The sequence below is a fragment of the Gavia stellata genome, chromosome 2, assembly GCF_030936135.1.
Source record: "Gavia stellata isolate bGavSte3 chromosome 2, bGavSte3.hap2, whole genome shotgun sequence".
NCBI lineage: Eukaryota > Metazoa > Chordata > Aves > Gaviiformes > Gaviidae > Gavia > Gavia stellata.
Window position 1 is genome coordinate 112652434 of NC_082595.1, and position 143434 is coordinate 112795867.

General features: G+C 46.1%; 2 protein-coding genes across 2 annotated transcripts in view; both read left to right on the top strand.

Moving 5' to 3' along the window:
• The first annotated feature begins 707 nt into the window (after nucleotides 1–707).
• ASXL2 (ASXL transcriptional regulator 2) lies at nucleotides 708–119139 on the top strand. The gene is given in 13 exon segments (XM_059833402.1): nucleotides 708–764; nucleotides 33498–33589; nucleotides 53197–53305; nucleotides 60212–60371; nucleotides 88815–88930; nucleotides 96051–96177; nucleotides 103461–103601; nucleotides 105049–105212; nucleotides 108799–108895; nucleotides 112490–112595; nucleotides 114380–115085; nucleotides 116596–117108; nucleotides 117172–119139. Coding segments are annotated over 13 exon segments (4227 nt in total). The 3' UTR covers nucleotides 119011–119139.
• Nucleotides 119140–143240: 24101 nt separating this feature from the next.
• Nucleotides 143241–143434, top strand: part of DTNB (dystrobrevin beta) — a 206895-nt gene continuing 206701 nt past the window's right edge. The window contains exon 1 of the mRNA XM_059835577.1: nucleotides 143241–143264. The gene's annotated coding sequence lies outside the window, so the exon portion shown is untranslated. The remainder of the gene's footprint in view (nucleotides 143265–143434) is intronic.

A 143434-nucleotide genomic window follows, 5' to 3' on the forward strand; every position in this document is an offset into this window, starting at 1 on the left:
CGAGGAGGCCACGGCCGGTGAGGGGCCGAGCCTGGCGGCCCTGGGGGTACGGGGCGGCCGGCGTGAGCAGCGGCGGTGAGGGGGCACGGGGTGAGGGGGCTGGCGGCCGCCGCACGGCGACTGCTGACTGCGGGCACCGGGGCGAGGCGGGCAGCTGGCGGCGGGCAGGGCCGGCGGGGCGGGCGGAGGCCGTTGGTGGCCGTTGGTGGCGGCGGGGGGTGGGGAGGGGAGGCGGTGGCAGTTGGTGGCGGCGGGGAGGCCGCCGTGCCCCCGGGGGAGGGCGGGGCGGCCCTGAGGGGACCCCACCGCCGCCACCCGCCCCTCAGGCGCCGCCGCCGCGCGCAGCGGGGAGAGGCGGGACGGCGGCGGGCGGGGGGGGGGGGGGTGGCGGCCGCGCCCTTTGGCAGCCGCCGCGGGGCGGGGAGCGCGCATGCGCGGGGCTAGGGGGCGGGGCTCTCCGCCCAGCGGCTCCGCCCCGCCGCGGCCCGTACAGTAGGTGGAGTCACGCGGGCGGGGTCACATGACCGGGGCCCTTTACAGTAGGATCCCAATATGGCAGCGGCGGCGGGCGCAGGGGCCGTCGCGCTCGGGGCCGCCCGCTCTTAGGGCCGCCGCCCGCTCCGGCTCCGGCTTCCCCCGCGTCCCCCTCCCGGGCGGAAGGAGCCCCCAGGGTACCTCGGAGTTAGCTGCGCCCCGCCGCGTCCGACATGAGGGAGAAGGGCCGCAGGAAGAAGGGCAGGACCTGGGCAGAGGCCGCCCGGACGGTACGCGGGGCCTGCGGCGGGGGGGGGCGGCTGGAGGCCGCTGGGGCGGGTCAGAGCCCTCCCGGCCGCTCCGGGTCATGCGGGCTCCCTCCTGCGGGGACGGCCGCTCCCCTCGCGCCTGGCCCCGCTCAGAGCCCGGCGCGGCCGGCAGCCCCGGTGGCGGCGGGGGGGGGGGGGGGGCCTCGGCGCGGCCTCGGCCCGCGGCTGCCCGCGGTGGGGTGCGGAGCGGTGAGGCGCCGCACGGCCTGGGCGAGCTGCTGGCCTGGCTCTGCCGGCGAGCCTGTCCCGGCGCCGTGCGCTTGCTGAGGCAGGTTTCTTCTTCTGACCTGTTCTCCGGTTGCTTAATGGTTCTGGGCGCAAATTTGTGTGGAGAGCTTTGTGGGGGAGGGATTACCGCTTCTTATTTGCAAAATGCCGTGATTAACGAGGGCGTAAATAATATTAGCGAACAAGTGACATGCACGCTGGTTCTCCTCAGTACCCTCGGTCTTTCATGCAGCAGAACTTGTTGCAGTAGGAGCTACTGAACCGCCTCAGGTCAGGTAGTGAGTTGTGAACCCCAAGAGGAGAATTTTTATCTTCCAATTCCCACTCTGACAGTCTTTGCTACCGTACTGTTTTCAGGATGGACTTACCGTAGTTTCTGTGTGGGGCAGGCACGTTAGAGGGTGGGTAAAAGAAAAGGGAAGTTGAGGGGTGGGACAAGGCTGAGAGAGAGGAAAGTAAACAAGCGCGAGCTGCAGGAGCTGAGCAGAAGTGTTGAAGTGTGAGAGTGCAGCAGATGCTGCCGAGAGCTCTGTCTTTGCAGCGAGATCTGTCCTTGCAACGGGGACTCAGATCTGCCTAATGGAGAGGGGGAGGCGTTGGCTTCTCTCGTAACCATTCTGAAAGAGGTATCTGTTAAAACAGGACTTGAAAAGTCTGGCTGGAAAGCAAATGTAAATAGGCATCTGCGGCTGAGGCTTGCAAGCGCTATTTTAATAAATAGTAATTTATTTGGACCTTGTATTTACAGTTTGAAAGGCATCAAGATAGCTGTTCCTTTTTCAAGAAATAGGAAGCAGTTAACTATTTTAAGAATATAAGATACTGTCCCACAGGTGAACACTTTGGTACTTCTCTGTATATGCTTTTGTGTATTTTCTTTAACAATTTCTTTTGAAGAAAGAGTGGAAGAATCTCCAGTGTAGGGTGTAAGTGTGGCCAGATCTTTTTCAGCCTATGTGCACTGCTGTTCATCCACTGATCTCTTCCAGAATCCACTTAAAGGCTAAAACACGTATTTAGAAAAGCTGCACTGAAAACTGTCAAAACTGAAGGTTACATGTTACCCTGGGTTGTATACCTAGATTCATGGCAGAGGCAGCCAAAACTAGGAAAAGATGAGTAAATGCTTGCCAAAACCGCAGGTTTGGCAAAGATTTCTATTTGTGTCTTCAGTGGGAATGTTAAAATATTCTGGTCAAACTCCAACTCCAATCTTCAAAAAGTTTCCCTGCGTTTTTGGTTTGAAATAATGTCTTTTGATTCTTGTCCTAGCTTGTGTACTCGTATTGGCTCCTCAGCTGCCGGTGGTTGGAGTTCGTAGGGTATATTATAAAACCGCGTTAAGAAATGCGGCAGCTCTCAGGTACCCTATTCTCCTGCTCCTGAAAGGTAACGTAAGACTCTCCTCAAGCTTGAGAAACCTTCCATTTTGTTTGCAGCGTAGTGTTGCGCCTCTGTGCTTTTTTATGGAGTGAGCTCTCCGCTCGCTGAGCTCTCTAAGCTGGCTCGCCGTGGGGTGCGGTGAGCCCCGACAGTCACAGGCCAGCATGGAGCTGCAGGGGAAGGGGCTTGGGGTCGCGGGTTTTGGCGGCAGCTGGCTGTAGACCTGCTTGTCCTGGCAAACTGCCCCGCGGTGGTCCCCGAAGAGCAGCCTGAGGTCATCGCAGCTGATGTTTCTGTAGTGATTCTGTCCCCTGTCTGCTTCCTCGCTCTCTCTGTCACCTCACCGCTGGTGCTCGTAGTTCAGGGAGCTAAACCAGCAAAAAAACATCGTCCTTATGGTGCTGATCTGGCTTTGTGCCGGCTTAGTTTTCCTAACCAGCTATTTGGGATCAGGGTCCTCCAGTGCAAGGGAGGTGATGGGAGTGTGGGGAGGGGAGAGGACCAAGGTAATATTCACTTGAACGAGCTTAATCTGTTGTAATAGTTCAGTATTAGCTGGAAACAAGGCGGTAAGTGACACAAGCGTGGCCTTTCTGTTGGATGGAAGGACCTCGGGTGGGTATATGGATAAAGTGGGTTCAGTGGGATTCAAATTACGCTTGTTCTTAGATGTATAGGAGTATTAAGTGGAGCGGAATTGCAGTGTGAAGTAAGGAAAGGGTGCCCCGTGCGGGCAGTGCATTCAGGGAGGAAGTTACTGTTGATAAACAACCTTTTTCTTATTTCCTGGCTCATTCAGTAAACTTGCAGCTGCAGATGACTGTTAACTTGTGACTTTTCTTGGGACAATGGCTGGGTGTCCCTGCAGTTAAAGTTAAAAGCATTATTAAGGTAAGAAGCTGATGCTTTATAGTAGACAAGTTTAAGATAATAGTACACAAGTTTAAGATGAATAAAATACGCTGTGTATGTCTCTAACCTGGAGTATACTCTTCAGATGCAGTTTGGTTGCTCCACCACAGGACTGTAAAGACACACCGATGGGACAGTGCATATAAAGAAAAGAGATGATTTGTCTGTTCTGCTGAAAACTAGAACAGGCAGATTACACCTGTACTGGTAAACTCGAGTTTTGGGGCTTGTTTTCTGGCCCCAAGGCCACCTCGCAGAATCTATGTGTATCCGTACCGCTGAGCCTCTGTCCTCTGAACTAGATGACCACGTTCACACTGCCTTTGGTGGGCCGTCCTGTGCTAATTCTTGAACTGTGCCGTAAACTGGTGTCCGATTTGCAATCTCGCAGGCAGATCTATGCCAGGGACCTTGTACTAACCTAATGGTGCAGACAGCCGGGCTGGTGCCTTTGCAGAGCCCTGCTGTGGCTGAGCTTAACCGTGTGGCTGCGGCAGGCCGGTGGTCAGTATCAGAAAACTGTAGCTGATGCCTGTTAAGCTGGGGCAGGCGGATGAGAACAAATACTCAGTAGTACTTGGTTTAGTCGGATTCGGGTAAGCATTATTGTTGCAGCGCTGAACTGATGTTCACAGTGGCTGTGGTTGAAGGGGGTGGGCGCCGTGTTGCGTGTGGCAATGGGACTTTGGTTGTGCAGCAGAGAAGTTCTGTGCTTTGTTTTGACTGCTCAGGTCTCAGAGTTGTTGCTATTGCTCTTGCTTGTGTTTAACACGGTCCTCGTGACGCAGCTTTCCGAAACAGGGAGGGACCAGAGCGCAGCCGAATGCTCCGTGCATCTTCCTTCTGCTGTGTGATGGAGCGCTGGGGCGAACGGGCTGTTGTGGTGTGTTAGTGGCCTGTTTAGATCCAGACGAGAAGTCCCGTTGCTGGAGAGAAGCCACAAACAGGCTGTCTTTGTGCTTTGTTTGCGTGGAGGGAAGCGTACGCTGTCGTGCGCCAAGTTTGAAGAAATTTGGTGTTTGTTTTTCATGGCAAGTCCCCGTGTGTGATCTGACAAGACAGTTTTCTGCTGTACAGCCTCTGAGTACCGAGGCGTAGGGGCGGTGTGAATGTGGGCTGGAGATGGTCTCTGTAAATGCTCCTTGGCCGGCTCCTCGAGGAACACAAAATGCAGCCTTTTATGTACCTGTTTGTGAGAGGGAACTGCTGCAGCCGTGTTTTTTCCTGCGTGCTGATTTCCTGTTGGGTCAAACTGACTTTGTTGGCTTTGGAGGGTGGAAATCCAGCGCGAGAATGCCCTTGGGAAAGCAGACAGAGCCCAAACGTGTTGCGGTGGACATCTCTGAAGGCGTAGATGTCGAAGTATGAGTCCTGTCATGATGCTGGCAGTTACTGTGCAGCTCTTGGGAGGTGAACTCAGCTTCTCTCTTGCTGTAGGGGTTTGTTTGCATCACTTGTGTCAACTGAAGAATTAAAATGAAAAGACAGGCCATCCCTGAAACGGATAGCGCAGAACATGCGATCTGATCTGGTGTTCGCGGGCCCATCTGCTGTGTCAAACAGAAGGTAACATAGCGAGGTCAAAAGGCGAAATCAAGTAGAAAGCTTGTTTGTTCGAGGAACAAACGGCATGCTTTTGCAAGTTGACTTTATTAAGGCTGTCCTTTTCATTAAGGCGCAATTTTCTGCGGGGTGACGGAGTAAGGTGTCTGAGGGATGCTGTTTTTCCCTGCTTTCTCTTAAAAGATGTGTGCAGAAGAGCAGGTGGAAGGATCCAAGTTGTAGAAGTTGCCCACTTGTAGACAAGTACCTGAGTCCGTTTGCTCACCCATATACACAAACTGGAAAATCTGCAGAGGTTCCAGGACTGCTGCAAAAATATACAGAGCTTCGGAGGCTTTTGTAAAACGTTTACTTGAGGGACTGATCAGCCTGGTAGATGATGCTGTTACTGTTTGCTACTTCATATTTCAAGTGCCTGGCTCCCACTTCTCAATGTGTAGGTCGGCAGAGCTGAACTGTGCTTGCAGATCGGGGGCAGTTTTGAGAGAAAAGTAGAACTAGGTTTAACTGGGTACAAAATGCACGTGATATCTGAGACCGATTTCTTCGTTTCACCAGTCCTTCGGAGGTCTGATCACTCAATCGGAAAAAATCTGGAGGATGGTTTGGAGCACAGCAGGCCCTTCCTGGGGAATCTGAGAACTGGCTTTTCGCTTTTAGCGAGGTAGCACTATAGAAGGTTAAATGATTAATCAGAGCTTGTGAAATGAACTGATAGTTGAAGCTGGTAAGGCTTCTTGGTTTCTTTTTTTGAGGGGGCTGTTTGTTGCTGTGTGTTAGGTTTTTTGGTGGAGTTTTTGTTTTTTTAATCCCCTAAGTATTATCACAGCTTCCTTCCCTGTTCTCAGTCTGTGTCCAGGTACAGGACCTGTTTCCACCAAGGACAAGAAGCGGTGGCTAAGGTCGGTCTGTTATATCTTTTAAATGCTTTTGCAGAGACTTCTGCGGGACAGGCATCATGTGGAGGGTAGCCACTGCTCTGGTGACCAAGCCATTGTACGGCGTTTTTCTGCCCCGTGACGTATCTACGTGTCTGCTAGCCAGGAAAATACCTTGGCAGTGTTTCTAGAGAAATAGACTCGTGGCTGCACAAGACTGAAGAAAAGTTGGCGCAAGCTTTGTCACATGTTAATAGAGAACTGCAGTTTTCGCTACTTACTCATACGCATCTCTTATTGACCACAGCACTTGGATGTATTTTTCCTGCTTTTTTTTTCAAGATTTTTTTTAAGGACTGTAAAAGTCAGCAATTGCTCTTGCAAATGTGACCTCTGTTTTGGCCCAGCGTAGGTTGCATCCACTGGTATCTGCTCTTCTGGATGCTAGAACTTCTAGTGAACTGAAAGTTGCCTTAAATCCCTCTTGGGAATCTGTAGAGACAAATGGAGGCCTCCTCAATGGAGGCTTAAAAAATTTGTTCTGATATGGCAATAGAATTTGGAAAGGGCGAGGTGGAGGAATAATCCACTTCAATTGCTGTAGCAAACAGTCAGACTGCAGAATCTGCCCTTCTTCCAATCACACTAATCCAGTTACTTGCCTGCCATTTTAAAAACTAATTTCCAAGCCCTAGCCCGTGTTCCTGCTAGGAGCTTTAACCTCTTAAAGGCGTCAAAATCCCTCTGAGTTGTTACACACATGCCGACCTGCTGCTTTGGATGTGTGGTTGTGCTTGCCCTGGCTGGAGTCGAGCAAGCTCGTTTGCCAGCTTCGTAGCTGATCCGCAGGGTTGACGATGCAATGCTGTGCTAAGGTGTGGCTAATTTTATTATTAGCAGTACAACTTTTAAAAAAGGATACCTGAGGGGGCTGGCTCTTGGCTTGAGGGTAGTGGGGTCCGTCTGTCCCAAAGCGTCAATGCACTGGGTGAAATCTGGGAGCGTTATTTCCCCCCTGCAAAGCAGGGTGGGGGCAGATGTGGGAGCACCCAGCTCAGCAGCGCGGCACGGAAGAGGGAAGGGAGAGCAGCGGTGCCACGCGGGGAATCCCCACCAGCCGCAGAGCATCGCAGCCCTGCCCGCCAGTGCCTCTCACAGCAAGCTCGGCGTCCGAGGTTTGGGTGACTGTTCACCTTGTCCTGTGCTCCTGCAGGGAACTTCAGTGGTACTGAAGGATCTTGAACGCGTTTTCTTTATTTCTATTGTTATTTAAAACAATAAATGCAGTTTAGATATTAATTTTAATACGGACCTCAGATGCACTTTTGCTCAGTCTCTCGTTAACTTTGTTTTAGCATGGAAGGATTTAAAGAGACCATGCAGACTTCCTGGAGCGAGCTCGTCTCTAAAACTGCAAGAGCATCGAAATGGCTTTTCTGCAAAAGTTGTGGTCTCCTTCTGAACCAGCTGAGAAATGTAGACGTGCAAGCATGTCTCTAGCATTTTTTTGTGCAAGGCTTTTCCAAGTGAGAATGTTTGAGAACAAAAGCCAGTTTTGTTTCCCGGATATGGTCTTTGCAGCATCTGCAGAAGGTGGTTAGAATGAACCTAACCATTGTGTAGTAACCAGCACGTTGTCTCGTGTCCTAAAGAAATGGAAGAATCATCTTTTACTGAGGTGTAGTTGAATTCTGGGTGTCGTGCAAGCTTTTTCTATTAAAAAGAGGGACATTCAAATACTTTGTGTTTAAAACCTGTGATTCACAGCCTGCAGTTTTGTGCGCCAAGTGCTATTCGCATTAGCAAGAAGCATGGAGTGATAAAATCGCCCTGCGAGGGGAATCGGTGGCGAGGAGGAGTCGATATCAGTGCTCTGCCTGCTGCAGGGTTTTGCATCGGGGTGGCTCTGGTCTGACCCACAGGGCTGAACTTTTGCTACTGCCTGTCACATATGGATGTGCTCTGAACTGAAAGGTGCTCCTCTGGCTTCATCCGGAGGGAATCCGTTGCCTTCTCCACCAGCTGCTCCGGAAAGTGGGCTGGAGCACGGTAAGTGGAGGCAATTGAGAGCCAGCATCGTGAGTGCTCTCCCGATCAGAGCTGTAAAACTAGAATAATGTAGATGTGATGGGTAGGTGTTACTGCCCAAACACGCCAATGCTGAAGATCATCCTGTGGCTTTTTGGTTCAATTGTGCGTGTGCGTCTGTTGCCTACAATGAGTGTTAAAACACACCGGAAGCGGATGCTTGATATGTCTAGTTTTTTTCTATGATTGTCAGATTTTCTGCTTATGTGGTTAGCTTAACCTGTTCGGAGGAGTAAAAATAGAGGGCCAAGAACAGCCAAGACATTTGGTCTAATTCTTCCTGTATCTCTAAAACATCTCTGCTGTAACCAGCTGCGGGATCTCCTCAGAGGGCTGATCTGAGTTCATGTCCCGAGTGAGGCAGCTTCAGTAGGACATACTGAAAATACTTTCACTGTTATTGAACAGCTTTCAAATAAAATGTGAGAAATTGGATAATCACGGCTGTCGCTTATGTTCTGCAGATGCTACAAAACTCTGCTTTACGGAGAAGTAGAGCAGCATGACTGTTGTGGAGTTGAGCAGAGACGAAAATTTGGAGGACTAAGCACGTGAGCTTATAACTTGATAGTTGTGGCAGTAAGATTATGCAAATTTTTTTTTAAAGAGAACCCCTCCAATGATGCAGCGTTCACTCTGTTTCAGTGCAGAAGCCAAGGGGTGGCAAGTGCTGTGTGCCAGCCCCGTGTGCGGAGAGCGTGGGAGGAGATGGAAGCTGCGGAACTTCCTTTTGCAGGACGTTGTGGATGCTAAAGGCTTGCACGGACTTGTGGAAATCTGTTGCAGGTTACTAAATACCTGGAAACTCCTCTTATTTTGGAAGTCCCGAGCAGCGTGGAGAATAGGAGAGCAGCCTCCTGGGACATTGGGATGCTAGATAGTCACACAGACGGTCCATCGAGATCTGCTGTCGCCATGTATGGATTGGTGTTCAAGTGTTTAGTTCAACCTCAGGCCACGAGAATGGTTTCCTGCTTTTCTGTGTAAATGGAAGATTTCCCTGGTGTGCTGAAGGAACTGGCCAGCGTGATTGCAAGTTGATTCTTTATTGTCCTTAAAGGGCTGTGGTGACTGGGGAAAGCTCCTCGTGAGTTTAGTGGAAGAGGAAAAATGTCACACATCTTCAAAAGGGCGAGGAGGAGGATGTGGGGAAATAGGCCTGGTCATCCTTACTTGGGTCCTGGGGGAGGCAGCGAACAAATACTCCTGGAAGCTGCTTTCTTGTGTGTGTAGGAGAGGAATGGTTTTTAGGGGACAGCCAGTGTGGATTTACCAAAGGTAAGCTGTTGCTGCACGAGGTGGTGAGATGGGTGGCTCTGTGGCGGAGGACAAAGCAGTGGATGGCGTTTACCTTGCCTTTAACATAGCTTCTGATGTGGTTTTTCCCGTAGTATCCTTATGACCAAGCCGGTGAGACACAGGCTGGATAAGGAGGTGACGAGGTTGATGCTGAACTGACTGGACAGCCAGGCACCAAGGTCTGAACAGCCCCGCGGAGCTCCACTGCCTACCGCGCATCAGTGGTGGTCCTTGGGTTCTGGTACAGAGGCTGATAATGCTGAGCTGATGCCTTGTGTTGGCGTTGGGATGTGTACCAAGGGTTCCTGTGGTGACGGCTAGAACCCTAATACGTCGATCGTCAGGGCTTGGGGACTTAGGGAACTGTCTGTGGGTGGTCAAGTTTATCATCCTTCCTCTGCTTTTAGAGCAAACCAGGAAAGTAGAACGTCCTCTGTTGCTAAGCGTGGTTTGGATTGCTGTTCTGCAGACGCATTTCGGGGTTGTCTGTTGTAGCCATAGTGTAACCTGTTTAAATGCTTATGATGCGGCTGTGAATTTATCGTATTCCCTTTTAGGGGAAATGACAGCCCTGCTAAGGCAGTTGGTTTGGAGCTGGGTATCTTTTAGATACTGAAATGTAGTCTGATTTGTAATAGTTAACTGTTGACTCTTCTTTAGAAGTGTACGGTGTGATGATAAATGTGCACGATAAACTTCCTGATTCTTCTCAAATTAGCGTAAATTTATTTGCCTGGTTGAAACCAGATATATACCTATAGACTTTGCGGCTTCAGGAAGTGGGCATGGAATTATTCAGACAGATGGGTGACGTACTTAATGAGTTTTCTTTAAATTAAAAGAATTTGCTTTTTTTCCCACTGAGTTTGTATATATATATTAAAAAAAAAAAAGTAGCAACAGGATTAGGGCCTGTTTGCCAGCTCTCCGATAGGTTCAATATGCTTTTATCTTCAGGTGAATTTAACTGAAAACTTGAGAGCCTGAGAGAGCTCAGTCAATCTAAGGCCAACAGCTGTTGGTAATGCTTTGATGTGAGCATGAACTCTGCCTCAACGTATTATAGACAATATTTTGGTTGTATGTGGTTCTGTAGTAGTATAAGAACATCCAAAGGAATCCTTGCTTGAATGCGTTTTTGTTCACTCTGGGCCAAACTGATGTGACGACGGTGACTTTGACCAGGCAGCCCTGCCCATGTCATTGCAGTGATGCAACTTCGGGGCAGGAAATTCTGAACTTCTCTCTTCGGGACAGATTAAAACTTTATTTTTAAGAGCATGAAATAGTGCAGTGCCATTGCTGGTAACTGTATGTTCTCCTAAAACTGTCTTCAGTGGCTTTATAGATATTGGACACTGTCTTTCCTTCTGGTAACTGCGCTGGCTCTGCTGGAGTCTGAGTGCACTTACTAGTGTTTTACTGGATTCGGAATTCAAGATTGATTTGATAAAATCACTTCGTAAAAATGTCCCTATTCTTCTGGCAAGTCATGCAATTTGTGTTCCACTGGGAAGAATTCTTTCTTCCCCGCTTTCCACGCGGGGAAACTTGAATTTGCTCTTAAACCTCTTAGAAGACGCAGCAGTAAACATTATCTCTTACAGCTTGCAGTTTTGCTGTTCAGAAGCCTTTTCTGAGCTCAGTCTGCACTCTGTCCCAATACAGCGTCCCCCCGAGATCAACAAAACCCACTCACTCCTCTTTTCCCCTGTGCTTTCCGGCACGCGATGCACAAATGGAGCGTGTTGGGGGATTTGTGGCCGCTGAGAAGCTGCGGCAGGCTGGTCTTCCTGGCAGCGGCGGCTTGTGCAATCGAAAAAGACTTCGGCAAGTAAATGGTCAGTAATACTCGCAGAGCACTGCCTGCGCTGATGCTGTTTCCCTCTGGCAGGTGGTGGATGCTTCAGCAGGATCATATTGGAAAATGACGGTCACTTCTTCATTAAAAAGCGTTTTAAACATGAAGCTTTTGGCAAACCTGGCAGGTGATGCTTCAGACAGATGGAGTCTGTGTGCTGTAGCTGGGAGCACGAGTGGGGCTTCTGCCCCGTTCCCGAGGTGTCCGTCCAGCGGTATATGGGGTCCCCATACACCTGAGGGCTTTGCTCCGCCGTCACGTGGGACATGAGCTCTAGAGCCCGGGAATCGCGAGCTGTGCTTGGAACAAGCCCGCCTGGATTTGGGCATTGCCACAACTCCTTCTTATAACTCCTTCCAGTAAATTCTGCAGAAATAATTCGCAGAGCAAGGTGAAAATGGCTAATCACTGTTGTCTTGAGAGCCCCAGGCTTTTAAGCAGGATTCCTCCAGAGTCGGCTCCAGCCAAGTACTTAGTGCATGGCACAAGTGCTCTGAAAGGGACCGCAGTTAGTATTTGGTCTGCTTTAGCTGCCAGTGTTTAACTTGCATCTGTCTTCAGCATTCCTTCTTTCTTACCAACCCAGCGGGGGACTAAGTGGGCGTTGAGAGGGGCTCCTGTAGCAGTCCTTCTTTAAAAGCACGTGCGGTATAAATGTAGTTCTGCTTTCTCCTATACAGTCTTATTAAATATCAGTGTACTTCTGCAAGTACGGAATTTGACGTTTACTTTGTCTTTATGTAATGTGAACATAACTCTTCTCATGGCAGAGGCTCAGTGAATAACTTCTTGTGCACCTTGTAGTGGAAATTAAATGGCACAATCCGGTCTCTCTCCCAAGTGTGCCAGTCGCTACATCAGCCAGAATGAATTCGGCTCTCCTTAACCCCCGTTGAAGGTTAGATCCCATCCTTCCTGCCGTGAAAAAGTCAGCGTTTGTTTCATGGTACTGTCATAACATCCCTTAAACTATCTTTCAGCAGCCAGTGGGTAGGAAAAGATGAAACTGTTTTGGTGTGGGTTGTGCGAACGACTATCTGCCATTTGAATGGTAAGGTTTAAGGGTTTCAAGCAAGATTACAGTCTCACTGAGCTAGATAATCTCTGTTTTAAAGTATTAACACACCCCCATCACTTGAAAAGTCTGCTTCTCTCTCATGTAAAATCTTTAAAAGGCAGCTACAGGTCTTCAGGGTCTCTGCTCACCTCCTTGCGGCTGTTTCCATCTGCACTTGCAGATCTGGGTTCTTGTTGGAAGCTTGAACACCGGAGTTGCTCACAAAATGGCAAAGAGAATTGTCTTCTGTCAGCAGTGTTGTTGTGATAATGGGTTTATCCTTAATCAGGAAGATTTTTTTTCATTCATGCCTGAACTCGGATGGGTTTTCTTCCACTGAATAAATACCTGTTTTGGAAAGGCAGCTATAGTAAATAACACCCCCATCTTTGCATTCGACGTTCTCGCTTTGGGACATAGTGTGAATTAACCTGAAAACCACTTGCAGCCCTGGTTATTATCAGTGGCTGTCTTAAATCTTGGAGTGCCACTTGAAACATGCTTAAAATGTTGTTTTTCCTTACTTCCCTTATGCTGAAAGTGTTTGCAGGGGGTTACCTTACCTTACTTCTGCTGGAGGCTTTCAACTCTTTGCTGCGCAAATATAAATTCTGGAAAAAAAAGAAGTTGTTTTTTCACAGAATCGCTAAGGTTGGAAAAGACCTGTAAGATCATCAAGTCCAACCATTTTCTGACAAAGCTTTTGAGTTGTACATGAGCGCTTAACTCCAGTAACAAACTGTTGTTATTTACACGGTTCTCTACAAATAGCGTACTTTCCTTAACCAAGTAGCTGATGTACTTCCAATGCCTTTTATTTTGATGCTTCAGGCCGCTGCGGCTTCCTGTCTATCTTTGACCTGATGTCTCCTCTAGAGCTGTATGCAGCGAAATGTTTTCCAGTCTTAAAAGGAAAGAATGAGTGTTAAGGTTTCCTCCCTGCTCTAGGGGAGGGAATGTGGAAAACCAATATCCTCCAAAAGAGACGCCTTGGTTCGAGTTATCTACCCCTGTCTTACATGGTTGCTTGAACGTGAAAATCCGATGGCTCCAGTTAGCCCTGACTTTCCAGGTCATCTCTATCTTCTCATTTTGTGGGTGTTTCAAAAGCTGGAGCTGCAGCGACCTTGCTGTCTTCTGCTATAACTGCATGGAAGTGAGCGATGGCCCCATGTCTTCTGCATCTCCTCCTGCCTTCTGTCCCTGCGAGCTTCCCACCCCTTGGCCTTCACAGTGAAGTCTTGCGAGATACTGGTGTCTTGTACGTAATCTGCTTATCCCTCTGTTTCTTTCACCCAGAAACCTCTTGTACATGCTGTGTTGGGTTTTCTCTGTGTTTCTGCCACTATTCTGAAGGAGTATCGCAGAATCACTAAGGTTGGAAAAGACCTGTAAGATCATCAAGTCCAACCATCAACCCAACCCCACCATGCCCACTAAACCATGTCCCGCAGTGCCACGGCCACACGTTCCTTGAACACCACCAGTGATGGTGACTCTACCACCTCCCTGGGCAGCTTATTCCAGTGTCTCACCACTCTCAGCAAAGACATTTTTCCTAATATCCAGCCTGAACCTCCCCTGGTGCAACTTGAGGCCGTTTCCTCTTGTCCTGAGGTGAAGCCTTGCAATCCAAATAATGCCTTGTAGTTGTCTGGTTTTCTGCTGGTGCTGCCCTAAACCACAAGTGGATCTGAAAAGGAATCATGGGGTCCTGGGTGGTCTGCTAGTTCTGCACCAAGTGGGGGGGAGTTAAGGCTGTGAGAGATTTGTCTTGTGCCAGCACGCGTGGAGAGCATCGGTGTTTATATGCTACTCATGCAGGGATACAGAAGAATGGAAGGGTGGGAGAGATGCAACACCTTGGCGTAAAACATATCGCTTCATTTGGAAGTTGTGACTAGTGACTTACAAAAACACTATGTTCACGGCTCATTGGAACTGGGAGTTATCGAACGGGGAAGAAGCCAGCTCCTGTGCCGACAGATTTGGAAGTTTGCTGCTACCTGCTGTACACCTACTTTTTTTTTTTTTAAGCTGTATTTAAACCTCCAACCTGTTTCAGAGAGTGCTCCCCAGGGCTGACACATAGGATTTGGTGGAAAGCATTTCTGCTGTGTGCCTTCTCTACCAGTGGCGAAACGGATGAAGTGAAATGCGGAGCCTTGGTTGCAGCGTTTAAAACAGAACAAAAAAAGCGAGTGTAGCTCAGCAGCCTGACCTCTCTCGTTGCTCTCCCAGCCAGATGGGAGGGTACACAGCAGCGGTTTTGGGGTAAGACAGACATGCCCGAGCACTGACTTCAGAGCAGCCGCTGAGGCTTTCTGCCAGGCGGCGTGAATATCTTGCCAACACTCAACAACTCTCTCTTAGGGTAACAAGAAAGACTTCTGCATTTCGAGGTCTATCAAACTGTGTTTGAATGAGATTGTGAGGAGCTGTAGGAGCTTCTGTTCTGAGAGATCTCTCTTCAGACAAGAAGATTAGCTAAAGGAATAGCTTCATCATCAACTTCACATTCAGTTGAAGGTCCGTAGTGTTAGTTCTCAGGTCAGTAGGCAATGAATTTCCCACCGTGTCTCTGCTTCAGCTTTCTGACTAATGTGAAAGCTGAAATATGAGAGAGAACCCTTTTTTCCAGCATGGGTAAAAACATAAAGGTGGTAACCGTTTTACTACAGGAAAAAAGGTTGATAATCCTATCCTGGCTCTCATTATTGGAGAACGGATTTTACAAGTCGAAGTAGCATTGGTATTCTTCTAGTCATCTGATTTTTATTTTTTTAAACTCTTAATTCTTAGAATGAGGTGGAGTTCTCAAAGGATGTTTTAAATAAGGTTTTTCTCATCGTTTGTAACAAATATTACTCAATTGGTGCATGTTTTGGTGACTTCAGTTAAGCTGGTGCATTTAAACAACCTGAAGTATTGTTAGTGTAATGATGTTCATGGCTAAAGACGCTTTTCAGCTGGAGATTTTGTAAATACCTGTGCAGCAGAACAACCTGTGATGTCTTTTTGTCAGTGTTGTTGTTAAAAGGCGTGTTATCTCACCTCTGGCAACCAGGAGTGCACAGCCAGTTGATCTTTCCAGATCATCCTTGACATGAACCTGTTGACTCCATGCATCATAGCAGGAGCACCCCAGGTCTAATGCACAGGGTAAAAATAGCTGCAGTGGCTTTGGCTCGCAGGGTGCTGCTGGCGTTCGGAAAGCAGCCTGCAAATGGGCGCCTGAGATGTTGAGTAGCGATCTTGCATTCAATCCTTATTGCATCAAATGGTAAAACCTAAAGAGAGGTAGAGTATTCTATGTAAAGGTTAACAAATCCATAAAACTACTGTGGAACGTGATGATTCTGTCCGTACCACGTGCTGTCATGAGTGTTCGTTCCTTACGTTCCTTTTTGGACTCTCCTAGTAGAAGGATGAACCTGGGCAGGATCCCAGGCTGGCACCCACAGGAGATGCAATTACCTTTTTCCTGCAGGTCCTGCGTGATATTTGCAAGTCAAAGGCTGGTTTACAAACCCTTCCAGCCGCTGTGGCTGCCTTGGGGAAGCGTGTGTCAGCTCTGCCCTCGCGCTGGCCTCTTTTTCTGGTGCCACAGGAGCGTCTGAAGCTGCTTGGCAAACTCAATCGTAAAACCGTTCTGTGTGGGTTGCTGTTTTTTTTTTTTTTTAAAGGTAAAATTTATTTTTAGCTCGGATTAGACCCCTGATCTTGTTTACCGCTTTGCCAGCGCACGTGGTATGCAGTCTGGAGGAAGGGAGGTGTGCCAAGGGTGCAGGAACGTCTTTCAGCACCAGCGTGGACGCTTCAGCTCGCCGAAGCTCGGCGTTTTAATAGGACGCTCAGTCATTTGAGACAAATGCGGTTTCTTTGGCAGTTAAGTAAAATAACTTGTCTAAGTTTAGCAGCTGGTCGTGTTGGTTTTAACATGCCCGTGCTTTCATGTACAAATACTGACAACTCTTCCTCTACCTGACTCAAGCAAGAGCTGCCTTCGGTTGGGCTCCTTGCCCCGCGCGGGGTGGCTGGCTGAGGGCTCTTGATTTCTGAGATTTCCCTGTTGGGCTGCTACGCACAGGTTCTGGGACTCTGACCTCTTGGGTGTTTGCTCTCCAATGGCATTGCCATTAATTTTCTCGTTGGGAACAGGGGACCTGCACCAGACCTCCACCAGCTTTGCTGCCTGTCCCATGCTCTCCTTTTGCTAGCAAATGCAGGCATGACTACAGGGCTTAAACTCGAATATTAACCTTGTTTCCACAAATACTTATTGGGAGCTTAAGACCATTTACACTTGGAAGAAGTGTGTATGTGCAAAGACGACAACTTCATAGTATTTTGCATCCGAATCCTGAACTCTTGCGCTGTGCGGGGGAGCCAGAATGTACAGCCGGGAGCAGTTCAGCAAGTCTTGCTTAGTAGTTGTCTCTTGCTAATAATTGTGACCTCATGTCCCTTTTAGATTACTACTGTGTAACTCCTCAACCTTCTCAAACCTTGAGAGATAAGGCAGAGGGTTTTTTCTTTTTTTTTTTTTGGAAAAGGCCACTCTGTTAGTGCTCGCCAATATACTTCTGCCCCTCTCCCATCTCATACACAGGTTACTGCTGAAGGCACGTTGTGCTCAAGCCTCACCTCAGAGGTGCTATTCCACCTCATTTGCTGTTCTCTAAATTCAGGGATGTAAGCTCCAAGTCCAGAAGCTTTGAGTTGTTTTGTAGGGATGGTCACTTTTGGTTATGCCCACAAAAAAATCTATCCTAGACCTCAAACTTCTCCCGGTCTCTGAGGTCGATATAATCCTGTCAAGCTTCTTTCAACCTGGTCTTCCTTCACTTAAAGCTGAGCTTATCAAGCATCTGAGTGGGAGTTGTGGAAGTTGGTGGGAGCATGGGGTAGTTTGCAGAATGGGCACGTTGTCTTTCCTTGGACAAGTTTTTCACAAATCCAGTAATCATTTATTTGAAGCAGTGCTTCAGTTTCCCCTTGGCTGTATCCTCAAAACGAAACATTCACAAATACGGACAGTTTTGGAGCCGGGTTCCTGTCTCTGCCGAGTAGCGGTGTGCAACTTCTTAAACCTGTGTCCCTGTTCTGCCTCGCCTCTCCAGTTGTGCATCTTTGCAGAAACAAGCAGTGAGCTTCCACGGAGCTGCTGCGGCAGCGTAGCCTGGTGTCCTCCCGTGTCCTCCTCCAAGTTCAAGTTGAGCGCTGAGTTCTGCAGTTGCCTAACGGTGTCCTTGAGGTGAAACATGACTCTTGGATCTCGCCTCTTCACGCTACTGTTCAAACATGTTTGAAAATGGTGTGACACACTACAGCCTCAAATGCTGCATAAAACGGTAACGTGCACTGGCATTTAATGGCACTTGGTTTCTAATAACAGGGAATTGTCCATTCCTTCTTGACCTCATTTCTGGTTAAAACCTTGAATAGCATTTGGCTAATTGGATGAGTAGAAAAGATACTGCAATCTAGGTCAAGTCCTTCAGCCCCCCTGCTCACTCCTCTCCTTACTGCCGGAGCTGCAGTGGTATTTTGCGTGCTGCCTCTGCCCGGCACCGTTCTGTAGTGAGTGACTGAACCGGAATTTCACATACACTTTGTTTTTTATAGCTGACCCACTTCTCTGTAAAAGGTTTGCATTGCATAAAGATTATTTCTTGCTGAAAGAGTGTATGAGGAAATTTGCAGCTATTGCTGGCTTCTGTAGCTGCAGCTGGAGTTGTCCTCCTAGAAGGGGATGGCCAGGAGGTAGGAGATCCACGTTAGATAGGAGGTTGAGATGTAGCCTAATGAGCAGGTATTGCTGCCTGGCCCTCCAGAGCATGCGGGGGATTGAGCTAATACCTCTTCAAGTCGCTGTGGATTCATGGCTTCTATGATGTTTAAATTCTGTTTCCAGGAAGAAGCGCCAGTGTAAGTGATGATTATGTTTACAGCATTAGGTTGCCCAATTTTAATTCCCCCTTTATGTAAGGGAATAATCAATAGCAAGAATTCCAAAGGGCATTTTTACCAAAGCTTGCTGAAAACATTCATGGACTAAGGTGCTCTTTCATATCCAGCCTTGGAGGATCTCTTGCTTAAACCTTGATGGTCAGATTGTTGTGAGTAAAACAAAAAAAACCCTAAAACTTTGAACACAAGTTTCCATGAGGCTTTTATCCTATGTAATTTTGTGTACTGGCATGATACGCTGTCATAGTTACACGGGCAGAACTCACTCTGATCCCTTAGAGCCTTCCTAAATTGGAAAGTACGGCCAACTCTCGCTTCTGACAAAGGGTGAGCTATAAAAGAAATCTTAACAGTATCACCCAGTAAGAGTCGTTTTGTGCTGGACAGGTCTGGGGGAGGGGAGGGATGTCTCTTTTCAATTCCCTTAGCCCTCCTGTATTCATGAATGATTCATTGCAGCCTTCTGAGGAGCTGCTTGCCTGTGGTGTAACTGCGTTTTAGTGAGGTGCATGCTAATTTGGTGCCCTGAGAATGCTCTGAAGCTATTAACTGGGCTTGACCCTTGGTACCCATGAAGACGTTGATTCATTGCATACGATAAATGGAGTGGGTTCCCTGTCACAATCGTCATCCTTCTTTGCCTAGTAATCAGCAGTAAACATACGTTTCCTGAAGACCTGGAACTGGAAGGAGCTCGTTCCTGATGTAATTTGCTGGAAAAGACGCAGCAGTGGAAGAGTTCAGAGCCTTGTTTCCAGCTTGTACTTCGTAACAGTATATTTTAGTTTTCTATTAGCTTTCTCATGTTGGTGTTTAAAGATGGAGAGATAGCGACGTAATGAAGGCACGCAGATAACTTGGTGGTGTGGCATTTTTGGGGTGGGGGAAATGGTCATGTGGTGCTTCAGCAAAACTTAATATGGGTGTTGTTAGTACTTGTGAAACTTAACGTTTCTGTTTTGTCAGTAAAATACCAGACCATAACGAGAACTGTAGAAATTCTTCATACGGAAGAGTGTTGAAAGCTGAGCTGAATTGAGAAAATCTTATTCTTCCAACTCTCAAGAGCCACAAATAGCGAGGCAAGGCAGTGAGGATATTAAAAGGCAAGGGGGAAGACTTGCTGACAGACGAGATTGAAATGGCTTTGCCAGAACTGCTTTTTTTGCTCCACTGTTCCTGCTAGTAAGATGGTCAGATTCCTGGATGCTGCGGTTTATTCTCGGTAAAATTTAGGGGCTTGCAATGTGAAACAAGTAACAGGTAATTAGGAACCGTAGATTGTTTCTGCATCAGGCTAAGCCTAATTACAGTCTGGTGGCTTTGGAGAGGAGTGAATGGGCAGTTGGCATCGGGAAGGCTTGACCTCTGGCAAGTTCCCCAGGCTTTGACAGTGAAGCAGCGGTGCTATGGCACTTCGCTGGAGCACGACGACTTAGGTGGAGTTGAGTGATACAGATGAACTTTCTAAAAAAAGGTCACTTAACTGTTGGAAATACTACTAAGGACAGGGCATTGACATGGGAGTAGGGCTGCCTGACAGACTTTCTGCAAATGATGCACTGCATCAGCTGAAACATTGGCTAATGCATCCTAAAGTGAAAGACGTCCCACATGGACATCCCTAAGGTACTCTCTGATTTTGTTGAGCTTTCCCTTACACAGGTAAGAGGTGACATGACTATAGGTAGGGTGTACCTAGAAACTGTATTTTCTGCCCTTTGATTCCCATCAGGCACACTGGTAGGATGAAAAACAAATAGTATTGTATTACCTGCATTATGGTATGAAGTAAGCCACAAAATGTCGCGTGTGCCAGGCAAAGGAGCAGTAGAAGCTCCTTATCTTACGAAGGCACTATGATCTTCACCTGGATGTTTGGCAAGCTTGTCAAACACAGGCTTGATGCAGTAGTAACCATTTTTCTGATCAGCACCCAGGTGGTAAAGCTGGTAACTTTATCACAGTTGAGGATTTTTTTAAATCCAGTTAGAACAATTTCTCTTAATGCTTAAAAGTTGAATTACTACTTCTGTCCTTCCCTCCCCACTAATCTTGCTTCAGGAACTCTTTGCTGGGTGAAAAAACTGGCTGGATGGCCGAGCCCAGAGAGTTGTAGTGAATGGGGTGAAATCCAGCTGGCGGCCGGTCACAAGCGGAGTCCCCCAGGGCTCGGTTTTGGGACCGGTCTTGTTTAATGTATTTATCGATGATCTGGATGAGGGGATAGAGTGCTCCCTCAGCAAGTTTGCAGACGACACCAAGTTGGGAGGGAGTGTTGATCTGCTGGAGGGCAGGAAGGCTCTGCAGAGGGATCTGGACAGGCTGGATCGATGGGCTGAGGCCAACCGGATGAAGTTCAATAAGGCCAAGTGCCGGGTCCTGCACTTGGGTCACAACAACACCATGCAACGCTACAGGCTTGGGGACGAGTGGCTGGAAAGCTGCCCCGCAGAAAAGGACCTGGGGGTGTTGGTTGACAGCCGGCTGAAGATGAGCCAGCAGTGTGCCCAGGTGGCCAAGAAGGCCAACGGCATCCTGGCCTGTATCAGAAATGGTGTGGCCAGCAGGAGCAGGGAGGGGATCGTGCCCCTGTACTCGGCGCTGGTGAGGCCGCACCTCGAATGCTGTGTTCAGTTTTGGGCCCCTCACTCCAAGAAGGACATTGAGGTGCTGGAGCGTGTCCAGAGAAGGGCGATGGAGCTGGTGAGGGGTCTGGAGCACAAGTCTGGTGAGGAGCGGCTGAGGGAGCTGGGGTTGTTCAGTCTGGAGAAGAGGAGGTGAGGGGAGACCTCATCGCTCTCTACAACTACCTGAAAGGGGGTTGTGGGGAGGTGGGTGTTGGTCTCTTCTGCCAAGTGACAAGTGACAGGACAAGAGGAAATGGCCTCAAGTTGCGCCAGGGGAGGTTCAGGCTGGATATTAGGAAAAATTTCTTTACTGAGAGAGTGGTGAAACATTGGAAGAGGCTGCCCAGGGAGGTGGTGGAGTGCCCACCCCTGGAGGTGTTCAAGGAGCGTGTGGATGTGGCATTGTGGGATGTGGCTTGATGGGCATGGTGCTGTGTGGTGTTGGGTGGGTTGGTTTTTGGTGTGTGGTTTTTTTTTCAGGTTGGACTTGATGATCTTACAGGTCTTTTCCAACCTTAGTGATTCTGTGAAAGGGGAGGCCATACTGTATGGATTTGGGTTGAGTCACTCGGGCTCACTCGCGCTTAGTTAATCTTGGAAGCAGATACGTGTTTGGTGGTGGGCTTTCTTTTGATAGCCATACTGGGGATAAATGTTTGAGAAGCATCTATTAGCAGTCATGCTCAGGGATATACAGCCAAGTGACGTATTCCAGCATTTCACTGGAAAGAAGTGTCTGATTGCCAACAGCTTGGTCCTATTTGGGTTGTTATGTGGTGTATTGAAGTGTCCGGAGAGCGGAGTGTCAGTAGCTACGTGCTGGTCCGGCTGTCTGGATGGAAATCCCCGCTAACCAGAGCTTTGTTCACGTTGAGCAGCTGGAGCTGAGAGCGGGTGGAACTGGGAAGGGGGAGAGCAGTGGTGGGCTTAGTTAACTCCTGTCTTCTGTTAGCACAAGGGGGTTCACCGTAGTGCCTTAAACTCTGAAGGAAGAGCAATTTTATTTTTCCTAGTAAGAAGCTATAGAAGAATGATGAATGTAAGGAACTGTAAATCCGGTCTGTATCTCTTTAGAAAGAATCTAGACAAAATAGTATATGTAGAAATCCCTCCTAAGCTAAGACTGGCTCTTCAGCTTCTAACTACATCTCTAGGTTAATGCCCTTGCTCTTACTGGTTTTGACAACTGTAGACTAAACACAAAGGTGTAGGAGTTGAGGTTCTCATTGCTTTCTTCCCAAGCTGTTTACAGTTAATCATCAGTGTATCAATATAATCCTAGCCCTTTGTCTTGCTCTTGTGCTTTAAGATTACCTTCCTGGGGTTTCCCGCCTCCTTTTCTGTCAAAGGATTGAAGACAGGCATAAAATCCAAAACGGGGAGATTATCTGGTCTGTCCAGTATTGTATGAGAAGATATAGTAACAGTCTTAGCTGTGTTAAACCAAAGATATAACTCTCTGCAACCAAAGATTTCTACTCACTAGAGAGACTTGGTGTGCAGTTCAGAGGAGATACATGTCCCACTTTTTGCAGATATAGTGGCCCAAGACACTTACATTTCTCGTTACTGTGTTCTTTTAAATAGCATTGCTAACACCGGTCGGTTTGATTCCGTGGCGTGCGGGTCTGTGTTAGGTGTATTTTCAGAGTGAAACCTTGGCTGTACCAATGTCCCTACCAAAAATGTAATTGTGTGGGCAGTCATCCTTCTTGTTCAGCCTGTGTCTCTCTCGTTTACAAGTGTGTGTTACCTTGCAGCTCGGCCGGCACAGCACACGGGAATTGTTGTAGCGTTGGGGAATTCCTGCTGAGCACAGACTGCTGTTACGTGGGGCTTAGAGCGAGAAGGGTTGTTGATTTCATTTAAAAAGATTTCTAAAAATGAGGTGAAAGCTTTGATGTAGAGATTGTTTTGGTTTTGGGGTTAACAATGCTGGAAAACACATGCCAAACTACTCCCAAGGCAGCCAACCCTGGATAATCATGTTTAGAGGTTGGTTGGTCTGTTTTTTAACTTTTAAATCTCTACCATTTGCACTTAACGCTGATGCATCGGCGCACTGATTCTTGTAAACTTGTATTACGTGAGCCCTCTGATTTTGATGGTTTCTGTCTTGTAGCTCCATGCCGTAGCGCTGGGGTTGCCAGCCTTACCAAAGGCATCACTGTTGGTCACCGCGGGTCCTCTCTGAGGTCCAGCTGCTGAGGTGGAGGCTGCTCCCAGCTGTGGGCTGGGCCACCTGCAAGATGTGTGCTGGCATGCCCCCCCTTTGCCTGCACTTCCACAGAATCACAGAATCATTTAAGGTTGGAAAAGACCTGTAAGATCATCAAGTCCAACCATCAACCCAACACCATCATACCCGCTAAACCACATCCCACAATGCCACGTCTACATGTTCCTTGAACACCTCCAGTGATGGTGACTCCACCACCTCCCTGGGCAGCCTGTGCCAATGCTTCACCACTCTCTGTAAAGACATTTTTCCTAATAGCCATCCTGAACCTCCCCTGGCGCAACTTGAGGCTGTTTCCTCTTGTCCTGTCACTAGTCACTTGGGAGAAGAGACCAGCACCCACCTCATCACAACCCCCTTTCAGGTAGTTGTAGAGAGCGATGAGGTCTCCCCTCAGCCTCCTCTTCTCCAGACTGAACAACCCCAGCTCCCTCAGCTGCTCCTCATCAGACTTGTGCTCCAGACCCCTCACCAGCTCCGTCGCCCTTCTCTGGACACGCTCCAGCACCTCAGTGTCCTTGTAGTAAGGGGCCCAAAACTCCAACCCCATTCTCCTCCGCCTCCATCCTCCTGGTTGGAACCTGGATGTCCTCACCACTGACTTGAGCAGCAAGTTCAGATTTGTAGTAGAAATATTTTCCTTTAAGGTTAAGAGGACACCTGTTTATGGGCAAATCCTTGTTGTATGGGGAGATGCTGGAAATGCAGCTTTCTGTTTTGGGAATCCTTGGGTCTTTGCGTTTCATTCTTGAAGTCGGGAACACTGGTAGGCGGCACGGTCAGAGCTGAGAGTTCCTCTGGATCGTGGTGCAATATCTTGACCTGGAACCTGGAAGCAGAATATGGACTTTGAGCTTGAGTTCAGCAAAACCATAATAGGAGATATGAACCCTGAAGTAATTTCTGTTGTCAAATTTGCTTTCCTTTTATAGTATCTCTTGCCTTTGGAACATCTTCTGCTTGGGTGTTTCCCTGTTTTATCACACATTCCAGAATTGCCGCTCTGTTTTAAAGGGATACTGCAACGAGAAGGATTACATGCAGCAAGAGCCCCAACTCTTACTATTCTATAGCTTGTGTTCGGTCTCTGGTACGGCTAAACTGCCCCTCAGTTCTCTCCCCTTAGCTAAAGAAACGTGTCAGATACCTGCTTCAACAGTTTGGATGCAATTGCAAGCTTGCTTTTTTCTTCGGTAAACAGCCTGGGTAAAATACTTTGTTCTGGTGTGGTACGCTGGTGCTCGTAGGGGACTCTCCCTTTTCTGGGTCCACTTGGTATAGCTGTCTACCTTGCTTCTGAAACTTAATGCTTTAAATTTAATTGCAGGTGGTGTGAATAAATTTTTTCACACCGTAAATACCGTAAGAGTAAGAAAGCTGCCTTTCTTCCAAGATGTGAAATTAGGAAATATCTTTTCTTCCGATGATCCTGTTTTCTTGGAAACCTTTGCAGAAACCAGGACAGCTTCAGGGTGCAAAGCAATGCGTACTATAAAATAGATAACTCTATTAATGGTTTTTGTTAACAATGAGCCAACCAGAATATTTCAACATAATTTGAGCATCAGCGACACCTTTTCAAGTGTACGGCTTCACCTATATTGAACACTGACGCTTTTCAGTATTGATAGCTAGGCTCAAGTGATGAGGCTTTTCCAGTACCAGTGTGGGCACTTGCTGGTTTGTTCTTTGGATTCATCCTGCCTAATGCTGAGCATAGTACGAAGATAGCTTATAAATCCTGACTCTTAATTTTAAAATGTCTCTCAAATTCAGTTCTGTGGCAGATAGTAGTAGTAGTTCTTATTTATTTACACACAGTAACTAAAAAGGACTCAAGTGAAAGATCTGATACGGGATTAAAAGGGCAGAAGAGAGAGGAGAAAGTACTTAAGGTGTATCTATTTTTTTAAGAGTCTCTTTAATCTTAGTACCTGGTTCTTCTGGATCAGCTTGTAAAGCAGCACGGAGTTATTACTGCATCTGAAGATGTGAACTGTTCTGCTTATCTAAGTAGGCTGAGAGTTGGTATTAACCAAGTTTCTTCAAGAGCATGAGATGCACCATCCTGATAACAGTTGTCAAATTAATCTTGGTCCTGTGTAGCCAAAGCTAGTCGTTTTATCGGTTTCATCTGGGGTGGTGGTTGCCCAACACAAGAAACTTTGATCCTACAGTGCAGGATTAGCTAAAGTTAGCAAACCCACAGTGAGCCAAAAGGGCCATGGAGCAGGGCCTGGGTCAATGTCACTGGGCTGTTGTTGGCGTCTGCGCCTCTTCCTTGAAGGCAGCTGCGGAGGAAAGCCTGCCTGTCGTGTTTTGATATGTGAAGCAGTCCTGCGGTGGTGTGGCTCGCGCAGATTTAGATGTTCATTACCCCTGTTTGGGATGCTTGCAGAGCTTGGCAAGCTGCTTAAAGTTGTTTGATGGTGGCTGCATGCCTTTGGAAAGACGGGACTGGTGACTCAGAGCCCCTGGCCACTCTCCGGTGGGTTGTCCAACCTCTTCTCTTCTGGCTTGTCCTTGGATCTGGTCGGGGATCAGGTTGCACAGGAGATGTGTGTGCTTTTGAGGTTTCTGGGAAGCATCTGCCTGCTGTAAACAAGTCTCTAAATTCTCGTGCAAGCTTTCTGCTGTTAGAAGCAGCCATGGCTGCTCAGCCAGGAAAGTTGTTTTTCCAGATGAGCTTGTCTAGACTGAGTTTAAGTATCGGGCGTGTTTCCCAATTCTTAGACCCTTCTCATGATTCTGTTCTATTTAAACCATACCTAATTGCTTAGTATTCACAGGATAACGTGTTGTCAGTGATCCAAATGCCATTTGACAATGAGCTGTTCCTGTTCATGCTTTTGCAATAATGGCGGTGTTTTATTTTTCCTTGTTAGATGTTGTCTTGAACTTGCAGATGATGAAAGGGTTTTCGATGCCTATTTTACAGCATAGGAATAGCGAATCTGAGGACCCTTTTCTGCAGTACGCCTTACATGTCAAAGTTACAGGTAGCCGTTCAGACTAAAATCCATAGAACTTTGAATCTGTACTTCTCTTCCTGACCATAACTTGCTTTATTTTGTTAGACTTGCAACTTCATGTGCTCGTTTTTCCAGTATTTTGAGACAAAGAATGAGAATGTTAAGCTTTTCGAATGTTTTTGCCCTTCTGGGTGCTTCTGCGTCCTTATCTCCCTTCTTCCCATGTTGCATGTTATCATAAGTGAACGTCTGAGACCCCTCCTTGCTGTGTAGCTGGTTAGATTACATGGACCACTACCTCCATAGATACTTTCTGAAGGCTGTTTCTACCACTTTTAAGAATGTCTGTATTGTCTAATCAAATTTGTCTGTCACAATAGTGTCTTGACAACAGATAACAGATGGCTAAGGAAAATACTTTTTTTTTAAAAAAAGGCAAGTGTGGAGTGATTCTTGGTTTGGTTTTTTCTTCAAAATATTCTTCCAGCTGTCTTTGAGTGAAGTTCCTAAACCAAAGGTGTTGTCTTCTGCAAGTTGGCCATTCCTTGCCACGCACTGTTTAGCGCTCACCACAGCCTGTGGAAAGTGGTTCGCAGCTTGGCTTGGGAAATGCCTCCTGTGGATTTCACCTGGTCAGCTAGATAGCACGGGGAACATAAAATTACCTGGTGATACTTAACCTCAGTCCTTTAGTGACTAAATCAGCTTCTCTTGGTCGCTTGAGGAAGGCCTATATCACAAAATAATTGTGGTTGAAAGGGGCCTCTGGAGATTACCTAGTCCGACCACTCTGCTGAAAGTGAGGTTCTTAGGACTTGGTCCAGTCCAAGAGTGGAGATTCCACTGCTACCCTAGGCAACCTCTTCCAGTGTTTGACCACTGTCAGAATAACAGTAATTTAAAAAAAACCCAACAAACACACACCACCACACTCAACTTGTGCCTTTATCTCGTGTCCTTTCAATGGATACCATTCAGTAGTCTGGCTTGGTTTTCTTTACAACCTCCTACCAGGTGCGTATACACATTGATAAGACCACCCTGAGCCTTGTCTTCTCCAGGCTAAACAATCCCAGGTCTCTCAGCCTCCCCCCCATACAAAAGATGCTCCATTCCCTTAAAATGATCTTTGCCTTCTTCTGGACTTTCTTCAGTCTGTCTGTGTCTGTCTTGAAGTGGGGAGCCCTGAACTGGACACTGTGCTTCAGATATGATCTCACCGGTGCTGAGCAAAGGGGAAGGATCACCTCCATCAACCCACTGTCAGCGTTCTGCCTTGTTCAGCCCAGGGTGCCGGTGGCCTTTTTTTTGTCTCAGGGGTATACTGCTGGCTCATGGTCAACAAGGGGTTGTCCTCCCCAGGTGCAGGACTCGGCATTTCCCCGTGAAATTGAGATGAGGTTCTGTCTGCCTGTTTCTCCAGCCTGTCGAGGTCCCTCTGCGTGGCCGCACAACCATCTTGTGCATCAGCCGTTCCTCCTGGTTTTGCACTGTTTGGGAACTTGTTGAGGGTGCGCTCTGTGCTGTCATCTGGTCATTAATGAAAACAGTCTTGGACCCAGTACAACTGCAATATTTTGAAGGGTTTTTTAACTACTTATTGCCAAATGATAGCAGATAATCATGTCTATGAAGACTACTTAGAAGTCCTTCCTCAGCAGAGATGGCCAGAGTTTTGTTTGTTTTTGGTAAGCAAAGCAGCACCTTAAGTCTCAAGCTATACTTTTAGCAGCATTAATTTCATGCTGCTTGTCTTTATTGGGGTGGGGTGGGGAGAGGGGAAAAGTAAAGTTTCTCATCTATCTGTTGACCATCTGGGGTCAAGAGTCAATGAAGGGTCTAGATGTTGGGAGCTCAGTTTTCTCTCCCAGTGGAGAGGCAGCCTTTTTGGCTACTTGTGTGTTCCTGAGTGAGTCTCTTGAGATAAAGATTTGCATTATATTGAAGTCAGCATTAATGGTTAACCTGGAGTTACAAACACTTTTCTTGTGCAGTTGAGAATAGGCCATTTTGTATCGATCTGTTTTTGCAGTATCCAGACTTGTGGCATTACGTTAGTCGCTCTGGCGAAATGCCACGGTTCTATATTTGGAAGCCACCTGAGAGTCGTGTCCTCAGATGAATATTCTTGTACATCCAGCCCAATGGAAAGTAAATCGGAGTTTGCACTGTCATCTGGCAGGTAAAACTATCTTTCAAGGATACTGATAAGAATTTTTAAGGCATCTCCGAGCAGAATGTCAGACGAATTAAGTCAGTAAAATCTGTGTTGGATGCATGATGCTATTCTGTAGTTAACCATGCAGAGCTATAAACTTCCTTTGCAAGACCAACAATGTGTGCTCCTGAGTTGACAATTCTGTTGATATGTTCTTTGCTCTTCTAGGCTTTCTGTTCAGAAACAGCATGTTCAAGCGAGGGAGGGAAAACAACAGCTCAAAGCCTGTTGTTAGCTTGCTTCAAGGGTGCACACAGCAGTGTCAGTCCTTGAATTAGTCATAGAACCGTTTAGGTTGGAAAAGACCTTTAAGATCGTCAAGTCCAACCGTTAAGCCAACACTGCCAAGTCCACCACTAAACCATGTCCCTAAGCGCCTCATCCGCACTCTTTTAAATCCCTCCAGGGATGGGGACTCCACCACCTCCCTGGGCAGCCTGTGCCAGAGCTTGACAACCCTTTCAGTGAAGAAATTTTTTCTCACATCCAATCGAAACCTCCTCTGGTGCAACTTTCTTTCAGTGCCATATTTGTTATAGTCTAGTGTTACTCAGGTGCTCATGCCTATTCTTGAAGATCGATAACTGTAGGCAAGAAAAAAAAATATGTGGCTCTCCTTACTACCCAGGCTCCTCTGATCAGTTTTATTTCTAATCTGTCGTCTTCCTGATCTATCTCATGTTTTTTGGTGTAATCTTACAAAAGACAGTTCACCTTGACACCAGGACCTTTAACACCATCAAGGTGAGATAGTAGAAGTGTCACTACTCATAGCAGACTACTTCACTTCTTCAGTTGGCACAACAATGGTGGTGACACCATAGGATGTCGGTCCCCGCACTGGCAGAGCGCCCCACCGCCCGTATGTGAGAGGCCTTGTCCCAGACAGCACGTAGAAGGGTGCAGCCACCCAGGTGGCTGCAGAGAGTGCCTGGTGCTCCTCCGGAGGCCGGGGTTGAAGATGATGGCAGCTTCACCAGTGGAGCATGGGCTCTGCTTGAGTTGCTGGGTGAACCACCCGTGAGGAGGAGGTGAGCAGACTATGCAGCAGTAGGGAGGACAAACAGGAGATTAACTGGTTATTTCCAGAGATGCTGCAGGGTAACAGCCCAAGCCCCACGCTACTCAAGAGGCAATAAAATAGCCGCATTCCAGTGTCAGGGACAGCCTTGAAGATGGGAACTTTTTGTTACTTTCAGCAGCAAAAAGACTTCCTCTGCTTGCAGTCATTTGGATGGAGAACAAATACAGGGTTCTGGCAACACAAGAGGACCAGTCAGTTCTGACGGACTGGCAAATTTTGGGCTGGTTGTGCCTGGTGTATGGGTATGACCCAGTGCCACTAAGAGAAAGAAGCCGGTGATAATGGCTGGAGACTTCATTCAGTGAAGGCTTGAGGTATCCAGCAAGTCTGCTCAGTGGATGACTTGCAGTCTGTTGCTTGCCGGGAGGTTGGATGCAGGATGTTATGGAGAAGTTGGTAGAGTTCTTCTGGTCTCTGGACTACTGCCCCTTGCCACTCATGCACATGGGCACCTATAGGATCATAGGATAATGGAGGATAGGATCAGGAGCTCTCTAGTCCCACTTTCCCCTCAAAGCAGGGCAGCTTGAGGTTAGACTACATTGCTTGGGCTTTATCCAGTCAGGTCTTGATGAAAACCTCCAAGGCTTGAAATAGCACAGCCTGTGCCATTTCTTGTCCTCATCACAAAGATGTTATTCCCTATACACACTTGGCATCTCCCTTATTTCAGCTTTTACCCAGTGTCTCTCATCCTTCCAGTAGGCACCATGGTGAAGAGCCTGGCTCCATTTTTGTAACCTTCTCATACATACTGGAAGGCTGTTACGATGTCTTACCCTCAATTTTTTTTTCTTTCAGCTTTCTTCAGCCAGGCTGAAGAAGTCCTCTATCCCATAGCTTTGTTTTACAGGGGAAGTGGTCTAGCCCCGTGAGCATCTTGGGGACCCACTGCTAACATTCCCTTTCCTTTCCCCTTCTTCCCCCCAATATATCAGCATCGTCTCTATATTGGAAAAGGAAAGAGATCTCCCAAAGGAGACCTTGAGCAGATCAAAGGTCAATGCCAGGCCTTGGGAGCAAGTTTGAGAGGCCTGGGGGTCCAGGTGGTCTCCTAGATCCTGCTGGTGAATGGGAAAGGCTTGGGCAGGAAGCAGATGTTTTCTGGGCATCAGCTTCTGCCTGCACAGTTAATGTTTATAGTCAGATTGCTTGTTTTTATGACTATGGGACTATTTAAGGAATAAGGACTGATGGTGAGAGATGGGACGAAGATGGGCAAGAGCATCTTTTGCCGACATCGTTGCTGACGCTGTGTTGGGGCTTTAAACTGAGTTTGTGGGATGATGGAGACTGAAACCAGGAGAGAAGTTGTAGGATGAAAGGAGGCATCTGGGGGTCTGTGACAAGGAGGCTTCTTCCACTTCTCCAGAGAAACTCTTGTTCCTCCCCAGCACCGCAGGCCAGTCTGAAATGCTTGTAGGTAAATGCCTTCAGCATGGGAACGTGAGGAATTCGAGGTCTGTGTGCAGTTTTGGTACTAATAGCTTAGTTCCCTCTTGATCAGCTCTCGTTACGTGCAGAGCCTTGATGTTGGTGAGGTTAAACTCATGGAGGGACGGATGGTTGGAGCGCTTTGGGTGGAAGGAGAGACATGGAAAATGAAGAAGGGTTTGCCTTCTGTGCTAAAGAGCAGCTTTAGGAACATGCAGAGCTGTGCCGTACAACTGGTGGTGACGCAATTGGCAGCTTATCAGTTAAGTTCAGAGGGGAGGGTGACAAAGGGGACGTCATGGTGGGTGTTTGCTGCAGGCCAGCTAATCAAGGAGAGGAAGTGGATGAACCCTCTTTAGACAACTGGAAAAAGCCTTGCGAACGGAGAGTCGGTTCTGACTCTGCCCTGGCATCTGCTGGAAGCACAAGGTGATAGAGGGCACAACCAGTCTAGGAGACTTCTGGAATTGCTTGAGGACAACTTTTTGAGCCAGGTGCTGGACAAACTGGCTAGGGGAGATCTAGCAGAGTGAGGAGAGCTGTGTGGGAGTATGAACAGCAGTGCACAGTGGCACCTTGGTTTCAGTGATGGTGAAATGAGACTTTAAGATCCTATGGGAAATGAAGAGAGTAGAAGGATAAAAATGCCTGGCTTTGGCTTGTTCAGAGCACTGATACGTGGGATCCTACAGGAATCTCTCTTGCAGAGCAGAGAAACCCAGGAGAGCTGGCTGATCTTCAAGAGCAACCTTCTCGGAGCACAGGAGTGGTCCATCACGACTTGCGGGAAGCCAAGCAGGTGTGGCAGGAGGCCAGAGGGATCATCTTGCTGAGCTCAACTACAGGAAAAAGTCCTATGGAAGGAAGATATGGGGACGGGTGACCTGGGAGAAATACACAGCAGCATCCTGTGGGCATGCAAGGATATAATTAGAAAAGCTTTTCTTCCTTTCTGCTCTTAATGACGAGATTCTCTGGTCGAACACGGTATTAGCTTGCATTGCGGCTATGCCTAGTGAAAAATTAATGAGATGCGTTGTTGCCGCTCTAGGTATGAGCGAGATGGGACTTGTCAAGAGCACGTCTATGTAGTGAAAGTCAAGAGGAGAACACAGTGCCCAAGAAGAGCAGTGCATACTTATATTTTTGTGTGTAAGAAATGGCAAATGCCCTGAAGTTCCTTATTAATGGAATCATAGCACTATTTTATTTTTCTCCTAACTTGTACAATGAAAAAGTGGACACCACAGATGGAAATTGAGATGGTCTAAACTCCTCTTGCCCTCCATGGGCCCTCCTGTGCACAACAAGCTTTCAGGTTTTGTTCCAAGTTAATGGTATAAAAGTATACTGACTCTTTGGCAATGCTGAGCAAGTATGAATTAGGAGCTGATATAAATCTAAAAACTGCAGTGGTCTGACTTAAATCAGTCTTCAACCACCTTAATTTTGTATCCTTTTGCTGTGGGCATCCTTAGTTACAGCTAGAAATGAAGTGGAATGAGTCACTGAGGCTGATACTGGAGTGCAAACAAATCCCACTTAAATCTGTTTTAAACTCATTTTTTATACACGTGCTACTCTGCTCTTCAAGAAGTCACTAAAGCTGAAATGCTGTGCTGGTGGTCAGTGCTGTGCTTCAGAGTATGCTTCACTGCAGCCAGCCAAAAGTCACGTACCAGGTTTGGAAATAGCTGAAGTTGCTGTGGAAGTCAGGCTTTAACATAAGTTAACATAACTTAACAAGAGATTTAACCTGATGAGGCCATCAGCTAGGGCTTCCAAAGCTAAAGATGGTGCTAAGCGTAGGTCTTCTGTTTCTCCAAGCAGAGAGATGCTGCGGTTCAGCAAGGTCTTGTCAAAGTCCTTTCCCAAGAGAGCGAAATCTGCAGCCATGGGGACACCTTACGTGGCCCTGGAGGGAATGAGGTTAGGAGGAGCCCTCTGTTCTGCGTGGCTGTTGAACAGAGAAATTAAAAGTGGTGACTTCCTTCTGCAAGGTCACTGGTAGGATTTTGGACTTCGCATACTGACGGTTTGTTTTCTGGTTAAAGATGTCAGTGGGGACTGGAGGGTTGGTGTGCTGGGCATGGGTCAAAAGCGGATGATTAAGGAGGAAAGGAGGCATTTCCTGCCCATCCCCCCAGCACAAATATTGCTTAAAATACTCAAGTGACGTCTAGTAACTGGCATTTTCCTTCAGAAGTCGTCAGTGTCTCTCTGTCCGCTATTGTGAATTATAATTTTGCATCTTAGTCCTTGAAAGGGAGGTGGGTGGCCTTGGGCGTTGGGGCGTGGGCTGGGGAAGAGCTGGGAGCGTCTTTGCCAACTTAGCGTAAGAAGTGTTTTCGTGGACCGTATTTGCGAAAGTCAAGCCCGAACTGTGTGCAGAGATTTTCAAAGAAGCCTAACAGTGTTAAACCCCGAATTTCCTTAAACTTCTTAATTACTGGTCAGTCTGGTAAGTATTAGTTTCAACTTTGCAAACATTAAGGATTTGGTTTTTAGAGGTTTTACATCTGAGGGACCTCAACAGTTTCTGAAGCATTTCCAAGTGAAGCTGGTGGTCATGAAGCCACCCTGTTACTGTGGAGCATTTAATTCTCCAAGAAGCGTTAGCTACGGGCAGTGCATTTGAAATAAAATTTGGGAATTGCACTAAAATAAGCCCTTTAGCCAGTCTTTTGGAGTCTCTTTGCTCCTTACATTCTTCAGATGGAAGGGGGGTGGTAATGAGATGTGAGAAGGCCAGTAGCTCTTCCTCGGTTGTATCCTTGGAGATATCCAAACCATTAAATGTAGTTTTCTCTGCAGTTGAACATTAAAGTGAAAATGCAAATGAGTCACTAACTCTCAACCTACTTTTGCTTGCCAGGTCCTGGAGAAATATCCTAATACACCTATGAGCCATAAAGAGATCCTTCAAGTTATCCAGAAAGAAGGACTTAAAGAAATCAGGTGAGTTAAGTACCCACACCAGTAGAACACATTCATACTTTGGTTCCAACTTAGTTTAGTTTACTGTAAACCCCCATCTCATAAGTATTTTTGGGACTGAAACATTAAATACCTGCAGAACTGGAGTCTAGGTCCCATTTGCAAAGAAGCTCTCAAGTCACTGGTACTTTTCACCAGGAAAGCTAGGTAAGGGTCACACTTAACTTCCAGGTATGCATGAGACTGGTCTGCAGCTCTTACATAAGGTAAACTAGCCCTGATCAGGTAGTTCAGACTCCAGGCACTGAAGTAAACCTAACTATGTTTTATTTCATCTTTAAAAAAAAGAAAGAGAATAGTCAGTTTAATGGAAATGACCTAAACCAAAAGTTACAGCTATGCAGGAAGTAAAAAAGCAGTCTTGCTTACAAATCCTTATTTAGAAAACTTTATGCCTCATGTTATTTTCTTTTAGTATTACCTGGAGTAGTGTGTGGTTCTGCTTGAGAGTTCTTCCTGTTCCCCCCAAGGAGCAGACTGAGTGTTTGGGGTGCTGGGCAAAGGAGGGCACCGACTCGGGTGAGGCTGATCTGCTTTAGAAATGCTAGACGACAGCTCTTGGGCTGCTGTTGCCGTAGCTTAATTCGTGAGTCACATATATTTCTCAGAGACGGGCAGGTTTATTTGCTGAGACAGGGAACAACTATCCGTATGACGTAGAAAGTATTTATACTTCTGTTTTCTAAGAGCAAAGAAAAAGGGGTGGGGGAAAGATGATTGGATGTGCCAGTTCATCTATCTTGGAGTGAAATAACCATCCTAAATTTGACTTCATTATGTTCTCCACTCCATTTCGCCAGTTTAATACAGCAATCCATCTGCTTTGCTGGAAACATTCAAGGGCCCAAGTGCAGAAATTCTGCTATCGATAACAAGATCTTCCACTCAAGTAGTGGACAACGCAAAGGTGGTTTGCTTTTTGGAAGTGTCAGTTTATCTAAAAGCGAGGAAACCAAACACTCATTTAGCTCTTAGGGCGGTGACAGACATGGGGCTTAGTTCCTGCCCTGAGGATGCACTTGGCTTTGGGGCAGTACTACGTTGTCAGAGCAGAGGTTTACCAGCCTTACGGCAGCTTCAGTGTTGTGTTTAATACTGTTAATCCATCAAAGGCATGTCTGCAAGCAGCAGCCAAACTTGTCAGCCCCGGTGCGCATCCCAGGATAGAAGTGCAGTTGTCTGTACTGCTGGCCTCGCCGAGGGCCAAGAGGAGTCCAGCAAACATCCCCGTCCCGGCACTTGAGTGGACACGGTGAACCTTTTTAGCGGTGAAGCTTTTTAGCAATTCAGAGCGCTCTTCTTGGGGCAGAGCCTTAGGCAGGAGCTCAGATGTGGCATGAAAGATCCAGTCTCTGGCTGGCCAGGCCAGATTTTGGACCAAACAGTCAAAAAAAAAAAAAAAAGCAGAACAGAAATGCCCCAGTGCCATACAATTCTTTTCAACCTCAAGTCCTTCTTTTAGAGTTGATTTGGGGGATTTAGCCTGAGCTATAGTAAGTTGTTTTCCTCTCTGGAGGAGCTGCTGCTGAGCATCAGGACAGCGCAAACTCCGCAGGATCTTAAATCCCAGAAGATGTTTGTGGGCAGTCAGACGTGAAACTCAATTTCTCCAGTTCAACTATCCACCTTACTGACTTAGCCACGCTTGGGCGCTGTGTAGCGGTCTTTCCCCTTAAATGTTAGATTGATGTAATAAAGCTTTATTTAGGTTAAGACCTAAAAGGGTGTCACTTCTTAAGCAATTAAATTGCAGTGAGGGCCAGTAATGTGTTTGTGGTGGGACTGGGCTCCTGATAAGTCATAGCCTGTGACAAGATGGGCTTAACACAAATCAGCATTTGTTAGGGGAAAAATGATGTCAGAGAAGATAGAAAAGCTGTCAGATGAGCACGTTGAGCTCACCAGATTTTGAGCCCTCATATGGAGGTTCTGGCAGGAAACCATGGCAAAGCCTTTGACAGCAGATTACAGCAATTTCCCTCTACTTGGCTGCCTTGAGACAGCAGGCAGCTGCAAGGCTCTTCGTTTGGTAAAACAGTGTATAAGTTTACAGGCAGGACGTGGGCTTTTCTTTTAGCGCGTGTATCAAGCTCTTTGAGTTTTGAATTGTTTCTCAGTGCAGTTTGCTTTTAATAAATGAAATTGCAAATTTTTTTGTAGTGAGCTATTTACACAAACCATGTAATCTTTCAGCTCTCAGCTTTGATTGCAGTGCTTTTTTTAATTCAGCATCTATTGCCTCCCATCCTTAGATATTTCTAACTTTTTTCATCTCTGATTTCCAGATAGAAAATAGTTTTAGAAGAAGTGACAAATGACTTTCCTACAGATGCTCTGAAATGAGGCAGAGAGGACGGGGAGCCCAGCTAGCGTCCAGCGGTCATTTTTCCATTAGGCTGCGCAGCCAGTCCACCCCCTTTTGCTCTCGCGATTCCCGGCGCGTGCCACCACTTGGCCAACTGCTTGGGAGGAAGCTTGAGGGCGTGTTGAAAGAAGTGCTGGTATTGTTGTAGAGGATTTGGAATTGCAGGAAAGAAGTTGAGTTGAGTTGCAGTTGAGATGAGCGTGGAAGAAACAGGAGCAGTGATTTCTGCTATGTTCAGGGCAAGCTGACTATTTTTTGGACAAGGCTAGGTGCTTCATAAGATGGGGTTTTTTGTAGCAATAAAGAAACCTTGGGTGATATTGGCCAATTATCTTACCTGTATTTATAACTTTATCCTAGTACTAAAATAAGGAATTTTAATCCTGAGATTTTTAAAGGTCAGCCCAGGACCAGTACTCTGAGGTGTCAGTTTTAAAGACCTTGGGCATCCTGAAGCCGGAACTATACTAACTATACCATAGTATACTACACTATACCGCACAGCGATCTGTCATCCTAATTTTCTCGATTTACCTGTTTTGACAGGCTGCCCTAATCCTATGAAATCCTACCCTACCTACAGGTCACTGCTTGCAAACTGCAGAAAGAAAATACATGTGGATAAACGCTCGACGAATTGGCAGCGTAACCGTATCTGGCTCTTAAGATTTGTCCAACGTCCTATATTGCCTTATCTATTGCCTTATCTCTGATGGCAGCCTGACTTGGGGAAGTCTGAGCATGTTGTAAACACTTATACTTTCAAATGAGGCGTTGAAGATGCGTGGGATAGTGGTGTCAACCCAAGCAATGCCAGCTGTGAAAGTTCCCTAAACTTGAATGCGTGGGACAGATGGGCACCAAGAGTTAGCAACAGAGACTCAATTTGTTTGATGATAAGTAGTTTTTTAAATCAAAATTGTTAACTTGTCCCTGGATTCCATTCATCTCCTTGGACATGTTAAAATCAGTGTAAGAGTATCTGAAGAGTTAGCATCTTTGAAAGATACCTTTGGTAGCCTTTTCTCTTAATAGCCATGAATGTTTTTTATTTTTCTTGGATTTATATAGAGGACACTGTGTAAAATACTAGCTTGTGAACCTCTGTCCAAACACAGTGATTTTTTGCCTAAATACTAATTAAGCAAGGAAATACATCTAAACACTAGCTCAGTCTCAGCGAAAAATGAAACTGGACATGGTGCTCTGGCTACTTTTATTTCAAGTATTCATGGAATTTCTAACATAAAGAAACCAAAACAAACTCTAAATCACTCGGGGCGGAGGGGGGGGAGTGTAGAAGCCAAAGTCCACTCTTCACCAGTCGTATTTGGACTAGAGATAAGTGTGTCATGAGCAGTTTGGTTTCCAGGTTTTACCTGCCCTCCAGGCAGTGGCTAATTTAGGCTTCCCATGGGCAAGTCGGTCCTTCCAGATTCCTTGCATCCAGTTCAGAGCATCCTTGAGGAGGGAACTTGCTTCCAGACAAGGAGATGGTTATGTGAAGAGGGCTGGAACTGCTCAGTCTGACGCTTGTGTAAATGAGCCGCCAGCACTAACTTTAGTCTTCCAGAAGGTTTCTTAACTGGTTTCCTATATTTCTTCTCACTTTGCCAGCTGAAAATCAGAAGCCTGCTATATTTCTGTGGTTAGCTTGTCCTCTGCGAGTCTGGTAATGTGAACAGTCTGTCTTCCTGAGTGATGAGGAGAACGGCGGTGATACTGATTGCCCTCATCTGGAAAGAAAACAGGGGGCTTCTAGCTTCTGTGCCGCTCATGCCGTGTCGCATTTGTATTACTCCTCCGGTACCTTGTGTGCTATGAAATGAGGATCTTGCCTGAGTGGGGAAAAACTCTATACTTGGTCACTCTCTTGCAAGAGGAGAGGGGATGAACTTAAAAAACAAATAGCTCTCTTGTTGACTCGTCTCAAATACGAGCAGAGGTCAGGCTGGAGTCTGCACTTAGGTGATGGCTGTAGGAAGAGGGAAGCTGCTCGCTGCTAGAGGATATTCTTGCATCTCAGATTGAGTTAAGGACCAACAAAGTGATCTCTCCTCATTCTTGGCAGAAGGCTTTGCCACTAAAATATTTCCCAGCTGTTCTTCAGTACTTTGAATTCCTTATCCTCTGCTGCAGAGCTAGGAAATAAGATGGGGTTGGGGAGGCTAAGCTGCATGCTCCTCCATGCCTTGATTCTCAGGGCGGTTGTTCCTTCAGCAGCTTGATGCTAGGAAATTCTTCCTCCAGCAGAACCCCCCTCCAAAAAATGAGCAAACCCAACACCCCCCGCAGGGTAGGGATGGGAGGGGGGCTTTCAAAAGGATGCAGGGTTCCGAAATTCTTTTGAAAAGGATGAAGGTCCTGCTGGATCCCACTGACACTGGCTGTGAGGATAGATTATCTCTTACAAAGTTTCCTCTTCGTATTAAAAGCTGCCTCTATCAAAACTGTTAGACTTTCCTCTTTGTAAAAGCTGCTCTTTAAAGCCATGATGAGCCTACAAAAAAAGGCTCTCCCAGGGAACAAATCTCATCCAGGTGGAGAATTAAACTGGTAACCAGTGAAAAACATATTACTCATTTATCTATCTTAAAAAAAATATTAGGAAAATGGGAAAACTGAAACTATCCAACAACGGACGAAACATGCATCCTGTGTCTGGCAGGTAGCTGGCAAGCCTCTTATTCTTGCCGCTGGCTAGCAGTGTTGCACATGGACTCCGAGGCATGCTCTTCCCCCTGCCTGGAAGGGCAGCTGTACAAAACCCAGCATGAAGATTTGCTGGGCTGAGTCTCCTGTGAGACTGCGAATCTCGGATTTGAGTCTAGTAATATAGTTTTACCTCCCAAGAAGCAGATCTTATGATAACTCACTTCCTCTGTAGATTGGCCAGTTCAGTGTTTTCACAAGTCCAGAGGCTATTAAGTGCAGACTGAATCCTTCAGCTAACTCCATAATGTCTCTGGGCAGTTCTGTTTACTTTTGAGAAACGAAGAATTTTCATCGGCTCAGTCTCTTTCTGGTCATTGCCTTATAGTTGGGAAACATATATAGGCCATTGGCCACCTTTCAGACGTGCTTGACTAATATACAGAGTTATCTTGGTAGAATATTTGATAGTCCATTTGATAATTTCTTGTGGAGTAAACATGTCCAGAGTTTTGCCTTCATCCTTGATAGTCAAAATGCGAAGGAAACAACTTCTTACTATGCAGTCTGCTTGCTGTCTTCTTTTAATGAATATCTGTGCATTGGCAACTTGAAATTGTCTATATATTGGAGAAGACGTATTTTTACTGATGAGCTGTTACCAAGAGCTCAAATTTTGACAAAGAAAATTGGCACAGGTCAGATCAACCTTCATGGTATTGCTCTTAAAATGGCTTCAGGCCACTTGACATGCTGCTGAGCTCATCTGTAGTGTTTCCTCAGTGTCCTCTGAGCTTGTGGCTGAAAAGTCCCTAATCAGGCAGGACCTGAGAGGGGAAGGGGTGTGAGGGAGTGACGGGACCTGCTGCAGGCTTACGTTTTCCGCTTGCTTGCTCTGCCTCCCCGTTCCTCGCGACAGCAGGAAGGTGGGAAATTCTGTGCTGAAGTGAGAAAGCTAATTTGAAGTTGATTATCCTGCCAGTGCTGTGTAGGGAGCCTGGCGGGAGTGGGGTAGAGGAGGTGGGAACAGCTGGAAGGACCTGCCAGAGGTGCTTCAGGATGGCCCTACGGCAAAGCATCCTCGAGAGGACACTTGGGTTCCTATCACGTTCTCTGACCTTGGCTAGCCACATAGCTTCATGAATACAAATTAAGCACACTAATAATTTTTTTTTCTAGTGGCAAAAAAGACTGTAATAGGTAACATCTTCAGGTCGTATGAGGAGGCTTTTCTGTGCCTGCGTTGTACAGGAGCTGTTTGGAGGCGTGGGCAGCAAGCGCTCTACGCAGTGGGACTTGTCCTCAAGGGAACTGCAGGGAAAAATCTTCCAGGCCACTCCTGTCAGTTTGTCATCTGTGCCCGTACAGCCTTCCCTAAAGGCCTCTGTCTGCATCTGAGGACAAGAGGAGTGAATCTGGAGGCAGGAGCTGCCGCCTAGGCACCACGGCCCCTCACCGGCCCTCTGCTGCAGGACCCCGTCGGGAGGGGATGCTGGACGGAGTTGTCCTTCCAGCCGTCGAGGGCTGGCAGGCAGCGGATTTGGCAGGCTTGGTTTGTTTACAGTGTTAATTTATTCAAGTTAAGTCTTTCACAACTTCTTAAAATAATGTGTGCTCAGATTTGCCTGGTGATTGTGGCACCCCACAGTGAGGAGGTCAGGTAACACAACATTTGCCAAAAAATCCACCTTTCTGTGTAGACTGGGCTAGAGTATTTGAAACTGCTCATTGCTTTGGCAGTCCGTAGGTAACCATACCAGGAAACTTCTCCTGCGTGAGCTCTTTGTATGACGGGGCATTTAAAAGTTGGTATATCCAACACTGCTTTTCATAATCTGGTGGTTGGCATTTGTGGTGAGCGTTCACTTCTATCAATAGCTTCTATGAAACGGAGCCAGGCTTTTTGTGGAGGTACGCAGTGCTAGACTGAGAGGCCATGAATGCAAGTTGCAAGACGGGAAATTGTGATTAGACTATAAGGGGAATTTTTTTTTCACCATAAGGGTGATAAAACGCTGGAGGAAGACCAGGGAGGGTTGTGTGACCTCCGCTTCTGGAGGTATTTATTTAGAGTTGGACTGGACAGAGCCCTGAGACACCCGATTTAGTTGCTCCTGCTTTGAGCTGGAGGTTGGACTGCTGACCTCCAGAGGTTCTTCCCAACCTAAATGACTCTGTAAGTCATGGTTCCCAGCCTCACGTTACTTACAAAGTGGCCTTTTGGCTTCAGTGCCTCTTGTAAGATTGTGACTCGCTTCAATACCTCGAAGCCGTAATAGGTTTATTTGTGGACAGGGAGTACGGTTAGAAGGACTGCTTCTGGCGAGGGTAACTGGGGTGCAACATGTCAAACAGGTCACACTCTGTTAGTACGAGACAGCTTTGGTTTTCCCCACTCTCGGGGTGTGAAGTTGCAAATTATGAGCTGTCTTGGAAGGTGCTGAAGCCATCAGCTGACAAACATTTAAATTACTTCACACATTCTTTAATCCACAGCTTCTTTAGATGAGAAGCTTTTCCTGCAGCTTCAAGTGAGCTGCAGGAGCTGGAACACCTTGAGTGTATCATCTCATGGATTTGATAATACTGAGTGTGTGTGGGGGGGTGGGTGGGACAGGGGCATCCGCACTTCTTATTTAAGAGCTACCAGAGTTGGGTTACCTCAAATCTCTCTTTCTGGTTAGATTATCTTCATCCTGCTGGAAGATGGCTGTTATAAAATGTCCATAAAGGTGTTACTAACCTCTTGGGCTTGTCAGGTGCAGGACTTCTTACTCGCAGCTGGGATTCTGGGGCTCTTTCCCGATGCTTTGCCAATGGGAAAGGGGCATTTGTTGGAAGCAGCTGCCTTAGGGCCAGCCTTACAGGCATGCACATTTTAATTGCAAGACTCTTCTTCAGCTTTGCTCTATTAATTCCTGTAAGCCTTCAGGAGAAGGGGCTGGCAGCCGAAAAGGTCAGTAAATACCGGTGCCGTCAGTTCTTGCAATTTTTTCCCTTTAGTCAGCGGGAAGTTGGATTTGGCTTTTTCCAGAGAAAATAAATAGTTATCAACTTACATTTTTAACTGAAGACCAGCAGAACATGGTATTCTGAGGCCTTCGTGATGTCTTTATATCTAAGTGGAATTTGTGTGTAAAGTCTCTGGTGCAAAGTACAGGTTGAAGCTATTTTTGATCAAACGGCTGTGAAGTATTAGTCATAGTAACAGTTACAGATTAATATTAAAGGAGGTTAGCAGTACGTTCAGTGAGTGTCTCTTCTGGATGCTCGGGACTATCCCGTTGTTCAGGATTTTCTCCTGTGAACCAGGCAGGGGGTCCCTACCAAGACTTTTCCTGAATTGAGGAAAAGCTGGAGATGCAACTTCTGCCCCTTGAACGCCACCAGCTCCAGGCCACCTTGTCTTCCGATTCTGTATCACGAACCTTTGTCGGCAGATAGTGCCGTGTTTCATCGGGAGACTGGTTTCTCCCCTTGTAGACCACAGAATGAAAAGCTGATCTTCTTGAGGGACACCGCGGGTCTGGCAAACCCTCACAGGACGTGTTTCTTTTTTGCTTCATTAGCATTAATTTGACTAAAAGTTGAAGTAGCCACAGGTTTCTGTACCACTGTCTGTACAAAAACATGGAGATAAGTTAGTGGATGCCATAAATAATACATGTAGGGGAAAACGTTGGTTTGAAAAATAATAGTTCAAAGAGAGTGGTTATTGAGAAGGATCATGTTGTTACCATTAGCAGGGAGTGTTAAATGCATTCACTATATGTAGGAGAAGCTCTGACTAGGTGACTCTTCCCGTATCCCTTATATTAAGGTATCAAATCCATAACTAACAAAATATTCTGCTTCTCTAATCCTAACCGAGACTGCGGTAGTAGCAGTTTTTTGCTGTCTCCTCAAAATAAAATTACACATCGGCTTTCATCATGTGCAAGAGTATATTAGCTGGTGCAAGGAGAAACGTGGGGTGTAATACTCTCCTGAGGAATGCTGCAGGAATCTAACAGGTTGACTCCAGAAAACACTAGAGCCAAGGCCTCAAAAAAATACTTAGGTTTAGGATTTATCTTCAGTCTGAACTGGCTCGCGGTGCTGTAGCAGAAATACAAAGGGGGGGAACCCCAAAGCTTTGAAATTTTAGCTCGGTGCCCCAAAAGCCTTAGAGGAAGGTACTTCTGTCTGGATTCCTCCTTTAAAATCGGAAAATGCTGATTTCTGCCTGCATAGTCCCTCAAGGATGTGAAGAGCCCGAGAACAGGTATCTTATCTGTGGACACTGTTAAGGTGGAGGTAATCGAGTGCTGTAAACCTGAAGGCATTGCTTGCACCTGTAAACCATGCCCAAGAAGACTTCTACAGGGTTTTTAATCTTACCATACACCGAGTCCTGGATAGCAGAGTCTGCTGATGTTCCTGCAGGTCAGATTCCGTTCTCATGATAGGCACACACTGAAGTTGGACTTTATTTATAGCGTTAATTAATGGTGTAAGAGCTTCATAGTGTCCTCCAGGCTGATCTTCATCCACCAGTGCCTCCTGTCCCGTCTCTTGCGCTGCGGTCTAAGCACGCATCTGAACTCGCCGTGGTCACCGGCTGCACTCGCGTTGTTTCGCTCTTGCACAAATTCCCGTGAACTTGGAGTGCTGGTGCGTTAAAATTGGCTTTGGAGCATGAAACATTTTACCTGCCCCCAGCCCCACTACTGTGGAAATATTTAAATGAGGCCGGTGGTGTCTTAGTTGGCATTATTAATGACTTGGCGAGACCGTGGATTACCCATGGAGGTGATGAAGCAGCACGTGCTCATTCCTGCACCATAACTCTTGGCTTCATTAAACCGCTAGCAGTCTGTCCCGCTCCTCTGGGTTGCAGGGCTGCTATTGTACGCAGAGTTGTGAGCTGTGAGTAGTGCTGAGGGTGTGTGAAAGAGTAAGTAAATTCCTATACCGCGCTCTGTCTGCATGTGAGATTTCCAAAGGATCCACCTGACTTCTAGAAAAAGTTTGTTAGCTGGTGAAGGCTGAAAATAATGCACCTGGGAGTTGCCTGGGTTGGTAGTGGTATGCCAGCGCTTTGAAAATATACCAGAAAAAAAATCTGACAGGTCCTCATCTTCCTCCCCCGTGTCTGTTTGATATAACCTGGTCTTAGTATTGCTGCAGATCTGCCCGAAACGTTTAAAATTTGGTTCTGGTGGATGGGAGGGCGGGTTCATATTAATGATTAGACAATTGTTTTGCTCAAGTTTTTAAAGGGGTGTTTCTCTCCTTTTTTTGGGTTGCACTCCAACTCCAGAAGGTAAGAACCACTGCTGATTGTTCTAAAGCTACTCTCCTCTATTAACGCAAGCTGCAAAAGCCTTAATTAAAAGAGCAACTGCTTGTTTCGCACAGACTTAGAAACCAAGCGATGGTAGTATATCTGGTGTTAACGCTTCTGTTACCTTCATCCAGCCTTCCCGCATGCCGTTTGCATTAGCGCTTCAGTGTGATGCAAACTTGAAATCTTAATGTCCGTAAAGTCTGTGGAAAACGTCAGGCTGATAGCATGCGACCGCTTCGTGTCTCACGAATTAACCCCGCTGCCCGCCAGCCTGGGTTTCTGGGGAGGGGGACGCTGGCTTTGCATGCTGTGTTTGTGTGCACCTCTTGTCTCGGGGACGTTTGGCACTGCATGCTGGGGGAAGCAAAATGTAACACGTAAAATAAGCTGCTTTTCTAAATCATAAATTTGTTTAACGAGCTTGAAGTTGGTACGGTGGTGTCTGCTTACAGTATCTCCCTGCTCTGACACTTCCTTAGATCTGAAACTTGTTTTTTTTAAAAAACATCATATTTTAATATACTAATAAACAACGCTGTTTGTGTGAATGTCTGATTCAGATGGAAAGTGGGGAAGAAGGGGACGCTCAAAAGAACAAAACGGGAAAACCCCTCACCCTTAAGCACAGTGCAGTCCATGTCGGCGTTTTGTCCCGTTACACCAGCGTGCAGTGACCATGTGAAACGACGACGCTCGCTGTTGGATGCGCTTTGTACTGAGCTTCATTTAGAGCAGAAGGCAATAATTAACTCTTCCCGGGTGCGGAGGGGGCCGAGTGCTGCGGCACCCAGCTGGTGGGACCCGAGGGGGGGTCCTGCGGCAGGAGGTCTGTGGGTCCCCCACGCCGCCGACCGTGCTGTTGTGTGCACAGAGGAGTACTGTCAACTCCGCCGACCCAACTGAAAACAGAGCTTTAAATTAAAGTAACCGTTTGATAGATAGATACACCTTGCGTGATGCTCTGAGGGCGAGGTTTTTAAGTTCAAATACATCATGATTGAAAAGTTTCGATCCAGGGTCCTGTCCGCATGTGAGTGAACAAAAGTGATGTGGTCACACTCCGTTTTCAAAGCAGAACAAGTCAGCTCGGTCCCTGAGGTCTCGGGAGCCGGGCTGATGGGGAGGGACGCTGCAGGGGGTTGAAAGCGTGGTGAGGAACACTCCCCCTCCTTCCTCCCCTTCAGCAGGCGCCTGCTCGGAGTAGAGTGTTGTCACCTTAACCTTGTGTACATTTACTACTCTCAACCCCCTTTTTCCTGCTCAGTCTGAAGAAGCTTTGAATTTAATGTGGAGTTTAAAATGCCACGATTTAAGGATGGCTTAAATTTGGCAATTCTCGGAAGGAAAATTTGGTATGTATGGGTCTGTTTGAAAGGTCAAGTAGCTTAGGGAAATTCTTGGAGGGGCAAGAGCTCAGAATATGTGTTTCTTTTTATGCCATTGACTGGCCTTACAACTACTTCTTAACTACAAAGATTCCTGTTACGCTGTTTTAGCCCTTTCAGCAATCTGGTGAAATAGGTAAAGAACGTGCCTGTTCTGCAGGTGGAGGGACTGTCACTTGCTCTTGATCACTTTGAGGTCAATTTTCTGATCTATGAAAGAAATGGAAGTGCAGATATGAAAAATGGTAATTTTCAAAATAGAACAGATATTTAGAAGCTACCAAAAACCCCCTTGTTAGTCAACAATGTAAACATATAGTTTATGTAGCAGTCACAGGTTTGTAAGTAGAAACAGGTTTATAAGTTCCAGTAAATCTATTATATGAGTTGTTTTTAACTGGGAAGTCAGCGTTAGAAGGGAATAACTACTCAACCACCTTTTTTGGCGGAAAGCAGCACTGCTGAGAACAGCAATAGCAGCAGAACGGTTGGGAACTGAATTCGTAACCGAAATAGCTGCTTCACGGGCACTTAATACTTGCCCCAATGCAGCGTGCTTGAAACGGTTCAAGCAGGGCTTCATCAAGTACCACCCTTTTGGCTGACAAGATAAGTATAGTTATGAGGCTGCTGTCAAAGGCGCTGTGTAGCCGAAAAGTCGGTGCCTGCTCCGATAATATCGGAGTTTAAGAACGTGTATTTGCTCAACCTGTGGTCACCTGGTAAGTATTGATGGGTACTTGCTTGTATCGGACCTCTCCCTTAAACAGCGTCTGTAAATGAAAATATTTGTGATGCTGTGGTTTAAAACCTATGTCAGCACTTAAACCATTTCTTTTGCTTTTGGTAAAGGTAGCACTGAATGGGTGGATATGTTACGCCTTAGTTTTTCTCAAGCTGAAACACGCTGCGAGTGAGGATAATGCATAAGGTATGGGAAAGCAAAATGATTTAAATCTTCAAACAGCGAACAAATCGGCATTTCCCAGTTTTCCTGAAGAAGATCCTAGGTCTAGGCACTAGAGCTTGGATTATGGCCCTTGCACTGGCACCATGAGTCCTATTTATGCCGTTTGCCCGTATTTTGGCAGATTTACAGAAAGGCCGTGCTATTTTTAGCTTTTTGAGAATAGAAACTAGGAAGTTTCAGTATGCACTTGTAACAACGCCATGGAAACCAAATTAATCCTGGTAAATGTTGTTATAGTTACCTTTGCATCTTCTAAACTGTTGCAAATATATTTTTTACTGTAATGCAAGCTCGTTTCAATGAACAAAGCCTATAATTGACTGTTTGTGTCGGCTGAACTTACCAGCCTAAGCAACTCTGTTCTGATCCGGTCCATCCCAAGAAGTATTGCTCAGCTGAGATGTGAACAAAGGGACGTTTATCTTGAATTTCCCAAGGGTGCCGTTTATTTGTCAGTGGGCTGGCACCGAGCGCTGGATAATTGATAAAGGTGAGCATCCCATTTATCATCACGACAATTAAAATAGGTTTGCTCTTTTGCTGTAGCTGTCAGCTAACATGCTGTTGGAATTCCCTGTTGGAATAAAAAGTTTGGATAATGCTTTGCTGTGAGCGCATAAATGAAAATACAACTAAAAATCCTTTCCACTCACAGAAGCACAGTTGTAGCTCATGTCTCCATACACCTAAAATGTAAAATTCTGAGAAATATTTGTATAGAAGAAGCGGCAGAGTGCTGCCACCGTCAGAGGCTGAATACCTTAGCCCCCGTTTGTCCCCCCAGTTGTATGTGGAGTGATATTCTTGCTGTCGTGATGAGCCACGGCAGGAATGCTTCTGCTGAAGTTTTTGTCAAAAATGACTGTTAGAAGTGCTAGACGAGACACCAGTAACTTTCTGGAGGTGGAGGATGTCTGAGTCAGTTATTTTCTATATCAGGAATTTATCCTGTTTTCATCAGGAAAATGCTTTTGTTGTCAGGAAAGTGGCCTGATGAAACAGAAGCACGTTACCGACATAAACTACTGAAATATCTGACTGTGTTTGAAAAGGGCTTGCATTACTTGACAGTTGGATGAAGCTACAGTATCTCGATTGTGCATGTAATCTATTTTCAGTGCATAAATGAGATTCAGGACGAAAACAGTCCGGGTAGATCTAGCTGGCGTGGGAGGGACCCCTCTAGTGTTGGCACAAGCCGACTTACAAGAGAAGCAGACTCTGGAAACCTTAAATTTTGCTCTTCCCCACACTGAAGTGCAGACTAAAGCAGGAGCCGAGAGCTTCGCCCCAGCTCAGCAGCGGCAGGAGCAGCACGAGCACGCGCCAGCTCAAGCTGAAGCTTTCCCTGGGCAGAGACCGAGCTGTGAACCCCCTACCCGCTCCTCACCAAACTGCCAGCTCACTAATTCTTACCCTTCCTCTCAATTACGCGTAAGCCTAATGGGAAATGATGTTTTTCACACTATTTGTTAGTGATGTAAAAATCTGGGTTGAAGAACTTGCTGGAATGAGCACTGGAGCTCTGCTTAATTAGCTGTGAAAATACAGGGTGTGACATAGTGTTTTAATTTTAATAAAACATCATGTCTGACTCTTTGTACAATAGCGAGTTCTTGAGGGAAACTCTAGCAGTTTGGTAAAATCCTAAGTGTGCCCTGTCTAGATGAAGCATCTTAATTCAAGTGCGTTGATTTATATAAAAAAAAACCTTCCACCTGGGTGGCATAAAACTGAGTCTGGAGTTGTACCCGCTGCTGTCTTAGCCGGGACGCAATGCACCCTGCCTAAGAGCATGGCAAACTGAATTAGCAGAAGAAAATGCAGTTTTGATTCAGAAGCCTTCCCTTATTTCCGAAACCAACCCCCCAAAACCTGCACCCTATGCCTAGTATCGAAGGAGCCCAGGAGGGGTTGTAGGGTGCTGTACTGTTTGCATTCAAATTCAGCCTCTGTTCCTAAACTGCCAGGGTATGAAATAGCTGTGCTTTCGCTAGTGATTCGCACCAAACTGCAGCGTCCAGACAAATACTTTGACCTCGCATTTAAGTGCGAGAGTGAGATCCCTTTGCTGCCCACCGCCTCTCTGTAGCAGTCGATAATATTGGGTGAAAACAGGGCGGTCTGGGAGAACAGGGGCGTACGGCAATTTAACACAATGGGAAAAGTAATAATGGGTCTTAGCTCATTTTGGAAGAGTCTTATTTAAATAATTAAATGAAAACAGCCCTTCCTGGAGAGGGGGCAGGAGGGGCAAAGCAGCCTCTGGACTCTGAGGTGGTGGAAGGGAGCTGGTAGAAGGGAGAATGTTCAGGTTTCTTTGGGAGAATTTGATGTTAGTGAGGGTGGATATACCTTTCTTCTGTCTCCTTCCACCATAACTGTGCACACGCTGTCTGTCCGTTCTGCGATGAGCTGGTGAGCCACTTTGCCGTGGAGAAGCGGTAGAACAGGAGTCTGCAATGAGACTGTCCTCAAAAGCAGTAATGTCAGTCCTGCCCCTGTAAACTGAGGAGCTCTGTGCGTCCGCACCTCAAACTCTTCATCGTCAAGCCAAGAACCACAACTTGAGCTTCTTTAGAGCCCAGGGTGATTGGTGACCGTGATCACAAAGCTGGAGAATGTTTCAGTTCAGAAGCTTTACAAGTCGAGTTAGGGGCTCGATGTCTAACAGATCCGATACGGCTTCCCCAAAGGGGACGTGAAGGAGCATAGCAGTTACAGAGTAGTCAGGTCATGGTCTTGCCGCTCCTGCTGAGCAGGATGAATCCTGCTTTGAGACCTCCAAACAGACGGGTCCGTTAGCAGTCTCGTTAATGGAAGCTGATGGTCAGCCCTATCGGAGACTGACTGTGGCTCTGCATGCAGAGCAGTACGGATTTGGGTGGGATGGAAGGGATTGAAGTGAAATAGTGGGTAATGATGAATCTGGAGCGGGCAGGAACTCATCTTTCACTTCATCTGCTTCTCGAACTACTGGTTTTGAGGTGGAATGACGGGAACTGCCAGACGTGGCTGATGATCCGGTATGTGTTCCTGGCAAACGGAGATGGCCGCCTTTATTTAAAAAAAAAAAAAAGGCAGCAATAAAATGAATGGCATAATAACATCGCGTTCCTAAGGCTATTTTTAGGCCACTGTTGCATTTAAAATCACAAAAGGTAGGCTGGGTGCAAAACGCAGGTAGTTGGAAAAAGTATTAAGTGAATATTGGGGGATTCGGAGCAAAGGGCAGCAAAGAACAAGCAAGGGGTGAAATCTTTCCACTCGGAGGAGAACAAGTTTCATCTCCGAGAACAAGTGCAACCACAGTCTCGCTGCACCTTTATTTGTTAGCAAACTGTCAGAGCTGGGGGTCAGGGCTTGTAGTAATGGAGCAACACTTTTTATCAAAGAAAAATGCCCAAAGTGCCGTCCCGTGGGATGCAGGCAGGCTCAGCACAGCCCCCCTGGTTAGGGCTTCATCCCAGTTCTGGGGTGAGCCTCTTGGCTCCTTTTCAAATATCTTTTTGGGTATGATTTTTTTCGGTTTGGAGGTTTGTTCTCAAATGAAGGTCTGGATCAGTGAGTTGGAAGCTGCTGCTGAGGCGGCTGACGTCACCCTGCAGCAGCAGCCGCTCTCCCGTTCTTCTGCAGCTGCCTTGGGCGAATCTGTTCAGAAGCGTGAACTGCCACCCTGCGCCCCGGGTGGGGGCTTAAATTGAGTCACCGTCGTGAAAATAAGATGGGTCGTATAGGAAGGGTTCGAGTGCTCACGCGTACACGCTCGTAGAGGCAGCAAGGATGCAATATGACGTGAAGACCATGCATCTTGCACCCAAATTCAACTCCCCCCCCCCCCTTTTTTCTTTTTCAAAGTTAGGTGGGGCTTGTGGACTGATGTTTAGCTTCTAAAATTTTCACAATAAGCATTATAAAAAGCTAGAATAGTATTACATTTGTGTCAGCTTTCTAGAAGAGGCTATAGAGGAAAACACGTAACTATAGATGGGTGAACATGAGAAAAAAATAAAGCAAAAATAGTGGATAAGCTGTTAAACAATGGAATCAATTCAGTAGGAGCAGTGTAGATGCCAGACCAGTATAGCTTTTGTAAAGGTAGCTCCTGCCAAGGCTTCATTCCTTGGTGAGCTTCCAAAGCGCAGCTCTGCCTAGACTTCCTTAGGCGCTTGGCCTGACATTGGTATTCTGCTCTGATACAGTTTTTAAAAAGAATGTACTCCGTGAGCTAAAGGTCAGGTACGTGGCAGAGCTCTCCTCGCTGCCCCGGAGCTTCCTGAAGATCGGAATGCTTCCGTGTGTCCGCTGCTATTCAACATGCTATTAGTGATCTGGAAAGAAGTATAAAATGATAATTTTCTAGATGCAGTGATAGGAGGGCTGCTGATGAACACTGATGGGAGAAGGACAGGTATATTGTTTATAATGCCAGGTACGGCTGGGCCTGTATAAAATAACCTCACGTGCAGTTCTTGCATCGTACGTGCATGCTGAAATAAAATCCAGGAGCAAAGGTGTGAAGAGGGGAAGGGTATACCCTGGGGAGCGATGCCTTTGGCAAGAATTTGGGGTTGCTGTAGGAAATCACACTGAATCACAGCTTCCAGGGAGACCCTGTGGCTTTCTGGAGAAGAGGGTTAGCCTTGTGAAGGGAGCACGTAGCCCTGGTGAAGCTAGTGTGAGAAGAGTTGCTTCCAGCTGTGTTGTTCGCGTTTGCAGGAGTCGCTGCAGCGTTGGGGAGGGTGCCCAGAAAAGCCGTGGGAGCCGCAGGGAGCGATGAGCCAAGAGCTGGTTTCAGCGGGGGGGGTCGAGGAGGTGATGAGGAGAGGTTGTCTAGTGTGTGCAAATGTATTTAGGAGAAGCTTATATTCAGCGATAGGGATTCTGGCTGGAATGTCAACCTACATACGCCTTGTCTGAGGACAGGAGTGAACTTTCGGCAGGGATCAAAGCGAGATGCTCGCGTTACTGATTTCTCTGTTGTATCTTGGTTGGCTCTCTCTCCGAAAGACACGTGTTAGCCAGAGGAGTCACTGGGTCAGCGTAGGAGTGCCTGAATGAAGCTGAGTTTTGCCATGTAAGAACCAGAGCAGGACGAATGGGTGGTCCCTGGTGTGCCTGAGGCTGAGCTGCTTCCTCCAGCGCTGCTGGTTTCTGCTTGAGCATTAGGCTGAGCCATCCACTAAGGCGGTCAGATGAGCTTTGGGCTGGGGTTTAGGAAATTCCCTCCTCATCGCCGTTTTCACTAGTATATATTAATGAATGACACTGGCAAAAAATCAGAAGGCACAAGATCCTGCAGAGCAGAGACACTGTAGAGGCTGTTTTCTGAGCCTTTGCATGGAATAACTTCGGTTTGAAGGAGGTCATCTGGTCTGACTGTGGGCTGCAACCCCGCAGAGATCTCCGCTTGTGCGGGACGACTGCGCGCCCCTGCTCAGGCTTGTGCCCGAGCCCTGGGGTGTCCCAGTGCAACCGCAGAGCTCCCGCAGAGGTCTGAGAACTTCTCTAAGCCCGTTTCTCAACTGGAGGAGCGAGCAGCCCGCAGGATCCCGGTCTGCGGTGCCGCGAGCAGGACGGTGCCCTGCCGACTCCCCGCCGGCAGCGGCGGTCCCTCCAGTGGGGACCAGTGTCTCGCTGTATGTTTGCGTAGCAGTCAGCACAGATGGGATTGGCTCCAGCAACATAAATAACTGTAATGGTATTACTCCTGTGGTTCGTGAGCCGCCCTATCTGGCCGGTGTTCCCTGTGGGATCTCCTACCTGTTAGCTTGTACACGCTGGGGCAAAGGAGACCAGACCTACTTCAGGACGTTGGCTTCTCCTCCTGCCAGACATCAGTAATGCAGCTGAGCTGTTCTGCTGCTCTTAGGCAGAACTTGGAGTGCACGTGCCCTGCCTGAGTTGTTGGAGGGCTGTGCTCGTCCTCGCCTCTATTTCCCTTTCCTCCCAGGGCTTATTTCACTGCTTATGATGCAGGTTTGCTTGAATGTTCATAGGAAAACTTACTAGAGACAAAGAGCTGTATCTCCTGCTCGGGGATTTCAGTTCATCAGTCACAGATTTCAGATTTTGGCCAATTTGATGGTTCTGGTTCCAGCCTTTGTGACAGGGTGTCGGGAGGTAAAAAGGTCTCACTCCATTTGTGTGCAGGGGTTGTGCTCGATCCCCGTATGCTTCACGAGCAAGGATACCTGTTTAGCAGAGGCTGTGATCAGCCTGACCCCGCAGTGGGAACAGAAGTCACCTGCCTGGCTGTGTCCACCTGATTCTGCTTCTGTCTACAGCGGGATGGGTTTAAAACACCGAACAAAGAAACCCCCACCAGCACCGGTGAAAAGATGGATCTTCTGTCTCAGTTCTCCTGGCTGGGATGGAAGATCTCCACTCTGTGCAGGGGAAATGGCATAATTGGTTTCCATTCTTTATCCCACAATCCTCACTTCAGTATGACGTGAGATTGTTTTTTTGGAAAAAAGCCCACAACACAACTTTAAATACCTTTGCAGTTAGTAGTTAGCTCACAACAAATCTGCTCCAAGTTTCAGATGAGCAGCACTGATTATCCAGAGCTCTAAAAATGTGTGACCATTTTGACCTTCTGCAAAAAAAGTATCAGGGAGCCTGAACTTGGGGTTTTTTGTTTGGTGTTGGTTTTTTTTTCCCCTGGAATTGGAGCGTGGGTACATGGACTGGTTTCACTGTTGCTTTTTACAGCAGCTTCAACTTGTATTCTCCTTGGGAATAGAAGTTGGATCTGGAATCTTTCTGCCTCTGCATGCGTGACGGTTGGGTGAGGGGCTACGATTGTCTCCCAGCAGAAGATTAGCACTGACCAAATACATTCAAACATTAACCTTGTGTTCTTGTTTTCAGTGGGACTTCTCCTCTTGCATGCCTGAATGCTATGTTACATACAAACTCCCGAGGGGAAGAGGGCATTTTCTATAAGGTCCCGGGGCGCATGGGAGTCTACACTCTCAAGGTAAGTGTCTTGGCTGGGGAATTTTGTTTGAATGCTCAGGTGACTTCTCTCCGTTTAAAAATATGCTGGATTAGGATAATCCTGAAGAGGGAACTACTCCTCAGTAGTGTGAACTGTGGCATAAACTTGCCCTCCAAATGCAAACACTATGTCTTCGTGCTTGCTAGCGAGCACCTGGGTGCTGAATGTACAACTGAAGGTGCTGGTTTCTATTCAGTGCTGTAGTTTGCAGATATTAATTACTATCCCAGAAATGAAAGAGCAATTAAAACTGTAATGAAATTTTAAGCTTAAAAGGGTGACTTCATCTTCACTGATCTCAACTCGTATCTAGAAATGAAAAATTACCTTCTCCTCAGTCTGTTAACAGTAGGCAGAGAACATTTGTAGGGGAAAAGTGTGGATTCCTTGATTTATCTGATCAACATCTTTAAAAATAATCTTTATTTGAAACCTTTTTCCCCAGTTAAACTACTAGAAGGAAGCCAGCTCACACTGTTCTTGATTTTCTGTAAATCCGAACCTGAAGGCTGTGCCGTAAGACAGGATTCCTCTCCCTTCTCGTAGACCCCTCCAGTGTAGGTGTCCCTGCTGGAACCAGTTTCCTTGTCTCACTCTATGCTTGATAGAGATAATAACTTCTAATATGAGATTCATCTCGTACTGAAATATTCAAAATGTATGAGAAACTAGTGCCAGTTAGATAACTGGGGGAATTGACTAAGAATTGCCCAGAGAAAGATGTCCTCATTGTCATTGTCAAAAATTTAGCAAAGTTGAATCCCATTCTCCCTGTCTCCTCCCTCCACCCTGTAAACTGGGAAAGCACATTTTTCCTTGAGTACTTGTGTATAATGTGACAGCAGAGGACATCCCTTTGGGTGCCGTGCATTGGTGCTGATGTGCCATCAGAGTAAAACATCTTCAGAGCTTCCAAAAATTCCGTTGGAAGACAGCTGGCAAACTTCTTTCTTTGAACATTGCTGTACCAAGCAGAGGTTGACCTGATTTCAGTGCGTCTAAGTACGTAAAACACCGTTTTGATAAAATGGGCTTTTAAGATAAGGACTATCAGAGATACAACCAACAATGAAGGGAAGGTAGTTAGCTGTTTGCTGATGAACTGGACTAATTCTTGCACCATTTGTTTCACTACAGAAAAGTATAAAGTTTTACATTTTAGGAATAAAGAGCGCAGATCCTAAATCCAGGCTGGGAAAGCAGTGTTTTGTCGGAACGTTATGACTCGGGACAAGGTTTAGATCTGGTAGTAGACAAGTAATTGAGTCGTTGTCAGTGAATTCTGTGTCATGATGTGGCAAAGCCATGCTGAACAGTTTCAGAGCAGAACAAAATAATTCAAGATGGGAAAAAAAAAAAGTCCCTTTTGAAAGATTGCGAGCACGCTCTTAGTGGGGTAGATCATAAGCAAACTTAATGTCTAGAGATTAAATCTAAGCAAAGTCAAGTTGAAGTATTCATTTGAGCAACAAAACAGACTGACTGAGTTACTGTGGTAGTTCGGTTTGTTTGTTTTGCTCATGAGATCTGCAAGTTAAGAATGATTGTATTTCCTAATGTTAAGCTTCAGCAAAACTCCAGTATTATTTAACTCAATATAGGAGTAAGCTGATTAAATGTCATGATTTGTATTAATTAGGAGGCTAGACTAGCTGCTGAGTTAGTCCAAAGGCACAGCGTGTCCTGTGTATCTAAAGACACGTCAGTTTTGTTGTCATCTTTCCTTCCTTGGGGCTGTGTAGTCTGGAGGTGGTAACTTGCACAGAGCAGCGAGAAACCCCGTATGCCGGGAAAGAGGGAGATGTGGAGCCCCGCTGCACCAATCCCAGGTCCTCTTTGCCATGTTCAGTCCCGGCGCAGTGCCAGGAGGAGCCTGGGAATTGTGAAGGTGATGGTTAAATGAGAAATCCTTTGGAAGATCCATGATTAACAAAACATGATGGCGTACGTAGCAATTAGAAGTAGAAAGCTTTGAAGAACAGGGCTGACCGTTCCCCAGGCGATGCGTTGTTACACCGCAGCGCAGAGGAGGAGAGCCAGGTGGCCAGTAAATCACACTTCCTAAAAGAGAAAGCTTACGGTGAAATACTTGGTGAGTGAAGCGAAGTTGCACTTCCATTTTTGCTGGCTCACTGAACTGGGTTACAGTGTCGCTGAACTGAGTAGTAAGGGGTAAGTAGTAAGGAGACTGGGAGGCTGCTGGGATCTTCCTTTACTTTTTTTGTTAGACTTGATGATAAAGAGAGGTAAAACAGATAAGAGACTCATAACCAAGGAGTATGTCAGGTCTGTGAAATAACGTTCAAAGGATTAGCTGTTTCTGGAGGTGTTTGCCTAGTGCTGGTGGCCAGTAGATGCTCCAGAGGAGAATTCCTAGTGGCAGCTGGCAATTGAACTAGATTTCACATTAATTTTTATTAATGTGATTTTATTGTTCCTCTCTTTTGTCCCTTTGTTTCCAACTACCTAATCATCTCCTTTCCCCAAACCTTGTCTAATTATAGTAGTCAGAAGTGATTTGCAGCGCACCGAGCCCTCCGTGTCTCAGTGATGAGTGTCTTCACGGTGGTGACCAGGTACTCTCCCAAAGCAGAGCACACAGGGCATGGTTTGCAGTTCTCAAGAAATGCGACTGCTTTCTTGACTAAGCTGCAAAGGTTTGTTTAAGGACTGGTGCCGTCAGGTCCTGAGCTGATGGACAGGCTTCGTCTTCTGCTGGGTGCAGTGTATTTTTGGCAGCAGCAAGCAGGGTGGATGTTGGGGGTGTACAACTTCGGACACGCTCATGCTTGACAGTAACAATACAAACAGCAAACCGAATCCCAAAATTACTGTTTCAGCAGTCTAGAGATAGTAGCCAAGCTTTGCATGGGGAGAGGGAAGCAAAGAATAACGCTTCATCTCTTTAAAAATGATGAGATGCTCCGGACTTGCTGTGCTGCTGAAGGGACGCGTAGCACCCCAAGTCAGCCAGCACTGCTCTGCGGGGGCAGCTCTGCATCTCGAGGCGAGCTGCGTTTGCCCGAATGAGGATGTGTTGGTCACTTCTTGTACAGCCTGAACAGTCTGCTGGTCCCCTGGGGAAAACAACTCCAAGTACTCCTACATACTACAGAATCAAAGAAATTACCATGACCTTTAAATACTTGTCGCAAAAGTGCTGAATTTCTGGTAACTTCTGGTATTTGAATTTCTTGCAATTGGTATTTTTCATGGTTTGCGAAGGCCGCGTGTACTTGGTGAGCTTTGGGGGTCTGATTTTGTTTCTTTCCCCCAGGTGTGTCCTCCCCCACCCCTTTCCCCTCAACTTTCCTTTATAAGCTTTGCATCATCCCACAGCTTCCCCCCACCCCCAATATCCCAAATCCTCATTTTCCTCCGTTTCCCCATCGTACTACTTAAAAAGTTCTTGTTGGCCCTTTCCAGAGCTATGCTGGAGGGTCCCATCGGTTAGTGGCTGGAGCCTTTTGGTCTTTGGCGTTGTCTCTGGTACCCCCTGCTTAACCAGACTGTGTGTCTATATATTTTTGTTTATTGCTTCCCCGCGTACTTTGCACTGAAAAGACCCATGACTGGATAACATTAGCGAGGCCAACGCTCTCAACTTCCGTGGACGTTTGTAGGATTTAGACTGGAAGTTGATGTGCTGATGCTGAGAAACTGGAGTCATTTTGGCAGGAGATCAAGGAAGAAAAGATCAAAGAAGTAAAAAAAGTAAAATAGGAAGAATCTGAACAAAACCATTATGTGAGGCGCACACGCGTTGTATATATTTGTCTTAGACTTTTTTCAGTTCTGGATGCCCTTGTTTCTCTCTTGGATTCCTTTGCATCACTGCCATCGAGGTGGGGATGCCGGGGGGTCTTTGCCCGAGGCGGGTCGCGGAGCGGCTGCAGATGCTCCCTTGTGCCCCTCCTCCAGCCGCGCTTGCTCTCGGTGCAGCCCGCGAGCTCCCCGTCCCACGGCACGGCAGCAGCCACGCGGCCCCTGCTTGCGCTGAGGTTTGCCTTTTTCCCAGCGACCACCAGCCGTGCCGAGTTGCTGCAAGGCGCGCTGTGGGAAGTCCAGTACGTCTGTTCGCGGACCTTCACGTAGACCTCTCACCCCAGCTGTGTTTTTATGCTTGATGATTTCCAAGCATGTTTCTGCCTGCCATCTTCAGGTTTCTTGGTCCCAAATTCACTGCTAATGCTGAATATGAAATAGCGTCTGCCCCTGTTTGGATGATGGTGTTGTAGTTCTGCCCTCGTGCATTTACCTTTGAATTTTTCTATGCTATGCGGAGAATTTGCTGTTCACCAGCAGCCTGGAAGATTCCAGTCTGGAGGAATATTTTTAACGTAATACTTGGAGAAGTCTGACTAGTTCAACTTTTACCGCAGATACTAAAACCAGTGCACGCCATCTTACCAGATGCATTTATAGGACTGATAGCTAAGAGACCAAATTCTATTTGATTATTGAGTATGGGTCACTGAAAGGAATAAGTTCACTTATTGAAAAAAGAATAAGTGTAGTGTTATATATATAGAACTGCAGAAGACGGTTCTGCAGTTGAGACTTCACTTCTGCTTCGAGAGCAGAACTTGCAATAGGGTGAGCTGCAGGTGCATGCAGGAGTTGATGTTAATGGAGATCTTACACTGACGTCTTGCATGGAAATTTGGAGAGAACGCAGGATCCACAGTGCAGACAGGACGCTGCGTCAGAAGGTACTGGTGAAAACCTTTCACAGGTAGGAAGAGGCCCAGCTGGAAGGGGAGCCACTGACATTGTATGGGCTTTGTGAGCTAATGGGGCTGCTCTCTGCGGAAGCAAGGGGAGGTTGGAATCGCAGGGTGGTGGTGGTGGGAAGGGACCTCTGGAGATCGTCGAGTCCAACCCGCTGTTTAATGCAGGGTCAGCTAGAGCAGGCAGCTCAGGACCGTGTCCAGTCATGGTCTAGTCTTGAATTCCCACAAGGATGGAGACTTCCCCAGGTTCTCTGGGAACCTGTTCCAGCGTTTCATCGTTCTTGCAGCGAAGAAGTTTTTCCTTACGTAGAAGTGGAATTCATGTGTTTCAGTTTGTGCCTGTTGCCTCTCACCCTTTCTCTGGGCATTGCTGAGAAGAGTCTGGCTCGGTCATCCTTACCTCCTTCCACCAGAAATGCCAAGTCAGGAAAAGCCAAGAACTCCCGGCTTTCCAGCTGCCTGTGTGTTCCTCCTTGCCCGGCGGGAGGTGAAGGCCCCCCACGCCGAGGCGTCATCTTCTCTCGGGAAAAGACTTTGAAAGAGACGTCCTGAAAAAGCTGAAATAGATAAATGTGTAATTACTGCATCTCAGGTGACTGAATTATCTTTCCAAAGGTTAAGCTATAAAGCAGCTTTAATGAAGGGACTGTCGGCATTAGGGATACGCAAGCTTAATCATTGTCAACTTTGGTGACGTCTGATATACATAGAAAGATTTCTTCCTGCTCTTGGTGATATCTTCTCTTCCATTGTGGCTTACAAGTAACTTCGGGTGTGCTTACAAGTAACTTTTGGTGTGCAGTTAAAAGAACTTTATTTCTAAAGTGCAGGATGAAAATACAATTGAATATCTGAACCTATTAGTTCACCTTGCTGATGGAAGAAATCTGCAATTAATTAAATGGATCACACTTGTGTTGTCTTAAGTACTTTTTGGCCTTACATGTGGAACTTAGTCATAGCTCTAATTTCAGGGAAAGGACAAGAAATCATTTGGCTTCAGTTGAAGGGAGAGGTGTTTTAATTTATTCTTCTGTTAATACCCGCTGGAAAGGACTTTTTGCCATCTGATGCACACAGACCAGTTCCTTTGTGCAGCTGTTAGAACCACTGTCCTGTGTGCCTTGTACAGTAAACATTTAAAGTTTCAGTTGCGAGGAATTCAGGACGATAGCATAATTTCAGGTATGTCGTATGACTCGGCCGAGGTGATGGGACAGAACCAGAGGAGCGGGGACGGGGGTGGCTGGTGTCAGGTGGGGATGAATCACGGAATCATTACGGTTGGAGAAGACCTGTAAGATCAAGTCCAACCATCAACCCAACACCACCGTGCCCACTAAACCATGTCCCGAACGAGCTGGTGCCTCTGGCCGTTGGCCTCCCCGTCTTGGCTCAGCGCCTCTGCGAGGTGTCCAGAGCGGTTTTGGGTGGTTGGATGGTGGTGATGTTAACGACCACAACTGAAGACCTCATCAGCAGGGAACAGTTTGTTGTCACTAATTAGCACTAATCTGCAGTGTAGGTTAAAACCGGAATCCGGTGGGATAATCACTAGAGGGCAGTCTGGCTTTAGCTGTGGACAGGGTGAAAGCCGCTGCTGGTTCCCGGCTGGCTGTTATCCACCTAAAACCACGTAGGTGAATGCACATGAACCCGCTGCCGCAGCCTTTGGCAGCGCAGGCGTTTCACCACACAGAAACTTCTCCGGTTTTGTAAGGATCTGTGCCGGCAGGTCGGGGCCACTGGGGACCTGGTTGGAAAAATAACGTTACCGGGGACCGTGAGACACTGAGCCATCAAACTGGTTTTCTTCTGTCATGAAGCGCAAAAAATGACTGGATTTCTCGTAAAGTGGGAGTGTATTGGGGTTGGTGATTAGGGATGGAGAAGAAGTTAAGGAAGAGCATCCCTGCAACCTGATGACGTGCCAGCTGGGGCTGTGTTAAGTATTTTATACGGACTCACAGAGGGCAATGTGCATGTTTGAGGCCAGTGGCTAAGCGGTTCTGATGTTGTTCTGAAGCATTAAAAAAAAATAATCCACAATCAGTGCTTGGTAAATAAAAAAACCTGCTACTTTTAGGAATTTTGTTAATTGGGAGAATTTTCTGTAGAGTGGATAACTATATGGGTTTTTTTCCATTTGCAGAAGGATGTTCCAGACGGGTTGAAGGAGCTCTCCGATGGCTCAGAGGAGAGCAGCGATGCCCAGTCTGACACTCAGAGCTCTGAGAACAACAGCAGCAGCAGCACCAGCAGCGACGGGTGCAGTAACAAAGACGGGAAGAAAAGCAGATGGAAAAGGAAAGGTAATTCTCCTTTTCAGGAGCGATGATTTTACCATGGTCTGTGTCTGTGAAGGACTTGGAGGTTTTTATCTGTCACATCTGTTGCCTGATAAAGACAGGCTGTTACAGTGGCCTAAAATCTGCCGTTACCATTTGTGCTTATGGATTGAACTGGTGACGCAAGTGCTGATTTACTGTTTTGGGAACCCAAGGGGAGAAGGTACCTGTAATAAGTGTCTGTATTTAAGGCCTTGCCACAATTCACAGACCAGCACACTGTGCTGCACACCCAGGAACAGCGCATCTGTTCCTTCCTGAGCACAGGAATGAGGTTAAAGCCTGTTATGTGACCTGATGGGTCCCGTAGGGCTTGGGCTTGAGCCACTGTGCTCTTCTGTCCTGTTCTGGACTCCTTTCCCCCATAAACCAGACAGTATTTAGTTATTCAGTACTGCTGAATACTAAATCTTTCATAACCTTAGCTAAGGCAGTAAAGTGCTGGTTTTTGCTCCACTGCTGATCTGGGTGGCTGCTCAGGTTGCATGGTTCAGCAGTGTTTCGAGGATATCCAGATTCTGGATTTGCTACAGAAGAATGTTTTTGGTAGTGCGAGAGTACCAAGCAGAGGAAATAGTGGCTTTCACTCGGTTTTGAATCCTGATGTCTTTGCCACCCTGAGAGGCGATGTATCTTGTCAGATATCATGCTGTCTTCAGGAACAGCGGGAATCAGCACCTCTCAGCCAATGTGTTATAACATTTACATCCTGTATTAGGAATAAACTGAAGTTCCCATCTTGCCCGCCTCTAGTTTCAGCAACCATCCGTTTGACCAGTGTTGTCTGAATTCTTTCCTCCTTCAAAATGCTGTTCGGATATCTGCTTGTCTGCTTAGATGCTATGAGCTGAATTAGTTAAAAAAAAAGCTGTAATAAAATGTGAGGATGCGACATACCCTGTTCTCTGAGTTGGGGAGAGTCTATTCGCTATAGTCTGTTATTCTCTGTTAAAAGTGAGTATGCTTCGTAACTCACGGCTTTTTAAGAAGTGTGAAGTCCTTCCTTCAGGCAGAGGTAGCAGGCTGCAGCTCTGGATGTTCCTGCAGAGCTGTTGGTGCAGCTGCTGATGCTGCAAACTTACCCTTCAATCCGATCCTTTCCTTTTTCCTTTTCCCTTTTCTCCTCAGTCATGCACATGGTATCTTGGCTGAAATGAAACACTATTTAAAACTTACTTCCAGTGCGATAGGATACCTGAGTGGAAGCACGTGAGAGGCTTTCTAAAGTGGTTAAAGACTTGCAATAACCGGTGGGGTCAGCTGAAACCCTTCCATCGGTGGGAAGGTTTACGCTGGGAAGTCATGGAATGAGAACGTGCTCTTACTGTACGGGTGCGTGAGGCTCACGTGGACCAGACCCTGCCTGGAGCTTTCTCTGGAGTCACAATGCAAATCACAAAAGTAGAAGTATTACGTAGAATTTTAAGCATTTAAAGCACCATGAAAGTACAAAATGTTAAAAAAAACTTAGAAGTAAGACTTGACTCCAAATTCATCCTTTGAAAGGAAAGCTAGAGAAGGTCTGGCCAAAATATTTTCACTTCTAAGAAATCCTCCCAAAATATTTGGTCAGTAAGGGTTTGGGGTTTTTTTGTTACTTTGCCTACACCTCCAATGTTACGATATTATGTAAAAACCTGCAGGGGAACTTGTAAAACATATGTCTTTTAGAGGGATCTTCGTGTAGAAATACGTGTATACATTCTACGTAGAAGTTTTATATACTACGTTGCCGAATGGCTGCAGAGGCAGGAGGGTGTGTGCTTTAGGAACCCAGGTGAGAAGGAAGGGAAATCTTACCCTGAAACAGCTGTCAAAAGGTACCCAACACTCAAAAGCAAACAAGGTGAGGATAATGGTTTCAGTATCAATACAAAAAAGGAATTTTGCTCCTCTTTGTTGTCGGGTACTGATGATTTTTCTTAGGAGTGGCATTTTGACCTTTAGCGTAAAGGTCATATTTTCATAGGTTTTAATGCAGTGAAAATCATGAACTTAGAGTGATCAGTAAATTAGAAATGAGCGGTGAATTAGAAAAGTAATTCTGGTCAGTAGTGTTACCGAGTGTTTCCCTTCCGCTCAAATGCCCTCCCTCGAGGATTGTGTTCCTTCGGGTGGGCAACTCCTAATGATTAACGAACATACCTCTTGGTGTCACACCAAGGCATTACCAGGTTGCGCGGGGAAATGGCTTTCTCCTTAAGCTTCCCTTTAAGAAACTTGTGAAAAACAACGTGCTCGTTTGCTAAAGCAGGGATGGCTTCTCTGGGCAATGAATTTTTGGAGCTGCAGATGTACAGAGCTGCTTCTGGACTAAGAGGGGTTCAGTGGAGCCTGCAGCTGCCTGGATTTCACCCGCACTGACAGGGTACGACAGGAGTGATGACCGAAGCACGTCCTTTTTGTATTTACAATTCGGATTAAATCCCGCAAGCTGGCTGGCAGCGTACTGCATCTATAGGTGAATCTCTCCCAGTCTACACGTGCCACCAACTGCTGCCTGGGAAGTGCATCCCATGCATCGGCGCTGCAGGGTCTGTAGTGACCGCAGGCAGAGCTGCTCCACCTCACGGGGTGTTTTTATTGCCTCCGTGCTTCATTTCTTATCGTTACATGAGAGCAGGTAGCTGTGGTTGATCTTCCTGAGACAGCCAGATGCCAGAATACATACAGTCCCATGTTGTTTTACCCTCCCGGGCACTAAAATCTCCTGTCCCCTGTAGCTTTCACTTTTGCTGCTGCTGGCAGAGGTGAGCTGGTAGTGACTTATGAGACGGGTTTTTAGCAGCCTGGTTGTTCACAAGCAGAGGATAGGACTGCTCATCTCGCTACCTGCCGGAGTGCCACGTTTCAGCTGTCAGGGTAAGGCATACAGAGAAATAAAGCACCCTTGGGAGACACGGAGCCATAGGCTGTGTTCAGTCCGAAATACTGAAACACCATGGACAGGCGGGAGGGAGTTCTCCCACAGCGAAACGTACCTTTACGCTGGGGAACGGGTCAAAAGCCGGGGTACGTGGTACGTCGGAGCACGTCGTTGGATGGTTCCTGCGTGGTGGAAGTCAGAACGTATCTTTAACCAATAAACCAAGTGGTTGTGCTGCAGAGTTGTTGCCAGCGGGCAGAAGGACGTTACCCTCGCTTCGTCTGAGGTCTTCTGCTGCAGTACAGCTCGCCCTCCACCTTCGTCTGTCTTGGGTCACAGTAGGATCAAGAAATGGGTGGTTAAAATATACTTGCCCATGTTGCGCTGTGAAGGCAAAGCGATGTTTCTGGATGTATTTAGGTCTCAGAGCCCAGTTGCCAAAGATGACAACATACATTTCGTGCTTCAGAACATAAACCAACCGTGAGTTGCTTTGCACTGACCATTCCCTGGTGAAATTAAAGTTTTTCTTAATGTATACTGTAACTGCGTGTCCTGCTCCCCGCTGCCTTCTCCAGACAGGACGCCGTGTTTGCACCCTTTGGAAGGAGCGGGGTGAGGGGCGTATAATGACTTACTTCTCCTCGACGCAGCTCGAGTGATGTGCTGAGCATCTCTGCTACTTCCCTTGCGAGGAACGAGCTAAGTCGACTGAGAGGGAAAGAAGAAAGGATTTATTTGAATGCTGGTGTTATTAGAGCCGAGATGAAACCTCTCTTCTTTGCAGTCAACTTTCCTCACTTTTCCATGTTAAAAGAAAGTGCTTTCTTTTAAATACTAAGTGGTAGAGGCTGTCCTGAACAAGAAAAACATGACGGGCAGCGAGACATGTTTGTTTGTATTGTACCGTATACCATGTTGCTTTTCTTTTCAGCATTACGTTGATTTTTCTTTTTCTTGGGGGCTACCAAGACTGTCTAGAAGATGACAATAAAATAAATATTCTGGTTGGTTGGTAGCAGAGCACGATGTGCCTCACGTCTCAGAGCAAACCTGACTTCATTACTAGCCATGACACTTCTCTTATTTAAGCTGCGTGAATGGCTTTTAAAAGCTGCAGTCGTGACTGTGTTGAAAATAGGGATGCTTTTCTAAGGAAAACAAATCATGGAGACTTGTTCCAGAGCAATACAGCCTTTGTGTGCCTGCCAGCAGTGCTCCACACCCGGGTGCAGCAGCTCCCACAGCACTTGGAACACTTGGAAACAAGGCGGTGTAGCAGGACCCGTGAGGAGAGCCGCGGGAGAACTGGTGCAAGGCTTTGGGACGACAGAGCCGGGACTCACAGATGATCTTGGTTATCCTTATTTCATTTTCTGACTCTCTTTCAGTTATACTGTATCTTCTTTTAAGACCAGTGGGTGGAAATGCCCATACGCTTCAAAACACACGTGTTCTGTGAATACACAGGATGATGTCTGTCCTCTCTTTTATTTTCTAAGGACTCTTAACATTTTCTTGCTTATTCCTTTCCATCTTATTTTGCAAGTCTTCGCTTTTTTGACCGTTGATGAGCACTGCATTGATGTTTCCATCTGTGGTAGCTCTGGGATCCTTTCCCTGAGCAGCAATAGCTGTTTAGAGTTGTTCTTCCCTTTGGTCATTACGTTGCCTTTTATCTTCTCTGAGTTGTATCTGCTGTTTTAGTGCCCCTTCACGACGGACGGTGAGGTCCGTTTGCAGTTCTCTGCAATCAGGTTTAATTTTCTCTTACGCAGAGTAACTTCTTATGCTAGCAAGCCGTGTCTCACTGCAGACCATGTATGTTGGATGGCGTGGGTGGTAGCGCGCTTCCTTGGACACCCCACCGGTACCCCCCGCCACGGGGAAACCTAGCTGCTTCTACCTCCTGTTAAATGGAATCAGTTATTCATCTGCAGGATTTAAAGATCTGCAAGATTTAAAGTAGACTCCTTTACTCTGTTCCTAAAGCAGGCAAGTTTATTTCTAAATCTTGAGTCATATTTGATACGTGATAAGCGATTTCTCTAGGAATCTGTTATGGCTTATTTAAATGATGCTTTTGCCACTGGCACATGTTTTGCCCTTTCAGATGCTCCTTTTAATTTCTTTTTAACTTGTTTCTGTGTTTTAGTGTGGTTCTTTTTATGAAGTTGGGTATTGCTCTGATGCTGCATATGACCTTTTTTTAGAAATTTCCTTGTAAATATAAATGTTTTCTGTAATTAAAAAAGCAAAAAACAAAACCCCAACACTACTTAATTCAGCTAGAAGTCAGAAGCTTCATGCAAGAATAAAATTTTCTGGCCTACATTACACAAAAGAACATTCAAAGGTATAAATAAGTTACCTGGTACTTTGCTCTTGAAAAGGTTTTGATATAGGGGGGTTGGGTTTTTTAAGCAATTTGGGTAAGACTGAAGCTGTAAGTGCATTGTACTATTATATTATGAGAGGAGGTGAGCAACCTTTTGGTTTTATGGGTGTTGTAGGACAATGATGATACGCTGTCCTGCTGAAATCTGTGCTCGTGGATTCTGGCGTGACCTTCAGGCATGTGTGAAGACTGAGATTTTGCTTTGTGGTGGGGAGGATAGAAATATGTACATATGTTTCTTTGCATAGGTCCTCGCTAAATGAGCTGCTCTCATCTAAAATACAGTCTTTTGTTTCTCTTAACCTGTGGATGGTTGGTTTTGCATTACACACATGCAGAGCCTGGAATATCAGCTGAATTTCACCAAGAAAAGGTGAATCCTGCCAGTTCCAGGCACCCCTCCTCCTGTTGCGGGTCGGAGCCCAGTGGGACCGGGGCGAGCCTGCTGCAGCCGGCAGTGGGGTCCGTGGGGGGAGCAGAGGCACGAGCAGGAGCAGCCCATGCATCCAGCACGGCTGGCGGTGCCCCCCGAGCCACGCAGGTTAGCTCGGTTTGAGAAACGTGTGCTGTTGGTACCTTCTTTCTGATAAGCTCCCTCTTATGGCAAAATAAGAAAATGGGCTCGTGTGGCGTGGCCGTGCGTGTTATCCCTCTGCACGGCGGCAAATTCACCCACACCGGCAGATTTGCCCTGTTCAGCACCTGCTGATGCTGCTGTGTCAGTGATTCGCTGCAGGAAGGGAGCGACCGCGGCGGGGGATTTCCCCAAGGGCTTTTTGCTGTGCTAGCCATTTCTTGAGTTTTTGTTTTGCAGCGCATATTTCCTTTCTTTGTTATTCTCCCTTTCCTCTTTCTCGTCCTGCTGCCGTCAGCCGAGGCAGTGAGGCTGGAGAGCAGCGGTGCTGCTCCGCGTGGACTGTCCCCAGGTGCCAGCCCTGCCACCCCGCTCGCTGGGAGGCTCCCAAGCTCTTCAGGGATCCCTGGGGACTCTGGCAGCGCTTCTTCCCGATGAGCATATTGTTTTGGTATCCAAGAAGAAAGCAGTTTGGTTTTTTCGTTGTTTTTTTTAAAAGCTAGATAGTTTAGACTTGCTGCCACTCCGGTGCCCATTAAGCTCTGGTACTTTGAAGCATGTCTGATGAGCACCTTTCCAAAAGCAAAAATGGTACAGAAGCAGCAGTAGGAATGTCTTCTCTCTCAATCTTTCTCTTCCCCCCCCGCCCCTTAATGTAGGTTTTCTTTGGAGATTTAAAATGAAAGGACAAAAGATGAAAGAATTAGGCATGTTTGGTGCACTCAAATAAATAAATGCCATCAGACATCTGATGTTCGTTGTGAATTAGTTGTATCCTGACCACTTGGGACGGGACACTTGCTGTGTGTTACAGGTCTGTGTTGGTCCACGTGTTTCCTGAGGGATTTTAGAAGTACATGATGAAGGACATAAACAAAAGAGACTTCTTTGCAAAAAATGTCTTTAAAAAAAGAAAAGATACACTAACCTTCCAAAATCCTACAAATTTATGGTGCCGTTTTTCCTTCCAGGGCATGACTACCGAAGGGGAGGTTCGGGCAGAGCCAAGGCTCCGGTGTTAACGGCAGAGTTGGAGGCTTTCGTAGCAGAGCTTGGCACAGGGAGGCTGCTGGAGGGAAATAGTCAGTTCCTGAAGGATGCTTAATGGCAACAGATTTAAATTAACATCTGGATTCCTTCCGCCTTTCTCAGGAAGCTCGTTTGATACTTGGTGCAGCTGTGGCATGCAGTGGAGGAGCTATGAAGGCACCTGACGTGCGGGAGAGCGCCTTGTTTAGGGATTCTCAGTACAAGCCACCCCGATCAGGCAACAAATGGGAACCTGCTCATGTGTTCTGGGAAATTAAACGTGGCTGAACGTGAGGCTGATAGAATCATCTTCTGTTGCTAGCTACAGAAACCCGCATGCTTCTACCAAGCTGGTCGAATAGCGTGTCCAGAGTCGGGTGTGCCTATGATACTACCTTTTTTTAGGTTTGCAAACAAGGCTTGGCTCTTGATTTTGGTCTGGTTTTGAACTGTAGCTTTTAAAACTAATTTCATCCAAACTTAAATGAGTAGCTGGAGGGCTTACAAAGATCATTACGTCCCTGCTTTTCACAACAGTCAGTGGCTGGGAAGGGAGAGGAGGCACCGTACCTGCTCCAGCGGTGCATAAGGCTGTAGCTTGAACTCGTGCTTTAACAGGCGTGTGAGAATGCACGCGGGGATGCAGCTGCCCCAGCTGCAGGAGAAACTTCTGAAGCTTGCCTGTTTGCAGGCATTCAAATCAGTCGATGCCAGGACATAAATGTGCAGCAAATTGGACTCTGCTAGTTCTAGGTCTCGTTACCTAATCTTGCTGTGATAGCTCTCAGTCTTCTGTCACTACATAAGACACCTGGTTTATCTTCCCAGCCCCGTTTCTTGGCTGTAACGTAACTTTGCATGAAAACTAAATGATCCAAAACTGTTTAATGAGATAAAGTAAGGTACTATGATGGTAAATGGTTCAAAAAAATCTTTGCATGAAATGTTATTAAATTCTCGTATTTGTGAGGCATCTTTCTTAGGTCACACGCTGTTACTCATTGAGGGTTTAGAGACAGTAATTTTCACTACGTGGAACCCACACTTCTATCAGTTTTAAGTTTCTCGAAGTGCAGACCAGCTGTACTCCGAGAGCTGACAGTCTCAGAGACGTGTATATAAAAGAGTTGTGCCGTGAAGTTCACGGGGAGGAAAGTCTTCTTTCATTTTTAGTATTTCATTTACTTTATGCATCTGAAAAGATCCTTTTGGTTTCCTCCAGCAAAACCTGAAGTTTCATAATCTTGCTGTATGTAAAAGCTAACTTGCGTTGAATATCCAGGCAGTTGCCCTGAAAAGCATAATGAAAGTAGAAAGTGCAAACGGCTTCGGCTCACTCCCAGCCGTGGTTCATCTCCGAGTTCTGCAGTCAGGAACATTTGAAAGTGGAAGCGAATGAGTCTGCGCCTGGCAGAACCTCCTGGCAAGGACAGTTCTGACTTCGGGGGGAAGACGTGGCGTTGATGCTGGCAGCTCTCCTCCTCGGTGCCTCCATGCCTTTCACTGCCGTTTTCTTCTACAAGAGTAGAAGAGTTTCTGCTTCAAAATGAGTTTTATTTTTAGTTGGTACGTTTGTTAGCACTTCTTTAAAATAACTAGAAAGGCATTAAATTCCAATTAGAAAGATTCCTTCAGCGTTGAGCTGTGTAGCATCAGCTCTGGAATGCAGCACTCCTACACGGCCGCTTCCTGGACTGTCTGTGCGTACATGAAACACACAAAAGCCTCCTTCCTCATTTAAAAAAGAAATAATAAAAAAATCGAGTCACTTGAATGTAAGAATAGCCCAAATTCAGCCAGAATTGTCTTGTGGCATTGCTTGGCTGCTGGCCATGCTTTCACCCGCGTGATGTGTGAGATACGGTTGTCAGCATCCACCGAGCCCTTCGTAATTCGACCGATCCCGAGAGTCTCGGTAGGAAGCAGCGCTAGCACAGGGTGCTGCTTCTTTTTTTTTGTTGTTTGTTTGCAAGGATTGGGGAGGATAGTTTGATTGTGACAATACGGAATTGTGATAAAAATCAAGGAAGTGAAGGCACACGGGGGTAGACAGCGAACAGATGAGCTGTGCTCATATTATGTTGCTTTGACTTGAGCTCTTCGAGACTGCAGTTTAGCTTAACGTGACATTATTTTTGCTCATATACATATAAAACAGGAAGCGCATTCAGATAACATCAACAGCCACTTCCTTATATGTACAAAAATAAAGTGCTCTGACAGCAGCAAAACTGACACTTTGATTTTAGAAAGGATAGAAACCTTTGCGCGTTTGTAGACCCACATGGGCATTACACGGGGCCAATCAGGAGCACAGGGGAAAAAGTTTAAAAACAAGCCCCATGCGTTACTGCCTGTACGTCTGTGCGTGAGCAGAAGGCGGGAGGAAGCCAGGAGCAGCACTGGTTGCGGAGCTTAAGAAGCAGCAGCAATGTTCATGGAGCAGCTTTACGCAATTCCCCTTGAAGGTAAGGTGCGGTTGTTTCAGCAGGCAGCTGCGGCAGATGGTCGCTTTTGGGAACGAGGCGGGTGCTTTTCTGGCTGGGGTCCCTCTGTGCCCATCAGAGGTGAGACAGACACCTTTGCTTTGGCCTCTGAGCAGCTACTCGGCTGTTGTCTTTGGAGCTTGATGATAAAAACCAAAGCTTTTTTTGGATGCTCTACTTGTAAAAGGCAACTGCCAAGACTCCTTGGGTTCTGTGTTGTTTTAAATCATCCTGAAACTTAAAGTGTAAATGCCTCAATTCCGGGTGCTTTTATCACCATTTCGCTATAATAAGTTTTGTAGGACAACTTGCGGGCGGTTTGTTGTAATGCACTCCATGAACATGAAATACAGCTGCTCGGTGTCGTCGTCTGTGCGCGCACCTCATTGGAACACCTAGGGTTGTTTCTGAGCTCAAGGTTACTAACAAGTCTGTCCTTGTGGTGTCTGGAAGTAAAACATGTGTAACTCAGTCACGTTTCTGTGATCAGCTGCAAAGCTTCAGTTGACTGGAGTGGAACCATGATCAGTGCCCACACCTGGCTTTGCAAGCTGGTGCAAATAAATGAAAGGCAGTTGGTTCCAGTATAGAGCTCCCCAGACTTTCATGGCTTCTGACAAAGAAAATGGCTGTCAAAATCGGATTTTCCTATAATTTCTGCCATGTCCCTGGTGTACCCTTTCTAATCAGAGTCAGCCTGAAGGAGAAGGATCTTGTTTAGCTTCTGTAACTGACCCCTCCTGTGAGAGCCAGTGCAGTAAGAGGGCTCTCCCCTAGCAAAACCCAACCTAAGTTTGCTGTGTTAAAAAGGGGGAAAAAAAGGGAAAAAAAGGGAAAAAAAATCAGATGGTAAAGTGAACTTTAAGGGAAAAGGGGGAAACAAACTGGGCAAGATTATCGAGAATCCTCCGTTAGCCAACGATCAGCTTGTCTTGCATTTTTATACAACAGACACGTACTGGTGGGTCCCTCGTGGCTCCCAGGCAGGCAGAATTTTGTTCGACCAGATTAGTGTTCAAAGTGAAAAGTAACTATATTTGGCAAAATGTCATTTACTGAAAATAGATCAGGAGATTTTAGTAAGGTTAAAATAGGGTATCACCATAAACTCTTCTTAAATAGGACAGTGAAGGAAAATATCTGGAGTAATTGAACTTCTACACTATCTTCACTGCCCATGGCCCATACTTAGGAAAACAGGAGTAAGAAATAAAGGACTGTTCTATACCTGAAATCTTGTGCATTATCTTTTAGTATAGAGGAAAACCTTGGGAGTCTGGATGCACAGAAATACCAGCTCCCAGCTGGAGGGCATGACCTGCTTTTACAATAAGAGCTTCGCTGCGTCGATGGCTCTCGGCTTTCTTAAGTAACACCCGTGGCCTGACCACAGCCCTGCCGTCAGAAAGCGCTTTGCTGCTGCGCACCCATAACAGCTGCCAAAAAAAATGTAAAAAAAGAATTCTGTTTGGGTTATGTCATTTTGTTTCTTCCTGCTAAAGATTTGGTAGAAATATCAGCTCTTCTAAATACAGCCAATTCCTGCTTGTGCTCGTGACTCATGAGGAAGCTGTTTCCCGAGTATCACATTATGCAATTTACCGAGGAATCTGCAGACACGAAGCCCAAAATGTTCCTTTTTCCTTTATTTAGGTTAGTGTATCTTCTATTTAGGCTAGTGTATCACAGTATCCAGATTTTGAGTGAGCTGTAGTTTTTCATAATGGGGTATACAGCCCCCGAGGGCTTACTCTCTAGCGGTCAAGAAGTTGTATTTCCATTAGACTTCACAGCAAGCACCACATTTTTTAAGTTGCGTGAGCAACAGTCATTAGGCTGTGGTCACAGGCACTTACACGTGGCTCTGCGTTTGGTAAGCATTTTAGACATGTAGAAAAATGGGTCATAAACTTAAAATCTACAGTGGAAGATTTTTTGCATGAATTCCCGTGCATGAATTTTTCCTCAGCAACTGAAAATCCTAAGGCTTGCTGGAGAAACGCCAGATCCGTTTTCCGCAGGACATCGTCAATCTGTGCTTTTACTGAGTGAACTTCTGCAATCCTTTCCCAGCACTTTAACAAACTCTCAGTCTTGGCCTGGCTAAACTGTGCTCAGAGCCCGTTCTACACGCCAGCCTGCTGCTCACCGCCTGCGCTCCCTCACTGCAGAGCTCGGCCCAGCTCCCCGTCCTCTTCTGCGAGGGGAAGAGCCAGCCCAAAGCTGTAGTTACTGTTGTGGTGTTTGGAGTCGGGGGCATCGTGCTGCTGTCCGGTGCATGAAGCCTTGGGCATCACTCCTGCCTTGTGTCCCTGGCCGACGTGGGGAGGACAGTCGTTTTGGGGTGGTTATTCCCATAAGCACACTATTTCTAAGGTACTGTATGGCCCCAACATATTTCCACTGAAATGTAGGGAGATGTGATTTGCAAGTCCCTGATTTGTTCTGCCGAAAACTGAAGAGTGGGCAGCCATTTAATATGGCAAACATTTTTCAGAAAAAGCCAGTTTTCTCAGGGGTTCTCGTCCCCCCAGGCAGGTGCTGTTTGGCCCCCAGAGGTGCCCGTCTGGGAGGGCAGCATCAGCCCTGCGCCTCGGCCGCTTGCGTGTGGTAGCTGGGAAGGGTGCGTGGTCCTCTGAGCAGCGGTCCCCCGCGCTCAGCGCCATCCCCACGCCCTTGGGGGCATCCACGTGCACTGGAGGCACGATGGACTGGAAGGATTCAGCCAAAGAGCTGGAGTTTGAGAGCAAAGAGGAACTGAAAGCTGTTGCATGTGGCTGTAGCTGCGCAGGGCGAGCAGAGGAGCAGTAAAACTACTTCTGTCTCAGTCCTGAGCTTTCTGGTTGCGTACAGCAGGTTTCTCAGGTGCTTCTCTGAGCTAGAGGCTTAGGGACATCACATCCAGTGCATGCGTGTTCGTTAACAGTCTCCGAGTATCAATATATTGTTCCATTTAATTCAGACTTTCCAACTGTATTGCATTACCATTAGAAATATTTTTGCTGCCAAGCCTGACAGCAGGCTCTGCAGTGAGGGGTGGGGCAGGAGAAGACAAGGGGCAATGGGTACAAGTTGCACCGGGAGAGGTTTCATCTTGACATAAGAAATTTTTTGCAGTAAGAGCAATCATCGACTGGAACAACCTCCCCGGGAACGTGGTGGAGTCCCCGTTGTTGGGGGTTTCTAAGACGCGATTGGACAAGATGCTAGATAATCTCATCTGGGCTGCCTTTCCCACGAAAGGTTGGACCATATGATCTTTTGAGGTCCCTGACAACCTGGGCAGTTCTATGGATCTCTGGAAAGTGGACGGGGAGCTAGGCATCTGCGTGCACCAGCTACAGCCTTCACTGCCAGGTCATCGGAGAGGCTCGGGGGCCGCTCGCTGGGAAACGCAGCAGGAGCTCCTGCTTTGAGAGTGAGGGGCTGACGGCTCCTGGCCTCACAGCCCGCAGCGCTTGTGTGGTTGGCACCTCGGTGCCCGTCCTGCCAGCTGAGGACCCGCTTCGTTCTTCAAAGCAAAATGCACGTTCAGAAGATGTTTGATCTCTCTGCATTTGAAGCCATTTCTGAGTAAAGCCTGAATTTCTTGTTTCACTGGCATGACGGGATCCTCCTTTAACCTCTCAACATCTATTTTTTTCCTTATTCCCTTTAATCTTAAACTTGTTGTTGTTTATTGAATCAGTACTGGGTTTTTTTTAACTACGTGTACTGTGCTACTGAGGTTGTGTGTCTTCCATACCTGCATGCAGAAGAAACTTTGGTAGGGTGGGTTGGGTTTTTTTGAAGGCAGAAATCACGATCCTCAGCACTGGCAGTCTGACAGCTCAAGGTCTTAGAAATGAAGAGTCCAGCTCAGTCTCAGGTGTGCTCGTTGAAAGCTTGGTGTGCTCAAGAACAGCAATAGCGAGTGATCACAGGCCTGCATAGCCTCGTGGTCTTCTCCAGTGTTGATCAACAGCAGTAGCCCAGAGAGAAGGTGCAGGAAGAGCACAAGAACATGACAAGTCTCATTTCACGTCATCCAGAAGTCTCCAGCTGTTGTATTTGAATCTGAACCGTTGTTCTGTTCACTTTACCATGCCATTCAGGATTTTACAGACCCTCATCCTATCACTTGTCGGTTATCTCTTCCAGGCTGAATGGCCCTTATCATTCCTCATTTAAGGGCCATTCCGTCCTTGGTGGGCTTTTCCGGCTCACCTAGATGTATTTAGACCCAATATGAAAATGGCACACAGTCTTGAAGAAGTTAGGTGCGTGTATATTTTGCTCCTGTTCTGTACTTCTTTCCTGGTAATTCCTATTATTCTGCTTGCTTTGACCACTGTTGACCTGAGGCCTTTGTACAAGTGTTTATTATAATGCTAAGATAACATTTCTCTGTGGTCATTGTCCCCTCTCCTACAAGTTGTTCGTCAGCCCGTGTGTTTTTCCCTGAATAACTTGGTACCATCAGCAAACTTTGCCACTTCACTGTTTGCTTATTTTTCCACACAATTTATGAATATGATACTTGGATATCTTGACAACCTCCTGATGTTCTTTGCTGTCAGATACGTTTTTGCTCTACACGTGTAACACCTGGCTGCTGAACAGGTCCTGCGAGGAGCAGCCAGGACACGCAGTAGGCAGCAGTTGGGTCTGGTGGTGTTCAGCCAGGCAGGCTGACCGTGACATCTTCAGACTCTGCTTCCTTCTTTCACTATTGCAGAAGTCATTAAAAAAAAAAAAAAAAGGGTTTTGAGAAGTGCTAAGGAGATGTCTCGCTGCGTAACTCCAGAAATGCTGGAGGGAAACCAGGTTAAACTATATGTTAGTGATTAGAGGACCAAGTATAGTGTTATTTTTCTCAGGTCAGTCTTTCAAGGAGATGAACCATCTCATGCGGTAGAATTGCACATGCTGGTGAAAACTACGTTGACGGAGCAATCCCGCTGTCTTGTGTTTGGGGCAGAACCTGCCACCCTTTGAGAGCTCTGTTTATTTACGAAGAGCGAGGTGTATTTTAGGCAGCTGAGAGCGTTTGTATTTCAGCTTGGCTTTACAGCTGGGAAGCGTGCTGCCACTAGCCCATCAAGCTTCGGTAGCAGCGCCAGCTCCATGCAAATTCTGTGTCTCTAATGGGACTTGACCACGTTATGGTGTTTGTCATGAGCACACCGAATTTGGTTGAATTTCCTGTCCAACCATGTATAAACTATATATATACACACACTATTGAAATGTAGGGATGTGAGGAATCTTTATAACTGTTGATCAGTATTGTACAGCGTTTGCCCTGAGTGACCAGAAACATCCAATAGAGGATAAAAATGTTTTTACCCGTACTGAAATTTAGTTTTTAAGAAATGGGTAACATGTATTCTAAAAGTTCTGGCTAGGTAGCACTGCCTTGTGCTTACCGCAGAGGAACTGGAGTTTCTCCGGCACTTTGCTTTTCAAATAAGTATTGGTCGCGTAACTGCCTCTTCGTATTTTTAGCATCAATAGAGCAGAGTTCTAACTTGCTGTGATTACTACCAGCTTGGTAGTCATCTTCAACTGTGCAGGACTCGTAGTAATATCTAATAAATTTTTTATTTTAATTGCTTTCTTCGCTTCTCCTCTAGGAGAAGAATTTTCCTATTCTCTATTTCCTATGGGTAATGTGATTACCTGTGACTTACTGGTGGTCTAATGAATGTCTGTGTAATGATCCGCAGTTTTCAACTGCGCTTTCTTGGCAACGTTTTTCTTACCAGTCAGATTTTCTCATGTTTTCATCACTTGTGGGAAGTTAGATCTTTTAAAATGAAGTATGTGTATTAGCACTACAGAGCGTCTCTGTCCTTACTGACAATACAGCCACACTCCCTGTGCCCTCAGCAGTTTGCCATCTTCTGGTTCAGTAGTTAATTCTTTTCTCCTCTAAACACGGCCCACAGTAATTTCCTAATTTTTGGAGGTGTTAAAGCTTTTGCTGATGGTCTCACAAGGCTGCACGAGCTGATGTCTTTAAGACTTTGCGGTTTCTTTCCATATGTTATAGACAGATCCAGGAGATTTACCCTGCTCCTTACCACGTTGATTCACAAGCAGCTGATAACTCAGAATCGAAAGACTTCAGTAAGTGCCAAGCAAACGGCTGTGTGTGATGAGGATGCTTTCCCTGCCTCTCCTCGCGCTTGTCCTAGCAGTGCCGGTGGCAGTCAGAGGGGCGTGGGGAGATTTGCCCGTTCCTTCTGCGAGCAGCACGTTCGCCTCGGTGCCGTTGGGAGGCAATGGAAGGGGGAGTGCCTGTAGCTAAGGCTGCCCAGCAATCTTCGTTTAAAGACCTTTTTTGCTTGCCAAACTTTGATTTTGGGGCTTGGTTGTCTGTCTGTCTGGGGAAGGGGGAGTGTCTTTTAACATCAGCAGGATCTCTTCAACTGCTGCTGAGAATAAAGTGTAGGGAAATTGATTTTTTGGTCCATTTAAAAGCCTTATTTTACCAGTGTAATACACTGCCATGGCAGTGCCTCAGCCCAGGACTTTAAATTTGACTGCGTAGATTCTTGCTGGGGAAAAAAAAAAAAAGACCAACGATTTTTTGTTTCCACAACATAGCGCCTGCATTTCTGAGCGTCCGAGACTCTCGGTGTAGCTGGTTTGCAGCAATGGGCGAGGGCACAGGTCAGAACAACAGGAACAGGGAGCGCAGTCTTGGGGTCGACAGGGAGGCAAGTTTTTAAGCGCCGTTCGTTTCTCACCAGAACTGTAAGTATCTCAGCTTGGCTCTTTCTCTGTTTTCAGCTCAGAGTTGTGGAATCCATTGTCAAAACGCGGGAGTTGCTCTCTTGGCTGGCCCCGCTGCAGCAGCCCTTGGGTGGCTGCGGAGGCTGTGCTGCAGCCGCTGCTCCAGCTGCCGATGGGCCCGACACGCACTTGGGTTGCAGCTGACAAGATGTCATGTTTCTCGGCTATTTTTAATGTACGTTTGCAAATTAATGAAAAGTAGTTTGGGGTGTGAGTTGGAAGTGCTGTTGACAATTAATTCCACATGCAGACCTCGCTGTTCCTGAGCGATAGTTCCCATATGGAGTGAATCAGGAAGAGTTAATGACAAACAACTGTGTGAGGAAGAGCTGTAATACCATTTTGATATTTTTTGACAGGGGTCTCTAGAAACTGGTCTCTCAACACCAGAGAAGAAACTGAATTTAATCTTAGCTAAGGTTCCTGCTCTCCGATAGCAACCCCTTAGCTGGACATGTTACCACCCTGTTTTAGCGTGGCTCCTGGATCGGAGGCTGTTGTGCTGGGTGCTCTCCGCAGGATCCCTGCCCTGGGGAGCTTGCGGTCCCTTCAGTGACAGTAGGTAAAAGCAGAGAAGGCAGTACAGGGAAACAGTTTAAGTTCATCTATACTGGCTATACTTTGACCTCTAATTTAGGACTCTGAGCCACAGGCCTACATTTCAGCTAGGTACCCTAGAGCTGGTGTTAAACATGATCATCGGCATCGTATTGTCTTCATGAGTTTCTCTGCATAAAAGTTATTTGGAGAATTCCTGTATGGTCTAAATCAACTGTTTCCAGGTCAACTGTGTGGTTTCACCAATGAAGAAAAATGCTGCTTCATGGGGTGAAAATCAGGAAGCTTCAGTGTAGTGGGTAATTCATGGTTCTTCTCCAAAAAATTAAACCCTGTGCTAGTGCTGTCTCAGCAGTAAATGCATTGGCATCGCCGCTGTTACAGTCCAGGCATAACTGCTTATCACTCTCCTGCGCTCATGAAACACACAATAATCAAATAACCCTCGCTCAGGCACTTGTGCTGTCCTCGGAGGCTTGGTTTCAGGCGCGTGTATCTTGGCAACAAACCCTTACTACGTGGATTAGTCGGTGAGACACCTCGCAGGCACAGGTGAGGTGGTAGCTGGGCGAGCGACGTGCAAACCTTTGCAGGTTCCAGGTTGTGCTGCTGCGTAGCTGGGTTGGAGAGCCTCCGTAATCAGGATACAAGATTTTTAAATGGCTTATTTTCTTTTATTAAAATGTGTATTGGCAGAGACAAGCTGCAGTAACAATGATCAAAGAGACCTGAGAGCTAATGAGTTAGTTGTAAGTGGCTCTTCAGACTCGAGATGGAGAGCAGCCGTGCTGCCCCCGATGCAGTCACACCGAGGTGATATATGGTGCAGGAGCCTGGAGGGGAGTTCAAAGAAATGTGACCACATCTTCCCCTCTTCGAACGCCTACATTAGCTTCCTATACAGTTCATGTTTGGCCACCTCTAATCTGCTCTGTGTTTGAGTCAGCAACCTAGAAGTGTGTTCTGTTACCCCAAAACAAAGCATCCGAAGCATGCGGTCGTGCTTACGCTGGCCTCTAAGCGTCTGCTGTGAAGAGATGCTGAGGGTCAGCTGAGCTGCTCGGAAGACTCTCTCTGCCCAGGACTCTGGTCCGTGCCCTCTCTTTACTCACCTTAGGTAAGACTTGGGCAGCCATGGGGACCCCGCTGTGAGCCAGCACGCCTCGGTAGCACTACGAAAACAGAACCTAGAGATAAAAAGACTGGCAGCCTTGTGCCTGATGAACAATTTGAGTCAGCTCATGGAGGGACCTGATGCATGCCGGGACAGTCCAAGGGAAGGGACGGAGCGCTCATCTGGGGTGGAGGTGTAAGACCTCCTTCAGATGACAGCAAACCATTAGATCAGTTCCTTGTGTACCTTAAACTTGCTGTGCTCCAGAGACAGTGTTCTGGCTCAGGAACACATGTGTCTTAAGTATGGGTAGGCAGTCACAAGTAATACTCAAAAAAGAAGATATTTTACTGAAGGATTCTGTAAAGAAGCATAAGAAGAATCTTCACTAAAACTTACGGGGGTTTCTTCACTATGCTGCCCAAAGGGGGTTGCTTTACAAGGAACAAAGTTGTATGGGGTGTATTTCGGTTGCAGGTGTGTTACTTCTTCAGAGCAAATACTCCCATAGAGAATGAGTTATATAGCGATTGGATTCTCTTAAAGATAAATTGTTACTAAAAATACAGTGATACCAGTCACCACGGTCAATAGAAGCTCCCTTGAGCTTTGTGGGCATCTCACACTTGACACCATGAGGTAGAGCTTTGGGTTCTGACAAGCTCTTCAGGGAGATGGCACTGCTTGAACACATACTCGACAGCAAGTGCCATTTGTGCATTTTCTGTGTGTGCTGCGATTTCTCTTGTATTTTTTTTTTAAAACCATGCATTCCTAGGAATGCAGTGACTAACACATGCAAATGCACTGGTACCATTTCATATGAGCAAATGAGTTTCTCTGTTTTCTCTTGGTGTTAATTTGGTGTTGCTGTTGCTGAGCCATACTGTTGAACTGTGTTGCAAGGTGAACGTTTCAGAAAGACAAGTGCTGTGTCTGTACTCCTTCATGCTTCTCAGTAGATCCGCCTCTGTTTCTGCTTCCACGGTGCCTTATTGATGCCGTGCTTACATTCACATCCTTGCTTTTGAGTACGTATCAGAAGTCTACAGAAGCCTGCATCTCCTGTGCACAGGATGCCGGGTTTTGAGTGACCGTGTTTGTAGAGCTGCCAAACGTGTCGTGTGCCGGAGGTGGCCGTGACCTGCCCGCATTTCCTCTCGCAGGCCATGACAGCCAGAGCGAACCCGCTGAGTGGGCGTGCTGTTGCACAATTAATCTCTCTCCTTCTTCACACGTGCAATACAGAAATACCTTTTGTGCTCCTTTTTGAATTGAATGCCTGAAAAGTGAGGCGGAAGAGATGCGCTGCTGCTTCTGCCCGTATACGTGTCCCTGCATGACAGCAGGAGGTGCTAGCACGGCAAAGTCCACACCCTGCCTGTCCTGCAGTTACTCATCTCAATGCCTATTCTGTAGGTTGTAAATTTTGCTCCTGAAGGACTTGCAAGTCAAGGATAAAGAGGCTCCTTGTAGTAGGTGCCGTGTTCAAACTGAGCCACAAAAGGATACCAGGAAGGTGGACGCTGTCAGTTGGGTATCGGTCACGTCAAAACTGGCTGCTTTAGTAGTTAAATGTTAGTGCTAGAAGCTTGTGTGGTGCGAGAGCAGAAAATACTGGCCTTTTTCAAAATAATTCTTATGCTGGTATGCTCAGAGGAAGATTTTCCTGTCTTCCCTCACTTGAACATAGACGTTCCTCCCCACTTTTGTATCGTCATATAAACCCATCCACACAACAAGACTTTTTCCTTGTGGGGCGACGCATCCTCCTCACTCTCTGTTTCAAGGCCGTCATCAGCCATTGGTGTCAAGTGCAGTCATGGAGTGCAGACGTCTCCCTGTGATCCCTCTTTGCAGCAGCCTCGCGGCAGGAGTCACCTGGCTGCCTTTGACCATCGCATGGGCGGCTGTGAAGGCGACAGCTTTTCCACCGTGCCAGGGTAACTCTTTTCTTCGTCTGTGCTCTTACTCACAGCCTGTGTTTCTATCTTTTGGTCTCATCATGAAGTGGTACAGGTATTGTTTATGAATTTGGGATGGGTTTTCTCCACTGCCTTTGCGGTCACCTGCAGGGACAGGCCTGAAGTACGTGTATGCTGTCACCAGAAACACGAGAACCTGAATTTTCTGTGGCGGTAAGCGTTGACGGGATGGACTGTGAGATTCAGTTCTTGGTTTTACACAACTGGCCTTGACCTGAATAATTTTACTTCTGCTTCTCAGCGTCCAAGAGGAGAGAAGTTTAGGTGAACTGCTAAGTTCTTTGAGCACTAAAGGTATTTTTTAGGGAAGAGGGAAGTGTTCTTGACATGGAAACTTGTATTTTAGGTAAAGTAAAAAGCAAACACTGAAATCTTTGAAGTAATATACTGAGGCCAGACAGTGGCAGCTGCCAAGGTCGGTTCTCAGATGACTTCCAGTGAGTGCTGGGTGTTTATTGACGGGGAGAGTGAATGATTGCTTCTATCAGCTGCCTGGGCTACCGTAGTGCGTATCGTGAATATCTCAGATTCATCACTCACCCTTACAGTCTTGACTTTTTCCTAAAGGCACACATCTGCTATAATGTTTGGGTTTTAACAAAACCCCCCCAAAAACCAGAACAACTCATTGATGTTGTCTAATTTGATGTCAGCTGAGGTAATTAGCACTTACAGCTGTAATTTTTTAACGAGTTTATGTAAAATACTTTATTTCTCTTCTTCCTTCTAGTACAACAGCTGAAAAAGTGTTGTTTGGATCAGTAACATATCTCTAAATTCAGAACATTTTGATGATCATGATTTGACTTTTCTGAACACCCAGGGAGCTGTGCCTTTGTCATCGCCATGTCCTCCAGAAAACTTGAAAATGCGTAAGCTTAGGAAGTGATAGGGGCACAAATTACCGAGCATTTCTTTTTACTGTTTCTGTTGGTTTCATTTGGTTTATAATTAAATTCTGAGCCTGCTGGGCTGGAGACTTCTCATTCCTTTTGCACTCATACTGTCTGCAGCAGGGTCTTGAAGTCTGTGGCTGGTGTTCCTAGATGTGCTGCACGCTGCAAATAATAAACATAGTCATGTGTCCTCCCCGTGCCTGGGCTGAAACCAGAACTACGTTTGTGTCATTTAGGTAAGCCTGGGGTTTGTTAACTGGGAGATCTCCATAGCTGATAAGGCTTTATGACAGATGTTGTCTGAAACATCGATAATGCTGAGGGATGGTTCTGTGCCCGGGCTGGAGAGTACCGCAGCCAGTCTAAAGGGCCGTGCTGGGTCCTGCATCCCAAAGAGCGCTGCATTGACCCGTCCCGCTGATGAAGAGCTATCATGGACACACAGTAGGTTTTGGTGGCAGTGTTGCCAGTATTTGACGTAGAGTCTTTGGCTGCTATGGGCAGCTCAGGTTGTCAGACCTTTCTCTAAGCGATCCGATACCATCCTCTTCGTGATGTTAAGCTGCTTGGTGCCAACTTTATTTCTTCACTAGATCAGAGAGCTGTAGAGCTGTATATTTTCTTTTCTCTTTCCTCCTCTTTCTTAAGGTGTTTGTTAATATTTAATTTCTGTACTTTCCTGGAGTGGAGGAATTACTCAGTGTAACCAAGGAAGCATGTATGAATAAATTTACTCTAAGAAAGCTTTAAATTGGGAGAGAAAGAGGGTAGAGAGCTTAGGTGGGATGACCAGAGCGTGGAGATGTATGAGGGATCAGACACAGATGTGTTGAGTACTTCAGTTTGTTTTCTCAGAGCTGCCAGTGCAAGATACGCTCCAGTGTCTCCATATGAAGCAAACAGTTGATCTTTTTTATGTTTATAAAAACGTAATCTGATAACAGGAATGTGTGATCCTCATCACAGCAGTACAAGCTTCAGCTTTACCCGGGGTAAGTGCAGGAGGGGGAGTTCTGGGAAGTTGCAATTGGACAGTATTTTTGGGCATTATTGCTTCCTTCATTTTAGCAAGGAACAGTCCTGTGGGGGAGAACTCTCTTAAAATGGTTGTCTCACTTGTGAGTATGGTATTGTTTTGATATGAATTCAACGCTGAGTTCCCGTTCTCGTTCTGGTAAACTGCATACCTGTAGAAAAGAAGGGCATTGGATTAAACGGAGACATTTCTGTGCTTCTCAAAACGTGTTTTGGTGGCTTTCACTAAAAGTTTTTCATGTAATACATCTGGATCCCATTAGCTGTTTAAAATTGGGTTATTTTAAGCTTATGACTGCACATAGTTGAAGGGGGGGGTATTGTATTTTTAGTTCAGCTTGACTGTACTTTCTTTCCAAGTGAGTAAAGTGCAGCCTTTTCTTTCTGAATGTGTAGATTTCGAGGCAGACAACCCCATGGAAATGCATGCAACCCCTTGAGCAGAAACTCTGGATCTACTATATTAATTTCTTTTTATATTACACCTTCCCAAGCCCAAACAAAATCAGAGACAAAACCCCCGTAGAGCTCCTACTTCCGAGCTCCAGCCGGACACAGAGGTGAGTACCTAGTCCGTGTGCCCACGTGGCTTTGCACCGAGCTCTGCTGCAAGAGTGACGAGCGCAGGCGCAGGGCTGGCGGCAGCGCCTGCCCATGGGACATGTCTTGTGTCTAGATCGTGCTGCATTTTGGTCCTTTTAAAGGCAAAGAGTAAATATCTCATGCCTGAAGACTGTACAGAAGAGTGCCGCTTCTGTGCCAAATAATAAATCAAACTTACGCTGGCAGCAGGATTACAGGTTGCAGACTCCTAATGGGTGGAATGAATGATCAGGATGCGTTACCCACTGATACGATGGCATTGATTTCTGCAGCGTGTGCAGCCAGAGCAGTTTGTTAGGTGTGGCTCATGAAGCAGTTATCCAGCAAAAGGCTGGATAGATAATCCCTGTTAGATTTTTTTTTTTTTAAATCTAATGCTTTGAGTATAAATTTAGCAGAACAATTTCATTGCTCAAAAATAGTTTGATTCCACTTACCCAAAGATGAGAGTTTCTTTTATTGCATAGTATATTTAAAACTGTTATCTCTGATCTTTAAAAGATAAAGGATGAGAGATCCAGTAAAACCCCACAGTTCCAGGAGCCGTCGTGCGAGCGGTTCAGAAGGCTGTGCCCTTTGCTTACATCACTGAGCCTGTTGCAGTGTCAAAATACAGGGTCGGTGCGGTGTTTTTAGGCTAGTAGTATTTGGGTGGGTTGGATTTGGTTGTCTTCAGCCATAGCTCAAGCAAAAGACTCTTGTTGTCAGATAAATTCTAGTTTTGCAAACTGTTATATCTTTTTTTTTTCTTCTGATTTGGAAGTATTTTGACTCCCAAATTCTCCCAACAACTGCAGCTATATTTTTCCTTTACTTCTAGCGCATTTTTAATGGTTTTATTTTGTTTCATGCTGGTAAACAGTTAGCATGTTAGTCAAGATATCCATATGCCAGCATTTGGTAAAGTGAACTGCCAAGGTTGACCTTGAGCTGAGTGACCCTAAGAGTAATTCTCTTTTGGAGCCACTGGAATAAAACTGTTGTATAAATGCAAGGTCATGCTTTATGCTTGCTTTCTCCAGCAGTGTCCTCTGCATCTCTTCTGAAGCAAGCCTGAGAAACCCAGCCACTCATTTCTGCTACATCAGTTTAAGAAAATCTTAATCTTGATTTAGGAGTTGCCTGAGTGCCTGCCAAAAAAGTATGAGTTCTGTCATCATCCCCGTTGTTTCGCTGTAAGATCTCCCTCTGCTTTCCTGTTCCCTCCTCTCTGGCTCAGTGCTGCTCCAGGTGTTTGCCTGCGCTGTCTTAAACCACTGTGCTCTGAATAGCCCAGTCCTGCAGCCGGCTGCGCTCCATGCAGTGACAAGGGAGGATAAGGCAATAAATCAAAAAGTAAATTATTGGCTGAGTGAGCAAAGATCTCTATGATTCTAACAGACATGTTGAGCTTAAAGTGACATTACAGTTGTACAGCCAATCTTGCTGCCCCAAAGCAGGATCAGCTATGTCTGTGTATTTTCTCATTGTTGTTTATCTGACACTGTTTGTGAAAGACAAACATTAGCCAGAATATTACTATTAAGTATCATCTTAGGCAAGTGAGCAGATGCGTAGTGGAAGCCAGTGGGATTTCAAACAAATAGCCCACTACTTTCACACCCTAAAAGATAAATAACCTGAGCAAGGTGAGGCACCCAAGAAAAAAAAAAAGTAAAAATATTTTGAGCACCTTCACCTTTCTGTTATTTTCAGTCTCATGCAGTGTACAGAACTGTGCTGGTACCTAACACCAGATAAGAATTCTGAGTCTTAGTGCTTCTTTGGTGGTAGGATTTCAGCAGACCAGTCATGCACTGGGTGGTGACAGCCGAGAGCGTGTGATGTGATCCAAGTACTGGGGTCTCAGGGGACTTGTGGCGTTCCTTCCACCATTGCCTCTGGAAACGCTGGGAAAGCATACGACATGGCACGCTGTTAAGATGGACATGTGGTCAAATCATACTTCAGTTGCCTCGTTTGAGGCTCTGGTTGATCGATGCATTCCTTTATCCAAGAGGGTCAAGCAGAAAGTCCTTAGCGTTCCCTGAATCGGGACTCCACAAAGGAAAGACACGAGGCAGCTTCTTGATGAAACTGCACAGTCTTATTATTTCTGTCAGGAGGGATCCCTGGACTACATCCTGCATTTAATATTTGCAGCCATTTACTGCAATTTTTCTAAAAGAATTAACCACTTATCATCTTCAATGAATTATTCTTAAATAACTCTTACTACTTCTCTTTGTTGCTGTTAGCACAGTTTCTTTATAACTATATATAGGAGAATTGATTGACCAATGGTTTAGGGCTTGCAAATCTTAAGGGAACCCCATACCTTGTAAAATGTCATCAGATCTTGCCAGACTGAAATTTCTAATTTAATTGACCTTTAACATAATTAAAGTTCTGTTATAATTTCATTTCTTAGAAGAAGAAATGCTCTTGTGTGGGTGACATGTCAAGTAAGAAGTCTAAAGTGTAAAGGAGTCTCTATCCCACAAATTACAGCTGTAATTGACTGCAGATGGACCTTCCTCCAGTATTTATTCTTGCAGCTGGAGCATGGGACTATATTGGATCCGTTCTTAGGTTATGTAACAAATTGGGGTTCGTGAGGTTTGGCTGACACACGTTCCACTTTATCTCATCTACTTTATTCTTAGGGAACTGTTAACATTTCACCTGGCAAACCCCTCTCCCAGCCAAACCACCAGCAGGAAGCAATGAAACCCCGTGAATGAACTAGCTGGCACAGTGACTTCGGGCCAAGTGTGCAGAGTTACTCGTTTTGGAGCTATCCTGGCTACGGATGCATATGTTTAATTGCTTCTCCAAGCCAGCACTCTCAAATACCCGAGGCTTTTTTGTCTCTGGCCTTCAGTCACTTTTCTGTCCTTACACGTATTATCAAGGTGATGTCTCCATCCCATCTCTCGCATGCCTCTGTGGGATGAGGGGATTCCATTTACTGTTTCTAATTTACAAAATCTACTGAAATTCGTTTCTGTCAGGTCCTAGCCCACAGTCTTCCCTGATGTTTAGCTGATCAAGGAAATCCTTATTTACATAGAAACAGCGCAAAGCAACTCATCGAGTATTTTAAAATGGGAGTGTCTCACTGGATGCACTGCTTGCCCAGGTGCCGCTTTACATTCTGTAATTATATCTGCAGCTTCCCTCCGGAAGTGCTTTTAGGATTTAAAGGCATCAAGAGGTATAGTCTCAGCTCCACATATTTTTCAAATTACAAGAAAGCCTGAAGTGAAGACAGCACCAACTTGACTGAAATTCTGTTCAAAGGAAGCAAACTCAGCTTGTCAAGCCTCATCCTTATGGGAGTCTGAATATTTTTCTACACGTGCACGACTTTGTGTTACACCTCCGCTTGGCTGTGTGCAAAGTTCTTAAAAGGATGTGACCTTTCTGAGAGCTTTTGGGTCCCAGGACACAGGGGTGTATTCTCACAGGTTTATCCTCCCATCCATCCCCCCTTCGCTTTGGGGCCCACAGCTGAGCTCGAGCGGCTGTGACTTTCTTGGCTTTCTCAAGTTCTCCTGTTAGTTCTTGCGAATCTGTTGTGGTTACAGCTGTCAGTCCAACACAGCAGCCGTTGTGGCACCGAGGGCTTTTACACAGTCAGAGGATGTGCAAAATGTCATAATGCGGCTTTATTGTATGTGCTCTAGGGATGAGTTGCTGTCCCAGGTGTGGGTTTTAGCCTGTGCTGCCATTCCTGGTTTGAAAAGATGAGTTTTCTTTGTTCAAAGACAGCATAAAAATGAAAATGTGAATAGAATATGAGGGTGGAGAAGAGAAGCCTGTATTTGGCTTAATGTTTCTACTTCATGCAGAACTTGTTGTTTTAGCAGTGATAGGCTTCAAAGAGGATGTGGTTTATGTTCCTGCTATTCAAATGTTTCAAAACCCCAGCAACAGTCAATCTGATTCTGTGCCTGGGTTTGAAATGTTAAACCGAACCGGTGTTTTCTTCATGTTTAACATCTACGAGCAAGGGTGAGTTTTACAAGGACGGGGGCGCAGCGTTTTTGCAGCTGAGGGTTGCGTTTGCAGCGGCGGTGGCCTGGGAATGTGCCTGGTTAGTGTCGGAGGGAGGGCAATCGCTCTGCTGTGTCCAGGCTCTCCGGGTGACGACAGTGGCCCGGTGGCTGCCAGCATGGTGCTTTCCCCGCAGAAACAGGGTGCCCAGACACAAAGCTACATCGTTCTGTTTTGTATGCTTCACTCATGGTCCTTCCTTTGAGAATAATATCAAATCTCTCAAAATCCTTAGGTTTTTTTATTGTGTCCTTAATCGTTTTCTTTACTTTCCTGAATCCCATCAAATTTTGCTGATGTTGTGTGATCAGCACTACTGTATTGGAGACAGTCAATGTGAATACGCTGTAAGAATTTTAGATACGTCATCTTTCCATCTTTACACATTGCATCATCTTGCTGGCCATTTTCATATACCTGTCAGCCGTAATGGATCCCTTTCCTGCGATGACACAGTTCATTTAGAGTGCTACAGGTTCTGAGTATCTTCAGGGTTTTTTTCTCCAAAAATTTACTTATTCCTTTTTCAATGTTTTACTTCATATTTTTGGTCTTTTGTTCTCTGGATTATATTTCTCTGAACTTCCACGCAATTTGCTCTGATCTTAACTGAACTAAACAGTTAATATTTTACTGTTTCCTGCCTTCCAGTCTATCACGAAGCACTAAAATGCTCCCTACTTAGTACGTGACCTTGCAGAATTTTTGCTGATTTCTTGCCTGATTACCATTTGGTTCTGTTCTTTGCCTTCTGTCCCAACCAGCATCAGAGTTATGCCAATTCTTTGTTTTTTAAACAATAGCCAAATAATTTTTAGAAGCCTTTTGTTGAAAATCTCTGGGAGCGTGAGTGAACTCTTAGCAACAGACTTTCTTTTCTTCCAGTTCTCTTTATCGATGCGTTCAAATAATTCCAATGGGTTTGTGAGACCTGCTTTTCTTCTCCAGGTGCTGATCAGACTGTGACCTTTCCAGCATCTTCTTGTTCTTCTTGAACTGCAATTTCAACCAAATTGAGAGACTAATGCAAGTTTACAAACACTCTTACTGCTCTTTCAAAGTACAGATATAACCTTTCTTTCCAGTCTTGGTATAACATCGGGGGGGGTTTTTTGCCTTTTAAGTGGTAGTTCTGCTCGCTGTGTGACTGTGTCATCTTTATCGTGTGCGTGTATCATCTGGGTACGGTAAACTTGTCAGTGACTTTTAAATTACCGGTTTCTTACCATACCTTTTTATTGTTGTTGGTTTTAATGACATTCCAGAGTCTGGTATTACCTCATCTCTATTGTGTATGCCTTCTGAAAAACTTGCTCTTTTCATTTAATGTCCATGCCACATGTGAGAATTTTACTCTTTATAATTTGTTGTTACTAATTCTGTGCATTTTATTGAAGTGTTGCTTTCTGATGCTTACTGTCACAGCATTATTTTCTGGAGCTTCCCTTCTCTGTGGATACTGAGCGGGATCACACTGTGGCTGTTGTTAATGAAGAGCTGTTGTCGTTATCTCTTAACTCCTTTCTGTTGCAGAAGGATCCTAGTTTAGCCTCAGGTATTCTAGAACTAATTGCTTCAGGAAGCAATAATGGAAACAGTTTACATGTGAATCTGTTTATCATCCTTTATGGTAGGGGTTCTCCCCGCCCCAGGCTCAAACATTCTCTTACTTCTCATTTTGTTTCCTTGATCTTACAGTGGGCATTATTATCTATGCAAATTCATGTGCAGCTATATACACAGACTGTGAATTTGCTAACTTAAGTTGTTTTCTTTTTAACTGGCTGCCTCCATACCCAGTCTCACAGATCTACCTTCAGAGTTCATTGCAGGTGCAGCAATGAATTGCTGTTGGCTTTCAGAGGAAAACAGCTGCCTTGGTGGGGGGGAGGAAATAAAAATGATTCTTCATGCAAAAAGTAACATTTGCTAGAGGTGCAATTTTCATGAGCCTCATGAGATGATCTGAAATGGTGAGGACTGGCTAATGTGCTGCAGGCAAACGTATAAAGGCCGGATTATATATATATGTTTTTTTCTTGTAGTGTCATCTAGACTGTCACAGACATCCTCCCCTCAGTCAGGCTGCCCGTCACCTTCCATCCAGACAGGCAAAGTCATCTCCTCATCCCAGAAGCACAGCAAGAAGGCACTCAAACAGGTAAGTAGCATAATCTGGAACCTAGTTTAGGGATCGTTGCAGTAATTTTATTTCTCTGGTAAATCATCTTTCTCAGTGAAGCTGCACTCTGCAGGGAAGTAATTCAGGACTTCCTGGCTGTGTCATAGTAAATAGGGTTTTGCTAAAACATCCCTCTCTCTTAAAGGTGATTCAAAATATTGTGCTATTTAGTTCTTCGCTTTTTCCCTAAATAAGCATCTGAAGATTTTTATATTACTATTATTTTAAAGAACGAATATAAGATGTTGTTTCTTTTCACCCAACCTTTTGATGAGTGTGCTTAGCTTTCTACCATCTGTTTTAGTAAATGGAAGGTCCTTCGGGGAAAAGTATTAAATCCACTGACTTCTTCCCCTGGTTAGGGGCAATGCTTTCCCTTCCACGGAATTCTGTGGGCACAGCGTGTGTGTGTATATGTGGAGGGAAGAAGGGGAAGGAGAGCACACTGACTTTGCCTTGCACCTCTGCTGGGTGTTATGAGAGAAGGAGGAGAACTGATTATTTTCCATGTTTGGGGAATGACTCTTGTGTGGATAGCGTTAATTGTGTGCACACAGCATGGAATGGGGTAAGTGTTTGTACTTCAAATGATTTGTTCCTCCTAATGAAAAATGCAAGATGGATTAGTCCCCCAAGTGTCTTATTTGCAGGTGTTTCCCCAACTGCATTGCTCAGTTTTCCGTGATCCTTAGAAAGGAAATGCTTTATCAGGGTTAGATTTACTCCGTAGTAAAGTAAAAATCTGCGAGGAGTTATGAATCAAGTTGCAGAGGAGGTGCTAGCCCAGGCATTATGGAAGCTTGTCACAGACAGATGAAATCATGATGTGTTCCAGATAGGATTTACCTTTTCCAGCCCAGCCTGTTTTCCTGACTTCTTCCAGCTGAGAAGCAACACTCAGGATGGCATTCAGCTAACAGAGATGCCTGTGGCCTTGGGAAAAGGATCTGCAGTGAGAGAGAAGGATCTAATTAGGATATATTATTGAGGAGAATATTACAGGGGGAGATAAGGCAACTGGATAAACTGGACCTTTGTTTCCAGCAGGAGAGAGTTGAGTTGATGTCAAAATGAGATGCCGGCTTTAGGGAATCTTCTCTTTCCTTTCTTTTCCCACTTGGCTGGTTCTCGACAGAAGCATCAGTCTTACTGTGATGTTGCTTGCTGATGGCCGCAATAAAGAAGCGAGATTGTGTTGTCACTTCAGGCAGATTTTCTTCTGAAGTTCAGAGTCAAGCTTCCACTTTCATTTGAATCCTCAGAAAATTGCTTCTCACTAATTCAGCAAGATATTAACTATACTCTTTGGTTTCCCTTCCTCATCCCTCTTTAAGCCTGGCTGGCAATCATTTCTCTCCAACATCCGCAAAGGCTTTTCTCTTTTAAGAGAGTGATCAAACAGACTCAGGGTTTGTTATAAACAGTCCTCTTTTCCCTCTTGTGCTCAGCAGTTCCTCTTCATTTTCTCTGGTCTGTAGGTCCATTTCACAGAATCACAGGTTGGAAGAGACCTCTGGGCAAACCCATACTCCATTTCCAAACCTACACTGTTTCCCAGCCTACACTCCATCTACTTTCCTCCTCTCTTCCCAGCCTCTGTCCTTACACGCCTAATAATTTTCTGCGTTTCATCTCTGAATTCCCCATGCTCCCGCTCTCACCAGCCTTCCCCCACCTTTATATTCGTTCCCCTCTGTCTCTGCTTTATAAGCCCCCCAGCTTTCTTATTCTGAGATGTCTACTTCCCAAGCATCCTTGTTCCAGTCCTGTTGCTGAATGTAATGAAAGATGTCAGAGCCAGTGAGTTCCAAAATTGAGACAGTGTTCTCAGTTTCACTGTTAATTTTATTGGTTTGAGGAAGAAATTGGTAACCCTGAAAGAGAAATGGGAACCACACGGAGGCCTTGATGTCTGCATAGCATATCTGTTCGTACTTAGCCGTTCTGCAGTTCTCTGTAGGGCAAAAAGCTGTTTCTGATGGTCATCATCTTCCATCACAACAGCTCTTCTCCCTGAACTCAACTCTTCTGGCCCAGAGTAGAGCATCAAATTGTAGCATAGTGAATAACTTGCCTTCTAGGCACACAGGAAAAAAAAGGTATTGCCAAAGAACACCATAACCGTTCAATTGTTCTACCTTACCTGCCCAACGTTTGCTCTAACTTTGGATCAAATTAAGAACATTCCGTGCCCAATCCTTTGCTTAGTATTAGTTCCAGTGGAATTTTGCCATTTTGACCAAATACCACATCCTCCACCTCTTCCTAAACATGGTTACCACTGTGGTCAGAAAGTTATAAGAAGTAGATAGAATGAGCAAACACAGATAGCAGGAAGGAGACAGCAGTGTTGTAAGTAGAGTAGTAGGAAAAACATAAGATATTGAGGGAAACAAGAATTAAAGAAAGCTTTCACATTTTTTAATTATGTCTGTGACCCAGATTATTTGCTAACGTGCACTGGAGAAGACAGCTGCCTGGATTCAGCCCTCCTACCTTAAGTTTTAAGTAATTATAATTTTACTGGAGGGAAGAGAGAGCAGATTTCTAAGAGGGAACTTCTAACCCTGGAACACGACGCTGCCGCTATACTGACGATAAGTATCAGGTCCTTTAAGAAATAAGGATCAGGATTTAGTTCATAAACATATCAGAGCTAAAACTGTAAAATACAGCCGAATAATACAGCATGCAGTGGTGTGCCATCAGCACACAGTACAGTAAGCAAGCAGATGGCTGCATTTCTTACAATCGCTTGGAAAAATCCTGAGTTAGAGGTTTACAATATCTAAATCTAAATTGGCAGAGACATGTCAGTGCTCATCCTGCTGGGAAGATGAAACAATCATGGGGAGAAACCCCCTTTGTTACAGTGAGTGTGTGCTGATACAAAAAACAACCACATTGAGACTTTGAAATTTATAATCCAGATCCAGAAAGATGGGTGGTTTCTCACCCGTTGCTGGAAAAGGCAGGTACTGTTCCAATTCTTTCCTCTGGTCCTCTCCAATCCACTGACCTCATCTCATCCTTACCTAGCTTTTGAGTGGCCATCCCAGTGCCATCAGAATCCACAGAATCACAGAAACCCAAACTGGTTGGGGCTGGAATGGATCTCTGGGGTCCCTCTGCTCCAGCCCCCCTGCTCAAGCGGGGTCACGCAGAGCCAGTTGCCCAGGACCATGCCCACACGGCTTCTGAGTACCTCCAAGGAGAGAGACTCCACAACTTCTCTGAGCGACCTGTGCCAGCACTCGGTCACCCTCATAGTAAAAGTGTATTTTGTATTCAGGTGGAATTTCTTGTTTTGTGCCCGTCACCCCTGGTCCTGGCACTGGGCACCGCTGGGAAGAGCCGGGCTCCGTCCTCTTGGCACCCTCCCTGCAGGTATTTACAGACATGGCTCAATCCCCCCGAGCCCTCTCTGCTCCCGGCGGAGCAGTGCCAGCTCCCTCAGCCTCTCCTCGCAGCAGAGATGCTCCAGTCCCTTCCCCATCTTGGTGGCCCCAAGACTGGACTCTCTCCAGTCTGCCCATGTCTCTCTTGTACTGGGGAGCCCAGCACTGCACCCAGCACTCCAGGGGTGGCCTCGGCAGTGCTGGGCAGAGGGGAAGGATCCCCTCCCTCCATCCAGATCTCATCATGGTGTTTTAGGATTAGAAATTACACCCTCTGCTCTGATAAGGTTTGTATCGTTGGCTTTCATCATTATCCGTTACACTTCTAGCTGTTGTTGCCACATACGTGGAATGAATACGGGCAGGGCCTGGGTCAGGCTGCGCCTCCAAAAGCTCTCCGGTGGGTGAATAGTCGCTTTGTCCCCTTTTGTGGGAAGAAGGGAGCTGTACAATACAGATTTTTTTCCCCATTATGTGTGTCCCTGTGGGTTTTTCACATCGTTACCAGGGACTATAGGCAGGTCCAGAGCAAGAAGTGGGTGCTCAGGAGCAGCTCCTGGTCCTGCTGCTGGAGGTCCGTGCTGCTCTTTGTTTAAATTACAATTAAAGGAGGTGCTGATGATACTGACTGAACGGCGCCATTTTGAATTACGCTTTTTTCCAACTCTGTAGCATAAAGCGGTGGTTTCCAGCCTTGACGGCGGGGTTTGCCTCAGAGCTGCCCTTTGTGCAGGCGCACCTGTGGGCTGAGGAACATCTGCCCTCCATTGAGGGCAGCACAGCGCACCCAGCGAGAACAAAGGACGACTTCAAGGCAAACCAAAGGAAAATAACGAGCGAGCGGCGGGTGGGTGCTGGCGGAGGGGTTTGCCATCCTCCAGGGTCTCTGGAGAGACCCGCCGCCGCCTCCAGAACCTTCTGCAGCCGCAGCGCCTGGAAGCTGCCGCCTGATTGGCGGGTGCGGGGTAGTGAGTGCTTTCCTGATTGGCTGGTTCCTGACAGAGGTGGGCCGGCTGAGGGGGGCCTTGCAGGGCTGCAGCTGAGGGGAGCTGGGCCTGGTGTGGGGTGTTATGGGGGAGCTGGGCCTGGTGTGGGGTGTCAGGGGGAGCTGGGCCTGGTGTGGGGTGTCAGGGGGAGCTGGGCCTGGTGTGGGGTGTCAGGGGGAGCTGGGCCTGGTGTGGGGTGTCAGAGGGAGCTGGGCCTGGTGTGGGGTGTCAGGGGGAGCTGGGCCTGGTGTGGGGTGTCAGAGGGAGCTGGGCCTGGTGTGGGGTGTCAGGGGGAGCTGGGCCTGGTGTGGGGTGTCAGAGGGAGCTGGGCCTGGTGTGGGGGGTTAGGGGGAGCTGGGCCTGGTGTGGGGTGTCAGGGGGAGCTGGGCCTGGTGTGGGGTGTCAGAGGGAGCTGGGCCTGGTGTGGGGGGTTAGGGGGAGCTGGGCCTAGTGTGGGGTGTTAAGGGGGAACTGGGCTTCGTATGGGGTGTTATGGGGGAACTGAGCTTAGTGTGGGGTGTTAAGGGGGAACTGGGCTTCGTATGGGGTGTTAGGGGGGGATCTGGGCTTCGTATGTGGTGTTATGGGGGATCTGGGCTTGTTAGTGGGGTGTTATGGGGGATCTGAGCTTGTTAGTGGGGTGTTATGGGGGAGCTGGGCTTGTCAGTGGGGCGTTATGGGGGAGCTGGGCCTGGTATGGGGGAGCTGAGGGATGCTGGGCCTGGTGTAGGGTGTTATGGGGGAGCAGGGCCTCTCCCCTTCCTTCCCCCTGCCCCCCGGTACTTACAAGGAGGTTACTGAGAAGACAGACCCAGGCTTGTCACAGTATGGTGAAGGAAGAGGGACAGTGAGAATAAGTTGGATGGTATAAGGAAAAACAGGACATAAGGAAAAGCTTTTTCCCCGCGAGGACAGTCCAGCAGTGGAGCGGGGGCCCAGAGAGGTTGTGCCATCTCAGTCCTTGGAGTTTTCCAAGACCCGACTGGCCAGAGCCCTGGGCGACCTGGTGGAGGCCAAGCTGACCCTGCTTGGAGCCGGGGGTTGGGCTGGAGACCTCCCGAGGTCCTTTCCCACCCGAATTATTCTGTGGTTATGACAGGACTCAATATAAATTTAGAAATATGAAAGAAACCCCAAATGTTTATAACAGAGAACATAAGTGCGAAGCTGACATGGAATTTAAAAAGAGGTATCTAATGAATAATTGTTTCCTCCTCCTCCCACATGTGCCTCAGCCCCCACTGGCATGAGCACCTTGGACACTGCGAAAATGAACAAAAGCAGAATTGTTTTACCTAAGCTGAGAAAAATGCAGCAATTAAATGGCATACAGAATAGGTGAACTGAATATACAAAACCTTAAATATTTGAAGTGATTTGCATACGGGAAGTATGGGATTCACACAGCCCCCTGAACATACTAGTGGTCTTCATCGCCTAGTACTTTGACATTCTCTGTTGCCTGCAGTTCATCTTCAAATCAGAAAAGAATTTGTAAAAGCTTTCTCGAACTTGTTTCTGGATTTTTCTTACTCGTATGAATGCCAGGTGTCTCTTTTTGTCTTTCTTCTTTTTAAAAGCTTTTGCCCTCAATAACAGGAGGTTAATCGTACATTGCAGAGGATACTTCCTCTTGCTGATGTTCAATTTTGCTGTGTTTCAGTTTGGCTGAATGTTTTTTTAGCCTGTGGTAGAAGTGGCTAAATAGGAACTATTTAATAAATTGGAAAATAGGAATCGAATGTGTCCGTTCATTATCTGTATCCTTTTGTTGTCAGTCTCCCTCATTTGTGTCTTTACAAACTGAAAGTCAGTCTGTCCTTTGTTGTTCTCACGTGGCAGATTCTGCAGATTCCTGCATATTTTTATTCTCTCTCATAGTGCTAACTGTATAATTGTTATTATTAATGATTATTATTAAAGATAGTGGTGATCTCTAGCTAACAGTCCCACTCATTTGTATATATGCAGCATAATATTTCCCGTTACTTATTATTTTGAACTTCCGCAGTATACTTGATCTGTTGTAATTTATTCTGCTGTTAAGTTTATGTGGGTTTGCATTTCATTTTTTGAAAACAGACACTGTGGTTTGGGTAAATGCTGCAGTTTCAACCAAATGCCTTCTTACTTCCTTGTCTTAGTCATTTGTGCCTTTTAGGCTGTATTATGGTTGCCTTAACAGTCTTTTTGGAAACAAAGGATTTTATTTTCTTCCCTTTAGTATTTTAGTCTTTGTTACTCTCCTAATTTAAAAAGTCCTTCCTAATGGGTAGCGTCTCTGTTGAAGGTTTTAAGTAAGTTGCTACTTGCTTCTTCAGGAGTTGGAAATTAATTACATGATGGTACTTCCACTTTGAAGTTATTTGTATAATTACTTCTTGAACCAACTCCAGATTTGGAATCCTTTCTCTTTGCATTCTCCAGAGATCCTTTTTTTTTCATGACAACTTAAGATCTTCTGCAACCATTAACTTTTTACTTTAGATGCAAAGGTAGGAAATCTGTCTACTTGTAGTGGTGTATTTAAATAGACAGTGTCTGTGTCCCATGTGAACGGAATGTGTTTCAGAAGTTGTTTTGAACTTTTGACGTAGTTAGAATCAGAACCCAACTACCGGTTGCTGTAAAACAAGCAGTTTGTACCGTGTGCTAATAATTTCTAAGAATATTTTTAATTTCTCTTCGGTCGTGTTCTTCTGTCCTCTTCCCCAGGCCTTGAAACAGCAGCAGCAAAAGCAGCAGCAGCAGCAATGCAGAGCAGGCATGCCCGTGTCGTCTAATCAGCACGTCCTTCTGAAGGCCGTCAAGGCAGCCAGTGACTCCACGCCTGCAAAATCCAGTAAGTGGCGGTGACACTCCTATGTGTTCTTTCACTGTCGTGTCTCTGTGACTTGCCTTTTCTTGTTCTTAAGGGATGAGAGAAGAAAGTGCTCTTTTCATACGGTATTCTTTTTGTTTCTGAAATAGTCTAGCTTCTATTTTCCTGGCTTTGATTTTATTAGGAATGCATTCAGTTAAGAATAGATCTTGAATAGATCTTATTGTGCCATTGACTGGTTAAAAAACTTCTTTCTGTGACAAATGTCCTCCCCTATAGTTGGCTGTACGCTGTGGTCAGGTACTTCTCATGGCTAAGCAAATTAGGTGGTGTTTCTTTTTGTATTTAGTTCTTCCCAGAGTGGCTTCTCCATCTGTAGTGTGGCTTTCATGTAGTGTTCCAAAGATGTACGTTCTGATCTGAAAGATCCCCAGGAGGTTTCCAGCATTTATGCTGCATTAGAAATTAATGAGATCACTGCTCTTCTCTTGTTCTTTCAACAGTGCGTTAACTCCCTTACCAGCAGCAGCATTTCACAAGTTATCATAAATTCTCAGTAGTTATTTCTAGCTAGTTTTCTTGAAATTCTTTTCAGTGTGACTGATTTCCATTACGAGCTCCTGGTTCTGTGAGCGTGACTCAAATTGTTTTCTTTTAGATGCAAGAAATGCCTCTGTGTTTGTATAGACTGATTTTCACGTTGTACAAGTAAATTACTTTGTAGACTAGCACTGTCATTATTTTATCTATCCACAATTTGTCGAGTCATCTGCAGACGTTACCAGTAGTGGCTCTGTACCATCTCACAGATCACTGAACACCAACTTGCTTTTGTTCGTACTTGTGGCAGAAGTCAGAACAGCGGGCCTGTCAAATCAAATCAAACACGTTTAGCCTGGTGACCTGTGTCCAACACTGCTGATAGCACATGCATGAAAAAGTTTGTAAAAGCAGGGCAGGCATGTACAGTGCTCTTCCAGAATGAAGTGTGTTGTGCTCAGGGACCTCCAAAGCAAGAAGAGATGTCTTTGTAGTTCTTGGACTGGGTGGGATTTTCTTCAGTGGATTTGCCTAACCTGGGGGGTGGAGTGTTGACTTTGTAAATGCCTTGTGGCAAACAACACACTGCAAAAACTACTCATTTTTGTTTGGTTTGAGCCAGGCTCCTTACACCTTTATTTGATTCCTTCTAATTATCACACAGCAATGAACAGCTATTGTTTATTCAACACTTTTGCTACCCATCACTTCTGTAGACATCTCTTTCTCAGTCTGAAGAGTCCTATTATATTTTCTCATTCCTCATATGGAAAGATTTTTGTGATAGAGAATGAAAACTGTACACAGTATTCAGGGTGCAAGATGCCTTCTGAATTTGTACAGCGTCATTTTGGTATTCTATATTTTGTTCATCTTTTCTTAACAATTTCTAGCATTCAGTTTGCTTTTTTGACCCTGCCAAAAGCAGGCATTTTCATAGAACTGTTGAGATACTGAGACTCTTTCCTGAGTTGTCATTTTCTATTTTAGGGCCCAATAGTATCTCTGTACGGTTAGGGGAGGAGTTCTTTTTTACATCAGTTCATGTTTCTGCACAGAGAATCATATCTGTTCTTTTATCACTCAGCCATTCATTGTCATGAAGTCCTTCGGCAGCTGTAATGGGGAGGGGGGGTGTTGGGACCTAAGAAATAAACAGAATTTAGAGATGCAGGGTTAGAATATGTGGTACGGAGCAGGGAGAGGCAGGAGCGGGGTCAGCAGCATTGTGTACAGGAGGAAAAGAGGGCTGGCTTTTTGAGGCTGAGATCTCTTCCAAAAAGCAAGGATCTGCTCCTCTGCTTCACTGTCCTGCTGGTTCTGATCCTGCTTCACCATCTTCTGCGACACGTACGCAGTCCCTGTCTGTTTAAGCTGTGTGTACTTCTGAAGTCCCTGCCCTTATGCCCCATCTGTTACACTAATTATCGTGGGTAAAACGTTGTGCTATCGGTCAAACTCGGGCACTTCTATGAGATGGAAATTCCCTCCCTCTCAATAATTACCCTCTTTTTCCATCCTTCATCCTTGATTTACTTGACTGGTCCTGATTCATCTCAGAAAGATGATCATGAAAATGTAACTGTTGAGGAAGACGCAGCAAGAACGCTCCCTCTGGAAGGTGTTCTCTCACAGATGGAGTGGCTGAGACTGGCAGTCATGAAGCTTGCCCAAAAAAAAGGGAGAGAAAGCAATCAGATCACAACAAAATTACATCTCCAATCCCAAATCCTAAGCTATTTTCAGTCTTCTTAAAAATGACTTTTTGGTAAAGCCTGATAACATGGGTAATACCAAACCGTTACAGAACGAAGGTGTGCCTTCATTCTTCTTATAGTGTCTATTAACCAGATTCCAGTCCCAAAACTCCTTCCCCTTCCAAACAGTCAGTCCTTCAGGCAGCAAGCCTGTGCTTAGAACAAGAAACAGCTGCATGTGGAGAGAGAGAGAAGCTGCATCTCTGCTACTGAGTTAATCATTGCCAAAGCACTGGGCACGAGAACTGGAACTCAGTCAATCCATTCTGCTAAATTCCCTGACATAGCTCTGGCTCAGGACAAGCTAGCAGTCTCCTAGGCAGTCCTTGGCACAGCTTGGTGTTCAGCGCAGGCAATCTGAACGTGGCCAGCCCCGCTTGGGGGAGACAGAAAGTGTAAGGATGTGGACACGGCCAGTTTGTGCCAGTTGTTTGTAGGGCCAGGGCTATGCCCAACATCATCGTTCTGTTTAGTGGTGTAGAAGTAGCCAGAGAGGATTATGTAACAGCAGTAAGACAGTATTAGCATGAAAAACACTTTGCTTTTGCATATTCTTGGTGTAATTACATGAACGTTTAGCTGAAATTCACTGGTCAGATTAAGAAATTTCGTAGAGCCATCAGAAACTAGGCCTAGGAGTACCCTTGAGAGCTCATCTAGGCCACATCCTTTCCTCAGGGCAAGAACTATGATGCATTCCTGACAGAGGTTTTCTTCAGTCTGTTCTGAGAGATGCCATTCATGCAGAGACCAAAAACTCCCAGCAAGGCTTGCCCTTCCTGATCTGTTAACTTTATCCTTAAATGTTTTTCTTAGCCTCTAATCAGAATCTTTTCTTGCTTCCTTGGGTTTAAACCCAAGATTTCCTGTCCTATCCACCATGGAGACAGAGTGCAGGTTATTTGATTTCTTCTCCCTATTGCTGGTTACGTAACTGGAGATGTTTCCTCATCTCATGCTGATTTTCTTGAGTATAAAATTCTTTCTGTGTTTTAGTGTGTTTGTTTATTCTCCCTTTCCAAATAGCTCCAAACAAATCCAAACCAAAACTAGACCAGTTTGTCCTGGCTTGCTGGTTATATACTGCTGGAATGTTTCTTGTAACATCTGTTCAGACATATGCAAGGTTGCGGCTACGCACCATATATCCAATTGAAAGGAACGGGCATATTTATCAGCTGTACTTCATGCATCATTTAATAACAGAGTAAGTATTTAACAGTTGATGAGGTTGCCTCTGGTTCCCAGGCAGCTTTGTAGTTCAGACCCTTTCAAAAAGGTTAAGGGGAAAAAGGTTAATATCATCTTGCTTGTTTGAAATTCAGTCCTAAGCTGCACTTGTGCCTGTTACACCTAGGCTGGTGTGGTCTGAGAAGGAAGCCAAAACTAATCCAGTAGAAAATCACATGTTTCCCATGACGGTATTAAGAAAATGCAGTGCCAGGTGTATGAAGTCTTTAGCATAAAATGATAGTTTAAAAGCCTTCTGCAGTTTCTCTGCTAACTAGGATTAAACCTGAATGGTTCATGAGCACAACAGGCAGATACTGTTCCTGAAGGACCCAATCTCTTGAGCTCCCTGCCCCAGGAGGAATTGCATCTTCATGTAGGGAAGTAGGAGACCTAAGAGGGACTGAAACAGGCAGGATGTTTTGTTAGCTAACATAGAGTAGTTATTAAAATAGACAAATGGAGTAAGTAACCCAAACTCATGTTACTTAGAGTACTTAAAGTGTTGTTTGGTATGTTTATTTTTTGTGATTCTAATGAGGCTTTTGCCTTTCCTGGTCTGGCCAGGATCCTGCTGCTGGAGGCCTCCTGTCTGGCCATTCCCAGGCACTGCATGTCAGGCCTCGGGGGCAGGAGGTCATGGCATATCGGTTTCTCTCCTTATTTTGGTTTCACGCTTCCCAAACTATTGCCACATCCACTTTAATCATGGACGAACTATTTTCTTCCAGCATCTCTACTTAATTTTTGTTACTGTTTTTTTTTTCTCTCTGACTTCCCTATGTTTTGCTGCTACAGTATGGTTACAAGCTGTTGTACATTCTGCATGTCAACTTACCCAGCCTTTCTAGTACTATTCTGAAAATATGTTCGAATATTAGGACCATTCATGTTGGTAGGGACCTCAAGGAGGCCTATAGTCCCACCTCCAGCTCAAAGCAGGGTCAGCTTGGCCTCCACCAGGTCGCTGAGGGCTCTGGCCAGTCAGATCTTTGAAAACCTCCAAGGATGGAGATGGCACAACCTCTCTGTGCCTCCGCTCCATTGCAGACTGTCCTCATGGAGAGGAAATTTTTCCTTATATCCTGGCTGACTCTTGCCTGTTTTTTTTTCTTGTCCTCCTGCCTTGCACCACTGTGACAACCCTGGCTCCATCTTTCTGCTGGCCTCCCAGAAGGAACAGAGTAATGACTACCAGGTCTCCCTCAGCCTTTTTTGTTCTCCAGCCCGAACAAGCCCCAGTCCCTCAGCCTCTCCTCACAGGGCAAGCGCTGCAGTCCCCTGAGCATCTTGGTGGCACTCAGCTGCACTTGCTCCTGGTTTTTGATGTCTTGCTTGTATTAGGGGCCCTGGACAGGACACAGAATCGAGGTGTGGTCTAACGAGCACTGAGCAGAGAGGGATAATCACTTCCCTCGGTCTGTTAGCTGAGGTCCTACAGCCCAGGACGCTGTTGGCCTTTCGTTCCAGGACACAAGTTCAGGCTGTGTGTGCCAGGACCCCCATGTCCCTTCCAGCAGAGCTGCCCCCAGCCTCTGTCATTGCCAGGGGCTCTTCCTTCCCAGGGGCAGGACGTTGCATTTGTCCTTGTAGGGGCCAGCAGGAATCTTTCCTCCAGCCTGACTCGGTCCTGCTGGTGGCAGCTTTGCCCTCGAGCATAGTGACTGGTCCTCGCAAATTTGGTGTTACCTGCAGACTTGAGCAAGTGCTCCATTGCCTCCCCCACATAAAAATTCAAATCAGTAGCAGTGCCCTGAGGCACTCACTTGTTGCCAGCCTCCAGGCAGAGTACCGAGCGTGACTCTCCAAGCCTGGCCACCTCACCCGCTGCTTACCCATCTGGTTTTCCACCCATCCTGACCCTGATGTCCCAGCTCACATACAGTATTGTGAGACGCAATGTCAAATGCCTTGCTAAAGGTAAATGGCATCCACCTCTCTTCCCTCATACACAAATCCAGTAATGTGATCACAGAAGACAGTCAGGCTGGTCAGGTATGATTTACCCATTGGAAGTCCATGCTGACTGCTTCCAGTCATCATTATCTCCTTCGTGTGACCAGAAACGTGCCCCAAGAGGGGTCACTCCATGATTTTCCCAGGGAGAAAAGTGAGGCTAACCAGTCTGTCTGTTCTCAGGTTGTCTATTTGGCCCTTTTTGAAGGTGGGTGCAACATTTGCCTTTCCTAATTGTGGGGAATCTCCCGCGATCTTCATTTCTTTTCGAAGATGGTACAGAGACACCTTGTAGAGACGCTGGTGGGCTCCCCAAGGACCCTTGGATTAAACTCATGTTGTCCCACAGGCTTGTAAGGGTAGAGACAACCTTCTTGACTCATATTCCTTGCTCGTCTTTCCTGAAGAGTTGGTATCTATCCATGCCAGCATCCAGCAATGTGAGCTTTCCTACCTTAAAGATTGTGAGGGACGGAAAGAAGTTAAGGATCAAACTCGTTTCACATGTGGTCTCAGGAAAGCTGTCTTCCTCAGCTTTTGCTATGGCCTTATTTGACTGATTTAGGGCAGGGACAGTGTGTGTTTATGCAGCCCTCAGTTAGACTGTAAACTTATTACTGTAAAAGCCTTTGAGTGTTGCTGCAACATGAGTGGTGTTTGTATGTTTTTCATAAGCATCCATGGAGTCCTTTTTTCCCCTCTTATCCACGTGATAGTACATAGAAATAGCTCACAGCCGGGACAGTGGGATATATTGAGATGGAGAAGTAAATTAAACATACAAGTGGAGAGAGAACGATATTCTGATAGAAAGCAACACACTGATTCCACAATTTTAGGGATTGATTTAGTCAGAACTGGAACAGCTAGTGTAAGGAAGAGAAGGAAGGGGAAAGGAACCAGGCAGAGAGGAGAGTAAGAGAGGCAGATGGGGACCAAAGCTGGCACAGACTGAGTGAAGGAATTGATTAGTGCAAGTCATTAATCAGAGCCAGCATTCGTTTAGTTTGTGACTTAATCACGTGTATTGTGGAGTTTCTCTTTTGAGGTACGGGACTTCAGTTCCTTTCCATACTTGAGTGAGTACCTGTTATTACACATAAACCTAAAGAGAGTGGAAGGAAGACCAGCTCATGTTCTCAATTCATCTCACTTAAGAAGAGGAGGGAAAGGAAGGCAGAGAGAAATCTAGGGAAGAAGCTCTTCCCACTGGCAAAAAAAATACTGCTATACAAAAGAGAATGTGGGTGGCAGCGATTTGTAAGGAGAAATCAGTGGTGAAATCTGTCTAGTTTGGCTAAGTAGTGACTTTGGAGGAGGACGTGAAAATACCTCTTGAGTAGTTGAAAGAGGAGGAGGAGGAATTACTGAGGGTGGTCTAAAAGAACAAAAGCTACAATAGTAGGTTAAAATTTAGAAACTACACATGAAGTATGAAGAGATTTTTCCTGACAGTGAACACTTAACAGAAACTAAAGCTGCCTCTGAAAGGAAGTTTGAACAAGATCATTACTGGATTGGATATAGATGGGGAAATAAGATGGGACTAACTGGGAAATAGACTCACACAATAAATGAAATGGCTGTCCCTCCCTTTATTTTGTGATAGTCCGATAGCTACAAAGGGGTCTTCTACTTTCAGCCTGTTGGGAAGTAAGTGCTACAAGAATAAAGGAATCTAAGTATCCTAGAAGTGCTTGTCCCAGAGCTGCTGGGATTAGGGTATGCACGTTAAAGAATCTTTATTTCAGTCCAAACAGATGTCTCATGTAGTATTTCTTTGTACATCCCTGTGTTTAAATGTTTCAATTTCCTGTGCAGCTTGGGAAGGAAAGCAGTCAGATGGACAGTCGAGCAGCCCTCAGAACTCCACCTCCAGTTCCTCTCCTTCTGTTAAGCTTGATAACTCCTTGCCAGGGTTGGGGAAGAAACCATTCCAGAGATCTGACAGGCTCCATGCAAGTAAGACATTTCTTTTTCTGCTTACAGAGATTTGGTTGCTCTGATGACAGAACAAAAGCCTAAATAGCAAAATGATGTAAAATGGGTAATTAATTCCATTGCTAAAGTGACTTCTGGACAACTCTGGAAGGTAGTGCTAGTATGCTGTGTGAATTAGGATAAATAATTCAAACCTTACATATGCAAATAAGCCTTTTCTCATTTCTTATCGTCAGGGGTTTCTACCTGTCAATTTGCAGCTTGCTGTTTGAGAAGCAAAAAAGGCCTTGCATTATTTAGCAGGCTTTTTAATCTACTTAAGACACTTTGATAACATTAAAAAGAAATTCCTTCCCAGATCTTTATACTTCAGACCCCACTGTTACTAGGCTTCCTTCCCATTCATTGAGGTTAGGCCTTTCTCAGCCCTCCTGAACTTTTGTGGTTTCTTTTACATACACCAGTAATGGAATTGACCTCAGTGAACTTAAGGATATTCTGAGGTCTCTATCGATGCTAATCATCCTATATTTCCTTTATCACTGGTGAAAATAGGCACTTTTCAGGGCATGTTTCATTTGTCCCCTGTAATTGGGAAATTCTGCAACTTAAGTACATTATAAACCTGCAGAGCCATTTTCTGAATGACTTCTGATAGAGCAAACTTCCCCTAATGAAACAAGCCTCCATGGCATTTATTTCGTTAGGTGCTGTTACCTTAAAAATAATGGCTGTCATCCCTGAAGTCAGGGGAGTAGAGTCTGTCTTAATATTATCCATTTTGCTAATAATGCACTTTTCATCTAAGCTTGAAAACACATGGTGTTTTGCCAGTAATAGTGGATGAATCCAAAGGAAATAGAGTACGCAGTACAAATGCTTTCTTCATTATTCTTCTCTGAATTTGCAGCACATACCTCATGCTGGCTGTAGCATAAGGGTTAATGCTGGACTTGCTGGCTTTCAAACACAGAAAAGGAAAGAGAATAGTTACTCATTTTTACTGCTTTGTCTAGCGTTGTGGTTTCTACGCAAGCACAATGAGCTGATGAACTTTTCTGAAATGCTTTTGCTGAGAACAAAGTAGGAAAGTACAAGAAGAAATCCCGAGGAACAAACTGACCTTAACTAGAGGCTTAAAATAGAAAACTGATGTGGCTAAAAGCAGTTCTAGAAACCCTCCTGAAAAAGACTCCTTGCCAGTCCCCAGATCGCCAGGATTCCTACAAAAGTTAGGTGAACTGACGTAGGCTACAGTGTATTAGGTATGGAAGTTTTCTGTGCTGGAAAGGACCTCCCACATTTTGTTTTTAACTCTATGTGCAAAGTTAAAATGTGTATTTCAAGTCAAGGTTTGAAATGGATTTCTAAAGTGGCATTTTGAAAATCTCAGGTACTGTGAACTGCAAAGAAGCCTTTAATCCTCTCTTAGGTCAGATGTTACTTAGGTCTTTGTCGTTCATTGCAGGGCAGCTGAAGAGAACGAAGTGTGCTGAAATTGATGTGGAAACTCCCGACTCCATCCTTGTGAACACAAACCTGCGGGCACTGATCAACAAGCATACGTTCTCTGTTCTGCCTACAGAATGTCAGCAGCGCCTGCTGCTGCTGCTGCCGGAGGTGGACAGGCAGGTAGGTCATGGTTTCTGTTGTGGAGAGAAGCTAGGCTCTTAGATGTCAGTAGGGAGCATGTCCAGAAGTAGTTCAGACTAGACATCCAAATACCATCTTTATGTCTAGTGGGATAGACTTTTTCTTCTGTGCGCAGTGTAAAAAAAATTGGAAAATTCTTCAGTGATTCGTTTGGGCATTTGTTGCTACCAGAAAAAAAGAATTCAGGTTTGATAAGCCAGTGGCTTAATTCTGTTTAATGAACTACAGTTGATTTAATCAACAATTCCCAGCTACAGCGAGAGCAGTGTTTCTGTTACATTGGACTTGAAGAGGGCGAGGAGTGATGGGAATGCAGCGGTTTCAGCATCTTCCTCTCTCCTACCGTCTCCCAGGCTCTTCAATGCAGGATTAACCCTGCAGCCTTTTAGACTGGTGCCTTCCCACAGGATGCCTAAAGTGATGAGGCCATTTAGTTCCACCATTCTCATTTCTCATGACCTTGTGTCACTACTGTCAAACTGTGAATATGGTAAAGTGAAAACTGAGGGAGTTTTCTATTGCATATTCACACTGTTCAGATTGCAGAGTAGACTTGACCTGCTCCAGAGAGCTTGTGTCCTGACCTGAAACGCACGCTAGACTCAAGGTACCAAGCAGGCAGCATGAGTCAGCCTTGACAGCAGTTTGCTTTTGTGGATTGTCTGCCTAAGACCTCTTTGTGTGTGAAGAGAGGGATGTGAAAAAGCAGAAGAGTGCTCAGTGGAGAGGAATGGGTTCATTTGCTCTGGGAGTGGCACAGAAGAAACCATGAAGGTTTTCATGGAGCTCTTCACTAAACAGTTGGCGATAACTGGAACAATTAACATGAGTGACAAGGGGCTAAGAATTCAGTCTTCAGTATTGAAAGAACAGCGAAGAGAAGCTTTTGATAAGAGTTATTTTCAGCTCAGCTGGATCTGATGAATTTCATCCGAACGGGTACACGGAAGAACTGCCTGAAGCAATCTCACCATTATAGCAGTTTTCTTCAGCAGCTTGTGGAAGGCAGGGATGATAACAGGAGACAGGAAAAGAACAAATGTTGCACTTGCGTGTAAAAGGAGTTAAAAACAATGAGTTGAGGAAATGAAGTTCAGTCTGTTTATGCTCAATACCAGAAAAGTTGTAGCAGAACAAGGATGCTTCCTTCCTTTTACCTTATATGTTATGTTTGTCTCCAGCATTCCTGCCCCAACTGGCTGGGAGCTTCAGAGCAAAGTGGGATTCTGTGCTATGCTTCGCTTGAGTTGTAGAGGTGTTAATTCAGGTGCCTTAACATATGTGCCCAGAGCCATTTTAAATGTTCTTTAGATATCAAAGCTGGCTTCCAGATGCCACTGCAGATGGAAATCTTCTGTATGTCCTGTCTCAGAGCTGCATGTCCCTTGAAGGCACTTTTCTGTCTGGTGTTCAGATTAGTACTAGATGCTGGTGTTTACATGCCGCAATCACCTCCCAGGAATCTACGTCTCTGCTAGTTACTCTGGGCTCCTTTTATAGAAACTGGAAATCCAGTTGGTACAATCAAGAGCCTGTAACCAAATGCAGGTGTCTACTGCAGGACGAGATGAACCGAGTCCCCACCTCCATACACTCAGCTGACTCGATCACTATAAACTGTGAAGGGACACCAGCTTGGAATTGACACTTAGAGCACAGACATCCATGTTTAGTGAAGTTATATCCATCTTCACAGCTGGGCTGCTCTTCTGGTTCTCACAGAATGTTAATCATGCATACGGGTCTGGCAGCTGCACTGTGGTCTGCTTTACAGAGGATGCTTTGCTGAACAGATAGTGTTGGTTTGGAGTTAGGAGGAGTTCTCACATGTTATGTTGTCTCATAAATTCTAATCTTCAATCAGCATTCATCGGGGACTTGTTAGTCCAAGGCTGATCCAATAAATATTTGAAGGAATTGTTTTATAAGTCCTGTGGCCTTTGTAATAATTAGGTATGTGTCAAAATATGATGTGATGGAGTTTGCAGCTGGAGTTTACTGGCAAGAACCTCACAGCAGATGGCAAGACATTTCTGTCCTGACTTTAAGTTTAATTGTCCTTAAATTGAATTAGAATTTGACTGAGAACAAATTTTGACTAACTAAATAATACTGCTTGGCTCCAGAGAGGACAAATTTTACATTTAGCTGTAGTAAATCTCCTAGAGCAGCCCACCACATCAAGTGGTGATGCGTGCTTTAAAAAATGTCAGGCTTTGCTGCAGTAAACAGGAGAAGAGGTGAAGGCGTTGGACATGCCAACTGTGAAAGGTCACGTATCTGTTGTGTCTTGCTTGGCAGTGACTCAGTCTGAGCTGTTACTGCTGGCGCTTCTGTAGAAGAGAAAGCGGGCGCTTTGAGGCACGGCCCGGTCAGCCCTGCGGTAGTTGTCTGTCCTCCAGCATAATGAACAGGCAACGCCGTATGTGCAGTAGAGGATAGTCTTGTGGGTTCTGCTCCCTGTAGTCGATCAATAGAGACTTGGACTAGAAAATAAATCTCTGCTTTTGTAATCCCTATAATGTCTGCTCCTAACTTAAAAATCTCTAACTAAATCTTACCCACAAAACCTTCTGTTAGGTCACTTCCATCATTTCAGTTACCTGCGTCACAGATGCTGCCTCAGGAAAAGCAGCATTTCTCTGTCAAATCCTGCACTGTTGAATGTTTGCTGCACAGATCTCCCAGTGTACTCAGATGTATCCTACATCTGGGCAGTTGGATTTTGCTTGTTTGTTCTGATTTATTATTTATGCAAGAAACGGAAGCATATCAGTTTTGCCCACTGCAATTTTTTGCAACTTAGTGAATGATATGTGTATGTTTGTGTTTCCAGCAGAGAAATTCCACATTTACTTCTGTGGGATAAAGAGTAAAAGCGAACCTCATATATGTTTTATTACCCTGGTTATAATTTCCCACCACGCTATGTTCCAGTCTTAGCCTAGTGCTTTCTGATTTATGTCCTACTCTATAGCATGACTGCCCTGTTTGATTAACCCTATTTCAAAGATGGAACGTGTTTGGAGCTTCACTTGTCCCTGTTTTTCCTGACACATCCACGGTTACAATTATATACATTTCAAAGTTACTTTTATATGATAACCTTTTATGTCCTTGCTTTTCCTTCATGCGCTTTTTTATGTTCACCAGAAGACAGCAGAGCTGTTGCTTTGGATCGTAGTTGAGGCGATACCTTGCATTCATTTTGCAGGCCAAAAGGCATCTGAAGCAGCTTTTCAGAGGCTGTGCTGTTCTCTTTCCTTGTGCTTCTCTTTGCCACCTGTACCATCTGCTGCTCATGTTTATTTGTGCAGCAGCAAGACTACAGAGGATTGGGCTGAAGCGAGGATGAGGAGAATTTACCACAGCCTCCTAGATCCCAGACTTGGCTACGCACAGCCTTAACGAGGCTGTTTATTTTCTTCTGAGTCAGTTAAAGGCAGATTCCTGAGAGATTTGTGGCAATGTTGGGACTCTTGCTCTGTTTTCAGATCCCGTGTGGCAACATGTGACACTTGTCTTTCTGGCTAGTTAACACTATTTGTTTTGTCATGTATTCCAGGTTGGGGCGGATGGTTTGATGAAGCTGAGTGGCTCTGCGCTCAACAACGAGTTCTTCACTTCAGCTGCCCAAGGCTGGAAGGAGAGGTTGTCAGAAGGTAAAACTTCCCCAGACAATGAAGCAAAACACTAGAAGGTTTTCGGCTAGTGAATGTTTTGGAGAATGTGTAAAAGATATTTTACGAAGAAGTTGAAGCACTGGAGTGACTTACTAGGTAAAGACAGCTGTAGTCAATACAGCCCCTGAGAGCAAACGCAAGCCTAGAACTACATAATCTCAAGATCATAGAGGGGGCTGCAGTAAGGAGTACTCTGCTGAACTTAACATGTGGGAAAATGAGCAAGTCTCTGGAAGAGATGAGAAAAGAAGGAAAAATGTGTTTAAAATCTTGTTGAAATGACAATTGAGCTGTGTTATTCACGAGTTGCGGTAGCTAAATACAGACCACTGCTAAGATCAGTAGAGAGGGTAAATTATATTCCCAGAGTAATGCACTTTGTCATCAGCAAAGTCATCTAACTGCAGTTGGTATGGTCAGTCCTTTGAGCCATAATTTTTTTATACAACATAAAGTCAGCCATTTCCTAATCTATAGGACTCCTGCACCTTCAACAATCATTTGCACCTTGAACTCAGAGGTGCTTAATTCCATGATTTGATCAAATCACACCATCAGAAGTGCGCTCACTCATTGTGGGCAGGGACCATTTCCTCTACAGAAGTGAACCATGCAGCCTGTCACCAGAGTTTTTATAACGACAATAGCACCAATCATGACTCACTTTAAGAAGAAGGGAATATCGTTTACTCATGCCCAGGTGATTGACCCTTAAGAGGCTTTTCCGTAGAAAATGTATCCAATTCTGTATGAATAACCCTTTATATTTTGTAGATCCTGAGCGTATCTATGCCAGTAAACAGGGAGGCGTAGAACTCAGCTGTCTAAGTTGTTTGTTAAAACCACCCCCAGTTTTAGCCACCATCATTTAGTGTTTTCCCTTTAATGCTCCTTAGAAGACCTTTTGCCCATTCATGTCTGCACATCTAAAGGATGCAGCTACGTTTACGCAAAGACTTTCTCACCAGAGTAGAACTGCTGTAGCACCTGCTACGGTGGGAAAGCTTGCAACGATGAGGGTGCGGTCTGGAGATCTCCACTGACATTCTCACTGAGCTCAGGTATTAAAGCACGGTGCCACTGTGGGCAGAGCAGTCCTCTAGGCTTTCTTCAGCTGCTCTTCAAGGTACTGACGATTCTTAACAATGCTGTTGGGGTCACCCACAGTATTATTTAACAGATGCCGGCTTGGTCAGCTTTATCTTGAGAAAATGCAGGCCTGGTCAGCCTCAGTGTCATCATTGGGAAAGTCATGGAGCCAGCCCTCTTGGAGCACGTCTCTGGGCATGTAAAGGAGGTGACTGGGAACAGTCAGCATGGATTTACCAAGGGTAAATCATGCCTGAATAGCTTGACTGCATTAAAAATGACTGAATTTGTGAACAAGGGGAGAGCAGCGGGTGCCATTTGCCTCAACCTGCGCAAAGCTTTTGATAACTGTCTTTCACAGTACTCTTGTATTGGATAGCTGGGACACTAGGATCTGGATGGGTGGACAACCAGATGGCTGAACAGCTGGTTAGATGGTCAAGCTTGGAGTCGTGGTTCATGCCTGGATGGTGGTAACAGGCAGAGAGCGCAGGGGCCTGTCCGGGTACCTGTCCTCTTTGCCTTCTGTATCAGTGACCCTGGGGGACACCAAACTGGGGGGACCAGTCAATGTACTCGAGGGCAGAGCTGCCATCCAGCGGGACCGAGACAGGCCGGAGACAGGCAGGATCCTGCCCCTGGGAAGGAAGAGCACCTGGCAGCGATACAGGCTGGGGAGGGGTGACCTGATAGCAGCCCCCTTGTACCTACAGGGAGGCCGTCAGGAAGATGGAGCCAGGCTTGCCACAGTGGTGCATGGCAGGAGGACGAGAGAAAACAGGCACGAGTCAGATGGGACATAAGGAAAAGCTTTTTCCCCACGAGGACAGTCCAGCAGTGGAGTGGGGGCCCAGAGAGGTTGTGCCGTCTCCATCCTTGGAGTTTTCCAAGACCCGACTGGCCAGAGCCCTGAGCGACCTGGTGGAAGCCAAGCTGACCCTGCTCTGAGCTGGAGGTTGGACTTAAGAGACCTCCCGAGGTCCCCATCCACCTTCAGGTAGATGTTCCTAAGTAGATCACTTCCACTTGACTGCAAGCTACCATACCGGTTTTCGCTGTGCTTTGCGCCCAGTGCAAGCCTAGGCTGATGCAGACGTATGCTTTTAGTTGAAATCTCCCAACTGGGAGATAAAGGTGGCATAACCACAGCAGCGAAAATCCAAGAATTCAGTGCTACAACAGAGACTGTTTCAAATGAATGAATTTTGTACGCTGTTGCTAAATTACTGTAAGTAAAGGCAGGCTTTTTTTTTGTTTTTGTTTTGCAATGGTTATTGATGCAACAGACTTCCTATATTTATTTACCTGACCAAGTTTATACAAAAACAAAAGAAAGGTGATGTACCAGAGATTCTGTTTTGGGTCCTCTGTACTTGCTGCAATAAAAAGATGACTGTCCTGATTTAATACTGACAAGTAACAGTGCACTGAAAAGGGACACACTCTTAGTTTTCTTTGGACACATTTTGATAACTGCATGGAGAACAAACTCTGCAAGAATTTTTACGATCCCCTTATTTGATGGGAGAAAATTGTTGAGAAACAAACTGTGCAGTGATGGAAGTATCCAATTTCTGTTAATCTCTTTAAGGAATCCCCTCTCTTTGGTAACTGCAGTGTTGGAAAAGATCTGATTCTAGTAACTGCTTCCTCCAGCACTAAAGACCACAAGCAAAATGGTGTGTCAACTAGATAAACCTTGAGAATGAACGAAGTCTTGAAGCACAAGGTCACATGTCTATCACCAAGCACTGCAGTTGTGTCACAAAAACAAGCTTTCTTGTTGTCTAATGATGAGCTCTTAAAATATTAACATACGGTCTTACAAACCTTAATGGTTCAAAGCGGCGTCAGGGAGGGTTCAGAGGGTTAGGAAACATTTTTTAGAAACCACAATACATACATGTGTGAAATGTGCGATGTGTGAGAAGGTGTTTTTGTTTCCCACCTGCCTGCGACAGAATAGCATCCGTTGCCGGAAATATTTTCTGTCATTTGTGCTGGGCAAGAAGTCTTTGTTCTTGCATGCATGTTTCACCACAGCCATGCACGACTGTCGTTGCAAGGTGCCATATTGCTTTGACATCTGCATAGGCAGTATCTTCAGATCCTTCAGAAAATGGCAGTTACGCAGTGCATGCATACATACAATGTGCATTTGTGTATAGACTTGTATTCATTTAATAAGTGCTACTTCACTTAAAGCATCTGTTGGCAGCCAGAGTGGACACTGACAGGAAAAGGAGTTGTGACTGTCAGGCGTAAAGCTGTTGCCCATCCACTGCAAGCAGCAGGCAGCAGAGAAACACCTCCTAGCTCAGGAGAAATGCTGAAGTACCACAGGCAGGGCTACAGTGTCACAAGCAGTCAAGGGGACTTCTGTGCGACAGCACTCTCACCTGCAAGCCTGAAGGCTCCTGTGCTTGTCATGATTCATTTTATCCATAGCGCTTTTTTTAAGATATCCTCTATTGCATTTTGCAGGTGAGTTTACACCAGAAATGCAGCTAAGAATACGGCAAGAAATAGAAAAGGAAAAGAAGGTCGAGCTGTGGAAGGAACATTTTTTTGAGAGCTACTATGGTCAGAGGTAAGACATTCAACTGTCTTTTTTAACCCTGCATTGCCTGTCCAGACATATCTGCTGCTGCATTTCTAGCATGCTGTCCATCAATAAACATTACTTTTCATTAGTCGTGAAACCTGAAGAAGGTCTCTAGCTTCACCTAACTGCCACAGAACTGAGAAAACGCCTGAGTGATCTAGGTCAGAACTGATGTGTTTTCTAATGCTTTAACCAGTGTAGTACTGTTTTCCTGAGGCGAGGATGTCCTTTAGACTTTACATCTTGACTTTTCCAACTTCTTACTATGATACTTGGAGATGCTCCCTTCTTATGGTTCTTCTAGTGTCAGGATTCTGGAGGTCCATGGGTATGCGGTGATTGAGAGTACTCCACCTTGCAGTAAGTCACCTGCTACGTAAAATCGTGTGTGTTTCCCCACATCTTCAGTCACACACGTATTTGGTTAAAGTCCCAAGTCTGCAAGTCTTTTATTCTGTGTTTCTTTTTTCTTCAGGATTTTCCCATCCTTTTGGGCTATGGAGAGTATTTCAGGTTTCTGTGCGAATAACTATACTAAGAAACTTGAAAACAAACAGACGCATATAACTAACTAATAAGGAATTTCTTATCCTGCATCTTGACAGTTAGCTTTTAAGCTTGTCCTTGGACTGTCAGCCAGTTTTCCTCCCATTCATCTATGACACTGTAACCTTCTAGAGCATTTGGGTTATTGCAAGCCCTATTTTGATCATTCCGTGGTCTGGTAGTTCGGGGTCTCATGGGTGAGTAGGAGGCTGGTGTGCGCGCATGCACGTATGGCAGGCTGAGGTACTGAGTAAAGGAATACAACAGCTTGAGAATGCCAGTGATCTAGTGGCATTAGCAAAGAGCTTTACTCGGCTAACCTACCCAGTTCTCTTAGTGTTGGAAACCAGGATGTAAACACACATGGAGCTCTGTGCTGGAAGATAAAAGGTGACAACCATGTTCTTGAAGCTTTTGGGGGGACAGGGGACAGCAGGACTTGACATGCACAATAGCAGGAGCAGTTCTCTCTAGCTCCTAAGAACTTGTCTGGTAGAAATCAATCCCACAGATTCATTGGGCTGGCTTCATCAGACTTTATGGGTTCATGTTTGGGCACAAAACCTGAATTTGATGATCTGTTAAGAGGGATGGATGAAATTAATCCTAAATCAGACATCACTCTGGGAATTAGATTCCCAGCTTGTTCATTTCTTTCACAAATAAAGATGGATGAATAACACAGGGAAATACTCCCAGCCTTTTGATGATGGAGAAAGGCAGCAATGTCGGCTCTGAGCTAAGGGCTCAGAACCACGTCAGTGGTTCTGGCACTAGCCGTGCTCCTCTGGAAAAAAATGGTAGGACACTTTCCAGTGTCCCTTTCCGCAAATGTCACCATATGAGCGTAAGTCAGATGCAAGCTGCGTGGGGTTGTTCGCATGCTGCAGAGATATGTCTGTGGTGGCTAACAAAGGGAATATTTACTGTTGGCCAAATTAATTTGATTTGCAGCCTGGAAAATTGGTATCTGGGTAGAGGACTAGATCTAACCTGTGTTCCATGTATTTCATTTAGTTGGTTTTAAACTTTGCTATTAAGTTCTGTTTCATGTGGAAGTACTAACAGTACAGATGGTTTCAAAGATGGTGGCATAACATCAGGTGTGTGAGACATGTTTATTTAGGGTGTGGTATGTAAAGAGTCCTCTCTCAGTTTTCGTAAGGATAGTATGCTTTTTGCAAGAATGTTTTACAAAATAAAAATTCTGGTTTTATTCATAGTTCTGGACTAAGTCCTGAAGAGTCCGAGAGACTGACAGCAAACACCAGCCCTGCTGAGACAGAGACTGAAAGTCCAGCAGCTGAACAGCCAAAATGCACGCCAGCCTCTCTGGCACCACTCAAAGAGGAGATTACTTCTCCGTTGGAGTCTAAAGCACAAGCAGTCCAGGAAGCACCAGCGATGAAAAAAGGAGGAGAAGAGAGAAGAGAGGACATGCAGCCCAAACCTGCAGAGGCCTCGGTCTCCCCGGCTGGGTGTGCAGTGAAACCTAGCGACCGTTCTCTCCCTATAAAAGAGAGAGTCCCAGGAGAATCCATTCAAGAGAAACCACAAACTGCCGCTAGTCAAAAGCCAGAAGAGAGAAAGCACGCTGCGTCCAAGGAAGTGGTAGTGAAAGAGACTGTCAGTACCTCAGTTCTGGCCCCAAGTAAACCAAAGAGCCCTGAAGCAGGTGAAGTAGTAGCAAACGTGAAAAGTCCAGTGATGACACCAGGAACACCAGAAAAGAAGTCCCCTGGAAATGAAGACATGGAAGTCAGTGTTGAAGCCCATAAGAGGAAGTCAGAGAGTCGCGAAGAAGCTCTAACCGCTCCTGAAAAAAAGCCACGCATCATGGAGAACTGTCAGCACCACCTGGCATTTCGGACCCAGCCACAGTCCTTTCCTGCAGCGGGGACCCCAGTGCCACGGGTACCCCCACTCAAGGTAAAGAGAAATGAAGACAGACCCACACAGTGGCCTTACCTGGGTCAGTTCAGCTGGCGGCTCTCACAGAAATGCTTTGTCAGTTCTAGTTATGTATGTAAATTATGTTACCCGCTTATTATAGCAATGGAAATATTTGATCCAAAAATGTAAAAGCTCAGCTGTTTGCTAAAGGGAATCTGCTGGCTGGCTAATCAACTTAACCTCAGTTAAATACCTCTCGTACACGTGCATCTGTTAAGAGATCTCTTGGGCAAAAGCTCCAACAATTGTGCAAAAGCCCAAGGCTGAGTATAACAGGGAGTACTGTAGTTCACGGTGGAAACTGGGGAGAGCTGCGGAGGAACTGCAAGACTATCATAACAAAGCAAGTTGTAGCCCAGGAGTGCACAAAACTTTGCAGATGTGTGAGTATCCCCAGCAGTACAATAACAGGTCCAGAAAGAATGCTGTCAGCAGCTTCCTCTGTTATATCAAGTCCAGAAACTAAATTATTTACCTGTGTTTAAAAAAAGGCCATCTAGAAATAATGCAGTTCTCATTTACACCAGCTGAATGCAGTGCAGTGCCAGACTCGGTAGCAGGGAAACACTATTTCAGGGAATATCTGAATTCCAAAAGCCCTTTAGCTGCTGAGCCTTAGCGAGAAGCCACATAGGAAACAGGCAGTAAATCACCGCTAGGATAGGGCGGATGGAAGGAAGCATGAAAGAATGTTCCAGACTTTGGCCTGGACAATGCAGTTCTCTTGCATTGGAGATCCAGGTTGTAGGACCACACACCTACTACTGAACTGCCAGGAAACACCCTGTTGGTAAGTCATAAACTCCCCCGATTCAGACATTTCATACTCTTTCAGAAAACGGTTACCAGATTGCACGTGTACAGGTAACTCTGATTCTTTCTTCAGTGATGTCTTGCTCAACAGGAGATAGTAAACGCATGAACTGGCAGAGAAGAATTTTTTACAGTCACGGGTGACTGCAGGAATAGAAAAGTTTGGCTTCTGTAGAATAGGGCCTGTGCTTTTTCTACCAAAATTTGCTCTGGTTCAAGTTCAGCTCCCTGGTTTGGGGCCTTAGGCAGAAGTTGTAAATGGAAAACTGCTTGATTACTGTGTTTCTGTATGTCCTGAGAATTCTACTCTCCTATTAAGATTCTTTTATACTAGGAAGTATACAAACACAAAATGTTAAAAACGGTTCATTGTTCACACCATGTTAGTAAGTATGGCACAAAGGTACGAAAGCATTAATAAAATTTGTTAGTGACAGAAAATTGGGGGAAAACTGCCAATAAAAGTGATTTGAAATATCATACAGGAAGAATGGTTGACCTTCCAGTGTAATAAACACGGGATTTAACTTCATAATAGAGCAAATTTAAGGGCCATTGAAAATATTTTCCCCTGTAAGGTAGAAGATGTGTCATTCCTCAAAAAAGAAAGAAGTGGTGAACTGGGTTGACTGTTCCCGTATCTCAGTTGTGCTTTACTCCTTCTCTGTTTCAGATTCCTGTTTCCAGAATCTCCCCAATGCCATTTCCTGTGGGCCAGGTCTCTCCCAGGGCACGTTTCCCAATCTCACTTACCAGTCCAGGAAGAACAGGAGCCAGAACTTTGGCAGACATCAAGGCAAAAGCCCAGCAAGCCAAGGCTCAGAGGGCAGCGGCTGCTGCCGCTGCCGCCGCCGCCGCCGCTGCCGCCTCGACAGGCGGGGCCGTCCCAGGGCCCGGACCGGGCGGTGGTGGGGGCCCACCGGGCGGTGGAGGCGAGAAGAGTAACGCAAGCAGAACCAACGAAACTGGAATTCGAGGAAATGCACTGGAACTGGCAGGAACTGGAAGCGGGGGAAGTTCGAGAAGGTTTCTTCCCCATTGTCCAGGGACCCATACCCAAATGGAGACCCAGGCCACGGACCAGGCACCACCTCACGATCCTTCTAGAGCACAACTACAGCAAACTTCCACACTGCAACCCAGAACCCCAGCCAGCAATACAGGCACCAGCTCCTCCTCATCAGCGGTATCGGCATTAGAGCAAATCAACAGAATAAAACAGAGCCCCCCCAGTATGACTGTAAATCAGGTGTCAGGCTCCCCGTATGCTGGTAGCAGCGACAGACAAGAGAAAGCACCTTCTGCTCCGGTGGGTCCGAGCCAGGCCTGCGGGGCGTCGGCTGTCAGGGATGGAACAGTCTGCGTCACAGTGCCCGCAGCAGACACCAGCACAAAGGTAACTAAGGTAGCACCTGCAGCCTTAGGAGGGACCAACGCAGATGTTTCTAAAAGCAAATCTCCCTCCTCTCCGATGTCTTCACTAACATCCACGAGCTCAGAAGCCCAGGCTGGAGGTGTGGTCACATCTGCTACATCTGTCCCACCCTCTAACACTTCGCCAGTAGCGCCTAGCCTTAAAACTCATGCAAGTTCAAGCTCAGGCGGGGCCGTCCCAAAACCAAGCTCCAGTATTCCTGCTAACAACCCTTTGGTCACCCAGCTTCTTCAAGGCAAGAATGTCCCTCTGGAGCAAATCCTGCCGAAGCCTCTCACCAAAGCAGAGATGAAAACTGTCCCATTAGCTTCTCATGAAGAAAAAGGGGCGGCAGCAGCATCCAGTGCTACAAGCATAGCGGGAAACGGCACTGGAGCCGAGGGTGGTGACAGGCAATTGAGTTTACCAACACAACAGCTTGGGATGATCTTTTGCCAGAACAGGCCCCTGCCTCACGTTCCAAGGACCTTTCCGCTCCCCTCGGGAAAGGACCCCAGTCTTGACCAGCACCAGTGCCACGAGGCGCTCAGCAAAACAACCCAAGAGCAGATCCTTCAGACTCTTATCAAGAGGGTCCAGAGGCAGAATTTGTTGCCGGTCCTTCAGCCTTCACAACTGAACCTCACTCACTCAGGTTTCCAGTTAGAAAACAACTCCACCAGCCAGAGATTTATGCTGGGTTTCATGGGCAGAAGGACATCCAAGCCTGCTATGTCTGGTCATTATCTGCTCAACATTTCCACCTATGGTCGTGGTTCAGAGAGTTTGAGGAGAGGCTTCTCCTTGAACCCTGAAAACCGCTTGTGTCTGAACAGTCCTGCTGATGCTCCAAAAACAGAATTTGGAGAATGTGAGGAGACAGCTGGCCGCGGCAGCAGCAGCGATGAAGGAGATGAAGATGATGAGAGTACTGGTGATGAACGTGAACACAGCAGTGTAAAAGAGGAGCCCCAGGCTGCCCAGGTTGCTGGTCAGTGTGGAAAAGAACAGGTATCACATATCATAAATTCTTCGGATTACAGCACCCTTGCTAAAAAGGGTGTAAAGACAGAAGCAGCCACGTCTCAGCAAGCAGCAGTCAACAAGGAGAATGTTCCGGCATTTGATGGAACTACGCTAGCACGAGATTTTATTCAAGCCGCTCAAGAGCAAATGGCACATGCAATGAGGGGGAAAATGCACAGCAGTCCAGAGCTTTTCAGTACTTCTGTACCGTCCTCAGACTCTGCGCAGCAGCAGCCTCCACTGCTCTCTCCGTCGCACCCTCCAAAGCTATCTGGAAGTGCTGCAGCACAGCTCATTGGGCCCAGTTACAGCGGGACAATAAATGTCTCCACCTCCCCGGACGTGAACCAAGGGTCTCTTATGACCGGGCTCTCTGAATGCAATCAGTTGTCCAGTAGCATGGGAAACGTCATGTCCTTTTCTGTGACTGTAACCGCCATTCCCACCAGCCAAGCTGTGAACTCTGGCAGCCACACTCAGACCATCCCCGTTCAAGCCTTCGCTGAAGACAACAGCATGGAGGATTCCCCTTCCAAATGTTACTGCAGGTTGAAAGCCATGATCATGTGCAAGGGCTGCGGTGCCTTCTGCCATGACGACTGCATCGGCCCCTCTAAGCTCTGTGTCTCCTGCCTCGTTGTGCGGTAACCGGGAGGGGAAGTGGGGGAAGAGGATGGCTTGATTTTCGTTTTGCTTTCAGAAGTACATTGGGAAGAAACAGGAGATTTACTGCCTTGCACAAGAGACACGTTACTGAATCAGGAATACAGAGTAGAGTTCTTCTTTCATTAAAGAAAGAGCACCTTCTTGTACAGTGAGTCTAAATTGAGCTCAACTACGTGAATTGTGACAAGAGTTTGCACTTAAGGAATTATGTAAATATGTCACATTATTTTGTTTAAAAATATTTTTTCAATCTTTTAGGAGATAGTGTTTGACTTGTGCTGCAGTTTCATTAACCCCAGCCTGCTATCCAGCATGTTTGCTGAGCTCTGCTCTAGATGGGGGAAAAAACCCCCGGCAAAACCTTACCCTGTTGTTGGTCTTCTCTGGACAAAGAGAAGAACTGGATAATCAAGAAACTAAACATTTGTCCTGACTGATCACGGAGCACCGAAGCAGGAACCCCTGAATGGGCTCCCTTTGTTGATCTAAATTTAGCTCAAATTTTTCAGAATTGGAAGGCATTAATGTTGAACCAGCCTTTCAAGTAATTGCCTTTGGCTCGTGACCTGGCAGTTTCCAGAAGGCACACTGGGTCGTGCAATACTGGCTGGTGGTTTTGATTTGCATATCCTCTCCTCTTCAAGGAGTCGGTTGCAGTAACCTTGTTTTAAGGAAGGTAGTGTCTCGGTTTGCTACTGGTAAATACTGCAAAACGCAACTGTACTAACCATAGGATTCAAGAATTTAAATCACTAAAACAACTTGGTAACCGTGATTATTGGTAATCCCAGGAACCATTTAAAGCAGAGATCACAAATATGTGCTGAACTGCATTTCATTTCCGGACTGTCAGGACTCGGCAGAAACCTGCTTTTTTATTAGGCGTTTGGAGTGAGGTGGAAAGCGCCATCCCGCAGTCACGAGCCATCAGTTGTTGCAGCACATGATGCAAGTGAAGTGCACTACGTGTCACCCTCGGTCCTGCTGTTTTCTATGAAGCTTACTGTGCTCATTCCAACCTCCACGATAGTCAGACGTCTCTCGTTCTATAGAAGATTTTATATTTAGCTAAGTATAGGGAAAGGAAAACAAGTGTCTTGTTGGGCCTCACTGTTAGCCTGCTGTGGGTGTCTCTTTGTGTTTTAAAATACCAAATCAGGCTTGGCTCAGCTTGGATTTTGCTCAGTTGAGGTCTGGGGTTGCGTTGGGGCTGGGGAAGACTGGCGGAGGGCTGGGGAAGGGGGCTGCACCACGCCCCTCCTACCTGATCGCGGGACACAGCTAGTGATGCTCGTCCTTGCTTTCGGTGTTCACAAATTCATTCACTTCGATTAATCGAAATTAAAGCAGTTACAAAATGGTACTCTGTTCTCAACAAGAAGAATTGACGACAGGCTGGCTAACGAAGCACACGCCAATCTGCATTTTGATGTATCGCAACATGTCCGCATCACCTGTTATTTCTCTTCTGAAACAAAGAACATCAGGTTCACTAATCGCGTCCAGTCCCATGTTGTCGCTGTTCGGGGCGGGTGGGGGGCCATATCGCATCTTGGTCAGGTAGCAGATCTATGTATCTTTTTGATGGAAAAGCACTGAATTCACTTTTAATCCAAAGGCCTTTTTAAGATGAAGCAATACTAACAAAATAGGTGGGAGGGCTGTTCTGCGAGCTGGGGTCCTCAGCCCTCCTTTCTTCTCTCCGTTTGGCTATACTACTGCTTTCCCCTTCCGCTCTCCCTCGCCTGGGAACCCGGCATGCTGTTGGTAAAGACCAGAAATAATTGCCTGTGAAGCCGTGTGTTTTTCCAAGGAGCGGGTGGTGATTTCTTTGGTAACGATAAAGAAAAGAGAGTTGCAGACTTAATCACGTTGTAGCAGACGTTTCCTTCCCTGTCCAGCAGAGCGTGGCATCCTCCAAAGCAGGATTAGTGTGCCTGAGTTAGCGAGAGCTGCAGCGTATCTTGGTCTCCGTTTTGCTCACCTTAACTTTATTGGGGAGCAGTGACCCCTGCTTTCTAATTACACATCACTGCTTAGGCATCCAGTGGCGAAGAGGATTTAAGTATTAGAAATAAAGTCCATTTTTTTAATCTAAACCTGAAATCTCAAAAAAAAAATTACACAAAACTTCCTCTCGTGTGCATACTGCACCCCCCGGTCTGTGCACGTTCCCACCGCCAGCTGCGTGCGTGCACATGCAGGGGGGCAGACCAGCAAAGGTGGGTTGGCTTCTCCCGTTGCAACCCCAGCCGCTGTTAACGGGGATAATCTCGTTCCCTGGGTTGACTGGTACAGCGGCACCGGTTCGGTCAGCAGCCCGTCACGGCCTGCTTCCATCTCTTGTTCTGCAGGAGGAATTTCTGCCATTTTTTTTAAAATCTCGGGGCGCAGTGTAAAATGGCTTCAGGCTGCGTGCCCTGGTGAGTCGAGTGCCGAGAGCAGGGTCTGTCCGTTCCTTGTTAACTCAAGCCTTGTCTAGACATGAAAGAAGTTACGGCAGTGTAATCCTCAGACAGACACATTCATTCTTGCCTAAGACCGATCCCCCAGTATAATCCAATTTAAAGATTGTTGCTAGTTACAAACTAAACTGAAAAAGTTATTCTTGCCTCAAACAAGAGCAAAGAGGTTTTGCTGGCATAATTGGATCAATTCCGTTCACACCTTGACTTTGATGGGTGTAATTTTTCTAGGCTGACAAGGCTGCTTAGGAGGGGAAGGAGAAGATGATGAGGGAGCAGCAGGCTGGGATCTGCCGGCTCGCTCTTAGCGCTCACAGGCTTTTCAACCTGCTGCAGCTGCCGCGTGGGAAGGCCATTCCATTGCTCCCCTCGGCATTTTCTAGAACAGTCACTGCCCCTGGCTGTGGTTCCAGCTTGTTCCTCCCTTTGAATTTTCCAAGCGTCCTGTCGTGCGCAGGTTCGCTTTCCTACGCCACGTACACCTCTTGTGAGTCTACTCTGGGAACGCAAGAAGCTGCCGTTTCCCGTGTAGCCCTGCAGGAGACGCGCCTGCTCGGCCGTCGTCGTCCCAGCAGGAGGGAGACGAGCCGAGATTGACCGAGTTGGGATGTACGGTGACCACGAAAATCTCCATGGCTCCAGACTTGTATTGGATGGTGTAGGCATCTTGCGTGATGACTTGGGAGTTTACAACTCTGTTCAGTGCCTTAGTTATATTTTAACGGATCAGCACTTTTCTTGGGCTACTTTTATTCTCTTTCTTTTTAAGAAAATAGATTCTTTTAACTGCATGTCTTTGATTTTAACATATGCTGTGAGCTACTAGGTGCAACTTGATGGAACAGTCTCCACAGGTTTGCAAGAGGGCATTAAGGAGCTGGGAAATCATTAGAAATAATGGGGCTTGGTGTAATAATCACTGTAAGTACAGGTCGACGTAAAACCTTGAAAGCTTTGCACGTTTTACAATGCTGGTTCTAGAATAATGTGTTTTAGAAGGGGGAAATCCTGCAGCCTATATAGGAGCGTTCCCTACGTGGGATCAGCCTGCTGCTGCCTTACTGCTGAGGCTCCTCCCGGCAGTCTCCACTCTTTCCATCATCTGACCTTCCCGCTGTTCCTTCCAGCAGGATAATAAACCTGCCTTCACACTGGATTTATAAATAAAAGGGATGTCGTGACATAGTTTAAAGCATTAGACTTTGGTTCCCCAGGTATCAAATTAATAGCACTATAGTAAATGCTGTCATAAAAAACTCTGAGATAAAATGTTTTCCAAGCCTCATGTTGAGCTATGTTTGTGGCAGTAAAAGCAACGTGTGTAAGAAAAGATACTCAGATTTTCCCTTTCGGGCCACATCCAAGTCCTGCAGCGTGAGAACTAGAAATACAGACTGATCAACGGAGCTTAGCCTTTCAGTGCAAAAACCCCGCGTACAAGCTGTTGCAATGAAGGAGCGAACCGGCTCTATAAATGAGTTCAGGTTTTGAGATAGATTGGTAGTGCAGGGAAGGAATTCTGTGTGAAATTTTAACATCCCTTCTTAAATCAAAAGGAAGGACCAAGACGCTGAACGGTTACGCTGGTCAGCGGAGCTGTATCTTTTTTATGGTAGTAAGAAATAGCTGATAGGGCAGCAAGTTCCTGGTCAAGCCATTAACAGCCAGGAGGTATCCTCAGGGCGTTCCTTCTGGCCGGGGTTGTTCACGCTGCTACAGAGGCGGCAAAGACCACCCCGGGGCCGGTTCTTACCTGGCCTGCACGCGGCGGGAGGCGGTGTCGTTGGAGCGGGACTCGGGCTTCTCTCCTCCGGGGAGGCTCAGTCTGACAGTTCATTTGCACCACTGGGACGTGGGGGGCCACCAGAAGGGCGAGGAGCAGCAGCCCTGCCCCGGCGTCCTCCCGCCTTCTCTGGAGGCGGTTCAGGCTTCAGCGCCGCGCAGCCAGACAGCCGTGGCAGCGGCGTGAGAGGCGGTGGAAGCGCGTGGCCGGTGGCAGGGCTGGAGGCAGAACCTACCACCGCTCTGGTGGCAGACTGCATTTGCGTCACCTGAAAGCACCGCAGCTTGGAGAGAAGAAACGGGCTGGGTTTTTTCCACCGAAAGGCCAGCAGCTTTCTTCATTGGCGCGGTCTCACCGGGGATGCTTGAAGCCCTGGGGAAACTTTTTTTCCTTGGGAGTTTTGCTTAGGCTGAGTTGTTTAAAAGCCACCCCGGACGCTGGCGCCTGGTTTCGCTTCCGAGGCTCTGCTGGTCTCGGGCGCTGGCGGAGGCAGGTGCTCAGCTCTCCCCGGGCAGGAGGGGCCGGGCTGGCCCGTCTGGAAACGTGGGTGGCTGCAGTGGCGGTAGGAGGGAAGGGAAGGCATGTGCACACTGAATTACCTCTGGCGATTAGCACGGATTAATTGCTGCGGTGGGGGAGAAGACCGTTCCCAGGACATCGCTGCTGCTGGCACCCTGCAGCGCTGAGGCGCACCCTCAGCTAAGCTGCCGTTGCAGCCGTGACCTGGTGGGTGAGGTCCCTGCAGACGTCGGGTCCCTTTCCAGCGGTATCTCACAGGGAAACAGCTGGAGCATTTGCTAGGATGATGATATCCAGAATTTTCTTTGTTACCTAGGTTGTTTTTTTAATGCTATACATTTGATATAACTGAAAATCAATTTTAAGAGCTTACAGTAATATATTTTAAGTAATATATATTTTAGTATCTGTAAAAAAAAAAATTGACAAAGGATGATTTATGAATTAGATGAACAGGGTATGGGGAGTGAGCCGTTTCTCAGCCAGGCCAAGAATAGTTTTACTAGCAGGAGAACGGAAAAGATTCCGTTTTTTTCCATTGATGCAATAAAAGTGGGAATTCTTAAAAAGAAGAAATCCAATACTGTTTTACCACATGCTTTTCTTGTTTTGACAACAGGCCTGTAAACACAATTTAGGAGATACTAAACCTTTGTCTGTCTTCTGCCTTTTTAAAAGGGACATAAATTGGAATAGAGGGTATGTACAGAAAAATCAGGTCAACACCATTTTAAAATGTATTTTTACACAAATAATATAGAAAAATCATATTTTACATAATAATTTTAAGTATTTGAAATATGTGTATATATATACTGTATGTACTTCATATATTCTTTATTTTACATTGTCAGTGTATTAAAAAGTATTTGAGCTGGTTGGATTTGAGCATGTAATAATGTTTAAAAAAAAAAAAAGAAAAGAAGAAGAGAAGGAGGGCGCTGTGAGTACTGCACCACTGCAGCAGCTACAGGGTAGCAGAGGAACCAGAAGGTCAGGAGCAAATGAATTTTGGAAGGGGCTCGCAGTTTTAGATAGCGCATACAGAACATTTTTCAGTCCTGTGTCCTGTTTGCATTTCCGTTAATATTCGTTCATTTTGCCTCATAACCACCCAGAATAATCTATGGTGAGACGACAAGAAGTTGAGGTGGATCTTTTATACAAGCAATGCTACCTTTATAGCCAAAGAGAGATACCGGTACAGAAGCTACTCAACCAAAACAAAATCAGAAGCTACTCAGTTTTGCTCTGCCACTGAAATTTTAATAAATAGCTCGACTTCTTGTGTGAGCATCTTACGGCACTTTTGGGGAATTCAAACGATATGCCAGAAGTCCAGTGATTTCAAGGAAACACTATCAAAGCAGATTTTTTTTTTTCTTACTTTGTAGGAATTTTGGTGAAAATCTCACTGTAGAGGAGAATACATCTCTGCAGCTGTTAGAAACGGAGTGAATTCTCATCAGGAATGGGATCCCAGAGATGCTCCTCCTGAGCAGCAGTTATCTGATACGCGCACGGCGCGCAGGGCAGCGGCAGAGCAGGTCAGACGGCAAAGGGGTGCCAGTCAGGGGGTCACAGCCTTCGCAGGGTTAAGCTGAGATTTGCCCTTCCCTCCTGGTGCTGCTTCACGGAACTGGTCATTAGAGTAAAGAGCAGATGCTGCTTGTTCTGTACGTACCTGTTTCTGACAGACTAGGAGACCTGCAGCCCTGTCATCGCTGGCCCCAGTCCTGCAGATCTCTACTGGGGGGGGGGAATGGCCCCAACGAGGCAATGAGCGCTTGCCTCATCCCCTTTTCTGGGAGGCCCGTTTTAGCTTAGATGAATCTCAGATGACATTTACACTATTCCACTTACTCCAGCAAGCAACTGCAGGAATCCTGTATATAAACTGGAGGTGTTTACAGCAATTCTCTGTTGCTGGGACTTGCAGGGAAGGAAACTGAATGTGGGAAAAGCAGAAGCATTAACAAGTCAAGTTTTAAAAGTGCAAATCCAAAACCTGAAAAGGCAGGCAACTGATATTTTTATACTGCTACAATTGTTACGGGAATCTCTTGAAAAAACAAAACATGGCACCCGATGCTTTGTCAGCACTTGCTAGCGACACGTTGAGGGGGGCTTTCACTCTCTAAGCAGTTGCACTATAAGAAAGTCCCGCTGTTTGGGTGTGTGTATGTACATAGAGTCTATATGGGGGGGCTGTGCAGGGGTGTGTGCATGTATACGTACGTACACACAGCTGTATTTTAGCGAAGTGTACATAGTAAGACCAGCTTCATCTCAGTCTTCTGGTGACGTTACACCCTGCAAAGTTACCACGGACCTGAGACGGAATTACATCTTTTATATTTGTTGTCATATTTAAGATATATGGGTTAGACAAAATATATAATAGCAATGTGTTTTGATCTGCTGCACTTTTTTAAAAAACATTCCTTATTCCCCTGGTACTGCTGCATCTCCCATTCCTTCCTCTCCCAATTTAAAACATGAAAGCAATTGGTCTCCTGTACCTTCCAGTTAGGACTTCTCAGATGCTGCATTATAGATTTTCTATTGAAAAGCCGGGCCGAGAGTTTAACGTGTGGAGGTCAGACCTCCAGGGCCCGACTCCCGGGCCAGCGCCAGGAGCGTGAGCCCACAGGCAATGCAGGTGTGGAAACGAATGCAATGCAGGCGTGGAAACGAATGCAATGCAGGCGTGGAAACGAATACAACGCAGCTACTGCAGCTTACTACAGGACTGTTTCCCGACTGACCCGGTTTTAACTGTACGGTCTGTGCGCATCCTCTTAGCCCACCTGTAGCTGAGACCGGACAGGCATTACCTTGAACCTCAGGGACAGAGGTTTCAGTAACCATTTTTTTATCTGGTGTCTAGAGGTGTACCAAGGGTGCGCCCACAAACAGCCGACTTCGCTGGATTTACAGCGCCTTCCCTTGCCGTCAATCTTCTGTGCGATTGTAAGCCCATACCCTATCACAGTCTGTTTGCAAAGTCAAATTTAAGTAAGAAATGTGGCGAGGTTTGTATGGAAAAAAAGCGATTGTAGTTCAGTAAGGTAACTTCTAGGCATTTAAAAACAGCACGGGCCAGTTCCAGCAAAGGAGCAATACATCAGGGAGAAACGTGGTCCATCGTGCTGCAGCTATGCATTTTGGCAAAGGTTGTTTTGTCAAGTTTTTCACTCATTTTGCTGTATAAGATTCCACCTTAGCTTCTCACCAGCATTAAGAGGGATCTGAGGAGTGCTAAAAACAGCCTGTTTCTAACCTCTCACTTGAAGATCTGTGTGCCCTTAGGAGATAGCACTTTGACAAGCAAAAGCCTGCCCTGTGGCTTATGTCTTATTGCGGATTCTGTTCCTCTTCCTCTCACTTATTTTTGTCATGTAAAACTACCTGCTTTATAAATGAATGTAAAATACAGTAGTTCTTCAGCACATGGACAAATGTGTATTTTACCTTAATGTTTCATTTTATGTTAAATAAAAAGCATATGATTTTATGGTCGTTAGTACTGCTGATATTGATTTTTCAATGATTACCTTTTGTCTTTCAAGGGCCCCTGATAAACAATAGTGAACTACATTTTTCTGGCTTTATAAGCTGTGGACATCTGTAAAATTTTTTCGACCCGTTTCAAGGGGAAAACTTTGTTTTAATACTAAGCCTTAATAAACATTCTGCAGTTCCCTCAAGCCTCACTTCTTGGGGTCCCGAAACACTTCGGGAGCATTGAACTGTAGATTGGGGAAAAAGAAACAGGAAGAAACCTGTATCAGGCGATTGCAACTTGATGTCCCTTAAATGGAGGGATTCAGAGAAAGAGATCTGTAACCAACTTCCTTGATTCCTGTCAGGTCAACTTCGAATGCACTTAACAACTTAGTGAAGCAGGACTGAGGCGCCTGGGAATGTGGAGGAACCTGGGATTTCTTTTCACTGAATACATTAAAAGTATCAACAATCTCTCGTTCAAGTATGGAAGGGTACCGTGGAGAGGCTGTGAACCTACTAGTGTGAATAATCACATCAACGACGTAAGGAGTGAACATCAAATGGAGAGGGAAAGATCTGTAACGACATTTGTGTCTTGCAAAGAGCAAATATGAGAAGTCCAGCTGAGTTTGAATCTGCAATCATTAGCAAAAAAGCCCCCCCAAATTCTACCACCTCGCATAGAGGAAGACCACAAAAAGAAGAGAAGAGAGTGGTTAGTCTTCAGGCATGGCCCAAAAAATGCCCCAAAGAAAAGTAATACTCCTCCTCTGTGCTCACTGAGGGTGTTACACATACCGCTGCAACCAGATGGCAGTTTTTTGAAAGAGCTGACACAAAAGGCTGTAGTTCAGGTAAGGCTTTTTTTTTTTTTGTTCATCCAGAGAACTCTGTTAACCTGTGCAGCATAGTTCTCTCTGTATCTAAGAATAAGAGAAAATTACATCATTCATATGCAAGGCTCTGGAAGGTTTGATGTAAAGACTAATTGAAGACATGCTAATAAATGGGATAGAAAGCCACACAACCCTGCCAAAGGTACGTGCAGACTAATTCAGTGTATTGTGTTGGTAAGTTGTTGCTCATCAGATAAAATAAGGTATGTCTTCAGTAACAAAAATGATACAAGAAACTGTTATGTGGGAAATCAGTAATAACACTTGAGAAGATGAAGATTTTTGTGGCCTCCTCTGGACCCGCTCCAACAGGTCCATGTCTTCCCTGTGCTGGGGACCCCAGAGCTGGACGCAGTGCTCCAGGGGGGTCTCACCAGAGCGGTGTCGAGGGGCAGAATCCCCTCCCTCGACCTGCTGGCCACGCTGCTGGGGATGCAGCCCAGGATGCGGTTGGCTTTCTGGGCTGCGAGTGCTCATTGCCGGCTCACGTCCGGCTTTTCATCCCCCAGTACCCCCAAGTCCTTCTCCGCAGGGCTGCTCTCCATCCCTTCATCCCCAGCCTGTGTTGGTACTGGGGGTTGCCCCGACCCAGGTGCAAGACCTTGCCCTTGGCCTTGTTGAACCTCATGAGGTTCAGGTGGGCCCACTTCTTGAGCTTGTCCAGGTCCCTCTGGATGGCATCCCCTCCCTCAGGAGTGTCAACCGCACCACACAGCTTGGTGTCATCACTGGGCTTTATTTTCTTCTTGAGTTTTAGTCTTCTCTTTTTTAATTCATGTAACTAATTAATTGCTGTATCTTGTTGTTAAATAAATAAGACTCTAAGCTTTTGTTAGCCCCATAGAACTCCCCTGTGACCCTTGGGAAGAAAGAGGATGGGCACAACCCACAGTTACAGAACAGTGAAACCTAAAGTGTAAGAGTCAAAGTCATAAATAAATAAAGCCAGGTCACCATCTGTTGTTTTTCTAGGTTTCAGAACTTCTCCCTACAGACCACATGGCAAACTGATTTTCCAAATGCTATTTTGGCTATGGACTGCCAAGGAGACAGGGTGGTGTTATGAAGGGGGCATGCCCTCCACTGCATCTACTTTGGCACCTACATCTTCTTAGCAAATAGCAGATACAGTCATAGAATCATTTAGGTTGGAAAAGACCTTTAAGATCATCAAGTCCAACCATTAACCTAACCCTGCCAAGTCTACCACTAAACCATGTCCCTAAGCACCACGTCTATACATCTTGTAAATCCCTCCAGGGATGGGGACTCCACCACCTCCCTGGGCAGCCTGTGCCAGAGCTTGACAACCCTTTCAGGGAAGAACTTTTTCCTAATATCCAGCCTGAACCTCCCCTGGCGCAACTTGAGGCCATTTCCTCTTGTCCTGTCGCTTGTCGCTGAGGGAGCTGGGGTTGTTCAGTCTGGAGAAGAGGAGGCTGAGGGGAGACCTTATCGCTCTCTACAACTACCTGAAGGGGGGTTGCAGAGAGGTGGGTGTTGGTCTCTTCTCCCAAGTGACTAGTGACAGGACAAGAGGAAATGGCCTCAAGTTGCGCCAGGGGAGGTTCAGGCTGGATATTAGGAAAAAGTTCTTTACTGAGAGAGTAGTGAAACATTGGAATAGGCTGCCCAGGGAGGTGGTAGAGTCACCCTCCCTGGAGGTATTCAAGGAGCGTGTGGATGTGGCATTGTGGGATGTAGCTTGATGGACATGGTGCTGTGTGGTGTTGGGTGGGTTGGTTTTTGGTGTGTTGTGCCTTGTTGTTGTTGTGTGGTGGTTGGCTTGCGTGGGTTGGTTGTTTTTTTTTTTTTTTTTTTTTTTTTTTAGGTTGGACTTGATGATCTTACAGGTCTTTTCCAACCGTAGTGATTCTGTGATTCTGTGATTGTCACTTGGGAGAAGAGACCAACACCCACCTCACCACAACCCCCTTTCAGGTAGTTGTAGAGAGCGATGAGGTCTCCCCTCAGCCTCCTCTTCTCCAGACTGAACAACCCCAGCTCCCTCAGCCGCTCCTCACAGGACTTGTTCTCTAGACCCGAAGTCACTGCGAAGCAGAGCACTTACAATAGTTCCATCGCACAGGCATAAAAGTGAGGGTGATTATGCACTGAAACAAACTTGAAATCCGGGATTCACTGTCTCCCACAATGGGATGACTTTCTGGATGATAAGCTTTAGCCAGTTAGTGGCAACTGGACAATGCAATGAGAGTCTAGTGAAAAAGCAAGAATTATGGGGGAAAAAAAGTTATCCCTGGAAATAAGAAATGTTTTATGACAAAAAAGACCAGAGAAGGAGGTACAAGAAATACAGATATGAAGTGAACAGTTCAGGTCTTCCCACTTCTGTTCCCACTACAGGAAGACATGGAAGTAAACATTCCTTATTTTACAATGCTGTCTCAGTTTCTCCATCTTACGTGAGGAAGAGGCAGTTTTCAAAGGTCCATCTAACAGTGCTGCGAGGCTCTGCCTTTATTCTCTCTATAATACAGAACAAAGGAAGGCAGACTCGTGTTATCATGCAGTGAAATGCCCGTTGCATTGAATACCTCCCTGCTGTTGCTCCCAGCTGGTTATAACCAATGAGTACTTACATCCCAAGAGCTCCGTACCTTCCCATGGCTGTTTTCTTTTGGCTCTCCAAACACCTCTTCAGTAATGAGTCAGCTGTGATAAGTTCTGTGCCCCGGGAGAGAGCCATACAAAGCATGTCCTATTAAACTTAGACATTTCACCTGTCTTTCAACAGAATCTGCTTCAATTTTGCAATCATCATCTGGCTTGTTTTCTTCTCTGCCAAACTGCAATAAAAACTTGTAAGTGAAAGAAAATCTGCAGAATCCATTTCTAAATATAGATAAGGAGCACACTTATGGCTCAAGCAAGGTAATTATCTTGTCACACTGAAGAGGAACAAAAGAGGAGATTGTTTCTCTCTCTCCTGAGCTCAGCTTCTGCTTTATCTCAGCTACCCTGCTGGCTGCTAACTGGAAATACCTGTGAGATGGAAGAGCAGCTTGTGACATGCAGTTAACTGCATAACAACAAATACTGGTTGCTACGCCAGCTTAGCTGGAGATACATATATCCAGGGGCTATAAGGACCTTCTTTGGTCCTTAAGATAGATGCTAAAGTGCAAAATTTTACATTCAGAATTTAAAATTCTGAAATGATTAAGTAAATAAAAATAGAAGGATAGCAAAAACATTATTGCAGCTTCTCAATCGGGGTATTGTCAACCTCACCTTTTTTAGTTAGACTTGTTTTGGTCTGAACTATGTTCTTTACAACCGCGTCCAGCATAACTTCATGTAAAAGTTGAGGCAAGCTGACATAAGAATTTAAGCTCAGAGCCTTCTGACTTCTGAACACTTCTTCAGATGGTGCTGCATGCCAAGAGACCACGTAGAAACAACAGCACAGGCACTTGATGTCTGTGGGAGGTTCACAATGTACTTTTGTTGCTACTTGAGAAAAAAAGGAAAAATGAGGAAGGGCAAATGTAGCAGCATGGCTGTAGAAGATAGCTAACAGCTCAAAATCAGGAATGATACCAGAAATGAGGGGGAAAAAAAAAAGGGATGTGAAGATTCTAGCGTTACAAAGGTAGACCAGTCTTACATGACGTGTTACAAACCGTGTAGAAGAAATAACAAGAGTTACCCACCAGTTTGCAGACAAAATACCAGGAACAGTGAAAAGACAAATACGATGCTGAGGCCGAGGGCATGGGCGTCAGCAGAATTCATAAATGTGTAAATGTGCACACTGTAATGGTGAAAGATATGGAGCAAAAACATGCTATACAAGAAGCAATTAATTAAAATCAAGGTATCACTAAAATATAAAACACTGAAAACCATCAACAGTGAAGATGCATATTTAGGATTTAACAAAGAATTAACACCTAACTCCTACATGAATGAAGAAGTAAGAAGAGAAAAATGGAAGAACGAAGAAATGGGGAACTGACAGAACAGACAAGTTCTGTTTTGCACTTCATAAAATATCTACTAGGAGTGCCGGACCAAACAGTCGTGTCTTTACCTTCTGTATTACTCAGGAATCCAACAGAGGAATACAGACTACAAGGTAGACTGGGACCTACACAAATGGTGTAGAGAAATTTCTTTTTAAAATCTAAAAATAAATACTAAAAGAGCTTTTTTCTTTACTTAGACGTGGTAATCAGCTACAATTTCTAACAACAATGAGATACAGCATAAAATTAAAAGTGAGCCAGTGTTCAAAGAGGAAATTCAGCTTTCACCTGGAGGCATTAAATAAAAATTATTAAAGGAATTTAGAAAGTTTAACTATTTCAGACCAACACCAGGAAAGAATGTCAAATAGATGATCCCAGGTTGAGGAAAACATTTCAAAGTATGGATGCTTAATGACAAGAAAAGGTAATGGAAGGAGACATAATCAGTTGGCAGGCAGTTACCACCTCAGAAGCATGTAAGAAACAAGGACCCGAGTAAGCTGAGTAGGCAATACCGTATAATCACGGGGCATTTTAATCAGCCGTGGTCAGTCAAGCATCCAAATAGTCGGCTCGACTTGGCAGAGACTGTGCTCATACGGTCCTCAGGGATGAGGTCTGTGGTTTCTGTTTGTAAGAGCACTGACCCCCTCACTGATGGTTAAGAGCTTGTAATTACACAGTAATCACCACGTTCAGTCCAAAAAGCCACGGATTCGGCACATACCAGCAAACTGGCAAGCCAGGATGCGATACACGTTTATAGTGTTCTGAGTGGTATATCTGTTTTAAAATAGAGAATAAAGGAAAACAAACCTGAGAAAAGGTTGGTGTACGCCATCTGGAAAAAGAATTAAATTCTGCACTGTCAAATCTGTGGATGACAGAAAAATTATGTAGAGATCCTTACCTGTAGATGCTATAAAAACCTACAGAATGAGCTAGAAATGAGCCATCAGTAAGTTTAATTTTTAGAATTTTTGGCATAAATAACTATAAATAAGTAAATGTAACTAGTACTAGTACATTTAAGCATACCTGTGCAGACTGCAGCACACAGCTCTGATCGGCCACAACCAAGAACAGTGAATTCATAGTGCAACAGGGTCCATGAAAGCTTTTTACTCTAACCAGGGGAATACAGAATCTGCCACTGAGAGAAATTAAACAAAATGAAGGTAGGTCCTATTGCTCTTCATAAACAAAAAAAAAAAAAAAAGAGAGATAAAATAACTACTGGCACTAAAGAAACACTGGCATAGCATTGGAGTGCTCTGCACAGTGAATAAATTCAAATTAAAGTTAGAAAATGGCTTCCACCTGCACAAAAGTAGGATTTTGGAACATCTTCCAATAGATGGGCAGGTGGAAAATCTAACAGTTTTTAAACTTTATAAATTTATGAAGTGAATTATAGACACATTGCTAGTGACGTCAAGGAGCTGTTCTTGATGATCCAAGAGATTCTTTCCAGTTCTACATTTCTAATCATTACATAAACTTTGTGCACTATGTCACATTCGGAGATGTCATATAAATAAAAGGGTCCAACTCAGCCAGTAGTGGAATGTGCTGCTTTTGAGTCACCCCTTACCAACATCTTTCTTCACCATCGATTTCACCACAAGTTTAACAGAAAGGCAATTTTCAGCCAGTGACTGGACCGAAACCAGGTATCTGCTGAAGATCTTGAATTCACTGGTTATCTTCTGAAACATCTTATCTCTGCTTCCAGACATGAGAAGCTGCAAATGAATTTTAAGCAAATTTTGTCACATTTTGCCACTTCGCTAAGAAAGCAACAGTTGTAAAAGGGGAAGGACACAAAAGATTGTGCCACTGTCTCTTCCCTGCCCCCCCCCCCGCAGTTATTTCCATATTTTGCACAATATATCTTTGAGAAAACATTTGCCCTTGAAATGACTCTGGTTTGAGTTTGCTGCTTCAGCATCAGTTGAGATTTCACTCCTGATTACTCACAGTGGTGTCATGAGCAGCTCCTACTGCCCCCCTTGTCTTGTTTCTTTGTGGTTCTTTTAGACAGAAGCCTTAATACTCTTGTACTGCTGAGAAAAAACACACAGAAGACCAACACAGCCTGTGGAAAAAACTTTTTACTTCAGAATAATGGAAAAAGTAAGCTATTTACATTTCTATGCAATTTCTATTATTACTGACGTTGCAAATCCTCCACCCTTTCTCCATACAAAGCTTAACCAATTCCAGTGCTTTTTTCTGTTCTCTTTTCTTCTTCACCTCTACTAAATTTGGTTTAGCCCTCTCCCATCACACCTACAGGAAACCTTTCCCTGTCTTGCCTGAAGCTGGTCCAAAACACAGCTTCTTAATTCTTAAGCGTAGGGAAACTGAGCTGAAGAGTCCTCATAGGTATTTTGCTTTTGTAATTCCATTTAGTGCTGAATATTTAGTAATGGAAAATATAATGAACAGCTGATTCTCTGCTGGAGGTCTCTGAATACAGAGACTTGTAAATTGAAGTTATGGTAATGTTCCAAAATGTGCTGGGACACTGAATTTGAGCAAAGAGGTGCTGATGTATTTTATATTCTGATTCGCCTTCAGGTCTGTGTTGAGCAGCTTTTAAAGGAATAGTAGGAAAAGCGTAGTAGCAGCGGTCAGCACAGACAAATGCATGTATATACAAACAATCAACCGCACACATCCAGCAGCGGGAGAGGACAGGCGGCAGCGCTGCATAAGAAGATGTACGAGTTGTTTCAGACAAACATCATACTTGAGAAAAAGGAAATCATAATACTGGTCTGCATACAGAGAAGTATTATTTATGAGTCTGGTGAAGCGGTTCTTTCTTGAGCACGGTATCAGGATGGCACTGACCTGGAGCACTGTATCTTGTTTTGGGAACCAAAGTTCAAGGATGAGTGGGCCAACTGGACAAGAGTCCAGAGAAGAGCAACTGAATATTTCTGCATAGAAAACATGCCCTGCAAGGAGGGGTGATGTTTACATGTGAGAAAAGAAAGCTTAAAGGACATCACAGCAATTGGGAACTAACTGTAAAGAGGAAGGGAGTCAAGCTGCTCAATATCCAATGGAGGAAGGACAAAGAGTAGCACAGAAATAATTCTCTAACCGTAGGGCTAATTTTGCACTGCAGTAGATCGCCTAAGCGAGATTACAAATTTTCCATTGACAGAAGTTTTTTAAGCCACATTTGACAAATGTGTTACGGGCACACGTTCCGTGTTATGAGACAAGCATGATGGGCATGTTTGCCTTTCCACAGGATGGAAAGAGGTCCATTCAAGACTTACTTTCTGTGCACCATGAACACTATATTCCAAGCAAGTAGGATGTTCTTCTACTAAAGAATATTATAAACCTTCTACAGCTACAATCATCTACTTCCAGGTTTGCTTTTGTTCTTCTTAACATCTTTATGACAGCCCCAAAACGCAAGTTCAATCTTGTGCTCAGATCTGAGGTGACATCATCTGAGGTTTCCTTTCATTTGTGTGTTTTGTTCACAACAGGATGAAATGACGTATGATGACACTGAAGCTGCAGATCTCAACAAGAAGGAAAATATTTCCTATGCCAAACTTCATGTTATTTTTAAACTAGTACTACTACTCTGGAATGCTAAGTACATTCTTCTGACAAAAACTTCCGTCAGAATTGTATCATCAAAGCATACTCCTACAGAAGAATGTCTTCAGCCTCATCTGCTTTTTTATGTAGCTGCTTCTGCATCCGAAAGAGGAACATTGTGGGCTTGCAAGAGCTGTTTGATATTACCAGCTCCAATCCACGTATTCACCATTTAAGGAAAATGACATCTTGAATTAAGAAGTATCTGTAGGGTTTTACTCTCCTCTTGATGTACACGTCCGTGGCCCACAAATGCAAAGAGAATTTGTATGTACACAAACTGAAGGGAAAATCCATTTTTTTTTACTATCTATCTTCTATACACAGGTATTTTTAAGCTGTAACAATGGGAAGCAGTTGAAAATGGCAGCAGGGCATTTCTAAGCATTGGTACTTTCTTCATATTTATTTCTTGAGCGTGGCATTTTCTGTCTCCCACAAATTCAAACCAGTAAGCTAGTACATAGATGTGAGGGAAACAGGTTCTCCAAATGCTTGTTACCCCTGGTCCAGAAAACAAAGTAGCAGCATCAGAAAACAGCAATTTACTGAAAAAACGTAAATTTTACATTGGTGATGATAAATTTAATTCTCAGTCATATAGGATGTTTTTAAGTGTATTTCATTAAGTGTAAATGGCAATGCTAGATTCCATTTACTCTGGGTTGCCAGCACCTTTCACAGAGAAAAACAAGGAAATACATTTGTACCGAACTACTACACGTATGGACGTGGCAGATCCTGCACATGCTGAGGCTACCTCCCTAGACAGGGCAAAAGAGATATATACTATATTTTATGTCACTACTCAGAGCCGACAAATTAAGCTAATTTTCTGGCTCTACACTTAAAAATGTGAATATGTTCCTGTTCCTATTTTTCCTAAGGAAGCAGGAAATTAGATTTCATTATAAGAACATGAAACAGAAAGACATGTCACTGGGAAACAATATCTCCTTCAATTATGAATGAGAGATGACCAAATTGCTTTATTATTAAAAGAAGCCAGAGTGTTTTTAAAGAAAAATCCATCAGCCAAAAGCGACATGATCATTTTCTAACAAAATGCTAAAGAGTGACAAATGTCATAAACAACTGCTCCCCTCATCAAGTTTTAAATTTTTAATTCAAGTTTTAAACTTAAATCTGTAACTTAAAGAAACCAGAATCTCTGGAAGGAGAAAACTATTTTAATAACAAACCAAAACAGTCTGATCTAACTTTAAAGCTGTCTCTATGGATCTGGTCCTCAACTGAGTAATGGCTTGAACCAGAATGACCCCCAGAGGCCCCTTCTAACCTAAATTACTCTATGGCTCGTTGAATGCAAAGACTGTAGAGCAGTATACCTGAGTCTGAATGCAGTCAGAGGATCACAGGGTGATTCAGGCTGAAAGGGACCTCATGAGGTCTCCAGTCCAACCTCCTGCTCAGTGCAGGGTCAGCTTGGCCTCCACCAGGTTGCTCAGGGCTCTGGCCAGCCAAGGTTGGAGATGACACAACCCCTCTGCGCCCGTGCTCCACTGCTGGGCTGTCCTCATGGGAATAAAGTTTCTCCTTATGTCCCACCTGACTGAGACCCAGTTTCTCTCATCCTTGTGTGACACATCACCATGACAAACCTGGCCACATTTTCCTGACAGCCTCCCTGTAGAAGCAAGGTGGTGGCTATCAATCCGGTCTCCCTCAGCCTTTTCTTCTCCAGCCCAAACAAGCCCCGGCCCAATAGCCTCTCCTCATAGGGCAAGCGCTGCAATCCCCTGAGCATCTCAGTGGCCCTCAGCTGAGCTCACTCCTGGTTTTTGATGTCTTCCTTGTATTAGAGGCCCTGGTCAGTGAGGGTACTGCCTGCATTGTGGTCATCCTCAGCTTCTAGCTTGTCGAGCAGCTGGGCATTGCTGTCCCTGACCATCAGGTCTGAATAGAGTGAAGACTTTCTTCAAGCTCATCTATTATTTCCTCTATTTTTAAATACAGTGATACACTTCTCGGGCTTCACTCTATCTCAATCCACTTTAGAAGTGACAGTATTTCTTTTCAAACGCTGTCACTTCATGGGACTGAATGTAGCACTGCACAATGCAATGTTTTACAGAGTACTTCACTTAACTGCAGGTAGTTGATGTTGAAATTCAACACTGCAAGGGAGAAAAAAAAGCCTTACTGATTTGGGTTATCTCAATTCAGGAAGTCACGACTGTACCTGCTGCATTCCTTTAGAAATTGTTACCTGTAAGGGTGAGGCTGTGGAGTGCGCTAGCTGCTGACACTGTGACAAAAACACGAGATGGGATTCGTTTGCCTTAACTTTGGCACCTTTCATTTAGATGTCTAAATCTGAGCAAGTTATGATTTCCCCTATAGTCAATGCAGACAGACAGAATTCAGAAGGCAAGTCATGTCACCATAAGACAGGTGCTTAAGACAGGTCATATAAACTGCTGTGATGGGATCCCAGGGTGTCTGGATCAGAGTTATTTATCTCATTTTTAGATTTCTCAAGTTAGATGAGATGAACCCCGCTCAGGGGGCTAGATTCACAAAGAAGATACAGGCATTTAAATGTCTCTTTATTCACCAAAGTCCAACATAAGGACACTGTTAACACTCATAAACCCCCTATCTAACCCTGCAGGTGCTTAAATTTTTATCTTATATAATGGAATCATTTCTTTCTAATCCATGTTAGAAAGCGGCTTCTGGTCTCCAGGCCAAGCGGAAGAAAATGCTTTGTCTCCATAGTGTCCTAAGCCCAAGATCCTACACAGCAAATCAGGCGGGGTGCTGTGGAGCATGATAGCTGTTGCTTTAGCCCTTGCACCTCCATAACACAAGCCTCTCTTGCACACACTATTAATTCTCTCAGCAAATTTTCTTGAGACTGTATCAACCTACTCTACATAAGGACATACCCTCTCCGCACACTTTCCGCTGCTGTTTTCCTTTAGCTGCATAAATATCCTGTGTACTATTGTGGCGGTTCGTCCTTTTTTTTTTTTTCCTGGAATGGCTTGGAGAGGCTGTGACCTAGAGTGGAGCAATACTGGGCAGACGGATGTTGGCATCTTGGAGGCAACTGTATTGCAAGACCACAAGGGAATGGAAAGAGTTTTGTGCAAACCATATCCATTAATCTCCCCTCCCGGGCAGTGACTTTGGTTTGGGCCACAGCCCAGGCTTGGTTTCCCCTTTGTCAAGGAAAGGTTTTAAGCCAAGGGACTAAGTACACACTGGCGTGACTGTATTGTCCTATATACGCCGAGCAACCCACAGCACTTCAGGAGGGAAGAGAACAGTCTGTTCTGCCTCCACCATGAGCTGATAGAGCCCACTCAGGAGGGCTGAGGGAGCCGGCGGATGTCAGTGCGAGGCCATTCCCAACTGTGTCTGAAAGATCATGGTGATCGGGGGATGTTCCCGAGGACTGGGCAACAGCAAATGTCACATCTATCATCAGGAAGGGCAAGGCAGATTCAGCCTCACCTCAATCCCTGGGAAAGAGATGGAGCAAGTAAGTCTGGAAACCATTTTGAAACATATGAAAGGCAAGAAGGTGATTAGGAGTAGTCAGTGAAGACAAAATCATGCCTGACCAACATTATAGCCTTCTGCAGTGAAAAGACCAACCTGCTAGCCATCTATGATGAGGGAAGAGCAGCACAGCTTTTCAAACTCTCTTCCATAACAAACTCATAGAGAAACTGATGAAGTACAAACTAGGTAAGTGAACAGTGAGGTGGACTGAACACTGGCTGAACTGCCAGGCTCTCAGGGGGCTATGATCAGTGGCACAAAGTCCAGTTGCAGGCCAGTAACTGGTGGTGTTCCCTGGGGCTTGGTACTGGCCCCAGATGTTTAACATCTTCATTAATGATCTAGATGCTGGGACAGCGTACAACCTCAGCAAGTCTGCAGAGGATACAAAACTGGGAGGAGTGGTTGATCCTCCAGATGATTGTGCCGCCATTTAGAGGGGCCTCAACAGGCTGGAAGAATGGGCAAAGGGGAACCTCGTCAAGTTCAAAGGGAAATGCCGAGTCCCGAGCTCCAGAGGAACAACGCCATGTACCAGTACAGGCTGGCGGACGACTGGCTGGAAGACAGCTTGACAGAAAAGGACCTGGGGTCCTGGTGGCGAGCAGTGTGCCCTTGGGACACAGGAGGTCAACAGCATCCCGGGCTGCATTAAGCAAAGTGTCACCAGCAGATTGAAGGAGGCGATCCTTCCCCTCTCTCAGCACTGGTGAGATCACAGCTGGTGTAACGCGTTCAGCTCTGGGCTCCCCAGTACAAGAAAGACCTGGACTTACTAGTGTCAGTCCAGTGAAAAGCCACAAAGATAATTAAGGCATTGTCACAGAAGGAGAGGTTGCGATTGCTGTGCTGCACACCCTGCAGAAAGCCTCAGGTGAGCCACTCCATATCAAGTGAATTCGGCAGCTGCATTTAGATTAGTGTGTGAAACCTGCCCGAGGGTTATTGACAGGCATGAGACCGTATGGCACAGAATGGGCTGTGGCCACACTGCTAAAACCTGTCAGACTGCATAGAACAGTGATTCTGTGCAACCTGCCTACCAGGAATGGCCCCTATCCCATGCAAGATGCCCAGAATTGCCTGAAGGATGTTTGGGAGAATAGTAATTGAGCTGGAGCTTATATAGACACACTAAAATACATTGGTTGCTTAACTGTTTCAACAGTTAAACACTACCATCAAATTCTAGTGCCAATGCTTCCATCCTGCTGCTACTTAATTTACTAGCACAGATGCAGCCAGCAGAAACAACCCTCCACACCACCTCTGCTGAATCTCGTTCCACGGCTGCTAGTGGGCCTGACTCCAGGATTCGGGGAAAAAAACATGCGCTATCATTTGCACATATATAGCTCAGAATAAACATTAACGCAGCTCTAGCTAGAACGTCTAAGCAGCGCTTTTTTCTCTTATTTTCCTATTCCCTCATGATAAAGTGCCTCCCTCCCACACATGCAAAATGTTAGTAGTCCCTCCTCTCCACACTCCACACAGTGTACAAATCCTGTTCCTTTCCCACAGGCACAGAAAACATCTTGCAGAAGGAACCATGGCATTTCCACACAGGGAGACTGATCAGAGGGAGACTGCACGCACAGCCTGGAACAGATGCCCGTCCTGTCCAATCTTCCTCAGAAAACACTCATGTACTAGTCATTGCCGTGACTGTTTGTACTACCATTGGTTGCCAGCAAGCCAAGCTGCAGTATAGCTGATTGCTATGCAATAGCGTTATCCAGCCAGACGCAGATGGTCAAAGAATGGAGCAGGGGAGACTGTCATTTGAAAAACTTGCTGTTCTTCTGGTGGGGGAAGCAAGGTGCTTTGAGAAGACTCCCCTGGTGTACAAGTGAAACATCCTTGAAGCGCACAGTTCCTTACAAGCCAAAGCTGCCCTCCCAGCCCATGAAGGCTGTTGAAGGTCTAATCAAGCAAGACATGCTGACAGAGCTAAGACTCTACACCAGCGTCTGACCTTCAGTGGAGGATGCTGCAGACTGCTTTGGCGATGGCTGCTGCGGGGCTGGCAGCGAGCCGGTTCCATCCCGCAGCCTCACCCCCCTCCCTGGCCCTGGGCCTTCTCCAGCGCAGAGCCCCAGCCCGGTTTGGGTGAGCCCAAACTCACCAATGCTCTGTGATGTCCTCGTGGACAAAACAAGGCCGCGACTCGGCACGCAGGAGCATGTGCTGAGCGGCACCAGACCGACTGCCTCTGTGGAGCTTTTATACATCTATACACACACACCACACTGCTTTTGGAGTCACAGCAACACCACGGAGAGCTCTGCCAGAGCCCACCCGTGCCGGACCTCCCCCTGTCCCACCGGCAGGTCGGCCTCAGGCTCAGAACAGGGTTTCCGCAGTTACCTCCAGGCGTTTAAATGGCTTTAAGAAGCCGCCTCCCCGCTCCACACAGCTCTAGAGGCACCACGGGCGGCCCCGGCCCCCGCGGCGGACCCCGATCCTGTCAGGGCAGCCCGAGGCGGGGCCGGGGCCGGGCCGCCTCCTCAGCGGCGCGCACTGCGCCTGCGCGCTGCCGCCGCGCCCAGAGAGGGGACGCTCCGAGAAGCCGGCGGCGCGCGCGCGCTGTGGCGGAGACGGGAGCGCGCGAGGCGGCGCGGGCCGCTGATTGGCTGGAGGGCACGAGCGCTCCGGAGGCCCGTTGGCGCAAGGAGAGCGCGCGCGCGCGCTGGCGGCGCACGGCCTCGGCCGCCGATTGGCCGAGGGAAAGGGGGAGCGCGCGGGGGTGAGCGCACGCACGTCCGCCGCCGGAGAAGAGTCCGCCTCGTGATTGGCGAGCAGGCGGCATCGCGCGGAGCGGGAGGGGCGGGGCTGGCGGCCTCGGCTGCTGATTGGCTGACGGCGGCGGAGGGGGGGGTGAGGCGGGCGCGGGCTCAGATTGGCGAGAGTGCGCGCGCCCCTGCGGAGGCGTACTCGGATTGGCTGGGCGCCGCGAGGCGGCGGGGGACCGTTGGAGCGGGGAGGCTGAGGCGTTCGGCCGCCCGTGTCCGTGCAGCCGGCGGCGGCGTGGCGGCGAGCGGCGGCCGGAGCCCGCAGGAACGGTGCGTCCCGCGCCCGGGCAGCCCCGGGACCCCCCGACCGCCGCCCCCGGGAGAGGTGCGTGCCCGGCGGGACGGAGGCAGGCGCTGGCGGGGCCGAGGCGGGCCCGCTGCGAGCTCCGCCGCCGCCCGCGGGGTGGGAGCGTGCGGGGCCTCGTAGGGAGGAGGGTGCCCCTGCTCCGCCGCTGCCCGGGCAGGGTGCAGGGGCAGGCGGGCGGGCAGGCCCGGGGCGCGCCCCTCCCGCCTGCGAGGTCTTGGCGGCAGCGCCCAGCCGGAGCCCCTCGCCTCGGCCCCGGGAGCTGCGGGTGCGGTGGCGGGGTTTGCCCAGCGCCGCGCCTGGCGCGGAGGAAGTGCCGAGCGGAGCGCCCTGCGGGAGGCCCGGGAGGGAGGAGAGCTGCGCTGCCGCCTGGGGTGCCCCTAAACGGGCCCGGGATACCTTGGAGAGAGCCTCGCAGGTTCACCGGCCCCACGCTCCGTCGTCGCTGCTCTCTTTGTGGAGCCCGTTGGCAGCGGGAGCAGTCCTGGCACCCGGGTCGTTTTGGCTGCGGCTTACTGTTTCGGCTTGTAGCAGACAGATGCTCGCATAGGCGCAGAATCTGCAGGCTTCGTTTCTTTGTAATTAACAGGAGACACAATCAGGGCAGAAGTAGCATAATCAGCGTTGTAACTGCAAAATAGGGAGGGAGGTGTTGTTTTTCTGTGGAAAACCATGTCTTTCTTGGAAAAAAAAGTCTTGTTTTTTTCCCCCCAATCTTTCTAGATTGTCTCTAAATGTTTGAAGAAGGAACGGAGCCCAGGAGACTGGAAGTTGCTCTGAGAGACTTCTCAGTGTAATTCAGGTAATGTGATCTCTTGTGACTACCTGTGGTATTGAACTTAAAAACTTGTGTTATGGAACTGATTTCAGTTGCCCGTTTGTTCATTCTCTCATAACTGATAGTGAAATTTTTCATTTATGACAAACTTGTGGTATGAAGTAGTGATTTCTGCATTTTCTGTGAGGTATTGG